The sequence below is a fragment of the Ammospiza nelsoni genome, chromosome 1 (assembly GCF_027579445.1).
Source record: "Ammospiza nelsoni isolate bAmmNel1 chromosome 1, bAmmNel1.pri, whole genome shotgun sequence".
NCBI lineage: Eukaryota > Metazoa > Chordata > Aves > Passeriformes > Passerellidae > Ammospiza > Ammospiza nelsoni.
In genome coordinates, this window is record NC_080633.1 from 13333961 (window position 1) to 13478139 (window position 144179).

Here is a 144179-nt window from a genome sequence, read left to right on the forward strand (position 1 = left end):
GCTGTTCATCAGCAAGTCTTGCAAATATTGTTTAACATTTGTAATGCTAGTTAACTTAGTTGCCTTTATTTATAACAGTCATAAATTACTTTTTCCCTTCTCAAAAAAGGTATGATTTTGGACTTTATATAAAATATTAGAAACACTATAATTTCTCATGATCCTCTCTGAGGATTTTTATTAACATCTATTAATAAGGCTGACCTTCCAAAAATAAGCAAAGTATTCTTTTCTCTGCCACTAAGTAACTGAACTTTAATGGCAGCAATAAGATTCTTTCTCTGGTGTATGTAAAATTCATAATAGTGAAATAAATAGATAGCTGCTAACTTGAAAAAAATAAAATAAAATTTCCTGAGAAATAATATTCCTAATTTGAATGAGAGCTCACAATATCAGATGCAGGGAAGCCTCAACAAGGCTGGCATAGTACAGCTAAAATTAAAAATCAGCAGTCAACTTCTTTATACTTATTCTGATGAAGAAATCAACTGAAAATATAGCGAGTTTGCCCAAAATATATTAAAAAAAATTAAATTAAAATTTCTTAAATTATTCCTAAGCCATTACTGGTTTTGTTCTTTAGCTTTTCTTTGATGGAAGTTTAATGAAAACCTGAACTAAGACTTTTTTCCATGTAGTCACTTGGGTTCAGAAGCTGGGATGCTGGGTATTAATGTGCATGGGCACCTCAGGGAGTGGCTCATTTCAGGTTCATCTCCAAGGCCATCACAGCCCTGGTTAAGTGTCTAAAATAAACTGATGAATCACCTTCTGGATGGGCCTCCTCCTATCAGTGTTAAAAATAGGAAGTGTTTAGCTCAAAAGTTTTACACATCGTGGCTTTAGTATAGACAAATTTTTATAGAAATGATAAATTATAAAATGACAATTCCCATTCTTTCACAGTCTGACTGGTTCTATTAGCTGTTATGTTACTTGGAGATATCACCTGAGGAGACAAATTTTGAGGTTTATTAATATATGGATATTGATATTTTTGGGCAGAGTGGATACCAGCCATCCAGCAGTGATTTAGATGTTTCCAGGAGTAACAAAATTACTTAATATTTAGAAATTAGCTACTCAATCAACCAGACCTTTACTGGCTTTCTATGGTACTTCAAGGGAACAGAAGACACTTAATTTTCTCTATTCCATGAAAATTCAAACAGACATTTTTAAAAATCCAACCCCAAATGAAGAGGATTATTAGAAAAAAGGTGTTGGGTTTTTTTTCTTCAAATTAATGTGGTTTATTCAAGAAGGTAGCTATACACCCTCCTGTTACTATTCCAGATTTACTAAACCCATCTGAAATCTTTAAGTAGGGAGGCTTTAGTCATTTGCATCCTTATATTTGCACACCTTTTCATACCAATATCTGTTCTAGATGATCAGATTTATAGACACAGTATCAGACAAGAGCAGTAAAAGAACCTCTTTGTTTCTACAGATGTACACGTCATATACATAATGTCATATGTTATTAAAGACACTCAAAGATCCAGTAGGCCATTTCTTCTTTTATTTTTACCCTCCAGAACACTCCTTCCTTCCCATTCCTCCTTTTCTTGGCATATTTCCTGTTTCTTGGCATGTTCTTTAAGCAAGAAAAGGCACACCCACAGCCTTCACCTAACTTTAGAAGACGTCACTGGAAGATTTGACTGTGAAGCCTGAGCACAAAGACCTGATTGAAAATAGGATTTTTTATTTTTTTTTTTTTAGCAGAAAAATTCAGAACCATAGAAAAACATCCAGACTTATGGTGTCGCTTTATTTTACCCTTTCCTTTCTTACTGTCTCTTTCAAGGGAAAAGTTTTTTCTTTTGTTTTAGCCTAGGTTATTCTGATTGGTTTTGGCTACAGAAATAATTTAGCTTTTTTATTTATCTTTGCTGTATAATGCTGAACATTATATGGCAAAGATAAATAAAAGATTAGATATAATCTATCTTTGCTATATAATGCTGGACATTTAAACATTGTTCTGGAGTCTGAGATTCTGTTTTACTCCATCTCCATCTTTCTGGGAGCTGAAAGGGCTGAAGGGAAGAGGAATAACAGGGAATTACTAAGTTCTGCATCTTTAGGGAAATATGCACATGGAAATATGTGTGACAGGGTGCTTGCCTTTAGTTGTGTAGGGATTTCATTTTTCCCTTCACCTTCTGAAAAGGTTGGCATATTTCATTTTTTATGGTCAGTCCAAAAGACTCTGCTTTCCAGAGCCCTGTCAAATGAGTATGATTGATGCTCTAGTGGAAAATAAATATGGGGAAATTACTCTGGATTATTTATGCATTAAATAAGCTAACATTCCCTGTCCCAGAGGCTCACAGAAAAATGAGCAATTAAGCTGCTTGATTCTTGCACTTCTGCGTAGAAATTCACTTCTATGGAAATGGGGAAATGTTAATCACTGTTGTGATTGTGGGCATTTCTCAGTGCTCGACTTGTAATGGCTTTTGTCTGAGGTTTAGCCTGTGGGTTGTGTGATTTGACCTATCCCTGGTCAGGACCATCAGGCTCAGACATTTTAGAACCATAGAGTATCCCGAGCGGGAAGGAACCCACAGGGATCATCAAATTCTAACTCCCAGACCTGCACAGGACAGCTGGGAAAGCTTGTTATAAAAAAAATTAGTCCAAAATACATACTCAATTTAGAGGGAAAAGTTTTTATTTTTTGCAATTTTTGCTGCCATTGAGGAAAGACAATTCTTCAGTTCAGTCTTAATATTGGTAGGAGTGATTAAGACTGAATTTATAAACACAAGTGCACAAAAATAACTTTATCAGTCATAATTAATGTGTTTTATTATCTAAGTGTCAATTTCTGTGCAAGTCAATTTGGAATTAAAGTTTTTCAGCTCAATACTCCTCATCTGAAGTACGACAGAGCTGCTCTGAGATTTGCTTATGCTAATGTAGCTTTCTATACTGATAATTACATTATTTTAATCAAAACTTTCTGTAGAGACTCTTGAATAGTTCTTAAATTGGAGTTTTATTGTATAAAAATTAAATTACATTAGAAGTCATACCAACATTCCATTGGATTAACTGTAAATGCTTAATAGAACAGATTTGGGTACACTGGATACCTTGTCTTACCTTTCTTTTGTTATGATTTGGTTTAGAATTTGATTACTTTGATACCTAATCCTCTAGCTAGTCTGGTTCACCAGGTTATCGGACATCAGCTAAGCTGCTGAATTGTTTGTTTGTCCTTCAAGCATTGGTCATTATCTGCAAAACCAAATTGTACTATGGAGCATGAGCATAATTCATACTCACTGCAAATCAAGTTGACCCACAGTTGCTTTGGTTAAAAATAGAGATCAGTTCCCTCAGATCTGGTGTAATATAATAGATTTAAATTGCCATTATTGGTAACTGAAGTTACCAAATTTTTATGTGTTGATTTCTAACTCTTTTTATGGGATGCCACACATATTAAGGAAAGAATTTATTATTAGCCCTTCTAAAATCTAAATAAAACGCAAAGAAGTTAGAATTAATAGTCCAGCATTTACCAAACTCATCAAATTCTCTTATTTAAAATTCTCTACCTAATAGAAATCAAATGCCATTAAAATTGTTATAAATATAGGTATAAAAAATAGTGTTACATCATATAATATTATTGGAAGATAAGCACAAGTTAGGCCAATCAGGGAGTAGACATCTACTCTTTGAAAAGATGTTATGGCTTAGCAAGGAAGAAAGACACTCAAAACAGGCCAAGACAAGTTCAAGCAAGGTCTGGCAAGTCATCATACCAGTTTCCCTTTCTTTAATTGCTCCATCATACCCAGCTTAGTGCTTCTGAAACCAGCACACTTCTGATATCTTTATAAGGAAATATGTGGGTGTCGTGGCTGTATTAGCTGAAGATGTGCAATACACCTTTCACTGATGCCTTTGTCTCTTGGCTTCTTAAGACAGCAAGTCTCACAAACACCCCAGAGGAAAAGAGTATTTTCTGTATAGTTGTATTAGTAAGAAAATGGATTTTAATCAGATAGTTCTAATGAAGGCATTCTGAATTCTTTATTCTTTGCATGTCAGTTTGATAACTATTAGAATACAACAGATGCTTTAGGCACTTCTCTCTCAAGCACCCCACCTTCCCCCTTGCCTGCCTATTTTGGCAGGGGGGACTGTCTGAGAGCTGTGTAGACCTTTCTTTCCTTTTCTTGCTGTTTGACACTCAGTGCAGAGTCTGCAGTTCTATTCCTGAATGCCAAGGCAATAACTTCTGACTTTTCCTGATAAAATAAGTTTTCTTTGGCAAATTTTTCCACCTTAAGGACTAGTATATCTCATATTCAGGATAATTTCTTACAAAGACTCAGAAGCATTGACCAAATCCCTTGTAAACTGTCTACTGAAAATAAAATGTCTTTATACTACTCTATTTTTTCTGTACCAAATTATATGTGTTGTTTGGGTTTAACCGGTGTTAAGTAGTTTCAACTCCCTCCTTTCACTTTTTTCATTCTGTCTCTATTTAGCATCATCTACTGTATTATTTCCAAAGAAACCATAGCCAGCAAGTTGGTCATATGAAACGAGCAGTTATATAACTTTAGATGAAATATCAAGTGGGCAAGCATGGTTTGCTAACAGACATTCCCTTTTTCCTCCCTCCTCAATCCACATGTGCACCTGTTTCAAGATAAATCCCTTTACTTCCACTGGGTTCCTGTTGTGTTTGGCAGGCTGGAGAAGTGCAGTGGAAGGGCACTGGGCTAATTTTTCAGAGATGATGGGATGCACACATTCCTCCAAAGTTAGTGGGAGCTGCAGGTGCTCAACACAGCCTGAAAATCATGCCTTAGCAGGAAAACTTGTGCTCTCCTCTAGAAACACCATTATTTTTAGAAATCTAATAGAGACCTTCCGTATCATCTGACCTTTTCTTTGAGGAAATTCTTCATTATTCTGGAAACAAAAGGAGGCCTAATGAAAGAAGTATTGTTTAATTGATGTTTTGGAGATATACCACAAAAAAAAAAAAATGGATATAAGGGAAAGAATTATCTAGGATGCAATCCATGGATAAAAGTGAAACTTCTACAAAACAGATAATTGTGAAGAAAGAGGTATTTCAAGAACATTAGAGTGAAGTGTTGAATGCTTTTCTGACATATTCAAGCTTTTGCTCCTAAAAGCTGAATAAATGTAAAAGAAAACATCAGAAAGAGTAAGAATGACAGAAGAAAATGGAAATTAATGAAATTAAATTAAATACAATAATCCAAAAGAAACTAGAGAAGAGAAAACAAGGGAAAAAGTTCATTCCCACTGGGACTGCAGCTAACTAAATAGGCTTAAACCACAGAACACACTTTTCTTAGTGTCGTCATATTTTGAATGTTTATTATTCTATTCTTTAGTTTCCTTTGGAAGCCAAAAAAAACCCAAAAGCAAAACCAAAACCCCCACACATTAAGAAAAAAGAAAAAAAAGAAAAAACAGAAACAAACAAAACAAAAATAAAACAAATAAACAACAAAATGCAAGTAGGAAAACGGAGAGTATCATCCATAAATAAAAATTCTAAATGAAATAAGATTAAGATCATAGATAGTGGCTAATTATTATGATCTCAATGAAACTGCTGTTAGACGTAAGAGCAAGAAATGAAGGCATGAATCTGAACAGGGAAAGAAAACAAAGCACAGCAGAGGGATTTATAACGTGGGTACAAATTTCATATTCCTGCTGATGCCTATGACACTTCTGAAACTAGTACAGATGGTGAAATCATCTGTTATTCAATATAATCAAGACATTTTTCAGTATCAATGTGTCAAAAATCTTTTGTTGGTAAGGTGACTCTATGCTGTAGCAGGTTTGGTTGTGACACAGTCACAGGCTAAATCAGCTGCCCTGTCCCCACAGCCACCAATTTCTGTAGCCAGTTTCATGCTCCAAATAGAATGGCACTGTTGTTCTTTGGAAAAAATACTAAGTGTTTCACACAACACCTACAGCTATAATAGATAGAATAACCTTGTAGAGGTATAATCACAGGTACCAATACATCTTTTGCCTTCACTTACAGTGTTTTAAAATCTGTATTTTTCTTGAGTTCTAATTTCCTGGTTTTTATTCCCTCTTACTTACAGGTGAATTATTTTTACTGAGAGAAGTGTTGTAATATGATTATATGTCTTATTGTTGAATGCTTAAGCAATTTTAAAAGGAGGTCATTAAATCTGATGGATGGAGCCTCTACAATCAGTGTCATCTGTCACTCTATGCTCAGTGAACAGAAATAGAAGCACAGTTGGTTTCAGTTTTCATGAGTTTCGCTCTTATTTCTGCATCACATGGGATAAATTCCTTATTTCTCATCTGGTTTTGTAGTCACAGGTGGAACACAAAGGAGAATTTATTCCTGACTTGGTAAGTTTTTTTTAGGTTTGAGTTGAGAACATAAGCTATGAAGCATGGGGGGCTTTTTCCTCACATTTTCTGCATCAGCCCATTTCATTTTAATTAGGTGGAAGTTTGCAAACTTTGCTAAATTATACAGTCAAACCTTGTTAACTCCTAAGTATCAAAAAGGCCTCAAATGAGTTTGCTTTCACCTGATTGCAGGTTTATTCATAATATAATTCCACCCTGTTGGGAGAAAAAAAAAAGAGTATAATATATCACATTTTAGAAGATATCTGCAGATACATGGTGCCTCATCTATCACGTTAGTGAGAGCCCACTTAGTTAATTATTGACACATTCCTGCTTATTTCTGTGAGAACAAGCACAGTGTCAACAATATGTCATTGCTCCCTAGACCCTGGAATAATGGTTAACTTGTAATTCTGTCATTACTAAATAAAAATCTTTGAAATAAGTCAAAGAAAAAATTAAATTCCCACAAGAAAAAAAGAAGAATGAAAAGGGTATAATTGTTCTAAGAAAGGCTACATAATGAAATATGAAAAAAAAGCTTTTAATATAAAATTAACAGGACAGAAATTAAATAAAATATAGATGAGACTTCAGAAGTATTAGTGATCTGGACTGGTAACAAACAGGTTCCCTTCCTACATTCCACATCCCCTAAAATGCCATTCTATTAAAGTCTGAATTTACAGAACCTTTGATCACCTGTATTTGATTCTTAATGTCTGTAAGGTCAGGTTGCCTTTACCTAAAACATATAATTAACTATATCTCTGAACCAAGAATGTTGCAGTGAGTCATCAATAAACACCAATGAAATCATTAATTAATCAATGAAATGCTGTCTATTCAGTTGTAAATCTTTATTATGGTTTTATTTATTGGCTATAAACAGATGCCAGAGTCTGAATGAGGCATGAAGTTATTTATGAGGATGTTGATGATGAGGCTTATTGTGCTGGTTGACTATGTTTAAAATAAATCTAGAAATGAACAACCTATCAACATTTAATAGTTTTATATTTTTTATTTGTTGATTGTATTAGCCATTAGAACTCAAAAAAATAGTATATGTTCTGATTTCATAGAGAATATCTGTATCTGACATTAAATAGCAAGATACTTTGTTTGCTGAAGATGTTGCAAAATAATCTGACTATAAACTAGTAATTCTAGTCTGAGTTTTTCTTCTCCAAAAAGAGCTGAGAGACTGAATATCATAAGCTGATCTTTAACATCACATAACAGATAAGTCTCATGCTGTGGGGTAATATAGACTACTTCCTACCAGACTGAAGTCAGAGATTCTCTCTGAATTCATGGAAATTTAAGCTTTAACCAACTAATTGTACAAACAAAGGCCAGCATAGCATTTGGTGCTAAGTTTCAGTAATTTAATTAAGGTAGCAGTTAAATTAGACTTTAAAAAAAAAGGCACAAAGCAAAATATTTTGTGTATAAATGTTTTAAGAAATGCCTTTTTGTTTCTCTTATCAAAAGAAAAAAAGTGTATAGTCAGTCTGCCCCCTAAACACAAGCTTTCCAGTGCATAGTCCATGAGGAACTTCTCACTGATCACAAAAAGGTCTCTGGGATGATGATGATGATGATGGAATCAATGAAGGCATCACAGAACTCAGCCCACACAAGACTCTTTCCCTGCTGAGAAAACATTTGTGTCTATAAAACAGATTTACAAACCAAACAGACCTTCCATGTTTCTATGCCATATTTCACACCACAGGTTGCAGGATGCAGCAGTAATTTTATGGTGCTTCCCATCTTCTTCCACTCCCACACTTTCTAAATTGTCCCATCATACAAACACAACTGTTCTCTAACTGCATTATTTCAAAACTCATCAAAACAATAGGGATGCTGTTCTTCCAAACACTGAAAAATGAAAATAATCTGATTTGGGGGAGGATTTCAAAACTAGTTGCCCTAACTCATCTGCTATTTACTGTGGTTATATCTTCTTGCACTTGTAAATTTATTACATGAATCTTTTATGAAGAAAGAAGGGGTCCAACTCTCATAAATTTTTTCTGAGTCTTGCTGCTCTTCTTGTTCTGATGCTGTGCATTATAGGTCAGATTCAGGTGGAGTACTCTTTTCCTTATATGATTACAGACTTTTCTTTGTACTATTTACTCTTTGTCGTAAAAGTCCTGGCACTGGAATTCAAATTGTCCTTTGATAACTGGTATCTGAGTCTTTCTAGTAAGGGAGGAATCAGTGAAAGGAAACATGCAGATATTCCCTTATTTTATCTGTCAAGCCTTTCCTACCCAAAAGAAAACAGAGAAATATGTAACCACCAAATTCAGGTAGTTTTCCTCATTGCTTAAGCAAGGGAAACTACTAAAGTCTTTCTGAACAACCTCCTCTCAACTTAGCCTGTATGTTGAATCCAGACTTTGAAATCTTGACAAACTATTTCTGCAGCATTTGGTGAGCAGCTCCCTAGATTTCTCTGAAGTAAATAGGATTTTTCTTGTCGAAGAATCACGTTGATATTCTTATGGACTGCAAGCAGTTTTGGGATCATATTACAGCACTCCAGTGAATATCTGCCTGGTCTCTTGGTGGGGATGAGGAGGGACATCCTTTCTTCAGAGCTGTCATTTCTCTGCAGGGAAGGGATGTGAGGGATGTTAGGGATTAGGAATCCTGATTCCTTTTCAATTAGAGACAACCCTGTCATTGTCTCCACAAGCCCAAACCCCTGCCAGCATCTTTGTCTTTATCCAAATCCAAGTCTTTCCCCAGTACTGCCAAGAACATTTCCAATTGGCTCCAAGCACCTCGCAGTGGCTTAAGGAAAGTAATTGGTCTCACACATAGATTTGGATGTGGATGTGCTCCCAGCAGGATTGCCAGAGCTCGGTGACTGCATCACTGCTCTTCCACGGTGTGAACAAGACGCATGCCACAACAGAGAGCTCTAGCAGGGAGGAGGGTTTACAGCCTCTTTTACTGGACCTCCTCCTAGTTTATCTTTTATTCTGCTCTGAGGTGCTTCACATGAACTCAGAGAGGAAGCTGAGACCAGAAGAGTGGCTAACAGCTGCCACAGAACCCTTCACCCATCTGTTTGGGTTAGCAAGACTGAATGCACAATTTTGCATTTAATTTATAGCTAGTTGCCATTCCTATGCACAACTGAGACTATAAATAGCAAAGGCAGGATACAAGGAATGCAGCTTAAATCATCTGAAATGGTTTTAAAGGAGACATCTGGAAGCTATCTTTGAACAAGCTATCAGGGTAAGACTTTTTTTAAAAATGTCAGGATACAGCCTTTCCACTGAAGCAGAAGTTAGGAACCCTAACTGCATCAGATAAGGACTCAAACCAACTAGCACAACCATGAACTAAAAATCTGACTAAGATTCCAGATCAAAGATAAAAACAAAGACTGCCAAACACATAGATTTGTATGAAAATTGATGTGATTACAAAGATTTGATGCGATTACAAGATTAGAAAGAATAAGTATGTAAAATCTGTGAGACAGGAACCAAAATGGCTCAAAGACAGTAGGAAAGCAATAAGACACAAAACAGAGAGGATACAGTTTTAAAACCTTTGGTAAAAAGGAGCAAAGGCATGTTTAAAAAGACAAGAATGTGTTCATCATGCTCTCATCCAAGGAAGAAAATACCTCTGCAAAGAGCAACTGCAAAGCTCCTCCTAGAACCATGAGCTGGACAGCATGATACAACTGTCATTTAAACAATTCTTTTGAAAGGGGTAGAAACCTGAAAAGAAGGAAATTTTTTCTGGATTCTGCTATCAAGCCAGAACATCCCTTGATACCCATCAAGAACAGAGCTCGTTTCCAATATTAATGATTCTATGATAACTTGAAGTGGCCCAGTTATGGCATTTACATATGGAGATGTAGAATTTGCTTTTAACTGCCAGCTGAATAGAAAGATCTAGATGTCTGCAAAATATGGAGTTATATACTTGTTTAGTTTGGAAAACACCTTTGAAATCATCAGACCAACCATTAACCCAGAACTGCAAAGTCCACCATTAAACCCTGTCCCCAAGTGCCACATATTTTAAATTTTAAACCTATTCAGGGATTGTGATTCAAACACTTCTCTGGGAAGCCTGTTCCAAGGCTTACCCGCCTTTCAGTGAAGAATGTTTTCCTAATATCCTGTCTAAACGTCCCCTTGCACAACTTCAGGCCACTTCATCTCGTTTTATCATTTCATACCTGGAGGAAGATATAGACCCCACCTGGACACAGCCTCTTTCAGGCGGTGGTAGAGAGCAATTAGTTTCCCTCTGAGCCTTCTTTCCTCCAGGCTGAGCCCCCAGCTCCCTCAGCTGCTCCTCATGGAACTGGTGCTGCAGAACCTTCACCAGCTCCGTTCCCTTCTCTGGACACAATTCAGCACCTCAATGTCCTTCTTGTGGTCAGAGGTCCAAAACTGAACACAGGATTTGAAATGTGACCTCACAAAGTATCATAATCCCCTATTTATTTTGCTTAAACACAATATTTTGTGGTTTTAGCAGTCTCCTGAAGATGCTAACGATGTCTAAAGAGTAAAAGCTAATTTTTACTTTAGGTTGTCCTAAACAGATGATTTTTCATGTGAAAACTATTTTTGACTTTCTTTCATGAAGAAAAAAATCTTAGAAAGACATTCCATTTCCTGTTAAGTCTCCTTGCTCTAATAACCCAATTTCATAACAATGGTTTTCACTTAAGGACTGATTAAAAATTTTCTGACAAAGGCTTGAAATCTACTAAAGAATTTGCTATGTGTAATTTGGTTTAGTTTAGACAAATGTTTAGAAACTAACAGATGACCTTTTCTCTGCTTACTTATATGTGTCAATCAGGAAGGATGGGGAAGATAGAAATTGTTGAGTTAGGATAAGTAAATATTTTCTAGTGAGTGGGAAAGACAGGTAATTTTTAGCAATTTTATTGGCATACATAACTGTGACATTTACTACTTAGCAGTTTTGTGCATGAATTTTAGTCACACAAACTCTTGAAATTCAACGTATTAGGAAAGACACTTAAAAATTCAAATTGCAATTTTACAGAAGAACTTTTATTATTCACACAAATTGGGAGATATTGAACAATTTTAGAGATTAGATTTAATAAAATTTGATTACAAAATAGAAAAGGGAATTATTACCATTTAGTTATCTTTAATTCGCTTTTCAACTGGAGCAGCTGGATGATGAGATCTCAAATTCATTCCACAGATTCTGAAAGTGATTTATTTCTGTTTTACATTGTAAGGCTCTCTGGCACCAACATCATTCTGAGTTGATCTGTCTGATCCAGGTTGTTATTGAATTTATTCAACTGTAGTCTGGGCCAGGGAGAAAACAATTTCTTGTTGGTTTATGTGGCAATCACTGATGTCTTGGTCATTGCTGCCTGGCCTCAGTCACTATTACAGATATATTATTAAACTAAGTTGTGAGAGAAACTCACAGTGACAAATGTATTGTTAATCTGAGATGAACAGAGGAAGTGCTGGTTTTGCTTTGTTTTCAGATTTAGGAAGATAAAAAAAACTTTCCTTATCATACATATGCTCTAGCATACATTTTCTCTATGCTTGTTTTCTTTACACACATTTGTATATTTTCCTACTGAAAGAATTATTCAGAACAGGGAGCTGAAGTGTGCTTTACAGAGAGGGAGGACCCTAATTTGGCCCAGCTGACATTCTGGCTCAGTACCATAAGAGGCGCAGATGTGACCACCAGGCAAGCGAGTGCCAATAGCATCACACACAGGCAATCGTGTTTTCTCTGACTGTGTGGTGTAGAGAGCAATTGCTTACTTAGTGTAAATCTTTTCCTGCCCCACTAATCCAGCTGGGTGCTCACAAGGACTGAATAAATTGTTTACTCATCATAAAGATTAATTTCAGCTGGTGCTGCTTTGCTGTCTGCAAAGAAAAAAAATAAAAAGCAAAACAAAACACAACTGAAAGTGAAGTTTCAACTCTCTTGTTCCATGCAGATGGTGCTGTTTACCAGTTATCTCTCAGAGCAGAAAGGAGACCAAAGCCTAGATGAATTGCAGCTGGTTCAAACTAATCCAGGCAAAAGCTGATGTTAATGAGGAGTAGAAAAGTAATTTGTTGAATTCTGTGATTACCATGATCTCACAGCTAGTCAGAATATAACCCCACTAACAGTCTACTCAGTATGCTAAAATGACATCTTTGATTCACAAATTATGGTGTTACCAACAACATTTTCTGCATGAAGTGATTACAGACCAACCTTGCTCTAAATTCTGTTTGAAAAATAAAAACACCTCATCTGTCCCATGGAGAATGAGCCTCCCTTTTCTGTCTTTGTAGGACATGATCTCTGACTGGGCTGATCCATGTCTGGGATCAGACGGGAAGGGAAGGGAAGGGAAGGGAAGGGAAGGGAAGGGAAGGGAAGGGAAGGGAAGGGAAGGGAAGGGAAGGGAAGGGAAGGGAAGGGAAGGGAAGGGAAGGGAAGGGAAGGGAAGGGAAGGGAAGGGAAGGGAAGGGAAGGGAAGGGAAGGGAAGGGAAGGGAAGGGAAGGGAAGGGCATGCAGGATCTGAAGCTAACCCATTTTATGGACAGGCAGCTACTGAGACAAGGAGGTAGCTCCACTCCAGGAAATTCATAATTCTTCATAACAGGTGTGATTCACCTCATCCAGACAGAGCCATGCTCTGCTCCATGTCATAAAGGTGACAAGTGGCACTTCTTAGTGCACCTGCAGATGAATGCAAGCAGGAGATGACAAACATCACCTGCATCCCTCAGGAAGGGTCCAGGTAGCTCTGTCATGCAACATGCATGTTGCTTCATCCCATGGCAGCTTGAAGGAAGGATATGGCAATGTTCTGAACAAATGAAGCATACCTTGTAGTGGATAAATGAATAACAAATTGGGAAAAAAAAAGGAGAAGGAGGAGCAAGTGAAAGCCCTAACTAGCAGTTGCATACATATCTGTGGATGTAAAAGAGTTTTTTTTTGAACTTCCGTATGCACTTGTTGGCTGCCAGTACAGATGTGCTGCAAACTGGAACCACATCTGTGGAAATAAGACCTGCTTTTGAAAATCAGCTTTTCTAGAGATAGCAGACAAATCTCTTCATTTTCTATAGTGTAATTCAGCTGAGTGTGTATAAAACCTGGCAGAGTAAATGCCTAATATTTTCTTAGCCATTAAACTATAAATATTGGTTTTGCATGAAAAAAGACACATGGATTTCCATATACTCTGTTGTTATTTATTGGGGTCCACTCATAACAGTCCTCTCATTTCAGTATCCTTTTCTGCTATAGACAGAACTTATAGGGTCCTTAACATCCACAATATCAATTATATTTGACTAATGAAGTGATGATTCATTATAATTCCTAGACACACATGTCATCACTGGAAGAAGGTAAAAGTCTGATTCACACTGAAGAAACACAAGAGAAATCTCACAGTGATGCAGGGGAGCTTGGGCAAGAAACAAGTAGTTACCTTATTGACTTCCAGGCAATTGCAAGATTTAAGAATATACAAAGATTAAAAAGCTTCTAGTACCCATTTTGTGGAGACTAGGACAGACAAACATCTGTCAGGAATCATTGATCCTACCTTCAGGCAAAACAGTGAACAAGATGACCTCCAAAGGTTTATTTCCAGCCCCATTTTCCTGTGATACTGTGATGAGACCTAAATTCCCTTGGTAGCATCAGGTGGTAGAGCTGCAGCCTTTCAGTGGAGTTATCCATCAAGGGTGGGAAGGTTATTTTCATAAATTCCAGCATAAACAATTTTTATTAAGCAGAATTTTTATTGCTTTGATTTTTTTTTTCATTATGTCTTGTTGCAAGCCTATGCTGAAAACCTTCAGGCAAGGTGAGTCCTCAAGGACAATATTAGAAATCTTACTGGATCAATGCATAATTTTATGGAGTTTTTTTCTTCCTGCAGATAAGAGCAAATTTTTTAACCCCAGTCATGCTGAGTCTGAAGTACAACAACTTTATGAGTCTGAAAGTGATAGGAAGCAAGAACCCCATTTCTGGGCAGAGACCTGCCCTTTCTTGACTGCAGAGTATCAAATATTGTAGGATTGCCTGATTTTAACTTCCTATTTCAAATTAAAAAAAAAAAAAAAAGATCCAAAGACATACACCTATTCATTTATCCAAAAGATGTTGCTGGAAAAAAAACCACACACACACACACAAATCATAACATGTAAAAGACCATGGTTTCTTGAAAAATGTAATTTTACATCCTCAAGGTGTGTTCCTTCATAAAGAATTAATATGTTGGCATTTCTTGATAGGCAGGGTGATTATTTGATAAGATTACACAGATAAAGTGATGCTCATAATATTTCACACATAATTTAATACAACAAAAGTAATATTTTAAATAGATAAGCAAGCACACAATGGGTAATCATGTGCATGGAGCTTTCTGTGTTACAGTGTGTAGTGTTTAATTAGACCTTAAGGGAAAGTGCAAATTTACTAATCATATGTGCAAGTCACAGCCAACGTTTCATACCAAAGTTCCAGACTCCTGTCTACATCTGCATGTAATTTGCTTATTAGTTTAAATGCACAATTTCAACTCTTTAACATTCAGTTTTGATTGGTTTTGTTGTATTAATGGAATAATAGCATCATTCATAATCAATGTTCTCCAAATGTAAATTATTTTAATTGTTCACACATAATAGTGTTCTCTATTAAAAACACATACTGATGCCTCGTTGAGAAAATTAATTTGCTGTGTTTGTTACTATAATGAAATAAAAGTTGTTCCAATTTAATGAATTCAGCAGTGGATTTCATAACTTCATTATGAACACAAACTCAATTTTCTGGGGGTAACTTACCATTAGTTCAAATGAAAAGATTCATTCTCTGGAAAATTCAGGAGTCACTGGTTCTATTTCTTGGGGTCATTCCAATTAATAAAATGAGAAATATTTAACAATGCCATAGAATGAATATTCCAACATGCAATTGAAATAATTTTTCCTACGTTTTGAATTTCAGAGTTTCTCCAGCTGAATTGTTATTTTTAAAAAAGTTTCCCAAGGGAGGGAACAGAAAAAAATAGTGACAGCATCATTTAACTATTTTCATAATAAATTATTTCAGTTCCTTGTGTAGCTTCTCTCATGAACTTGAAATCTATGGCCCTGTTTTTTGTTCAGCAGGTCAAAAAAATTGCAAAGCTTATCACCATTCAGCTTGAAGAAAATGAATTACCACATTGTAAACTCAAATACTTTTAATGCACAGATGTGGAAAACATTGACTCTGAGGATTACTTAATGGATACCACAGCTGATTATTTTACCACTGCTGGGTGCAAAACTGTGGATATTCATACTGAGCCATTGCTCAGTAGCATGAAAAAGATTATGGTAAGCCAAAATTGACAATAAATTTAATCGGATAACTGAAATCTGACGTCTAGCTTTGGTGCTTTCTTTTGCTATGTCTTAAAACCAAATTGCTAATCTTTGGAGCTTTGAGAACAAAACCTTTGGGCTATTAGGAAAACAGTGAGAAGGCATGGGTAAATATGAAGTCTTTTCTTGGACTCTGATATCTCAAATATTCCTCTACTATTATGTCTGTTCCATTTCCAGGTAGTTGGGGTTTTGTGGGGTTTTTTTTTTTAACACAAAGGAAATTTCTATATGTTTTAAAATCTGTCATAGAAAATGAATGCCAGTTTAATAGAGAAAGTATACCTTAATTAAGAAATTGTCTAATATGTGGGGTTTATGGTCTCAGCACTTCTGTTCATAGCTGCTATTCCATGCCTTTCTGGGACATAAAATTTAGTTCAGTACAAGATTCTAGGCACAGATATGAAACATGTTTGAGCAGATCAGGATTAATCATGCAATGCTGTCTTCAGGCCTTCACACAAAACTGTGACTTTCACCACCACAACTCATTTGTATCTACCTATAAGCATATGGGTCTTTCTTATTGAAATCAAGGAATACAAAATTCTGCCTCACTAGAATTGCACTGCGAAGCTCCAAGTTAAAGTCAGTTTACTCTGCCTAGTTATTCCTCTGATTCAAGAAAGGTTTAAACTCTGTTGGATTTAGTGAAGAACATTTGATACCAAACTTAGGGGACTGAGCTATGTGAATGTGGAACAAGTTGTTGGGTGGATTCAAGGGAGGGAAAAATATGCCATTGTTTTCAGCTCTGAATGTCATGTTGGACAGATAGTTCACAAGGTACCTCCTTCTCATTCATCTTTCTGAAATCTGTATCTAGTTTTTTAAATTCATTGACTTAGGATAATTTCAAAATTTATTCTTAAATTTTAATATTAAGCCAGAGTGAGTGGAAGCTTCAGACTTTCTTTATAATAATGCTCAAGAAAAATGACACACTCTTGGACACCCTCCAGTTCTTGGGTACTGTTATAGAATTTTTCTATTTATACAAAAATGATACCACTTCAGTAGACTACCATAAATTTATGTGGTATTTTCAGATTGTTGCATAGAGAAGTCATCTTCAAGTATCTGCCAGTTTTTCATAAAACTCCGGTTTTCCATAGAATCAGTTATTAGCACCAAAGCAATGTATTAGTTAGCCACATATGAATTTTATCACACAGAGGTCTAACTTAATAGCTACATAATTAAATAAAAATTGATCCTCTCCTGAGATGAGTCCAAAGGAGTAGTATTTAAAGTTATAGCTGAATGAAAGAACAGTCTGGTTGGAAAGGACCTGAAAGATCATCTGGTTCCAACTCCCCAGCCATGGACAAGGACACTGAGTCCAGGTTGCTCAGTGACTTATCTAACCTGGCCTTGAACAATTCAGGGATGGGACATCCACTTTGATGGGCTGCCTGTTTCACTGTTTCACAGTAAAGAATTTCTTCCTTGTATCTAATTTGAGCCTACCCTCTTTCAGTTTAAATCCATTACCCCTTGTCTTGACACTACATGCCCATTATAAAAGTCCCTCTTCAGCCTTCTAATGAAGCCTCCTTTAGCTGAAAGGTGCTATAAAGTGTCCCCAGAGCATTCTCTTCTCCAGGCTGAACAGCTCCAGCTGTCTTGTTGAAAGGGTGCTTCACCCCTCTGATCACCCTCATGGCCTCCTCTGGACTCGTTCCAACACATCCTTCTAATGTTGGGAGCCCAAAGCTGGACACAGTCCTGCAGGTGGTATCTCAAACAGCCAGAGTAGAGTGGGGGAATCACCTCTCTTGACCTGCTGGTTGCACCTATTGAAGAAGCACAGAACACGTTTGGTTTTCTTGGCTGCAAGCACACACTGCTGGCTCATCTTGAGCTTCTCATCAACCAACATTCCCAAGTCTTTCTACCAGGGCTGCTCTCAAACCATTCTTCACTGAGTCTGTATTTTTGCATTTGGGATTGCCCCAATCCAGGTTCAGGACTTTGCGCTTGCCCTTGTTGAACATCATGAGGTTTTCATGTACCCACCTGTCCAGTTCTCTCTGGAGAGCCTTCACAGTGTCAACCACACCACATGGCTTGGGGTCATCAGCAAACCTGCTGAGGGTGCACTCAATCCCAGCTGTGACAAAGTTGTTAAACAACACCAGTCCCAATACTAATGTCAATTGGCATTCATAACTAATTCTAACTTTAATGTATAAGCCCATAAAATAAATCAGCAGACTTATGTGTTCCCATGTTTGGTTTAATTTTCTCTTATCTCTTTGCCCAAGGCATAAAGAGAATGTACTTCCACTTATTATGTTACCACCTTTTGCACCCCTCTCCAAATTTATCCATGAGTGGTCCTTTCTCTTTTCCATCATTGCAATTCCATAAACACCTTCTCTCCTTATTGTATAAGAAGAATCCAGAACATGAAAAAAGTATTGAAAAGAATGGGGTTTATTCATTTTAATTGGAGTATTGTCAGAAGGACAAAGACCTGCATAACCAGACTGCTTGCATTACAAATTGTATGTAAGTCTAGATGATGATTTCTGTCTGAATTTTTATGGTTCTTTCCCCAAAAACACCCAGAGTTCTAGTTCTTAAAGGTAGCAAAAACAGTCTTGGTGATGACAAGAAAAAGAAAGTTGCTCCTAAAATTTCCTGTTTGTTTTGCTTGTATACAACCAGCAGATAGAGGTGAGAGTACGATCACAAATGGTGATAAAAATAAACAAGAATGAAATGTTAATTCTGTAATGAGAACTTTATTGAAATTACTGGAGCTTCAGATGAGAGCAGAAATATATTTTGTTCCCTCTTATAGTAGGATTAGAAAGTAATCGCTTGCATAAGCAAAAGCAACTCTCACATGAGCCTCCTTTGTAATGCTGCACGTTCTGAGATTGATTTACAACTACAGGTAGAAGGAAATTTGAATTTTATGCCTTGTGCTTCTTTGCCTTTTGTCTTTTGGGGAGTGGGAATCATGCTCCAGGCTCCAGTGGATTTTCAGTTAAACTCTACAAAACTTTGTAGTACATTTTAAAAGTAAGTTTTGAGAAGGATCTATAATAAGGCATTTCAGGTCAATTCATTAACCAGTTCTCTTAGGAATGCTTTAATTACAGTGCTCTGAAACCAGAGGGGGAAATGGTAAATACCGTAGACCCAACAGACCAATATTGCTAATTAATATGGATTGCAGGAGAAAGTGTTGACTAAAAAGCCTTGGATGAAATCTCAGAGGGATAATGAATAATGATCAAGGGGGATTTATTAAAAATAGACCTGCTAAAAATACTTAAATTTTGTGCACTTTCTAACATCTTTAACTCACTTACTTTCTGCAAACATTAATTAATTGTCCAAACATTGTACTAAAGTAAGCAACTGCTGTGATCCCAACTAAATAGTCTGACACTTTCTCAAATTGAGAAACTCGCCCAGAAGGCAGTCCATGTCAGACTGGGGAACAGATCTCGCCTGCTTTGTTGGTTTCTTCTTAGTCTTAATGTCAGACCACTTTCCTTTAGGGCATGATCCAAAACCTAACAAAATCAGCAGCAGCCATCCAGCTGACCTCGTGGGGCCTTGGATTGCCCATGGGGAGACAGATCAGACTTCTCATCAGGGCTACTGCCAGTAAAAATACAACACTGCAGTGGTAGAAATGTCATGGTGTTGTGGGTAAGGACCAATTGTTCCTTCTCCTACTTTAGGGTAGTATTTGGACAGCAAAAGCCAATCTCAGGGGAAAAGTCCACTTTGGTACTGGATGAGTGCCTCAGTGTGGTATGACAACATGCCATACACTTCTTCATTATTTTTCTATGAAATGAATAAATAAATTTCTATTACTAAATGAAAAGTTTTGCAAAAATATTGATGACAACTCCAACTAACCAACGAGCTATTTTGTGCCTCTTTATAGTACCTCGAAATTTTCAAATAGTTATATGAAGTTATTAATTTTGTCACTCTTTTATGCATATGCCCTTCAATATGCCACAAAGGATTTGGTTTGCTGTTCTCTTTCTGCCTACTGTTTGAAACAGGCAATGATTCACTTCCAAATGTGGTTGCACATTAGTTCTAGTGAGACCTCCAAACATGAGACATAGATTCTCACATATACAAGCCCAATTAACTTTTTCAACTTTTTATACATAAAAAGCAGGAGATATTTAATGATCTTCTGGTATGGAAATTGTCTTACTTTTTGTAACATAAGACATGCTATTATTATGCACAATTTATGTACTTTGACAAAATTCCTTTTGTGTTGAGTGGATATATTACAAAGCTCACTTAATAATTCTTTCCCAATTTTACCTCATGTGATCAGTTCTACATGCTTTGATTACAAGATCAAAATAGAACTGAGAAACCCAGAACAGCTCAAATAAAAATCTTTAACATACATATGAATCTAGTGTACAAAAGAGTATGTAGACAGTTAGCCTCCTTCTGGTTTGGGTTTTTTATCATTTTTAATAAACTATTTGTTTAGCCCGAGTTGTGACTAGAACAACAGTAGTGGTACAATACTGATACCCAAAATGTTGCAGCCACTCTTGCAAAATGGAGCTGTAAATGGTCACCAGAGGGCACAAAATGCCTTTGAATCATGGAAGATGTACACCAAGATTCTCATATTTGGCCTCTGAAGGTATGTTTAAATAGAAATTTGTTGTGTTCAGAGGTAGATAGTACAACTTAATGGCAGATCATAGCTCTCATTTGAAACCAGATGGCCATTTTTGCCTTGGTGAATAAGTCCAAGCTTACATATAGCAAATTTTGTTCTGTTCCTTTGTTTGGGACCTAACCCTCAAGTTATAAAGGCAAACCTGTAGCTTTAAGGTATTCCTGGAAAAATTCAGTAAATAATTTCAGTCTGTGAAGCCAATGGAGTCCCCATTCATTTTTAAGGTTGTCTCTCTACTTCTAGGGCACAGTCCAAAGAGGAATTACTCCTGTTGTTAGTTCCCTTCCTCTGAGGTGCAAAGATCCTTTGTCACATGCTACTTCATGATTATAAGTGACCCTGGCTACAGTCTCCAGCTGTGCTGGTATTTCATGTTGTTTTTTAGCTACCAAGAAGGTAAGACAGCAGCATGATGGGCTTTAGCAAGATGCACAGCTTTTCTTACAGCTCTGCTCTGGGGTCCCTTTGGCCAGCAGTCCTGCCCAAGCTCAAGTAAAACACTGGGTTCATGTGATAAAATACTTTCCCTGACAAGATCTATGATCAACACACATGATAAAATGTGTCTTGATAAAACTTTAGAATATTGCTTATCACTGTCCTTCTGCTACTGCAGCAGCAACCACCTAATTAGACAGAAACCCAGTATGGATGATCTAGTAGAGATTTCCCCTTGTCCATCTAAAAATGGACTGCAGTAAAATACAGCTTGGTGAGAGGGTAAGGATTTTAACTGTTGTACTGACAGTGAGATCTGGGGAAAAAAATGTAGTGGTAAGTGAAGAAGTGTAGTAAATAGATGCCCTGTTAAGGTCAGATGAAAACCTGTCCAGGAAAATATCAAGTTAGAAAAATATACAGAGCCCTTAGTTCATGAATAAACTCTAGTTGTGAAAACAATATGAGCAGAATCATATCTGTAAAATGTGAGTATATAATACATTACTCTAGTGCTAGTGACTGTTTCACTGCCTGTTTTTAACATCAACGACATTAAAATTATTTCAAAAAGTTTCTCTTCAATGTAGCGAGGCCTTTGCCTACAGTGCTGAAGACCCAGGGTTCAATCAGCCTACGGCTCTTGCAGAGACACAATATTCCAACATATGTGATAATATCAGTACTATCAGGTCAAAGAACGGAGATCCTGATGAAATATTTTTTAGTATCAAATACTGCAATGTACTACAAGGCAATTCCCAAAGGTGACTAGAAAAGTCTTCCAAATTAAACATGCTGTTAAACTAGATTAAAATGACAAAAACCAGATAAGTCAGATTAAAGTCTGATCCTACTCCAACCTTAATTCACACTGCTGTAAAATTATATCATTACAACATGCAGAACAGTGAATTAAAGATCAAGTGCCAGCTTTAAATTTAATTTCCTCACATTTGCCAGTTTCAGATTATCTAGTGCTAACAGCATGACTGACACTTCACAGGCATGCAGGAAAATAAATTCCTCTAATCCAGGACCTCTCTTGCCAACATCTCAGTTGTCTCATGGGGTCTGTAAGTGAGTAGATTGGGGACCTGGTGAATTAGAGGGATGTTGGAATAAAACATTAAAACTGAGGGCTATTAAGGCAAGAACAGATTCAAGATGGGGAGTTAGACAAACCCAGATGAGATGTGATGTCAGGAAAAAGCCCCTTTTCTCCTACTTTAAATACTACCCCAGGAAGAGCTGCCTGGGAGAAAAGCTGTCTGATTGGGCCAGAAATGTGGGGCTGTATTTCTGCAGCTGCCTCAAAACCATGGTAAGGTTTTCAGCACACACGGGATGTGTGACTTTCTCTTGCTGCACATGCAGTCACATTCACACACTGAAATAGGGGAGGAAGTTCAGCTACTGCCAAGTGCATGCAACTTGAGGCACTGACTGTGCTTATTCCTCTCTTACTCTGATGTGTCATGATATATTCTTTTTCTTCCTAGACCTCCTATCATCTTTCTGAGTCACTCCTGAGGTCAAACAGTGTTAACTGGTCTGCAGTTCCACATTCAGTCCTGCTGCAATGCATAACCTACTGTGGAGGATGTTAGAACTTAATTCAAGCCCTGTGTTTAGCTGAACGTTTCACTGAAATCCTCTCTCTAAATGTCACAAAACAGTGTTTTAGTTGTATGTGATGGCTGGTTGTATAGGATCTTTTGCAAGAGATGATTTGCAAGAGATTTTTAGCCTGTGGGAGAATTATATGTATTAAAATGACTGAGCAAATAAAGTAACTACAAACCATGTAAGCTACTAGTCAAATGAAGTATTGTAGTCTGTAGGAGATTGCAGATGAACTTGGGGATTGGTTGTTGGAAGAGCAGCACTCATGGTCATCTTTCTAGAGAAGGCATCACACCCTTTGCAGATTCTTTACTCAGGATATTGCCCTTTTTTTATTACTTTAGAATGACCTGTCTTGGTTATTATATCGGTAAAGTGAAAACAGAATTTTAGCCTAAACTACCCAAGGCTAATATAATCAAAAAGAAAAGGAAAATATTCCTTCCAAAGGAACATGTTCTTTCCAAAAGAAGGAATATATTGAATTTGCCTAATCAGTAGCCATCTGAACTTTTGCTATTAAATTTCTGAAACCAGGGGTCAGATTGTAGGAAGGGTTTATTCACTTTCTTAACTTTATTTGTATGAGCAATGTTCCCAATTCAAGATTTAGTCAAGTGGAACACTAAGCACATCCAAACATGTTTTAAAACAGATGATTTTATTAAAAAAACATGCAATTTAATTTGCAAGCACTTTTTTTCCTTATTCTTAATAATCTTAATATTTAGGATAACCTTGATATTTAGGATAACCACAGAGTGAAAGAAGATAATTAATATCTAAGAGAGGGGTGTATATAAAACCAGCCTGCTGAGCTACCCGAAGTATCCAACAGGCTGAGGAAAGATGAGAGGTTGTGTCCTCAGGCAGATTAATAAGAAACTAAATCATTAGTGTAGTGTATGTACTACTCATCCGACTTCATCACCTTCTCATGCCCTCCCTGTTGCAGCCAAAGTGGGTTCCCCAGAAATGAATGAGATGAGATTGCTTAAGAGGCAAGTAGCATTCAAATAACATAGAAAAAATGAACAAAATACACACATTTTTGCAGCATTTCAATATAAAATCCAAAGTGCTTTCAAGTTTTGTTCTTCTTTGTAGCTGCTTGAATGTAAACATACCAACTCTGATACAAAAACCAGGAATACATTCATTAGGAGAAACATTTATAGAATCAAAACAAAAGCTGGAAAGTGCTTTCTTCCCACCTTTTTCTGCTGTTAAACCCCTTGCTTCTTTGAAAGGTGGGCTTTTGATAGAAGTGAGGGGGAAGGGGAGAGGATTTGCAAAGTCATTGCAGTCTTGTGCAAGATCAGTTGCTACCTCCCTACCGCAATATGAACAGTGTCCTTATTTATCTTTTTACTGAACAGAGAGCAAGAAAAGCCAGAAGTATTTAAGTAAAATTGTAATTGGACCCTACAGTAGTTCCAAAAACAGTGGGAACTAGAAGAGAAACATAGTGATTCATTTTGGCTACTCAGTCGTATCATTTGTTCTTCCTTAGCTCTATAAACTGGTACAGAACAACTTTTAGAAACATAGGAAAGTTAGAAACAGAAACCAGATGCTCAGAACTCATAACACCTTTCCTTTATTTCCTCTGAGTTCAAAAAACAAAGCCATCAGCATTTGTGAATGTAACCTTTTAATATAGAAATGAAATCATGTGTTCTAGTAGCTGATTGTGACAGTAACACTTCATTTCCCCCTTTCCGCTCTCAAGTGGCAAATTGATATGACATGATGCAGAAACATTTTCAAACACTCAGCCTGAAAAGCTTAAAGTGTATCTGTAACACATTAGTTTCTGAAAACTTAGATGTCTGTATAGTGTGTCCGTATCTGTAAATTTCTGCAAGAAAACTAATCCAAGCAGATTTGAGCTAACATCTGTCTACAATATTGGTTACTTAAGTCAATGTATTGGTCAGGACTATTTCTAGGGCAGAAATTGAAATAGATTTGAAATCAAAGTGAATAACAGTTACAGTAATTCAAATAGAAAATAGTTTGCAATTCTTTAAAAGTCTAGAAAATTTTTTGCTTCTATTACTTCTTTCTGCTCCACATCTTCATTTTGTGATGTTATTACAAAAAGAAAGGATGAAAAATTTTGGTTTGTAAAGACATTAAAAATGTTAAATCCTGTTTTTGTAAGTAAATTGCATAAATACTGTTTAAACTAAAAATTTAACAAATTACTACCCAGGTTGGTGCTACAAAAATTGAGAATTTTTAATATTATTAGATTAGGGTTAAAATGCAACATAGATTTCAGATACAGCGCCAGGATATGTCCTACCAGCAACTCACTAGAAAGTTGTGTTTCATACACCAGAAATAAATTTAAAAAAAAAGTTGCTTAATATAGATAAGTGAATCTGATTTGGCTGCTGTTCCTTACAAATCTGCCTGTCACATTTGTCCAGGTGTCAATAAGTTCCATTTCCACATAACTTATTCTACAAGTGGCTCAAACTCAAACAAAATGTGCCAATGGCCCAAAGATGAAAAAAAATTTCACTTACAGTTGGTAACATTTGCTGCCATGAACTGTAAATGGCCTCTGCTGTGACAAGAAATACCAATCCCAGATATTCACAGCTTATGGAAATAGCCTTTTTTTCAATAGCAGGAAATTTATTTGTATTACAAAACAAACAGAGAGACAGGTATTACCCAGTTCTGACTAGAGCTTCTCTGATTACAGTGGCCCACTCTAATTTATAAATCCTACAGCACTTATAAACGCCAGTGAGCACTGGTCACTGCTTAAGTGGTGAAGTTAAGCCAAAAACATTCTCTCTTCCTTCCTACTTCCACCTGAAACTTCTCATTTTTCTAAGGGACTTCACATGAGAAAGAGAGCATCAATATTGTCTCTTTAAAATACAGACTTGTAGATGAACAAATTCTTTTAGCTGACTTGCTTCTCAAAATGATTTAATTCCTGAGAAGTATTTTCATCTTTTCTTAAAAACTTGAAGGCATAAAGTAAATGAGCTTTTTGGGCTGGGAAAATAATATTTAAGTAGAAGAAATAGATTTTTTAATGGATTTCTGCTTAGAAATTTTAAGTTCCTTACTCTCTAAACAAAGTATTAAATATTTGCACTCAAATTTCACTTCATATTCTTCCATTATCCCTCCTATGCTGTTTCATGTTTTTTTTCCAAGTGTTTTCTACTAGCTGAGGTCTACTTCTGACACTCAGAGAGGTGAGGTAAATATTAATCTGACACAAGAAGAGAGATGTAACTCTCATTCTCCTACTGGAAACTGAGTTTCACTGAACAGATTTCAGTATTTATATTTGAAGGAGAACATCTGACTCCTTCCCTCATCCAGAGAGGGAAAGGCATCTTCATGGAGAATAAACTACTCCAAAATTTCCAGCCACCCCTGAAAATCCCAGTCTGCATGCTCCTGAATGATCAGATGAAGGATAATCAGGCTTGGGAACAAGGCAGACTCCTGCATCCCCTTGGAATTTCATCATAATTTTCCATAGATCTGAATTTATTTCTGGTTCACTCCAGTAACTTCCACTACCACTCAAACTCTTGTGACTTCAGGAGAAACTTTTAAGGAAGATCATTTATTAAACAGGAGACATTTGGAGATTGATTATAAGTAAGAAGGAATGGAGAGGAAAAATAGAGGGGAAGATTGGATCAAAGATCAATATAGTTTAGCAAGGATTACCTTACTTTCTAACTCTATTAGAATTTTATAAGTAATTAAACAGATCAAGTTTCAAATCTATTAAAGATGAAACAACATCACCAATTATTTTAAGCTGCCTTATTAAATAACCACTCTGGATTCTGGCTTCACTTTGTGTTTCTTGGAGATTTCTGGTGTAGATGTGAAACACTGCTGATACACTGTGGTGTGGTTTGAGTGCATTTTGGAATGTTACAGCGTTATTATGCAAAATTCAAAATAAATCAGATATAGAACATCTGATTAGATGTTCTCTAGACAAAACTTATATCCAAAAATAAAGTTATATGTATATCTTGAGGAATTTTGAATTCAGTTTGTAATAAAAATCAAATCATTGACATTTTCCCTTTTATTTTTTCCCCCCTTAAGAAAATAAAAGAATTTTCAGTAAATGCAAGGAGACATTCTTGTCATGCTCAGTCTTCAGGCCCCTGAAGCAACAATTTCTTTCAGTGTGTAATTCAGTAGGTATGAAACATGGACTATTGACACAGCAGACCACATTATCTCTTGCAGAACCATTATGGTCTTCCTTGTCAGCGAGAGTTTGTTTATTTAAAAAATAATATTTTGTGTGTGAGCGATAAGATCCAGGGGGTGAGCAAAACAAAGACAGACGGATTAACTGTGGTGTATTTCATTCCAAGGAAGACTTTACAGTTTAAAAGTCATGTACTCTGCACACTTAACAAGAATTCACCAAGTTTTATGAAATATAAAATTGTCCAAAAGATATATAATGGATCATAATGTCAATAGAAATAAATTTATTTCTCTATCAAATTCAGTACCATGCTGATTCATATCAAGAGGATTTTGGAAGGATTACATAAATGAACAAGGGACTCTCAATAAAATCCAACCTCTATGCAAATATTGATGCTTCACTTCGAATTTGCTACTACTAAATATACATAATAGAGAGTATAAATAAATCAACATTTAATTTGTTTATGAGATTGGCCCTATCTTTTTTGTTGTAATTAAAACAAGGAAAGAATTCTCATTATTCTGGCCAAAAATAAAGTGATTGTTTTCCTGTAGACCTAAAGAGAAGATCTGGAAAGATGTTCCATAACAATGGGAGATCCTAAAGGTATCCTCCAAAATTCAAACCACTGAAGAAAATTAATGGGAAGGTTTACTCTCTTCAGACATTGCAGACAAACAGTTTCATTAGTTTATTCTTACTGACAAATCTTATAGGTATTAGAGGGAAAGTTTGGTTTAAGCAGCACTTAAGGCAATTTCTAAATATATGGTCTCTTAAAGCCAAAAGCTGTTTAGAAGCAGAAGGCTGCTTCAGGAATTCTCTTGGCAGATTGCTGCTCTCTGAAATTCTGAATCCTGTATAATTTTATACAGGATTTTTCAGTTATGTCAGGATGTTCAGGCTAGGACAGAATTCAAGGCAAACACCCTGACCTAGCTGGTATTTTGTGTCAGAGTTCTGAGGTCTGGCACACTATCTAGACTGTATAGTCTATTAAGATATGAAACCTCTCATCAAGATTTATATCAGTGGTACTTTTATGATTATTCTACACTGACAGGCTTCTCTGTGAGTTAAGTATTTTTAAGTTTAAGGAATAACATTGAAGAAAATAGCACATGTGGAAATTATTACAGCATTGCACCTACAATGGAGTGTTGGTTCTATTTCAACTCAGGCAACACTTGAACATGGGAACTAACTATGCTATAATTAAACACAAAACCTGTTGTCAGTACAGGAAAGAAAATGAGCAGTTTTCAAATCCTCAATCCCATTTTACAGGTGGAACACATGATACTTCCAGATTTCCACAAAACAAGGTATGAAAGCTACATGAAAAGCAAATCATGTATCTGTATTTAACAGACAGAATAATATGCAGTATCAAAGACATAGGTTAAAAATGTTTATCTTTTAATTCACCTCAATGAAAAATGCATCTCTGCTCTTGCATGGAAAGTATAAATCCTACATTTTACTTTCTCTCACCAGTGCTATCATTTATGCTCTGTCATCTTCCTATATATGCACATATATTCATGCCCCTGAACCACATAATTTTTACCAGAGGAAAAAAGATACTACATACTAAATAAGAAAAAAAAAGAAAGAAAGACTTTTCTCAGGAAAAATGATGCATCATGCCCCTACTAGACCATCAAACATCAAATAGTAGTCAAAATAAAAATAACAAAATTTATTATTTTTTCCACTACTCAAGCAAGCTTCAAGGGGAAAATCCCAACATATATGGGAGGTTAATAATAGTATACTCAATGAAAAATGAAATATCAGGTTAAGATATACAATTAATAGACCAATGCCATAGTTTATTTTAAAAAATCTGCTAAGAACAAGCATCATGCGTAACAGTTTATCCATGAAGATTCACTTGGAATTTTAATTTAGGAGAAATGCTCAAATTTAGTGGCTACAATTCTCGAATGAGAAAAATGAGACAAAAGCAAGCTTGTAATTGCAGCTGGTGGAAAGCAGCAGCACTTTTTCATGAGTTTTATCAGCAAATGGAACTGGAGGGGAAAGAATGGTGGTTATACAATTGGTAGGAGTGGCAGTAGGTGCAGCATGAATAAAATGGCTGATAAAATAACCACATGCATGCACAGGTGACATCAATTTTAATGAGGCTTTTACATAATTGTGAAGTTTCTTTTTTATTCTATCTGATAATTTGAAGCCAAAATTAGATGAGGCAACGTTTGTCTTTATGGCTAAACTACCATGAAAAAGCTAAACTGTTTTACCACCTTAAACACATGACAGCAGCACCTCTTCCTCAACTGCCAGTTTGATGTGATTTTCTGAATATGTTTGCAGTACTTGAAGTTCTCTTGTCATTCAAGTGATAATATTTGTTTACCTTTCCCTTTCCTACCTGGTATTTGTGCAGCTATGAGAAAAACACAATCTCTTTTGCACTTTATTTGCAAAATCCAGAATATCTACCTTCTCTGTCCATGTTAATAAGACATCATGAAAATCTTTAGAATAAATATACAAATAATGAAATGAAAAGCGCTGTTAAATTCTAGATCTCTTGGATATAATCTTATTGATGTTGCATGTCCTTTCCATGCACTGACATATTAAACAGAGGGAAGACACAGAAATTAAACATCCTGCTGGGTTTTCCAGTATTAAAGATTCATTCCAGTCCAGCTAAGCAAAACTGTATAGTTAACTTTGGAGGGAGACCTTAAGAAGGAACATAAAAATACCACTGCTGCCATCCAGTCTCTCAAAATATCATTGCTGTAATTGCCAGAATTATAGCTTGTGGTTACCTGCCACATTCTTTGGTGCTCAACTCATGGTTATTGTGCTACCACAGTTTAAAACATTGGCTCAGGGCTGTTTTGCAATCCACATAATGCTATATCTACTGCACACAGTGCAGTACCAAGCAACACACAGGCCTTGAGACAAAGCGCATTGAAACATACCCACATAACAAATAACATTTTAGATGAGTAGAAAACACTGCATTCAACATTCTTGATGTTGTTCCAAAGGACATGTCTTAGCTTTTGGTTCTCAACCAGAGTGCAATAATCATAAAAATAAACAATACTTCACACATCTTTAAACTTCTGAGATCATCAAAAACACAAGAGAATGGCCCATTTCTCAAGACATTTTCCCTCAATGTTTTTACCCCAGATAATAAAGGCGACTTAATAAAAGTCATGATAGGAATCACATTCATATATAGGCCAAATTTGTCATACTTTTAGCCCCATTAAATGGGGTGGTAATAGCAGGATTATTAAATGTATTGAATGCTTCCTAATAAGAAATTGAATTCTGATCCATGTTGCAAATTTACTTTTTTCCTTACAAATGATCCAAGTGAGGTAGACACAAATCATGATCCTGCAGGATTTTAAGTTAAACTGTCGGTAGTATTAAAATTATTGAATCAGACCATTTAGAAAACAAAAAATAGTTTTCCTCTACCTGTTTCCAAGCATATTTTGAAGAAGTCTACCCAAAGGAAGTGACATTCCTTTAACACCTTCCAGAGAAGAAAACACTGAAGTTTTAAAGCCCTAGGCTGACAAATTTGTCTGGAACATAGACTATCTAAATTAAGACCCTTTTTATGCTATTGTCTTTAAACATGGTGGTCTAGATTTGTCCAAGTCTCAGTGTTTCCCAAGGTGCTTTATGACTGGGGTAGAGGGGAGCAAGTGCTGTCACATTTTTCTGGGTCCAAAATTATGAACTTTATGAATTACTAGCCAGCAGACTCAGACTAGAAACATGCACTTAAGCAGGAGACTGTTTCAGGCATAAGTAAAAGTGTTTTCTGCTGGTCTCTTAATGCCTGTACAGTCTCGCTGCTGTTAGCTGGCAACATGATCTGGTGAATCCCTGTGATCCCAGACACCACATGCATTATCTTCTCACCTAACCTCTGATCCTAGTCAGGTTGGTAATTGTCATCAAGGATGTTCACCAAAGGATGAGCAAATCTGAGATAATTATGAAAATAATATATCCATTTCCATTTGCAGTCATGTAAATCTTGTCTGGTATCACTGACTAATTCTGTAGGAACACAGCAAACATTCTACATCTGCCATGATGTACACGACTGTCTTGGGTTGTCTTTTTGTTTAGCAGTGTGCTGATGACATGGAAACAGAAGAAATGCATTACTTCCCCAGTGGCTCATCTCATGTTTGAATCCCACTCACTCTTTTCATAATACCAGTCTCCTTTTTATTGACTATTAGATCATAAGTTTAACTGAAGATTCAAAGTGTTTTGAGTTATTAAAACTTTTGATGATGATTTCATCAAACTTCACCAAATCACAGATTGGCTCATTCTTTTCTGGAGATAGGAGTAGCTTAATGAATAGAAGAGTTTATTTTCTTGTTGCATATGGAGTAAGAAATCAAAGTTGTGCACTATCAGTATAGCTAAAGGACTGATTGTTTGATTTAGATAGTTTTAACTATTTACTGTAATACTATGCAAAAATAGCAGGAATCCAAGAAACTCTGGGTGTTCCAAAGCAACATCTTCTGTCAAGGAAGTTCATACAAGAAATACACCTTTTGGTTTCTTACTTAAATATTGGAATTTTACTAAATTGTATGGCATGACTTATAATCAGTTCAACTTTTATATAACAGCGAAGGACGGACCAAGCAGTGTGATGCTGCAAGGAGGTTTATTGACAAAAGGCAAAGATATTTATACTGTTTTAGCTTTTGCATAACAATTTCCAATTGTTTACATATGATTTAGTGCATAGCAAGCCATAATGTATACTTTTTTTTTGTGCAATTACTTATCACAGCAGGCTCTTCTGTTCCTTGGGAGGGGGACAGTTTTTGCAGTTCCTTCTGTATATATCTGTCTCAGTTTCTGCAGTTCTTTTTCACAACTTTTTCTCACAGATCTTGTATAATCTTCAGCAATTCAAACGTACTGCTCATGTAATTTAACTCATTCTGCTCTGCAACACTTCCACCTATCTGTTTTATGTATAGCACATGCTGAACTGTGTTATTAACCATTTTTTGCATACATTACAATAAGCAGGGCACAATCATGAAAAGGCAGAAAAAATATTCTCAGTTTATAAAATAAATAACCTCTCAGCTCATCCAGAAATGTTGAAAGACTGGAACAGCTGACCTAGCTGGCCTGCTTTGCCATCCCACTGCAGTTTCCTAACACCTTCTTCCAACTTCTGAATGCTAGCATATATGGTTTGAGAGTAAATTCGTATACAACACATTCTTTCAAAATCTTGACATCCACAACCATGGGCTAACAGGAAAAAATCTTTGGCAGTGTGATTTTGCAAAGTAGCTTGGTGTACAGAATCAAGCTCTGTCAAAAGACCAGAAAGAGCGAGGGAAGTTGCATGAGTTTGTTGAGCTAGCCATCAGCCAAGCTTTTATAAAGTAGTAAGAGCTTTGGCTGCTGCAACTTCTGGAGCAAAAATTGAAGCAATCCTAACCATTGGGGGATTCCAAAATTGTGCATCTAGGTCACAGTCTTTGGTAAATTCATAAGTGCACACTTGTGTTGGTCCTGATCTGCCTTACGTGCTTGATTTATAATCATGGTTAAATTTGTAGTTAACATTGTGAGGTGGCCAATTGTGCAAGGTACTCCAATTACTCATAAAGACAAAGTAGGCCAGGCAAGATCACCACAAATCTAAAATATTCCTCAAAGCAATTTTCATTGAAGAGAATCTGAGGATGCATAACACACAGAGACTTTGAATGTTACGGTTTGATTGTACCACAAAGAACTATTTCAGAATAATAACTGACATGGGGTAGCATCCTGAGTCATCTTGTAGGATGGGTCACCGTTTCTGTTGTACTTTTCTAGTTTACTATAGTTGAAGTATATTCAGACATCTATCTTAATCAATACCAGAATTTCAAGTTGCTGTGGTTCTGATGAAGTAGGGGGTAAATGATCATCTCAAGTATTGAGATTATCTATGCATGATACCATGGAGGTATTGCAGAATATGTGAGGCAATGTAGCCTGAGCTTCTGTCACAATTGTCTGCAGGTACAATCTTCAGCAATTTAAACATACTGTCCATGTCATTGAACTCATTCTGCTCTGCAACACTTATGGTGGCCACTAGTGACATTTCTTGGCAACATCATGGTCATTCTGTCACTCTACACTGCAATATTTCCATCCCAATACTTTCACTTGTACAAACAAGGTCTGAGCAGGTTGGTGTGAGGATGCCTAAGCTGATGTATGACTATTCAGGCTGCATAGGTAATGGCTGTGGAAGATCCTCTATTATGTCATAAATGGACAAAAGTAAATCAATTATGACAGATGGTGTGTTTTCAAGAGTCAGGCTTCATTTGGAGAATAATGAAGAAGGCTGAAATCTTCTGTACTGCAGAGAGAGGGGACTTCACAGCAAAGATGGTAAAGTGTAATCATAGTTACACTTACAGAATATCCATTCTTTTATTTAACTAGAGAACAGAAAAGGAACTAAAAGCTAGAGAAAGGCATAAAAAACTACTAATCCAAGAAAGACACATTTAAGACCATAGTGAAGGATGGCATTAAGCTTTTTTGCATGAATATTGACAAAAGGCAACATATTCCACAAACAGGAGTGCCAAAGTACAGGATGTAACTGAACTGAAATAAACACTATAAAGTTATGTAAATCAGGTCTAAAGTCAAATTTGAAAGACTTCCAAATATGTTAAGATAGGAAGACAGTCAAAACAACATAAGTTCTGCTGTTTCACAAGGTAATGACCCCATGAAATAACCATGGAACCATGAATGATGGATGTTAATATTTGAAATCCCAGATTCAGCTGACCTATTTTTTTTAACCTGTTTGATTTTTTTTCTTCTTTCTCATACAAAGAATATTAACGAAGTAGAAGCTTGAAACTCAGAAATTAATCTTATGTTCCACTGTACATTTTGTATTGTTTATTTAGGCTTCAGCCATAATGACAGATATGTGTACTTTTAGATTTATATAAAATCCAGCCACTCTTGTACTTTTCCTGGGGATTTGTGTTTAAAGCTAAAGGTTTGCTAAAATGAAATCATGAGGAGAAATGTCAGGAGGAGGAACAGCAGAAAAATCCTCCAGAAACTAATGAGATTCATTCATTGTTCAAGTCTAATTCTTAAAATATTAAAATACATTTGTTTATTTTTACAATACTAAAATTAGGCAAGAGTTTCAATTTTGAGACAACGGTATCTCACTGTACCCAATTAATAGAAAGATAAGAACTGGCAATAACTGAGTTTTAATTAAAATCATTTGCACTAAGATTTTACTTCTTAAATTAAAACATAATTTGAAGGAGATTACCCGCCACACACACTCTCCTAAACAGAAGTGTAATTTAAGAAGATTGCCTATTTAGGATTCCACGGAATCCTAGAATCAAAAATAGGCTGAGTTAAGGGACCCATTGGGATCACTGGTCCAACTCAAGGTCCTGTGCAGGACAACCCAAGATTCGTGTGCCTGAGAGCACTGTCCAGCCTGTCCTGGACAGATGGTGGAATCTTATCAAAACTCTGCTGAAGCTCCACCCACTGCTGGAAGGATTCAGGAGCTCACCTTGTCATTCCTCATCATGTAAGTGACCCTCTCTCCACAGCACAGGAACTTCCAGCCTCCTTCAGCAGATGAATCCTGCCTCCTGGAAACACAGCCACATCTCATAACTGGTTCAGCTTTGCCCCTTTATTATAGAGCTTCCTTCACAAGGAAAATCTTCCCTGCTACAGAAACAGGCTTACATTATGGAATGCATTCAGCACAATTTAGAAACCCCATGAAACTGTTATGGGATATGTTGCCGAAAGAATTATGGTTTTTCTTCTACATAAAACAATTTATCACTGAATATTTATAAACATAGGTATTGTAGTAAAGTATTTGGAAGGTTCTACTAATTTACAGTAAAAGACTATTTTCAAATAACACCTTAAGTCAAGTACACACATAGTCAAATATATTTAAAATATATGTTATGGCTCCAAATAATAGATGCCTTTCTGATAATAGAAAATTATTCATTCCATCAAGAAGGATGTAATTCCATCATGAAGGATGTTTGTCTTAGCCAAGATACCACGAAATTACATTTTTGTTCCATTATGAGATAAATCATACACTCCTCTTGTGCTTGGAAAACTGGTTTTGATGAAGGATTAACATAAATGACTGAATTAATTGCTGAATCACTCATTTATCTCCATAAACCAACATCAGAATTTTCCCACCTAAGAAGACACTAGTATCTGGGAATTTGGAAACATTCAAGTCTTCCATCTGATAAGCAGCTGAATTAACCTTCTACCATTCATAAAGGTTCATCCAACTGGAAGATGTAATAATTTATCAGAGAATTCCTGGGAGAATTCCAAATTTTCTCACATATAGAGATCCTGGTATCAGTAGTGAATCATATACTTTTCACATTTTCAAGAAGCCATAGCGCCTGAAAAGAAAGAAAGAAAGAAAGAAACAAAAAACAATAAAAAACTTTGGAGGCCAAAAAACTTTGGAGGCCCAAGAAAATTCTGCTTAATATTACTGAAAAGCCTCTCCACACTCAGCAGCAGCAACATTAACAACACGACACAACAACACGACACAACAACCCAGGACTGCCTAATGAGATCACCTCCTTCAGTTTTCTCGAAAAATGACTTGATAGATGACATCTAGAAAAAATGACTGGTGCTATGAGTGTGTGCAGAAATACCAAATCTGCATTGGGAGTCTTGTGTGTAAATCAGAATCCTCAGGAGAGAGGGAAAATGGGAGGATTTATGGCCCCAAGCCCTGTTACACTTTGGGTTTTTGCTGGAGTCTAGGGTATGCCAACAGAAAAGTGCAGCTCTCCTATAATCCTGCACAACTGAAGAGCAGAACATGTTGAGTTCTTCAAGCTCCTATAAAGTCTCTCTCATATCTAAATATGACAGTAGTTTCTTTCTGAATTAATTAGTTGAAATAAAGGGTTTGTGTAGACAAGGAAGACTAAAACCTGTTTTGTTTACAACAGCAGTCATAAAGAGGCAAAGTTGACCCACCTGTAAAAACTGAATCCAATGTAAATTTTTATGACCGTACTATTAGTAAAAATAGTCTTAAAATCTTTAAAGAAAATATTTTAAAAGATATTTAAAGCTCTTTCTGTTTCCTGTTAAGCTGTTCGGCTTCTTACTTTGAGGAGGTACTTGCAAAATTGTTTTTTCTTGGAGTCCTTAAAAAAACCCATGCACAGGAAAAACCTATGGAAACTGCCCACAGGAAGCTCATATCAGATAAACATAGGAAGTAATTATTCAGCAGGAAAGTTTGGAGGAAATGAGTTGTTTTTCTGTCAGTTCTTGTGTTCCACAAATTTCAGGACATCAGCAGTAATGAAGGAAATAGATTAGCAATTGCAGGGCAGCTATTGTTTATACAGTACTGACACTAAATATCACTCTCTTAGAATTTACCTTGTGAAAATAATTTAATATTGGGGAAAGGCAAAGCAAAGCAGTATTTTTTTTATTCTAATAATATCAAAGCAGTTAGTCTTTACAGCTCTGCAATTAGGTTTGAGGAGAAAAAAAATCACCTGGTAAAGTAGGAAAATGAAAGAAAAATACATTAGAAGTCTTCAAATATTTATCAGCAATGCTTTGTTTCTTGCTTTTTAAGGTTATAAAACTTTGTTTTGAATAAGCAAGTAGCATAAGAGCACCACAAATTCAACCTAAACACAAGATTTTAAGCTGTTGCTTTAATTTAATTCTTCACTGCAATGAAAAGACCCTGGACTGAACTAAGTCATGAAGTCCCTAGGAATTCCCACTCCTGAACCATCTGATCAACATAAGACAAAGATATAGGTAAAAATTTGCTTTCAATCAATCCAGCTGAATATCAAGTTCTATCTAAACACAATTTCTTTTTTAAAATGCTCCTAACAAAACTTTTACTGAGATAAATATGTGTCTGTATAAAAGCCTTCAGGTTTGACAAATCAATATTTTCCCTGCGGAAACATATCATGGGAAAAACATATGCAGTGTACTGTAGTTCAAATTTCCCCCAAAGTGGAGAAAGGTGACTATGTGGAAAACAAATGCAGCTGTGGAAGGTGCTGTGCTTTGTGCAGGCAGCAAAGAGGTGAAAAGAAGTAACTCACTTTATAGCCTGATAATGCACTTAGCAAGCTACAGAGAAAAAAGGACAGGGCAAGAAACAGGACAAATCTTCAGAAGGAGCCCATTTAAATACCTCATTCTCATTTTTGTATGCACAACTCTCTGCTCAGGACAGCAGCATTTCAGTGATGTCTCTGTCCCTTGGTCCCCACATCAGGATTACAGACACCATCAGCCCCTGCTGGGCTCCAGCAGAACCAAACCAGCTGCTCCTCAGTAGCTCTCCAGAAAACACAGAAACAGAGAAACTCCATATGGCTCCTTGGATGAGCACTTGCTCCAGCTGCCATCAGTCCTGTGCAATTATGGGTTTTACTGGTTGAATGTGGAATTAATTTTCCTCCCGTGGTTTTAATTTTCTCTCCCTTTTATTTGATTTAGTTGATGATTATGGTAACTATTTTACTTAATGACTGAAAATATAATAAGGAATATTCCAGTTCAAATTACTTAGAATATTTCTCTAAGGATTTTAATGTCTTATCTTTTTTTAACCATTCATGATCATAATACTGTATTATAAATACTTATCTGGACATGTAACAGACTGCAGTCTTAGCAAAGTACCATAAATAATGAAAAATTTTAAATATCTCTTCAAATTTTATCAGTTGATAAATTATCTACAACTGACCCATTTTTGCAAGGAATGTTAGCTGCAGTACAGGGGCATTTCTTACACATGAAAAATTGAAATAGGTATGCAAGGTTTTTCAGTAAATAATTCTTGAACTGTTCTGATTAATTTGGTTTATGAAAATTGAAGTAGTATCTTCAGTCAATAATATATTCTATCAGATATCCAAATAAAAAAAGATTTCTTACTACTGACTTGAATTGTTTCCTTTGTGTACTTAGTTTCATAAGAGCTTAACTTTGAGGAAAAACATTACATTTCAGTACTTTCAACATTGCATATGCTCATCTGTTATTCAAATAACCTTTAGCTTCTGATCTTCAAACGTATATTTTTTAATAGATTAGTTTGCTGCATTAAAACATTGATAAGTTCGAACTTATAAGGACAGAAGGTTTCAAACTGACTTTAGGCAAAACAAGGATAGAAAATTCAACCCTGCCATTATTACTCACAAAATTTACTGCAGCAGTTCAATAAAACTCAGTAAGTGACCAGAAAAACCTCCAGCTAGTGTTAGAATGGCCTGATGGATAAGTCCAAATCCAAAGTAAAAGCTTTCCACTGGGAGAGCAGGCAAGGCTGAGGCAGATCCCTGCCTGGAGCAGAGCAGCGCCAGCTCTGAGCTCTGACAAAGGCAACAGGAAGATTGTCCAGCTCTGGAGATTCTTGGGGAAATTCACAAAGGCAAAGGGGAAACCAAGATATAGGGCAGAGGTATTTGCTGCAATTGTGTTGCCAGCTTTGCCTCCAGATATCTGTTAGCCTTTTCCTGAGTATTTCTAGTAGGAAGGCTGAAGCACTGACTATTCATTCCATCAGGCATCACAACAAGGTCTTAAACCAGACATTTAAGCCAATTTTCCTATTTCCTACAACTTTCTCAATGAGATTTTGACCCATTCAAGCTCTCTAAATCCCTGTTATAAGAATGACCATTAAAGTATTTTGATCACAAATGAATTTATTATTTTTTTGTAGAAGAAGTAACAAATTCATGGTCTTCAAGCAATTTGCCTTTTTCATATTATGCAGTTCATAAAAATCACAATCTGAATCAGACTTGTAAATGCAACCATCACTTCAGGTGCATTTTCAAGTCTGATTTAGATTGCATTGAAAAGACAGCGATGATCCAGCTCACTGGCACAAAAAAAACCCCTTTCTCCAATGTTTTCATAGAAATTGGAGTCTCTGGAACAATCATATTACAAGGAATTAACACTAACAACAATGCAGAATAAATTCAATTTGGGTGTTTTGGGGGAGGGTTCAGCCCTAGGTTTGGTTGTTTTTGTGGAGTACATGTCTATCCCCTAAACATTTATTTGTCAGGCTAAAGATTTTGGTTATCACATCCCAGAGATTTAGTTCTTGCCTCCAGCTACCTCTTAAGGATTCTACAGACCTCTTGCCTCTGGGTGTTCTGTGTTTGTTTCTGACTTTCAGAAAGTTTTCTTTAAGATCTGTTTGCTCTCATTGAAAATCAGAGTGATAGCTTATTAAGAAGGAGGGCTGAATAAGCAACTCAAATCTCCTTTTGAACTAGTAAGAGAAAGTAACTGAAAATAAACAATGTGACCCAAAATTACTTTTTGTCTTCAACATCTGATTTTCTTTCAATAGGATTTTCATGTAACAAACAATATGGTTTAATCAGTTCTTTGATTTATCCTGTGATCCCTTGAAAAATTAATTATATTTGTAATCATGTGCTGAGAAATTATTGTAAGAAGCAACATTTTCAGGGTAAAAAGCATTTGTTTCACTTCTTTTTTGTTCAAAATTTAGGGCATAAAATCCCCTGGTGCAGTTTCTTTTCAGGAAGCAGCTTCCATTTATAGCATTTATTGAAGTGGGAAGCATCACTGCCAGTGTTACAGATGAAGACAATGTGTGCATTGAATAAAAACTATTCAGGACATTTGAATTAAAACAATACAGAATGATTTTATAGGGAAACATTTACGAGAATCAGGGTTTTGCATCTCCACAGGCCCCCTGGGAAGCCTGGATCATGTGTGTTTTCTAACTTTTTCCCTTAAACTGCATCCTATAAATTACCTATAGGAATACCTCTACCTATAGCTAACTGCTGTAAGTTCTGGCTCTCCTTACAGACAGCTATAAAATTTGGAGTCCTTCAGACTCCATAAAAATTGGTATGGCTTTTGTTGACAGAGAAATGTAGGTGAAAAGAAAAAAACCATGAGAAAAACAGGCAGTTAAAATCAGCTGCACCTCTGTCACAAGCCATCAATGGCTGACACGGTCCTAAAGCTGACTGAGACCTGCTTTTAAAATTTAATTCCACTCTTGGAACTCTATAATTGTAGATTATGGCTATCGCTTTTAGTAAGAGGATGAAGTTAGATCAGCACAGAGTTAATTCCACTTTAAGCAAATCTGAGAATCTCTGATTAGAGAAATAGACATTTGGGTGACATAGCCACTGATCTGAAGTTTGTTTTAGCTTTCTTTATCACATCTCCCTTCTCTCAGAAACATGGCTTTTATTGGTCTAGTTGTGAGCCTCTATGCATGTGACATGCTATTTAATGTCAGAGGGAACAAATAGATCAGTGAGGCCAAACTGAAGTAATTTAATGGTAGTTTTCACCCAACCACGTTTACATGGAGAGGTTATGTGGACAAGCTGGACGTAGCCATATCATGTAGAGGCATCATCCAGCTTTCAATCATCCCAGATTATAGTTTTTTCTAATTTATATCCTCAAGACTAGAATCCATTTGTTGGTAAATTAAAACAGAAAGAAAGTTCTGATAATGAATATTTTCAAAGAATTGATCCAAATTTAGATTTTTCTTGAATAATCTGTTTTAATTCTTTTGAAAATATTTTTTTTCTATATGGTATTTTAGGATTGATATTCTAAGCTTCACATTCTTCCTTTGCTTTTTATAAGTACTACTTTTGGCTCCTGAATCAAAATCACCACTTACAGGGGTTCAGAAATATGTATCAAACTTCCTCTTGATATTTTAGCACTGATTTTAAAAATATTGTTTGGACCTTAAATAAAGAGTTATATTGAGTGCCTTTAAAGGTTGTCTTTTCTAATCTGACTAGGATATTAATAACCCTGCTCAAATCTTGGTACTGTAGAGGAATCAAACACTTTCAAAGCAGAACCATCATGTTACACAGTGATGTTTAAGCAGTTCTTTTTTAATACTTTAGACAATTCTGCTTGGGAGGAAACAATTTCATGAAATTAAAAAATAAATTAGTATTCATATTTTGCTATTGTTTTGGAGTTTTTTAAGAAAAAATAGTAAAGCTTCTGACATATGGATTTTTAAAATTTTGATGATTTGGAAGTGTTGCCAGAGTAACAACAAAAATTTCTCTTTATACTTTCGTAAGCTTGCATTTTTTCAAAACTGCTTAAACTTCTGGCATTCAATTACCATCACAATGACACCCTGAATACAATTCTGCTGAAAAAATCAAGGTTCTGTGACCTGTGCAGTAGTGAAACAAGCTCCAGTCAGGAAGAGGAAACATTTCCATATATGTCATGGCCCATATGAAAATGTCACATCTGTTTCTAGCAATGACAAGCTGCCATTTCATTCATTGAAATAATAGATGCCCTCTTCCATCCACCTCCAAAAGGGAGAGATCATCAAAGGTTAAAAAAAAATCAACTACACATAAAAAATAAGTCATTATTGAGGACAATGCATGATAAAAAGGGAAAAATCAAAGGATAAAAAGTAAAAAAGCAAGGAATCAGAGTCTCCTGCTCCTCAGGTAGGGTACAGCCAGCAGGGAACAAACCACAGCAGCATTTAATGCTCCCTGAAGGCATCTGAGAAACTGAAGGTTCTGACCAGTTATGGAGGTGGGCTAGGACAAGGGAGCCTAAAACATTCCTACAGTTGCCATAATTCCCTACAATGTCCCAGATTTCTGTCCAACTTTTCCCAGAGGCATTCTTGCCTTTCAATCCCAAATCACCAAGATCCACAGATGGAGTTTCCTATCCACTTCAGGGAAGGCTCAGTCCCCATGTGTCAGGCATCAGTGTCAGCCTCATGTGCCTGTGGGCACCATTTAACTGAATTTATTCCTGCTTTAAATCCCTCTTCTCCTGATCAGTATCGGAGACTGAAATAATGGTTGGAGTGAACTCTTAATTTGACCTAACACAACTATTGATTTATTCATATGAGTGAGAGTGATGAACCACTCCAAGGAGGGATTTGTTATTCTCCACTGTAAGCCTGAGCAGACTGAATTTACATGCCTTTCCTTCTACTCCTGTTAATTGATCTTATGTCTTCTTATCACATTGGCTGGTTATGCTGTGTTTGCATGGAAAACTGTGGCAGAGCAGTGTGGTGGCAGCAGCCCTCTGGTCGCAGAGAGGAACAACTTTCCCAGGCATTGTTCTGGGAAAGGCTGTGAGAAAATCAGAGAAAGGAATGAGAAAAAATTCTTATCTTGCTGCAGCTGGTACTGTGAGCATGTGGAATATGTTATGGAGATGTGTTGACCAAAGGGGGGTTTCTTAATTAGCCTTTGGTGATGGTGTTTCGATTGGAGGACCAATTAGGTCCACCTGTACCAAACTAGGGTATAAAAGTATGGGTTTCTTAATAAAGATTATTAGCTTCTGTAAATGCATGGAGTCTATGTCAATTGCTACCTGGTCCATTACATTTAGCTAATCAGCCTTAAAGGGAGCATCTTATCACAGCTTTGACAAGTATAAACAGAAGCGTTTGAAACCAATAAATAACATTAACACTACAGAGTCTGTGCCTTATTCTTCCAGCAGAGAATGATGAATTACTATAAATACATCTATGACCTTCTTTATGCATTTTAATTTTCTGTGTCCCTTGCTTCCTCATTTGATTAAAACAGTGTGCTTTCGCATTTACAGTCCCATTAATCAATAAATCTGTTTCTCAGGGTATTATATTAATCAATACGAGGAAAAATCCATTCTCCTGCATACTGATAATTTTATTTACTTATTATAATATTATTACATTATTTTCTTCTGTTTGCTGCCAGGAATTTTATCCTACTTGATTTCCTACAAAATATTCCTCAAGAAAGTCAGAGGACTCAAGTCAGAGAAGAGGAAAAAAATTAGTAATATCTACCTATATATGTTTGTTGACAGAGAAGACCAAGAATGTAGAAAGGGTTTCAGTGATTAACAGGATTTTATAATGACTAATTTTATGACCTGATTCTGAAGCCTCACAATTTACAAATATATCCTGTGAGAGCTGAGGCTATCATAATCAAATTGATCATGTCAAGAGCACATTCCCATTGCCAGTGTGATCAGCTTTTGTCAAGGAACTATACACATAAAAGTAATTCTGGCATTGGGTGCTCTACTTTTTATTATTTTGCTTTTAAAAGGCACTAGTTCAAGGTCTGCCACAGCTCTAGAAAATACCACATTAAGGCTTATGACTGCTCGGAAGGAATATTCCACATATTAAATGGTGAGCTTCAGTGGTTTATTTCTTTCTTTTTTTCTAATTGAGCATGTGCAACCAGAGTAGAGCCAATGAATCAGATTAGACATGCAAACCAGTAACTGTCAAGATTTATTCAAATCAAAAATAATCCTGGTGATTCACTCAGCAGAATTTGATGCTTTTTAGCAGTGACAGGATTAGGCATCCTAAATTACAAACCATGGTGCAAGAAGGCATAATTTCTCAAATCAGACTTAATAATTGTGCAAACGTGGTGGAGCAGTGAGGAGCAAAGGTCTTCCCCTTATGGAAGACATTTCTCATCAGCAGTAAAAGAGATTGATAACAAAAAAAAATTTAGTCCCAAGGATGATTCCTCCCTGCCACCAGAAAATTTTAAAGGAATGTTCTAAAAAAAGAAACAGTAGAAGCTTTCCTATGAAATAAAGGGTATGATTTGGCTCACTATGAAGGAAAAACTTTCTTTCCATATTAAGTTTTAAAAATTACCTGGAACCGATATTCTTTTCCCAGAAATTCCAGGAAATGTGTTCACTTAGAACCACATACTAGCCAGAGCTCTGTATTACCTGTGCAGTCTGAATATCTGAGTAAGTGCTTTTGTCTTGGTTGCAAGCTTCTATTGTGGGTAAATATTTGGTGGTCCTTTGGATGTTACTTGTCTGAAGAGTCAGTGAGGTGGCTGTGAGTTTTGGTATAGTATTGATGATTTATGTTGCTGGTGCTCTTAGCATCTGGGAACTCAGAATTTCTAACTTTCATCGTGTCCTGTCATAGTTAATAATATCAATAACAACTTAGTTTTGTATGTGAAAATGACCATGAAATAAAATATGTGTTGATATTAAATAACCAGATTTTATTAAACAATGCTGATGGGAGGCTCTTAGCCATTTGTGATACCTGCTGAAATACAGCTAGCTTTGATGTGAAACAATTAGCTCTAATTAATAGATTTCATCTCTGGAGCTCATGACAAGATGCCCACAATACAGTGTGTTGCCTAAACAGAAAGGATTTAAGACCAAATACAATTTTTAGCAGTGAGGAAAAGGTATGGAGCTCAAAAGACTGTGATCAGCCAAGCTGGTTGTGTGGAAAGGAGCAAAGAAGAAACTGGTGTATTATTGGAATAATGACAATGACCAAAACTTGACTGGATGTACACAAGTCCATAAGGAGTTTGGAAAATGCTATTAAGTAATCCCTCTCAATTTACAGGCATTAGTTTCTACTAATGCCCAGGAAGTTCCATGTGAATGAGGAAGAACTTTTTTACTTTGTGATTGATTACACTGGAACAGGTTGCCCAGAGAGGGTGAGGAATCTCCCTCACTGGAGACATTCAAAGGCCTTCTGGAATTAATTCTGTACCATGTTCTCTGGGATGACCCTGCTTCAGCAGTGAGGCTGGACCAGACAACCCACTGTGGCCCCTTTAAATCTCACCCATTCCATGGCTCTGTGAATCACATTTGAATGATCATGATGGTCTGGGGAGATTCCTGAGGACTGGAAGAAAGGAAGTTCACTCTTAACTACAGGAAGGGCAAGAAGAAGTATCCAGAGCACTATGGGCTGATTAGCATCACCTCTCTCCCAGGGAAAGGGATGGAACACATAGCTCTGAAAACCGTTTCCAAATTTATTAAGGACATGAGGGTTATTTGAAACAATTAACATGGATTTAGAAACTGGAAATCAAGCCTGATCAATATCACAGCCTTCGGTGACAAAATTGTTAGCCTGGTAGATGAGTGTAGAGCAGTGGATGTTGTTTGCCTTACCTTTGATAAGGGTTTCAGTTTTGAACACTCTCTGGCATAACATTTTCATTGACAAGCTGATGAAGTGTGGGCTAGATATGAAGATGGTGGAGTGGGTTGAACTGCTGAGCTGAAAGGGTTGTGATCAGTGGCAGTGTCCAGCTGGAGGCAAATCAATAGTTCAGCCACCTGTCAGATAAGCACAAGTTCTGCTGGAGGAAGTTCAATGACCAGTAGAACATGTTCAAAGCTTCATAGCAAAATTCAATTTCTTGGCAACATGCACTGGCAACATTGCAAATCTTTACTGGCATTGTTCCATTGAGCTTTCTAAGGTTCTTTTTTTAAGAGTCTGAATGTTCACATGCTCACAGATTAGAAGGTGTACATTGTCACAGTATCACTGTCAAAATGGAGAAATTATGATGTTTTTTATCTAGGCTGTAGAGATGCATAGGACAGACAATGAAAGAAATTTGAAGAATAATCCAAGGGAATAAAACGTGATAGAACAATCAAGTACTTCCTAAAAAGCTATATTTGGGAAAGACAATTTTTAGGTTAAACTTTAGAGGAATATTCCTAAGATTCACAGACTCCTGCTTCCTTGTATATTTGGGCACCAGCAAAATTTTCAATAATGTATAAAAGTAAAAGCATTAAAAAGAAAAAGTTGAGAGAAATGGTGGATGGGTTGCTATTCCACTTCTTGATTTCTTAACTATTCAATCTACAAGACCAGAGTAGTCTGTATTACCCATGTTAGTCATATACCAAAGAAACTGAACCTAAATAAAATAATTAGCCTATGTGCTAGGCAAGACTCGTTAGTTATTGTATTGTTTTGCATTTCCAGTGTATTAATTAGTGGAGGGGAATGGTTTTTTTCTACACAGCTTTATTCTGCCTATTGCTAATTTATTATGACACTAGAGCAAAGATTATAAAAGCAAAAAGAAAAGGTAAAAAAATCCAGAATTTTGTTATTCTTAGGTCTCTATTTATCTGTCCTGTGTGAAATAAATATCTATGATTCAGCAGTTACTGTCATAAACTTGTGTGAAAAATCAAACATGCAAAAATTTCAACATTATTTTTAAGATAAAGAACACATCTTTACCGTCAAAGGTGAAGAAAGAGCAGAATAACTACGGGAAAATCAATGTGACCAAATTAATTACTGCCATGAAGAATATTAATGGAGTTGCAATAAAGGTGAGTTAGCATTCCTCCATTTTGTGCTAAAGAAAAGTTTAATAAGTTGATTTAAATACCTGCTCTGTGAATTCATGTGTAGCTTAAAAGTAGAATTGAACATATTATTTCTTAAAACTCCTTCATAGTGGTCTTCATAGTAGTCAGGAAATAAAAATATGCAACTTTTTGATTCAAAAATCATAAAGAACACTAATGACACTAAATTCCTCCCCACCCCTTCTTTTCTTGCTCTGCTTAAGTAATTTTTACAGGTTCAGCTTAAAACAGCTGCCAGCAGAATGGTATTAAATCTGACAACATAATTTTTCAACATTTAGCCATTTGAAATCAACATCCTCAACATTCTGTATTTTAAGCATACATTCATCTGAAAACTCAGGTTGAAAATACAGTTACTTAATGCACTGAGACAAAGAAATTATGCAAACTGCCTAGGGACCAGCATGTATAGGAAACGTCAAATTTCCATCAAATGGGGGCTTTTTATTTCTGCTAGGCTTAATTTATATGCCACAAGTTTTTACACTTGAAAATGTTGGCATGAGATCTCACAGGTACAAATAAAGCAAGATTAATGCTTCCTTGTTTTCTAGTGAATAGTAAAGCATGCACTACCAACTTGCATTTCAATTGAATCGACAATGAGGTAGATTGGGAATTGCAATTAGTTACGTAATGTGAGTAGGTAGTTAAAATATCTTTAGGAGAACTGAACTGTAAACGAAGCTGTGTGCCATTCAGCTAACCTGTGCTTTCATTCATTTCATTAGTGTGCCATTTCAAAATCCTAGCACAAAACTAGGTGATTTAAGCACTCACCATCATCGTTCAACATGGGCAACATGAAGCTGGTCCCATTTTTGTGTAAGGGGCTTGGGCTTCAAGATCCAATCATGCCTAAGACTCAGGTGGTAGTTTTCATATATGTCAGTAAATTGTCAGAGTGGGTTTTGTACAATAGATAGGAGAGTTTATGTCTAGGCCAGCATAGGTTTCTCTTTCAGGGTGATCTGAAGATCTCTACCAGCTCAGTGACTGTATTGACTGGAGGTCCACTGATAGCAACAGGAGCTTACACACCGTGTTAGATACAATAGATACAATAGATATTTATCATCTTAGATAGATATTTATTATCTTAGACACCTTGCTGACATACAGGGGCCTGAATTCTGATGGCTGCTAACATCAGGGTGAGGGTCAGCCTCCTCTCCCAGGCAACTGCAGCAGGATAAGAGGAAATGACCTAAAGCTGCACCAAAGAAGGTTCAGGTTGGACATCAGGAAAAACTTTTTCACTAAGAGGGTGGTTAAGCATTGGAATGGGCTGTCCAGGAGGTAGCAGAGTCACCATCCCTGTAAGTGTTCAAGAAATGACTGGCCGCGTCATTAGGTGTTATGGTCTACTTGGCAAGGTGGTGTTTGGTCAAATATTGAACTTGATGATCTTGGAGGTCTTTTCCAAGCTCAATGATTCTGTGAGTCTATGAAACCCCACCCTCAATTTGTCTCTTTGTTAAATGGCAAGATGCTTGGAAACTAATAAGTGCAATGTTCCAGAAAGAAATAAGGATTAATTATGGTCAGACTTCAGCTTAGTTCAGACTTGATTTGACGTACATTGAAGAGCTGTATTATAGGATGTTGCAGCATGTACCATTTTTTCACTAAATTGAGAAAAAGTAGAGACCTTTCACTCTTTTATCTTGTATTTCTTTTATTTTAGGATTTCTCTGATATTTACTGTTACTGATATATGTCAGACTGCACGAAAATAACAGAGAAATTATTTGGACTCTAAGTCTAAAGCATACCCATTATCAACTCCTTGCATAGTATAACAAATCAATCAAGAAAATATAATGAACATCTGTCTGGAGTTCTCCACCCATAATGGTTTTTTTGCACTACTGTGCAAGCATCCTTCCGTGCATCACCCAGCTGAAGGAAATGCCACTGGCACAGGGAGTGAAGAAAAGGAGTTTTTTCAGTGTAACTTGATGGCCTTGGTACTCACGGCAGAATGCTGGACCATCATGTTTGCAATTTATAAAGTGTTGAAGCCATGGGTATTCTTGCTTTTAACAGGGTCATACAAGAGTTGAACAGATAGTTTTAGAAGTTTCTAATAGATATACCACACAGCTTGAAATCTCTGTCCTTGATATGATACATGACAGCTCACAGAGACTTATTTCTCTGGATAGCAAAGGCCTCTGCACCATAGGTATTTAGCATAAGGTAAGAAAAAGACTGCTTTTTAGATTATATGACAGATCTTACTTTATATTGTGTTATATTTATGCAACTGTTTTCTTAAACAATACTGTGAGAAGAGAATCTCAACACAGTTACAACCAACATAGCAGAGGTATATTCAGGAAAGATATACATCATTATATGTACACAGAGCTGTGACCTCTATGAAACATAACCAATAGACCTAATATATGGATATGTGGTTATACCAGAGGTCCTGGAGACCAAGTGCATATATATATGTATATATATATATATATGTATATATATATATATATATATATATATATATATATATATATACTTATATTACATACTTATATGTATGTATATAATCAATAAATAAATATATATAAATATATATATGTATATGTGTATGTGTATATATATATATGTATGTATGTATATGTATTAAAGACTCTTTCCTCCCTGCATATGAAGAAAATATGAAAGTAAAAAATATTAAACGGGTTTCTTAAGGGAACAAAAAGATATCTGATAAGGCTCCTTTTTTCTCTTTAAACCTGATAGATAGCAGATCAAGTTTTCCTAAGATCTTTGCCCACCTGTGATTACCTTCTGTAGTTGAAAAGAAAAGCTCTTCTAACACTATTTTAACATCTTCACTTACTTAGATTCTCAGCAATTTGTTTGTGTCTCCTTTTGAATAAAGAAAGGTAATCCTAAGGTTGTCCAGGACAGTTATTTACAAATGACTGCCCATTAGTCACACAAAAGAAACTATTTTTAACTTGGTCACTATTAAAATACAGAGAATCACAACCTGTTTGTTCTAGGCTTGGGTAAATTGCCCTTAGGTTGATGAGCTGATAATTATATGTTTCTTTCTTCAACTGATGGCTCAGGGGACAGACATTGTATTAGTTATTTGCTTTAACAATTAGGAAATTGTTCAATTTGTGCTCTAATTGACTAAATTACACCTGCAGAGGTCTAAAGAATTTCATTATCACCTGTGTGAAAGCAGAACTTTTCCCCTATTATCTACATTTATTTTTTTCTTTTTTAACCCCATCATTATCAGTGCTATGCACATGACCACAATGAAATTGCAATAATTTCCAAGCTTTAAGCATATTTTTTCTTTGAATATATGTCAGCAACTACAATACACAGAGTCCCACTTTATGCTGTTTTATTCTGTTTTCCTTTCAGAGTTTCAGTTCCAAAAGATGCACAAACATAATTTAATACCAAGAGACAAACCCCAGAAAGTAGCAGCAAAATAAAAATATTTTCTTAGAAAGTAAAAAAATGCAAATTCATTTCTTTAAACGAAATTTAAAACCCACAATTTTTAGGGGACAGGCATAATATCAAGTGTGTTGTACCTAGGAAATAATTAGACCTCTTAAAGTCACTTCATGACATTTGTTTAATGGTTATTTATCTCAGGTCAATTTATATGATACACTTTTTGGGACAGGCACCTTTCACATTGGAATAACAGATTTTCTTCTGGATTTTCCCTTGGGTGTTAAAATAATACACAAAGCAATAACTGAACTGTATTCTTCTGGCTCAAAACAGACTTTTTATGTCTCTCTAGTTATTTCAGGATAAGTCTACCAGCTGGATAGCCCTGGACTACTGAAAATATTTCTCTTGGCATGGTTGTTTAATGGAGTAAAGAGCACAAAATTAATTTCCATTTAAACTGGGATTTTTTGTGTGTATATTTTTTCCATCCAAAACTGGTGAAGGAAAAGTATTCAAATGAATTGAATTTTTTTATCTGTTCGTTGTTTTCATCCAAAATATAACTCACAAAATTCTCATGTGTAAGAGGCACGTAAGTACAACCCCCACAAAACATTTCACAGTTTGCCATCATTTTCAGCTGACTCAATCACTTCCTCTGTTCATGACCAGATCCACAGAGGTCACGCTACACTGGTAACTCACTGAGTGGCACCTGGACCCTTTTTGGGAGTTCTGAAGATACCAGAAGTGTGACAGTAGCCATTGCTCTAAAAGAACAGGGATTCAGCAGCCTACACAACCCATGTCCTGGCTTAATGGATTATGTCCTATGTCCTGGTATTAATGGATATGCATTTTATATTCTGCATATTCCTGCTGCCTCTGTGAGTGGATCTTTTTCAGCTGTGCAGATTAAAAAAAGAGAATGCTCATCAGCCTGTGTAGCAATTCATATGTAGCAAAAGAATAATAGAAGATCTACCAGTTGTCACTGCTGCCTTTTGGAGCCATTTCTAAAGAACATATTATTCTTTGCTACCTGTCTCATGGTCAAATACAATTTGCTCTTTTCCTGCCTGAAACATATAAGCTCCTAAAGCATGAATTTTCCAAATCTATAGATAACTGGGAGCTTTATTTCCCACAATATTTAACTGACCATCTTATTTTCTGGTACATTATCACTGATTTTCATAAGAGTTCTGTTTGAGGACCTGCAGGTTAATTGTTTAAATGTAGTAAGAATGACCTAAATTTTAGTGAAACACAAGATATAGAAAATTAAATCTGTAAGCAATTTTTAAACTTACAGAAAGTGCATGTCAGCAAAAAGCGTTTCAGTAGAATTAGTTATTAAAAAGTATGGGCAACAGCTTAGAACCAGTAACAACAGTGTGTTTATTGGTACTTCTCTCTGTAATGGTGAAATGCTTCTTTCACTCGTGTCCTAATCTCACATTGTGGTTTGTATTTGCATATGCTAAAAGATGCTGAGCATAATGTGTCCTTCACAATGCTCTTTGCAGTGATCTTTTGGTTCCCAGTCACGATCTTTAAGTATTGCAGCAGCGATCATGACTTGACATAGAGGTGCTCTGTTCAGAAAACTATCCTGAAAACAAGTCATTCCAAAGATTGTGCTGAATTAAGTTGATTTTCTTAGTAACTCTGCCACCTGCAGCACTAAAGAACAAATGTCTCCATGATGGACAGGTCAAACATGGTTTTTCATAAGGTGCCCACAGCTGTTCTTTCTTTTCCTGGTGAATTAACCACTTCATTGCTGTTCATTCATGCATGTGTCATTGTAGTTTTAAGGAGAATGTGAAAGGAAAATGTAGCTTGAAGGTCTAGTCTTACTGAATCAGCCTCATTATCCTGAACATACTGATATGTCTTTTAGTCCTAAAGAAACTATTTGTGCCTTTCACTACACATATATGCAAGAACACATAACATTACTTAGGAGAAAAAAAAATTGAGTTTTGAATAATCAGGGTTGGCAAAATCATGAAGAAAAGGTAACAATGTGAGTTTTTTTGTAACTAAGCCATATGGCCTATAAGAGTGAATAAACAAAGAAAGTTAAAGAAAATGTTAAGTGATGAAAATGAGACAGAGTACAAACATTTTTTACCCCAGTTTCAAGTGAACAAAACTAAGAATACATATTAAAGTTATGAGGTAATCTAAAACTAAATATAATTTTGCACAGCAGAAAATGTAACTCAGTAGGTATTAGCACTCTGTGGGTAATAAAATAGAATTCTCTGTATCACTTGGGCCAGATGCTGGTTGGATATTCATCTATAATTCAAGTTCCCCATAGCCATACTAATACAAGAAATTATCTGTTACATTACAGAATGTTTGAACATCCACTAAGGCTAGTCGTAGACTTCCAGAAAACATGGCAAAAAAAAAAAAATTAAATCCTTAAGCAATGGAAAAGGACCAATTTAGTGTTCCAGGTGCTATCCAGCTGTTCCTTTGCTCTGTCCTGAAGATCTTATGTTAATTCTAGGATGCTCGTCGCAAATAGTAGAGTCAGAGCAAATGGTTACAACTTTTTTGATTAATTATTTCTAGTCTTTAAAATTCAGCCTATTTTGCTTGTTCACTTTCAAAATCCCTTTCAAAGTATTTTGGAAAACTTGTTAAGGTTTTGGGAGGTTCAGTTTTCCAAATTTGTTATCCATTTTTAATTACTGAAATTTTTTCCCTTTACTGGCAATTCCAAGAAACAGTTAAAATTTTACAAGATCATAAACACTGCAAGGAACAAAAGTAATGATTATTCAGAAATTATTCTGATAGTTCATGTATAAAAGAGGACATAAAATCTCTCTTATGACAAAATATTTGGTTGCAAAATTTTGCTTAGTTTCTTCAAAAGTAAATCATCCACTAGGCTTCCAAAGTGAAAAGAAATATGCTTGGAGAGTCTTCATTTCTCACTTTACTGTTTACAAGAGGGTTCAAGAAGTTCTCAATAATAGGATTTTTTCTGCAAGTTTTCCTACTGTACCAGATGGAAGTTTCCATTGAATTTGTATGAAATGCCTCCATTAAGGAAGACAAAAAAAGAAATATATCCACTTATCTAACCTAGCCAAGTACATGTGGAATAATATTAATCTCTTCCTCTTGAACTAGGCTTCCTGGATTCACTGCAGTTGTCCTGAAGCCCCAATCTTTAATCAATCTTTCCAAAGGCCTGCTGGTCATTCCTCATCTTCTCTACAACACCTACATGCCAGCAGTAAGGGGTCATGAGTCCAGCTGCTGACAAAATCCTGATGAAAACTGACTGAACATGTCATTTTCTGATTCTACAGCCAGGCTGCTGTCCACAGGTACTGGGTCCTACATGAGGATGGGAATCACTACAAAACTGGCAGAGAGTTCAGTGAGAGCAGTACCAGACCCAAATTACAGAGTAAACTAAAATCAAACAACCCCAAGTAATATTTCTGGTATTCTCAAGAACAGTACAGGAAAAAGAAAAAATTTCCTGTGGTATTAGCTGAATCACCAGGGTGTTCCTTCAATACCCAAACTGATGGATTTAAATAGTAAATCATGTGTATTTTCTCTGACTGCATTTTTTGCTTAGAGAGAAAGACCTTTTCAGGTAATTCACAATTTTTGCATTTACATTTAAGCACTGAATTTTTTGCAGTATACCTCAAGGAAGAAATGAGTTTAGGCTGTAATTAAGATGTTTCTTTAATCATCTTCAGCATTGCCCACAGTGAATCTGAAGAAACAGCAAGCCTGTTAAGCAAGATAAAATACAGTAACTTTCACTTTTTCCGACATGCATGTTACCAATTTTCATAATCTCATATAAATAAACCCAGAAATCTGTGCCAAGGCTTGTGGACTCTCTAAAAGAAATGTAAAACCTTCCAGCAGGAGTAAGCAAGCATGGAAAGTTAATTAATGTTTATTGCTGTCTTTGTTGACAATTGCCAAGTAAGATATAAAGAAGTTATTCCAGGTAACTCATTCATGGAGAGATCATGGCCTGTTGTGTTTCCATTTAGCCATGCTGAGTACCTTTATCTGCATCTAGAAAAAGACCATGCAACTGAAGAAAGCAACTTCTTGCACAGGCTCTATTTTCGCAAGTGAAGAACAGATATTTCAGATTGATAAATTTAGTTATAAAATGAGCATATTTAATTATCTTGCATGTTACATTTCCTGAGAACAAGATAAATCATTGTTTTACCCCTTTTTATGAACACTAACATAAAAAGTTGAGTAGTTTTTGACAAATGTTAGGCCACACTCAGCTTTTCTTAAAATGTTTTTTGATTCATTTCAGAGGATTTTATCTATAGTTTTGATAAATTTTATGGCTAAGAAAAATCACATTTATTACAGCATACTGAAGTAGCTTCTCTGATGCAGATTTGTTTATGTTGACTAATTCTGGGTTACTCCATGAGAGGATATGAGACCTCCCCACCTTAGGACTGACCATAAGAAAGGTATTGAAACATAACCCACATTTATTTATCCATACAACAGTTCTACTTAAAATTATCATTAACAAAAGTACACTAGCTGACTTAAAACCCCATTGCTCGGGGTTTGATTTCAAGTTCATTCTTACATTCACTATTTCTGAGTAATCACTGAGATTTTTTAACATTCCTCATTGCCCAACACAGTAAGAATGGTTTAGTTCATGTCTGCCATTACTGATATCACTTGTGTTTCAGGGTAAGTAATTTGGTAAGCAATTTGACCCTTTTAAAGTGTCTAATCCAATGCATACAGTCTAGTGGAGAGTTACAACTGAATATCTCTACAGGATGAACTTGTTTGCATGGAATAAACATTTACAACATTTTGTTCCCTTACATTCACAAATGGGGATCTTCTGTGAAGAGATAAAACTTTCAATGGATTAGGGGTAAAATGACTTCTAGATTGATTTTTTCCAACTAACAACTGCAAACCATATTCAATTGCAATAGAATATAAATATATTCAATGAAAGGCAATATTGTTGTTATCATTATAATATATAATAATAATAATAATAATAATAATAATAATAATAATAATAATAATAATAATAATAATAATAATAATAATAATAATTTTATTAGTGCTGTCAATTTCCAACATATCTAAATAGCATTAACTTTCATTCATTCATTCATTCATTCATTCATTCGTTCATTCATTCATTCATTCATTCACTCGTTTTGAAGGGTGAAGCTACTTAGCAACTTTTCAGGTTGGGCTGAAACGTATTTTAATTTGTTCAAACTATAAATAGATTGATTACTCTGAAAATGTTCCACTATTCTGCCTTTTTTATTTTATTTTATTTTTAATCAGGCCATAAATTCATAAAATTTAAAGGCGTGTTTCCTAAAATTTCCAGATGTCTGCGTACCTGTCTGTCCTGGATGTTGTCTTGCCTGAGGGATCTTTGTGGGTTTGGCTCTTCCATTTCTGTACTTCTCAACACTTGGCAGACAGTGTTGCTGTGGTTCTGCTTTGTTTTGCAATTGGACAGAGTGGCTACAGCAAGTCTTGTAACCAATATGCTGAAAGGTTAGCAAAATACACACAGCTCACTCTTGTTGTCTTTCTTGAAGCTCCTGTGAATTGAGGTTTCTTTAATTTCTAACTGTCTTTGTGAGAAAGTGCCTTATTTTAAAAGACATCTGTCAAAACAGCATTTTGGAGCTCCATGACGTTCTGAGTTTACAGCAGGGGAATCTCCTCAGATAGGATGAACCTTTCAAGTTGCCTCTTTCCACGGCTGATTAAAGAAGTGACACAAGTAGAGATATTGAAGGTTTATATCTTGGGAAAGCTCCTGTGGGCACAGCAAGCCCACAAAGAGGTATTTTCTCTATCCTTGCCCTTTATCTCCTGCTTTTCAAACAAAATGAAGGTCTCAGTGAGCTGTTGCCTAAAAAATTAGTAAGATCTGCTCTTGGCCGGGTAAAAATGTGAAATTCTCCATTACTTTGCTGTGTATGAGGTTCATTGTCTGACAGATCAGACAAAGTTGTTCCTGTTTTAAGGAAAATATAATCCTGGTCTGTGCTAATGTGAGCATATGAAATAACTTTTATAACTATTTTTGTTCTTTCTGGTAAACCCTGCTTGTCCTCCGACAGTTTTCCTTCCCAAGGAGCCAATACCATAAAAGCTCTTAAAGAAGGGTAGAGAAGCACAACAAACTTCATCACACAGTTTCCCTCCTTGTCATTTCCCATTTCCCAAGGAGATTCACTTCCTCAAAAGAGAATTTCTGCTTAGATCAGTTTTGGGTAAAATAAATGCATAATTCTGTCTGCAGTTTAGCCTGTGTGAAAATTCAGATGACCAACATTTAATAGGACTCCCAGCAGGTAACATTACCAATACCCCAAGCTACTGGCTAATATTAAATTCTGTACTAGACTGATTTTTATATTACCAACAGGCCAGAACTTGATCAGCCATTCAGCCACTCTGATACTGTTTTTTTATTCAATAATAGTTAACTTAAATACATTCAATGTGTTTTTTCAACCTTGTGCTTATCTGATGATTTCATAATGAAAATAGATATGCTGTACATTCGATACAAAATGTGTAACAAACCACAGTTCTCTCTTTCCAGAAATAAAAAAAAAAAAAAATCTGCTTCTAATTAATGTCAGTACTTTTGATGGATTTGGCACTGCTACCTTATGTTGATCCTGGCAAAATTTAGTCACAAAAAAATGGGTTTATAAACTGTAATCAATTAAATCCTAACTTTTTCTTGTACTATTTATTTACACTATGGTAGTGTCTAGAAAATCTAATCAAGACCAGATTTGTATTAAAAGATAATTATAAGCAGACTTCTATTAAAGAGAGATTTATATGAAATATTTCAATTAAATGATTCCGTGTCCTGAGTCAATAACTAAATGCAGGAATGAAAGGAATAAAAGGAAGAAAATTTGGAAAGTGAAGTCACACATGAATGCCCGTGACCAAGAAAAGAAAGTTCTCTGCCTGAATTTTTGATGTAGTGTTTTATCAACAGGGCTATGGCCTTAAATCAGTAGGGTATCAGTTATAGTTTTGTACAAGCTGCAATCAGAACCACATTTTCCCTAACTTCATCACTGTGGATATCATATCCTGTAAAGCCTGGCCATGATGGAGCTTTACTGGTGAGGTGCAGCACATTTGTTCTGCACAGGGTGCTCAGACCCACTGCCCTGCACAGGGACCTGCACAGGCCACACGCACAGGGTGCCCATCTCTGCCCTTCCTGTAAGTAGCAGGAGAAATGAGGTAAAACTCCTCAGCCAGGTAAGGGGCTCATCCTGAAACTTGGCATCACTGTTACAGATGACCAAGTTTTTAATGACCAGGAATTGGGATTTTTTTGTTACATTATGTACCTACACACACATAGAAGAGCTCCTAGGTCCATAAAGTAGCCCGGCTTTGTGCTGCATAGAAATAAAAGGCATCTTAGTACAACCACTTTCATTAACTGTACTTGCCCAGTAAATATTTTCTCATTTTGATCTACCTTATGCTTACTAATTTGCTGTACAAATACAGACTTGGTACTTGAATAAACAAAATAACAACAACAATAACAATAGCAGCATTAACAAAGCCAAAGATAGATGGTACCTTTCATGCTAGATTTACTGTAAATTTACCTTGGAGACCCAAATCAGAAACCCTTCAGATTTTCATTTGAAGAGATCTGGATACACAAAATGTTCTAGCATACAAAGGAGAAAAAAATAGGATTTGAAGCATTTATGCACACACAATTTTGTCTTAGAAATTCACAATGAAAAGATTGATTACTATCATGTGTATTAGGAATGTAAAACAATATTAAAGTATTTTTAGTTAACAAAAATATTGAGTAAAAATGTTAAAAAATTATTTCTCAGAAGTTTTTTTTGACATTTTTGTACTTAATATGTTTAAAGAACTTATTCTTAGGATGCATAAATGCAGTTGCACAGACAGTTGCAGCAAGGTGTAAATCAGAGCTTGAGTTCCACACAAGAGTCTCCTCATTCCCACATGCAACTTTGAGGAATATGGAAGCAGATCCACATCTTCACAAAACTGTGCCTAAGTCAGCAAACCTAACTAACAAGTTACTGAGTGCCTGGCCACACACACAAGCACCCTTATTTCTGACTGGTTGTGCCTGTTAGGGCCATGCAAACTTTAATTGTTTCTGTTACAACAGCACACTCAGGGGTGCTTTACCATTTGATATTCCAGTCAGTAGGAGAAGTACTCTTCATCAGCTATTTCAGATCACTTTTTATTTCTCAGGTGATGTATATTGAGCAAATAAAAGAGTGGTTAATGCTGTAAGACATTCAGAGCCTGTGTACAGAGGAGAGGAGCAATGTATCACAATTAACAGCCCATACTGAGCCTTTCACTGCCCCCAGACCCTGGAAGATTGTGCTTCATGCTTTGTTGTCCCTAAAGATAGGGCTGGTATACATCACAACAACTGGATTGAGCTTCTGTCATGTTTTATATGGCTCTGTGTCAAGCAGGAAATGTTGAAAAATAGCCCAAATTACTGTCCTAAAGTACTTGTAGTTTGCATTAGCTGTATAAACAGATGTGTTGCTCTTGGTGTTCCTTTTATTTTTGTCACATTTTTGTTTACACAAACTGATACTTAACTGGAATTCATGCTGGGCATCCATTAATATCTTTCCATATAATCCCAAACTGTAACAGATGTTATTAATCTTCAAAAAGGATTAGAGAATTTTTCTTATCATAGACAAAAATATTACACTAGTCAGGGCAACAATCCCATTAAGAACCATACAGCCATGACAAACTGAGGGCAATAGATGCAGTTATTGATTTATTATATGTGCATATACAAAATAAATGCTATAAAGATGACCTACATGTTTTACAGATAAGTACTTCATTGTGGTTTTACCATTCTCCTGATGAGAAATAATGTTCTAACATCTGCTGTGCAGCCAGAGAAATCTTTCTGTCACCTGTTCACTATAGTATTTGTCACAGTGTGTAGTTATAAGGAATAGGTGGAAGAAATCACATCCCTTGACTTTAGGAGCTTGACCTCAGCAGTTCAGTTCCCTACAGTCTGTGAAGAAAGAGGATATTTGCAAGGGGCTATTCAGAATACCTGGACTAGGCAGCAATGAGGATTCCAACTTCAATTTTTTGTGCTGATAACACACCTCTAAACATAACTGGTGTGTTATCAGCACCTTTTGAGCTGCCAGTGCAAAGCACTGTGAACTGCATCTCACCCAGAGCCAATGCAAGGACATTCTCTGTTAACTGTGTGGGGAATCCAAAAGTGTTCATCCTTGGCAGTGCAAACATCCCTCTTCATCTGCTGCACTGTTTCAGCAGGGCTGAAGGGAACTATCTGAGAAGGAATCTTTTTAATCTCATGTGTGTGGTTTATAGAAGCTAAATAACACTCCTACAGTTTAAGAAACTGTCAGTTGGTCTGATTTCTTTCCTGGATATATCTGTAACCATTATTATTCTGATTTCTTTTATTTTTCATTCATGTCCTTTATAGAATTATCTATGTAGTAGAAACACAAGGAGGTGTTTTGGATTCATAAACCCATTTTGATAAGGCAACTACTGAACATGAGAATCATTGCACCTCTTTGAGCCAATGCTAAAACTCTGCAGTCTTACCAAAAGAATGCAGAAAATGTTTATCTGGTCACTTACACATACAAATGCTGTAACAAAGATATTAATTTCTGCAGTTGTCCATAATGAAACAATATATTTCTGGGCAAAGAATGAATCAAGAATTTTAATGACTAAGTTTAAAAATTCACATTTAAATATCATTTTAAGAGTGATTCTGTGTAAATCAAAGTACCATCAAGCTATATGTTAAAAGTATATATCCAGTCAAAATGAATACCTCTTATTTTGACTATTGAAGTACCAGCAAAATCTTCACAATCTTCAGTATCTTCTGAATGAATTCTGGAAAATAAAACAAATTCTGTGCTTTAACAAAATGTCAACAAATTAGGTATGTATGTTAAGTTACTCAACACTCCATACACATTTTCTAAATGGCATTTCAGAAAGCAAGAGAGAGAACTGCCAAAGGTGTTGAGGTCACAGAACAAGTGAGGTAACTAAACTGTAATAAAAGTGCTCAGTTTGAAAATAAATATTTGACTTCTGTTGAATGCAATGAGGATTGATGCAAACCTAGAGTCCCCAGAATGTACAGTACTGTAGTGTTTCAAGTACTGTAGTGTTTCAAGGACATTAACCAGGTCAAAAAGGCTATAAAATATTCAGCATTAAGACACATGGCATTACTGTAGGAAAAATGGTTTATCTATTTTAGGACTTGGAATCAGCTGTACAAGAATTTTCCCCCCTCTAAGCCAGTAAACCAGCACCATCTAACACCAAATGTAATTAGTTACAAATTGCCTGTTACAAGTTAATTAAACTTCCTTGCGTCTCTGCTGCTTAAGCAACATGTAGATTCTTTTATGCACTTGCCAATTAGTGCATGGGGATTCTACTTTCTAATTGGATGAAAAAGTAATAAACTGAGCAGTGTGCTGTTGATATCCAGAATGACTTTGTTAAAAAAATAGTGGAGACAGGTTTAATGCTTCAAATATTTATCTCAATTGAAATTGATTAAAACAATTTGAGGTTCCATTAGATATAGATACAATCCTTTTGTTAACAAAGTCCATCTGGTCTCAGAAAGAAAATTAAGATTCACTAATTGAAATTTGGAAGCTTTTCTCCAAACATGCATAATTCATACTGACAGAAAACAGAAGCTGCAATTCACCACAAACTGTCAAGTAGATGAATGTTTCATTTAGATGGAATTTAAGATTTCACCCAGCAAGAATCTACAAATGCTTATATTAAGTCACAGCCTGAGAAAAGAAAATCTGTTCTCCTTTTACTGGCTCAGTATTAAAATCTCTTTTTCACTGTGAAGCCATTTTAACCTTTAGTGGCAGCACATTTGACCTTTCTCATTGCCAGCACTGGAAGGACATTTCTAGATCAGGAGCATTATTCAGATGTGAAATCTTGCAACTTCACTAGCAAGCAACTCTGCTTTTTAAACTTGTCATATATTTACAGAATTCTGCTTCTGTGTCAGGATGCAATTATATTTTATAAGATTTTAATTATTATTTAATTATTTCTCTTATTAGTTATTTTTCTTTCCTCCTGCCCTGTGCTTTGTCCCTCAAAAAACAGGGTCAGATCATTTATCCAGGCTATAAAGTGGTGCAATGCAGTTTCACTGAAGGAGCTGAGCAAACTTCAGTGAAGGCTGAGAACAAGGAGAGAGAGGCCAGGAGATTTCAGATCATTGTGGCCAACACTCATGGACAATGGCAAGAGAGACATTGCACAAATCCTCTCTTTTTCACTCTGGGACAGACACAGTTTACCTTCTTTTCCATTTACATTTATTTCTCTTTTCTGAGCTGCTACTTTGCTGTCTCGAAGTGTTTGAAACACAAATGAAACTGTCACTTTTTTACCAAAGTGTGGGAAGTATCTTGTACCCACCATTTTGTTCAACTCAGACCACAATTAGCTTTTGATGGATATTGGCCTCATAAATATCCACAAAAAATGAAAGTTTGGCTTTCATAGAAGACCCTGGTATTTGTATCCCCTGTATCCCTGGCTTTATTGGTATTGTGTTTTGTTACCCATACACAATTCACTCCTCATGAAAAAATAAATACACCTGAAACATAGTGGTTATCAAATAGTGATGGGGAGAGAAAACTGGTGAAGGATATGCTATAATTGGAATTTATCCTTCTGCTTTGCAGTATGCTCTGGATGAATTTTATATCAATAGAGAGCTTTGCTGAGCCAAGATAAATAATCACTCAAGTCAACGTACTCAGGCAACAAAAATCAAAGGCATGCATTCTGAAGGAATCACAGGTGTTTTCTGTTCTTAGCAAACCACATGCTCACATACAGTAAAGGTAGCAGAAATGAGGTTTGGTTTGATGATAATTCGAATATCAAAAAGAAATTATTAGGAAGTCAAGTATAAATAAGTGATGTGACACTTCAGTGAAGTCATAAAATAGAGTGGAAAACAATCCTCATTTTGTTTACACAGCTATAGTGAGGCTTAAACACTTAAAATGAAAACTATAATGACACTACAGGTGCTGAAGAGCAAGATATCAGCCAGCAGAGATGGGGAAGGTGCCTGACCTAGTTCAGGTATCTGTTGCAGCAGCCCAGCTGCATCCACAAGGAATTCCATAGTGGCTAATTTAGCCTGTCCTCAGGTACCTCATCCTGTCAAGAAAAACTTACTGTATACATCCAGGATGTCAGCTGAATCTTCTTTTTGTTTTCCTCCCCTCTGCTGCACTCAGATGATGGATCTTTTCAGAAACAATAAAACTAAATCAGTAACAGTGACTTGTTACACACATACACACACACAAGAAGTTTACCTTATTTATTAAATATTTGGGATTATTAATAATTTTTGACTAAAAAAGGTAGAATTAATTTTCAATAAATATCCTGTTAAATGAGTAGCACTTTACTCAGAACAGAGGTGCATTCATAGAGCCTTGAATCAAGAGCTGGAAGATTGTTCAAAGCAAACCTTCCTCAGCAAATGCAAAGGCTTTTCTTCTACCTCAGCTTGCAATTTTCCCTAAGTGTTAGAATCCTCTATTAAATATATATACAGGGCCAAATTCAGAAATATATAATCTGAGATATATTTTAAATTTTTTTACTATGACTATTTAAACACTGTAGCTGGCAGACAGAAAAAAAGCATATTTGGTACAATCCACAGATCAGAGGAACAGAGCCTGTGTTAATGTGAACCCCCACATTTCCAAAAGAGAGAAAAGAGTTCCTAACTCAAAACAGGTTTTATGCTTAATTTTATGTGACATACAGGACCAAGTAGAATAAGACTTCATCCTATGATGCAAGACTTTGGGATTTAAATTGGGAAAATATTGTGTCTATCTATCAATTTAATTTTAGATTATTTTAAAATTTTTGCATTATTCGGCTATATTTCTGCATTAGTGAAAAGATGGTCTGCATGACCTAAAAGCCAGTTACACTCTTCTACTTCTCTGAATAGAAGGATGTTTCCAAGGGAACCACTTGCAGTCCTGTCATCTGGGCTGTAGCCATTTAGCCACTGCTACCTTGAATATATTTGAATATATTTTCTCACTCCTTGCAAATTCTCTGAAAGGTTTTTTCCCTTTGTGCCCTCAGACTCCCTCACTACCCGCCCACCCTGCTGCTCTTTTTTCAACAATTTCTTGGTAATATGAAGTCTCTAACAAAAAGCAAATATGGCTTTTTCCACCACAAGCGTGTTTTAATTGCCACAGTTCTGTCAGGCTATGGAAAACCATAACTGTATTCCTACTGCAGCCTTAATGAAGTGACAAATGGCTGAGAGTTAAACTGACATCATGATTAACACCAAGTGGTATTATTAATGGAATACACAAATCCAGTTTTCCTACCTCAATGCATAACTGTAGGACTGAGGTTAATCACCAATTTTTCTCATTTATGTCTTCATGCACAGGCCTATTTCTAATTAATAGCTGGAACCTTAGCCCCTACACTTTGCAGTAAAACGAAAAGAAATGAAATATTCAAGAATTAAACAGCTAAAACAGGTTTACTGAACAGACACATTCCACTTGAGGTACTAATTCATATTTTTCATTAAATATACTGTGATATTTTATTAAATATACTTGTCACATTCCACTTGAGGTGCTCATTCCAACTCTTCATTAAATATACTTCCCCCAGTAATTGCAGAAACCTAGTAGATGGCCAGGAGGAATGCTTTAGGATGGAGCAGTCTTTCCCAAAATAAGTCTTCCTTCTGCAACTTACACCAGCAGCTGTCAACAGGGACAGATTTCATTTAGTAAGCTACAGCCTAAGCATCAGTCCCAAGTACTTGTAGAGGAATAGTCAGATTATTCAACACACATAACACCAGCGCTGAGTATGTTTAAATCACAGTCTGAACCTTCAGAGCCAATCAAATTTGCCTCCTCAACTCAGAGCTTTGTATCAGACCATAGATTTGACCATGAAGGAGTGTCAGCATTTCACTAAACCCAAGGAACGATCAATGTTCAAGGTGTGACTCAGAGTTCTGCTGGATCAGGACTGCCATCAGTGCTCCTGCAGAGGCTGTGTTCCTACACAGGGTTCCTACAGGCTTGCCATGTTTTCCTGCATCCATCCATCCATCCATCCATCCATCCATCCCTCCCACAGCTGGCAACGTCTCAAGGCATTTCTCAGGAATAACATCAGTTATTTCCACACCAGTTCTAAGAAATAAGCCAAGGCTGACCTAGAACAGAGGCCAGGCAGAGTTAAAGAATAAAGTAGGTATTAATTAAAAGGCCTCAATGGATGCACCTTGGGGAGCACAAGAGCCCAGCCAGGGCTACACCCAAGATGAACCAAAATGGTCACAAAATGGACGACTTGTCACCAGGTCTCATGCTTTTATAAGTTTTTGTCCATTAGAGCATTGGAGCTAATTGTCCAATTACAGCTTCAGATTATGAAGTCCCATCCTTCTTGTTTTTCTCTCCTCAGTCCATATTGTTTGTGCTCTTGGGCCTGAGATTTGGATCATTTCTCCTTGGTCCTCATCTAGAGAAAGAATTATTTTGTCTACCTACTCTGTGAGGAGAGCTTACTGTCCCTTTATATGAAGCTCAGAACCACACACTAAAGCAGTTCAGAATCTGAAAATTATAAAAGCTAAAACCTGAGGCATCATATGCTTCTCAATTCCCTCAGAAATCATTCCTTAATGTCAATGGAACATATGACAGGATAAATTTCTCCATGCCCTCATCTTCAAGAATTGATAAAGCTCAAGTGTTTTTTCTTGGTAACCAGAAAATAAAATCTTGCATGGAATAAATTAACACAGAATGAATTGCCTTTAATAAAATCTTACTTCAAAATTTTCCCTGAGAACTATTCAAAGCTGACCAGATTAAACCAATTTAGCAAAGGTAATAAGAAATACCTCAGCTATAAAAAATGGTATGGCTAATCATCACTTATCTTAAAATTACATCACAAGCTTCCTAAAACCAGTTTCAAATGATACTACTATTTGTTAACTTATATTTGGGGTAATAGTTGCAATAGAGTGAATAGTTGGTAAATAATTTATTGGTTGGAAGAATAACTAAAGCACTTAGGAAACTTAGCAATTTGAGTCCCTTAGCAGCTCAAATTGAGTTAGACCTACTTGGCTGAATCTGTTCACAGCTCAAGGACATCTGCGCGAGGGCGCGCGCGGCCCTAAGCCCGGCTAGCCAAAGGGGAGAAGCGGCCGCCGCCCCTGCGCATCGGAAGCCAGCCCCCCTTGGCGTCCTGGCCTCGGGCTGGGCTGCATTGCGGACTTGGGGTCACGCAGGACGAGACGAGCGAGGAGGCGACCACTTGCTGGGGGTAAAACGTCGGTTTATTGAAGAGCCCACAGGCAGCAAAAAGGGCAACCAACACGTGGAAAAACCCACAGCAAATGGCCCCGAACACGGGGGGGGGGGGGGGGACAAAGTTTTTACAGGGAAGGGGTGGAGAAGGGAGGGTATTGGAAAAAAGGCTCCCAATATTACCAGTTAGATTGTGCCTGGGCCAGTCTGACCCTCGCTGCTGGGCCAAAGGCAGCAACTGCGGCGTGTCACCCCAGAGATACCTTGGCTAGCTGGTGGTTGCAGCTGGGCACTGAACAAGTCCAGGCTTGTTGGAACCCCGTTCACCTCAGGAGGAATAGCTTCAGGCGATGGTGAAGAGAAAAAGGAGAGGATTCCGCTGGAGGGTTTAATGTCCAGAGGTTTATTCCATGGTTACAGAGGTCTGAACGTGAGCAACTGCTCCAACAGAATGACCGACCGCATGGTCTGATCACCTTTTTAAGCTCAGGGACAGGGGGAGGGGAGGTACAGGTGAGCACCCAACCAGGTGAGAGGGGCACGGTCTCAGGGGAAGATGACACCCAGACAGGCCAATGACCTCTGGGCATAGGGGCATCCTTTGAACTTGACCAACCACATGACGCTTTGCTGGAACGTTAAGCCTGATTGACAGGACTTACTCAGCATGGGGGCAAGGGGGAAGGGAGAGAGCATAGGCACACCTGGGAAAGTGACCTGGAAGGCCAAAAATGGGACAATACAGCACACCACAACAGGAGGGGAAGCCCAGCTAACCAATAGGGGAACATGTGGGGCTGTACATACGAAAACTGACACAAGAACTTATCCAATAAGCATAGAACAAAGGAGGGGCCCCGGGACGCCAGCCAACCACAACCCCCAGAGAGAAGAATGTTCTCGAAAGCAGGGAGGAGTGGGGGGTGATTGACTGGGCCCAGGGGGGAGGAAAACTTTACTTATATGGTGGGATAAGGGAGGAACAGTTATGTAACTTGGGAGATTGACAACTAACGGGGGCAGGGGTAACCATAGTAACTCAACTGTCAGAGCAATAGTGGCGGGAAAACTGGGAAGAGAGGAACCATTTATGGAGAACAAAGGGAGAACATACATAAAATGAGGGAGCAAACTGAGAAACTTAAAAACACACTACAACAGACATCCCCTCTCCCTTCAGTGATACCACTTTCAAAAATCATGTTTAGATTCCAGCTAAGGCTTATTACCTTGTTTTTCCATTCAATTTCTTCAGTCTTTGTTTACTTGTGGAACATTTTTGTCAGTATTTGCCTTATTATATTAAAATTACTTGATTATATTTCTGCTTATTGGGGTAAATAGTTTGTGAATTGCTAACAGAATCTGTGATACAGTACAGGATAGAAAACAGATTTTATACAAAAATTAAATACTGGAAAAAGTTATTAAGAACAAAAAAAATTTGAAGAAGTGCTTAATAGTTTAGTTTGGTTTGGTTTTGGGGGTTTTTTTTGGATAGTTACCCTGCAGAAAAACAATTGAGGTGAAAGTGAAACATTTATGAATTTCTTTCATAATTTTCTTGCCGTGAAATGGAACCCTGTCCTACTGTGACTCTGTCTCTACCTTAAATATGAAATATGCAAATATCTGTATGCCACCCTCAGTGAAGCCAAATTCCAGGTCAGATCATACTGGATATTACTGCTGTACTTCATACACTGAGGAATCTGTGGAAAGTGTTGTGAACATTTCATTTAGGAGTTGTGGTTATACAAGACACCTAAGTTCTTTAAGGTGTTGTGACTTTTGTCACATATTTCAGATTTTTAAAACTGAAATATGAAGTTATCACTGTGGATCACATTATGTAGAGTACAGAGCTGTCCTGGTTCAGCACCTGATGGGTCTGAGCCTCACAAAGCAAAAGAAGTTTCAGGCTGCTTTCCAGCTTGCAAGATCAGGTCTTGCAGAAGGCACTGTATAAATGGATTATTAACCCTAAATAGTTACCTATATTAATACCTGTTCCCACTCTTTTGTCAGGGATCAGGCTGTCAACAGATTAAGTCTTAATACTTAGCAGGGGACCTGTGAGTCAGTTGTCAAGTGTTTTAGTATTTACAAAGCTGTGGTGAACTGACACACAGCAACCAGAGCCCCAAGGTGTGGCCAGCCCCAAGCATTCATTGCTTTGGTTTAAGATGAGAAAAATTAGAATAGAATTATTGCAAGGGTATCAGACACAGCTGGCTGCAATGCTGTTGTTTGTACTAAGATTCTGAAAGCGTTAGGGTAAAAGAAAGAACAGCATTCCCTGTGTTGGTGTGAGTGACATCCATTGGAATCTGTGAAATTATTTAAGTCTAAGTCAGGATGTGCAAGAGTGCCAATCTAACAGAGCCACATATTGCTGCTAATTGGGGTCCTTGAGTTTTAAAGGCTGTTAGTCTCAGCAAATAAAAAGCAGGAGCAGAAAAAGTTCTCTCCTGGACTAGGTCAAGTTATATGACATTGTCCTTGTAAGTAATAATACTGATATACAAATATATATAAAAATCTTCCACAAGATGTTTGGTCATGTTCAGTCTAATCTCTGATAAACTGTGAAAAATCATCACTAAATATAGTATAATGTTAGTTCAAATACTTTCCAAAATCTTCTGATGTAGTCAGTTTGAGCCCTCGTTTTTCTCCTTTAAATATGGTCATTTCAGCAATGTTAGACAAACTGGCCTCATCAAAGAAATATGAAAATCATAAATAATTTATTTCTATGTGGCAACAAAGAACAGTTGGAAAATGAAAAAGTCATCACTTATTTGTTAGTGGAACAAGTACTTCCTGTATTCCAGACTATATCATTAAGTCAGATTAAAAAAGCAAAAATGACAAAAGAAACCAAAGGCAACGTACATGTTTACTCTCAGAAAATCTTTGCTTTATTCTGCTTCTGTGAAAGTGCATGTGTCTTATTTCCCAGTTAAAATCCAGAAGAATCAACTCTTCCCTTTTCAGCTGCTTATTTTGCTTTCTTGCATTTCTAAATAAGAATGAATTTTCACATAGGGATATTGAAGCAGTCCCAAGCCCTGATGCAATTCCCTCAAAGTTTTATTGTTGAAATGTAGCTGGGTGTGTTACAAAACCGAACATTCATGGAGATTATACAGCATTTTTGCCTGGACTGGGAGTATCACATATATCTGTAATATTTCTTTCTTCAGGTTGACTCAAGTACAGAAGCACAAGAATATTTCTCTAATGTGGACAATTTCAATCAGCCTAATGAAAGGATGAGGTTTAACCATGTTCCAGTTTCAGATTCTGCTTTGAAGTGGTGTATGAAATGGTCTTGGGTTTTCCTGCCTTGCAAACCTAAGCAGAGATGACTGGTGTCTTATTCCTCTGGACTTGTGCAGGACCAGCTCATCTCCAAGTGTATTACATTTATTTTTTTTTTGCTGAACACAGCAGTCCCACAGACTTTTCCCTGCCTATCTGAGCACAGCTTTCTGAAGGTGTTGAATAGCTGGCACTGTGCTGCTACCTCTGTACACTCTGGCAGTGATCCTGCTTGAAGGGCCAAAATTGGAGGCTGAGCAGCATGGATTTGCCTTATTGAAATAATGACATGTGTTCTCACTTTAAAACAAAATTAAACATGTTCATTTTACCCAACAAGAGAGGCATCTGTGTTCAGTAAAGACACACAGATTTTTTTGTCATCGGCACTGCAGTGCTGTGAAACATTTATTCAGCTGCCATTGCTCCACCATCGCTTCATAAAATTCCTCTATTTAGTAGCTGACCAGTAACCACAGTAACAATTAAGCATGTTCCTTTCAGCTGGATAATTAAATGCCAGAAAAACTCACCACTCAATATGTAATTCACTCAACATCTTGTTGTTTGAAGGGACCAGTGTTCACAGATAGGATGGATTGAATTCCTAACAACATCTGGCATGAGCAATGGACTTGGCTGTCTCAGTAATAGCATTACATTCATGGTAGGAATGACAGCTAAATGTAGAGAGATGGATGGGCCTTTTCTCTGAAGTGGCAGATTCGTGGTTGCAGCCTAATGAATCAGTGTGTTGTAACCCCTGGCCATGTACATACTGGCCTGTTGGTAGTGACAAGCTGCATCAGGAGCTCCAGAGCAAATTGTACTTGTCAGATCTAATGGAGAAGGATGCTGGCTTACAAGGTACTGGGAAAGCTGAGTATAGTTTCCATTCCAATAATCTGGATCAAAACACTTCCTGATCGCCTTGGTCAATTTATTCTGTCACTTAATTAAACAAAAAGCATTACAAATCTCCTCAGTAAAAGCAAAGGACAAAAGGAGACTCTTTAACCTTGGGAATAAAAAATCTAGATGTTAGGTCCCAAGTAAAGTTTCTTTTTCCATAGGATCTGAGTTTGTAGAAAGATTTAGAACAGCTATGCAGTTTTTTGTTCCTGGATGTCCTAATTTTAAAAGTGTTTTCTACTTGAAACCACTGCTTTCAACAGCATCCTTCAATCAGATACACAAAACACTTACTTAAAAACAGCAATTCTTTGAACATCTAAATGGATGAGATGATGCTCCAATTCCTGAGGAAACAATTTTGCAATTAATAGATTAACAATAATATGTCCTAGTTCTCTATATAAACTGGGAGGGGAAGGAACACAGATAAAACAACAACAAAAGAGAAGAAGAGGTTTAATATTTTTGTTGTAATTGTGTTCTGCTTAGCAATTAACTGTAAGTGATTGGTGGACTTGGGGTTTTTTCAGGCCTCCAAGGGCACAGAAGAGAAATAATAGATGTTTTGAATGTACACTATTGACACTTATCAATACGATCCTTTCCACCTCTTCTAAAATTGCACTACATTAATTAGCTGAAGTCCAGGAGGAATGATGCCTGAGTATGCTAGGCTCAACAGACTTTTCCCTTGAGAAATTAATTCAGTATATATGTGTCCATCATTAGCATTTTCCTGCCTCACCGGTATATATTGTGCTGCACTGTAAAATACCTAAAGCAGAAGCCACTGTGTTGCTGACCATAATATATTCTGCAAAGCTCCAAAGAGTGCATTTTAACCACTCTTCTGCTTGCACATTATTTTGTGTGTCTGCTATTAATCTGTGGTGATTCAGCTCTACCCATTTGATTCTCTGCCTATGAGCACTCTTAAAAATATGTTGATTTGGCTCATGAGCAATCATTTTGTGATTGCATTTGTTTATTTATTTAGGAAATGCACATAATCTCTTGAGGGTTACAGAAGCTCTTTTCAAAATAAATCTTAAATCAAGGTAAATTAGCTAACAACTGTATTTTTCCCACAAAATATATTTTCAAAATATGTAGGCTTGTGTTTTAGGTTTGACAGTGATGTATCCTGTAGAAGGCAATCCTGTAGCAGCCGTTAATTTATAAACTGTTAAACTGTGAGTAAATGTGTTTGTCCATAGAAAAATGTTTTTCTTACTTACCAGGTAACATTGTACATTGGAATTCTCAGGAAACTGGCAGAGGTATTAATTTCACACGTGCACACAGATTTGTATTGATTGTTCATGTTTTACTACTGCTACTTAGATTTTTCTGTGTGGTTATTTATTTCAACAATATTAAATCATCCAAAGAATGGGGATTCTTGTGTTTTGACACTGTTCTGAGCCATACAGTAGTACAATTTGAAACTTTTAACTCTTTTACAAAATGGATTGTGAGACACCTGTGCAGGGTCTTCTTAGAGAGACTTGTCTTCTCACAGTGCCTGAAACAAGAAGTCTGTTAATTGTTGAGAACAAACAAAAGTAAATTAGAAATATTAATCAATAATCGATCTAATAATGGAAAACACAGGTAAACACCAAATTTGAGGTCATGACAGATGGTCTAAGAATGAATTTTTCATGTATTGAAGAAGAAAAACCAAATTGTTTCAGAAAAATATATCTTTTCTGAAAAAACAGCATATATGTCTATCACCATCTTGTCAGATGAAAATGGTTCGTTGTGAAAATATTTTTTACATAAAACACATTTCTGAAGGATAAAGCTGTTTCCAAGTAAAAACAGAAACTGTCTTTTTTAGTTGGTTCAAAGAATTTTTATTTCTTCTCTCTTTTGTTGAACTGATGAAAATGTTTTGTCAAAATACAAAATCATTTGACAAAAGATTTTTCCCTATAAAAGCCTCTGGCAAATATACACTGTGTATTTCCACCTATTACAGGTGTAATGATGAGTGAACTCATTTGGCTCTCACTGATTTCTAGTGGGAGCTGAAGGGAGCAGAGGCACCATGGCAGGGTCCGTGAGATTGCAAAGGTCCCACTGATTTTATAATGGGCATTACCACAGTGAAGCTTTTCTCACTCTTTTTTTTACACTTTACAGAGCTGATGCTTTTTCACTCTCCCTGGGTCTGGGTAGATGTTTGAACAGGTTTGTCAAGGGCACCCTCAAATGGAGTTAAACTGCTGTAGGATTCCCTTCCTAGTGTGGCTGGTCAGGAGACAGACTGAAAACATACTCAAAACATACTTTATAAACATGCTTTCTGATCTATCTGTTCTCACAGATTTTTGTAGAGGAGGAGAAGGATGGAGGTGAGACACTGTCCATAAAATTAAGTAATTTGAGCTGTTCTTACTGGAAGGACCAGTGGAAGTTCAGGATTATTGGCAGGTCCAGCCTGTAAATTTCAAAGTTGACCGCAGAGTTAATTTGCTAAACTCTCTATTTTCATAAATGGTCTTTAGAACCATCATCAAGGCTCTGTGTTTTAGAAATTTGATGCTCAATAATTAGAGACAAGATGTGGAAAAATAAATAATACTGAAAGAAAGGGGCAAGACCCATCTCAGCACAGAGAGGTCTGTTCACCATGGTAATGAATGAAGATAAATAAAATGGATCTGCAGAGCACACAGGCCTTGACTGGGAGGGATGGCAGCTGCAAAAAGGAAAAGACAAATATCCCTGGGACTGGATTCCAGATCAGTCTCACATAACAGGAGCTGGAAAGTTAGGAGGTAAAAAAGCTGTGGTTCTAAAAAGAACATTATTAAAATGCATTAGTTATTTATTAAAGTGAAGTAGTTAATGAGCCATATTTTGCCGTGACTTTGAGATGGGACAGTAGATAATACTGGCTGATGGTGGGGATGTGGGGGATGAGGAGAACCAACAAGATTTAATGTTCATTTCAAAGCCCGTTCTGTCAAAAAACTTAGCATGAATAAATACAATTTCATGATAAGCATTTTAGAAGTGTAGCACACACAGTATGAAGAAAACATAAGCAGGTCTCACAATGCTTAGGAGAGCATTTATCTTGTTTTATTTTTAATTAAAGTGGTATTAATATGGAAAGTGATGAAATAGATCACCACCATTTGCAAACTACAGAGAAAACAACAATTTAACATTTTTTAAAGTTGATGTGAGTTCACCAGTCTATTTTCTTTTGCTAAGCCATTCAGTGGATTCAGTCAAAGTATAATAAGTAATGGCCTCTTGGATTATGTTAATTGAGATTTTTTAGTTTGTTGAAAATGTCATTTCATAGAAACAAATCAGATTAGAGTCCAGGAGCACAGTGAATTTCTGAGGAGCTTACACCAGGTGCAAGAGGAAAATAATATCTGGAACAGAGAGATTGTGAAGGAAAGACTGAGTTCCAGGTGAAAATCTTACATGGAAGTTTGTCGTAGATTTATTAAATTTAGCAGCTAAATGGGTTCCAGGAACAGGAGACACACCTGCGATGGTATATCCAAACCATTTTACCTCTAGAGCAAAATGAAGATTGTTTTTTCTTACATCTAAATAGATTTTCTTATGCAAGGCTGTTTAGTATTAGTATTAGTATTAGTATTAGTATTAGTATTAGTATTAGTATTAGTATTAGCATTAGCATTAGCATTAGCATTAGTATTATTTTCTGTATTGTCAATAAACTTTCCTGTTTTAGGAAAACATGAAAGTCTTTGATGGCAGTGATGACTGTTCTGAATTTGATCAGACCCTCTAGAAATTTGGAGGCTGGTTTCTGAGATATTGTGAGAAACATTGTCTACTGATGTGTTGACTAAATGTTATTAAATTATTTCTGTGTTTATCTTTCTTTTATGCTCCACTTTAGACCATTACATCATTTACTAATGTGCAAGGACAACTTCTGGCCTGCTAAATTTTCAGGGTGAGGAGGGTAATTTCTCTTATTTGGCTGTAGGAACAAAATTTCTGCTAAAAATTTAGAGTATAAGTGTCCTGACTGAAGAATAAGTGTTCTGTCCATTCTTCTTTTTAATTCCTTTATTTACAAAAGATAACATAGACATGACAGTTAATGTGTTGCTTTTAGACTACACACAACCTACCTTAATTCTGAACTTTGCTCTTTGATTTAGTGTCAGTTATCAAAGAACCTTCTCTACTTAACACTGCAGGCTAGAGAATATATGTTTTTCTTAAACTAACAGTACTGGTTGTTCTGTTTGCAGATGTAAATTTTGACAGTGATTTTGGGCATTCATTCACAGATACCTAAAGGACAAAAATTACTTGCTTTATTAATTCCTTATGAAATCTAGGTTATTTCACCAAAGCTAGATATAGCCAAGAACGTTCAGATCTGCTTAAATGTAAGGTCAAACAACTTGACTTTTTAATTAAGGGTAAGTAAAAATGCAGCTATTTCAGAAAATGTATTCTTGTACCGAATGTATTTCAGAAAATGTATCTATTTGATACGAACTAGAATTCTTTCAGCTATTTGCCACTAATACTTGTGTCTGCTTTCTAATATTTATCACCCCTAGATGTTTTAAGATCTGCATTGGCATAACCAGTTTTCCATACAGAATTACATGTTCCAATTTAATTAGGAGTGGTAGCTCTTATTGCAATGCCAGCAACAATTTTAAACAAATACCATCTCCTGCAGTCTTTTGTGTGCAATTAACTCAAAGCGACAGAAAGAGACCTCACATCCCATGGTGTTCTCAGAGGAAACACTGTCCCATTAAAGGCTGCATTCCATTGTTTTCTCTGTCACTGAGAAAGCCTTGTTCTAATTGAAAAAGTAGTTAATACAAATTTCTATTCTAATAACGGCTGGGTTTGAATCTGGAACAAGTCATTGTTAACAGATGCCACAAGGCAAGGCTCTATGTGAGCAGCAGAACACTTTAGATCCTATTTGCTCTCATCTTCAAAGGAAAAAAATTGCCAAGTACTTCACTGAATTAACTTTTTTAACATTCCATTGCTTGTCACAGTCCTTTAAGGGCTTCATCACAACACGGCTTATTTTTAATACTCATCATGCCTTCTTAGTCTCCTTTTGTTTTCTTTTGTTCTCTCTGCACAAAATGAGAAATATCAAAATGAGAAATATGAGAAATATCAATTCTCCTTTGGGTACCACCTTTATTAAGATATCAGCCAGTTTCTGGAAATTCTTTTGCTCTAACTGCTTCATTTTGGTTAGAATTTGCAGCAGCAAAGGTGGCACACTTTGGGGTACATGGGTAATGCTCATTGTTTTTTAAATGACTACTGTAAAAGTATAGATTTTATATCATATCTTGAATCCGGAGTATCTTCAAAATCTCCTCTGGAAAATTTTTGTTAAGTCAGCATAGTTAATTGAAGCATTGTTTATTCATTTCAGAAAATTTTCTGTTTAAAGTGAATCCTTGCTGGAAAATCACTTAAAGCACTTGTGTACATTACTAAATGCCACTATGAACACTGAAGTGTTAAATAAAAAAAGAAAGAAAGAAAAAAAAGGAGATCTAAAACATCTCTAGTATTTTGCATATATTGCACTTCTGATGAAATATTTCTATAGAGACAGATACAGTGCAGAAGAAACATTTTCTTATCAACTATTGGGGTGAGGGGGTGGAGAAAAATTATTTTTAAATTTCTTGGATAAATTAATAGTCATAAAATTAGAACCTTGTATTCCAGGGTTAGGCCTCCTTCAGGGACATGGTAGTGCAAACATTCATGTTGATGACATGATATTTAAACCACAGCCTTGAGTGGTTTCTGTAAACCTCAAACTGGAAAGGAAGAGGACACTCAGATGTCCTTTAATGCTAACATGTTTCTTGAAGGAATTCTCCACCCGTCTTTCTTGCTTGAATAGGGAAATCAGGTAGCTCAGGACAGAATAATTGTGTCACCTTGCCAAGGCTGTGACAATTCCTGCTCTGATGTGCAGTTCCTTTAACATGGCTCAGACACCACAGACACAATGCCAGGGCTGGCAGATACAATGTAAGATTTTGGGGCAGGCCTGCACCTTTCTGGCTTGACAAGTGGTGAATTCCACCTGTAGGGAACAAACCCAAGGTATTATCACCAAAGCTGGGGGAGAATGGTTGTTTTTCTTCCTTCTTTCATATTGTTTCCTCATAGCAAATGTGGGGTTTGCTGTCAAGTTACCATGATTCATAATAAAGGAGGTAGAACAGTGTGCCCCCACATGCTTTTATCCTGTGCTATTCCACTCACAGCACACAAAGACACACACAAGATCAAGATAAACACCTATTTATATGCTAAAGCCTTCATATGCAAATATCAAGTGATTTAATCCACTTTAAATATTTAATTTTTTTTCCATCAAGCCCTGTCTTATTCCATCTCCTAAAATGTCTTCAGCTGATCATAATTATTCACTAGCAACCTTTTCCCAATAATTTCCTATCAAAGGAGAGATGCATTTTCCCTTGCCTGACTGTTGCTTGCATATGCAACTTTCTTTTCCATGCAAGTGACTAATTAAAATTAGTTTCACAGTTGATTGATTCCATGTCCTATGAAGTTATGGGTTCAAATTTCAGTGACATCCACAGAATGTTTCATCAAAGTGCTGAGTGCACAATCTCAACAAATTCAGCAGAGGTCCTTACTGGAGGCTCTTCTGGTCCATTTTTCCGTACTTTGTCAAGGCTAAAGGTATGAGAATCTTCTATGCAGTGAATCTTGAAGTAAAAAATTCATATATCAGTTATGTTCATGAGGATTCTTGATTTATTCACAAACCAAATTCCCATCTTGCAAACATAACACCATCAGAGGGCAATGTCCCTGTGCTGTCTCTAATTTCTAGTGGCTCCTATCTGAGCAAAATCTAATTGTCAGTTCTGATTTCAGTGAGAGTATGGAATAGTAGCTTAGTGCCTCTACAGATATTGCTTGGTATTTTCTGACCTGGTATGTTTTTCTTTAGTCAGGAATTTCTAATCACTATTTAAAAATAACCATAATGAAGTTTTAATGAAGTTTGAAACTCATAAGTCAAAAGTAAACAAAGGTTTCCTCTTAGAAATACATGTTTTTCACAACAATTACTTCTAATCCAAGTAAATTGATTTTCCAGCCTTTAATCCATTCTGGAATCTTGAAATTAATTTTCTCTTTAATATAATGTCAAATTGGCTTTCTCCTTTCTTGCTCCCCAAACAGCCAAACTATCAGCCAACATGGTCCTAAACAACTACTCATTTGAGTCTTTGTGATAGGGGAATCATTCAGCACCCTTCCTCCTTAGAGTAAAAAACACAAGTGTGCCAAAAGACAGACTGCTGCAGAGATGCTGACATCTAAAAACACAAAAAAGGCAAAAAAATATTAGAAATTAAGTGAGCAAAACAGTTTTGGGGAGGTTATGTGTGTTAGCCTAATTTAACAAAGGTTAAAATTTTTAATTATAGGAGTGCAGAAGGAAAATAAAACACAAGAAAGGTGTTATGGAAATAAAAGTGACTGGGTGGAGAAGGAGACATGGAAAAGGAGAACAGCAGCAAGGAATTGTAGAAAAAGGCGTGGAAGAAGGAATTATCTGCTTTCTTATCCTGTACAGTAATTTCCAAAGAAAGAAGCTGATATTCTCCTGCACTTTTCTGGTTTTGCAAATATGTGCAGGTAAGGTCAAGCAGCCCTAAAGCAAAGTGTCCTTGCCCTGCTGTCACCAGTGCAGCTCAGCAAACCCAGCCTGGCTCAGCACCCGGGGGACACGAGGAGGGAGCTGGGTTCAGTCTGACACATGATCTGCACCAGGATTCTGGGCCTTTGAGAGAATGGGAGACCATAGGGAACTGAAACAGGAATTAAATAATCCTAAACTACATAGGACTTCAAACTGGGGAAAGCAAAAGCCAGCATTAGGATTTCCTGCCATTTTCATTGTGGTAATATTTAAGATTCCTTGTGACAAAGCACAGGCACAAATAAAACTTCTGTTGTGAAGGGTATTTGGGATGTATGACACCAGAAAACCTTAATATAGGATGATGTTGATGTTTTTAACACTGTAAAACTTAAACTTAACATGAGCAATTTCAGCTCCATAGGAAAAATCAGAACAATTTAGGAAGCTCTTCACTGCATTGAAACATGCTCTGCAGGCACACTTTCAAAAACAAATGATAAAAGACAACAGCAAGAACAACAAACAAGAAAAATGACTAAACAATACCACCACAGCAGACTGGTTTAAAGGTAGGAAACCAAAGTTGGGAATGAATGGCTATTTTCTGCCCTTGAAGTGAAAGGCCACAGTCACCTTGCTATTGACCATATTTCTGAAGGTTATAAAATTCTGAAAAAATTAGGAAAATTACCATTTGCTCAAAACACCAAGTAGGTAGTAAGGATAGTAAGAATGAGGAAAGACTACAAGAAATCCATATTCAGTGACTGGGCATTTACATTCCAGATGAGGTGCAATTCAGATAAACAGGAAATGATGCTCATAAAAAATTAAAAATTGCAGCTGATAAAATTATTTCTAAGCATATCATTACAATTTAGCAGTAAAGCTTGTCTGTATCATAGATCAACCCACAAAAATATAAATGCATTACTCAAAAGTAAATATTAAAAATATTTAAAAGAGATAGAGAACTAAACAGAATTTCATGTGTTTCCCACATCTTTAATCTGATACACACTTTAAAGAACCATTTATTAGTGCTAGAAAAGCTCCAAATAAGATCTATGCTAAGTGGTAAAAAACTGGTTAAGTATTAATTATCTAGGGTAGAATATTTTCATCACTGTCAGCAGAGTGATGAAACCATTTAGTTATACTCTGTGTACAAACCATTTAGTTATACACTGATAAACTTATTTTTAGCTCCTTTCCAGCTGCTGCTGCTGCTATTGCCAAAATTTTGCTTTTGTTGTTTATTTTTTTCTGGCAGATGACAATAATAAGTTGCTTGTGCTAGGAAGTGTTGTATTTCAATACCAGGAAGACTGAGCTGCTATGCAAAAAAACATTTAAACTATTGTTGCTCAAAGGAGAGAAGTAACATAAGAGTTGAGATCCTATAGGATGTTGGATATAGTGAGAAGGTAGGTATGTATGGGATTAATAGTAATGATGACAGGTGATTTACCCTCAGAAAATGAATTAATCAATAGTTATAATAATTGGGGCATTTTCCCACATTTGATGAAGTCTTAGGCAAAAATTATTTTGCTGGTTGTATCCCTAAGGCCCAGGCTCAGAACACACACCAAGACTTCAGTGCCCCTCTACAGATTTCTAATTAGGAATACTTTGAACCAAAGCAGTATCTTTGCTTTACACAGAACACACCAGTGGTTTCATGTGGCTGTCCTGACCATACATATAAAGGAAGCAAATATAAGCAAAATAGCATGGGGTGTTTTCAAAACTAATACTGCAATTCATTCTCTAAACATTGTAACAAATATTCTTTTCTAAACAAATCAACCTATCTTTTGCTTTCCAAAATTGTTTTGATATTCATATATTGTAAAATACTTCATAAAACCCCTCAACAAACACCCTTTATAGCTAGAAGAATTGTGGTGACCAGCACACCAAAAGTTCTGCACATTTTTCAAAGCACAGCATTTAAAGCAGGATGTTTTTCTGGCCAATCATCCTCAATTGTAACAATTGTAATTGTAATTTAAGGGGAATTTTTGAGGGCAGGCAAAGTAGGCTACCATGAAGAAATGCAGGACTTGACAATAAAAAAATATATGTCGTCAAATCACAATAGTTTGTGTTGGAAGGGACCTTCAAAGGTCAAGTTTTCCAATTCCCTCTGCAATGTCCAAAGGCATTTTCACCTCGATGAGGTTGCTCAGATCCAGTCCAGCCTGACATTGAAGGTTTCCAGGGATGGGGCATTCACCAGCTCTCCAGGCAACTTGTTCCAGTATTTCACCATGTATAAAAACTCAATTTGCTACAATTAGAGCTTAGAGGCAAGAAATATTTCCTCATTAAAACTGTCAAATTTACAGCTGTGACGAGTCTAATTTTCTAAAAGTGATAGAAGGGGGAGCAGAAAAATTCCTCTAACCCTAAAAATTATGCAGCAAAGTCAATTTGTAATATAGATGAAGTTAAAAATAAGGCATTATTCAACTTGTGAAGCAGGGCTTTATTTTCAAAACTAATGTACTTTTTCCCTAACCTCTTCTTCAAAACTGCTGTAATGCCATCAAATTAACTTTCCATTCCAGCATTCTTCCTCAGGTTCTAATCTTCTCTGGCATCTGAAACATTATCAAAAAATAGACTTCTCTTTCTCCCTGTAGTCCTGTGAAAATATTTAAGAATCCCAGTCTACGTAACTTGAATTATGCTGGACAAGGTTAGCTTATTAAAACAAGGAAGAAGGAGTAGGAATCAAAGCAATTTGATGAAGTGGCAGAGCTCACTATTCTCACTTCTGAGTGCACTGCTCAGCAGCCCTGTTCAATTTGTAGGGCAGAAAAAATATATTTCCTAATCTGGATCTTTCCTAATAAGCTCAGAGTGCAAATTGTTAGCAAAGAATCGCTCAGATTCATGAAAATATCTGAACACATTTATTTAATTTGCTTAAAAAACTGTTGAAAAAATAAATTCTTATAACCTGGCTGTGTTCCAGCCTCTGCTAATTCTGGATTTGGCATTGCAAAACTCAGCTTTGTTTGTTTATAGAAGAGTGAATTTCTGTCTTTTTCCACAAAGTAAAGAGAATGGGGATTTTTGCAGTGAATGTGAATATGTGTGGAGCACAGACCAGTGTCTATCATGCCCATTTGCCTGACAGTTGACAGCAAAGATAAAGCTGTACAAATGTTTGATTTTAAACTCGGGGTTTGTACTAAAATCAAGTCCAGCTCTTTGAATTTTCTCACATTGAAAGTAAAATGGCATTCAGAATTCAAATCAGTGAAACTCAGCAGAAAGATTACAGGAATAAGATTACACTTCTGTGGTGAAGGCCTGTACGTAAAAATCATCTTTCTCCTTTTTCAGTGCACTTGAGTAAGTCAAACTCTGCAGCCTTTAGTATTTCAAAACATTATTTTCTCCTTTTCACTGACAGAAAAAAAGTCCTGAAATGTAGCTCTGCACCCAATGTTTTTGGGTAAGAGAATCTTAAAGTACCCATACAAGTGTAAAGCAAGTAATTTAAATGCACTCTAACATTTACACTGTGGTAGCACATATGGAAGCAACAAATTCAAGATTTCTTAAGAGTGTGTATTGCATATGACCAAAAGAATAGTTTGTAGTTTGTTATTTATGCAGCATCTGAGAAGCAGAAATTTACTAGGAGGAGGGAGCATGGAAAAACAAATTTGCAATTTGCTGAAAACTGGAACTATCTTGAAATAAAAACATTCCATATTGAAAATTAACCTTTTTTTTAAATAATTTATTTACAACTTCATTCCTAATTTACAGAAAAAAGGTTTTAGTGATTGCATAGCCCTTTTATTATTTTTCCAATTTCACATTGCAACATTTCTTTTGACCTTTCTTCATAACTTCACATACATTAGATATTATAATATAAAAAGGTCTAATTCTCAGGCAAAAATGTGAAACCTGCTTTGCTCATACACCTAAGAAGATAAATTGTTGCTGGATTAAAATTTAGATCTGTATAACATTAATGTTTAACAGCAATACAAATGATACACAGGGATAATGACATCTATTTAACTCCTTCTCATCAGGTTCTCTTACTCTTTATTATTGGCTGCATCTATAAATAAGTAAATGTATATCGAGTTTGCATGATCCACCTTGATCTGAACAGCATCAAAATCCTGGGTTAATAAAATGGGAAAAATATCAGCTATATTAGTAACAAGACAGCAACACATGGTAAACTATGCTGATTAAATGTACAGATGCTGTACATATGTTAAAATCAGAAATTAAGGAGCAGTTGGAAAAAGAAGGTTTTCCATTTCATAGAAGGAAATTAAACACTCTTACAGCAGGTTATGGCATATTATGGTAATTCATTTACACACTTACTACAGCCTAAACTTTCTGTAATATGGAACATTAATTGGATTTGGGTGAGTAACTGCTCTCCCCTCTCTGTTTGTCTGTCTGTATTGTTGATTATTTTCTTTTTATCACTTTGGCAAACTTTCCCACCATTTACCACATGTAAAATAATGACACAGTGCATTTCTACAGTGCATTCCAAAACTACAGGTCACTGTAATGTCTGAGTGTGTATCACATGACCTCAGAAACTCGACATATTTTCTACAGCTACCACAATAAAATAGGCTTCCAGGCTCTGGTTTAATGTAGCAAAAAAATAATATATTAATTAAACCTCAATGTCCAATGCATATTGAAATTATGCCAATAATTACCTTTCCTTGGGCGTGCATTTAGAATGGAAATTATTATTGCAGATTTGTTTGAGAAATTAACTCTGGGCCAGAAGCTGCAGACTTAATTCCACAAGTGTATGAAAGTGTGTGATTTTATTTTTCCCCTCCCCACCCTCCTAGAAGTTCCCGCTGTGCAGACCTGCAGGATATTTTTAACACAATAAAATATTAACATGACAAAGTACCCTGTGTTACAGAGAGACAACACTGCAACCCAGGACACAAGGCAAGATAATAAAATACAGAAAATAAACCAGCTGCTAACTTAACAAAATCAAGTGGCCAATCACGTATGGGTATGCATAAACCCCTAGAAAAGTACAACTGTGTACATTATATTTAATTTCAGTTTCTGCATACTATATTAAAATAGCCCTTTGCAGACTTCATTTCAAGGCTATAAGGAAATTTCAAGAGGTGGAAAGGAGATACTGTGCAATGCATTCAAGAACAGTAGGGCAAGAACAAAGTAGGCAGTCTAGTAAGAAATGGCTTTGAGTAGTGAGCTATAGATTTTAAACCCCTCTCCATATGTTTTTATATATAAATTTTCTATTAGATAGTTAGTACAGGAAAAAACCACCATAAACTGAAATAATCCCAAGAGTACTCTTCTGACTTACCCCAGACAACAGGCAGGAGTGTCAGTTCTTCCGCAGCCATTGAATTCCCATTCCTGACTACCTAAGTGTATGGATTGAACTGGAAAAAATAATTCAAAACCTTTTTTTTTTTCTCAAAATCTTCCCCTTAATGGTTTGGGCAGTTTCCTGAAAGGCAGGAAATTACATTGAAGCTTGCTTTGACTGCAAAGGCCCTAAAACACCCGATGGATAAATCCCCTTGTACCAGGCTGCTCTCGGGGAGCGAGGGGTGCCATGAACGGCTCCTGCTGCATGGGCTGCTCTGTCAGAGGGGACAGAAGCTCCCTTGCCTCTTGCTCCAGAGGTTTGGTGGCAAAGGAAATGTGTCTGTCACTTGCTGTGACACGTCCCAGAGCCGGATGATTTCACTGGTTTGTCCTTGGCGAATGCCATCCCCTCATCCTCACCCAGGCATTGTCTGAGATAGTGCTAATAAGCCTAAGCAAAACCATGCCAAAGAAATGTGAATAATTAAACAGTGTGTAGCATGAAAATTCTCAGTTTCTTGCCCTGACCTCATTTACTTCATTAACACAGGCAGGCAGGAATGGAGGAGAACCACATTTCCAGGCACTTCAGTCTTCAAGCATTATTGTCTGAATCCTCATTTTCTTATAGCATTGTTTTCTTTTGTTTTACTTATTTCTACTTGACTTTGCCAAAACTAAATTTATGATCTGATTTTTAGAGGTGACAAGGAATTAAAATGTACACTTTCATTAGAGCTTTAAGCATCTGGAACATCAATTTAATTTTGGCAAAGGGAGTTAGGGCAATGATGCAGTGAACAGAAACACAGGCAGTCTCCTTAAAGGAGTTAGAATGAAAACACAGGCTACTAACAAGAAGGCATAAAATCAACACAATAAAGTTAATCTTGGGTGAGAAAAAAAACTTTTTTATATTTTTACTTCTTGAAAAAATGCTAACCTTTTTATTACAATTTTCTAAATTAAAATTAATTTCAAAAAGGAACAGCATTAAAAATAAAATAATGAACAGGTGATACTTGTGTGGAAAACAGTGCCAGTTTTGTCAATGATTTCAACAAATCCTCATTTTGTCTTATTCTGCTATGGCTTTAGTCTCAACTAGATTTCAGTCTGATCTTGGCCTGTGATGAAAACCTTGGTGCCTACATGCAGCAGGACCCATATATACCTGTACTTTCATAAGACTCATCATCATTCACTGGCTGACCAATGTACCTTGAGCCCTATGAAGGCTTATGAATTTTATTGATATTTTCTCTGGACAAATGCATAAAATATGCAAATCTATACAGAAAACTGACAAACATCTATTTTAAAATGTTTTAAATGAATCTTGCTATTGTTTCAATTGCAGTTGTCAAAACAAGAGAAGAAATTCTATGTTTAAAATCCTTTCAAGTATCTGTATTTTCCCTTCACAAAAGTCTTTAGAAAAGTCAGCCTAAATATTGCAGAGGTAGAGTTTCTAGGGGGAATGAAATTGTGAAATGGTGATTGTGTTTTGTTTCTTTTTGGCAGGTCTCTTAGAACAGAGTTAGCAGCATTTCTGTTCCTACATTTTCCAGGAACACACTCAGACTGGATTCACAGTACAGTTCTACAGACAAACCACAGCCAGTTTATGAGGATTGAGAGGATTCACAAGAGGCCCTAAACCTGCAGACAGACTGCAGAAGTTGTGGTCGAAGCATGGTGGAAATTCAAAACCTGTAGATTAGGCCTCCAGACTAATAATTGTTCCTCTAAGTCGAAATGGATGAGTATAATTTAATGCACATATGCTTTTTTAGTTCTTTTCTTTACTAACCAGCTAAAAAGGGTCTTTACTAAGGCAGGTATAACTGTTCCCCTGGTTACAGAACTAGTGTTCAGTTTTCTTTCCTTGCTAAATAAGAACTTCCTAAATAAGTTCTAGTGTTCTGATGGCTTCTGAAAGAAAACAAAAAACATTTAGCTTTTGACAACTATTCTATGTTTTAAAGCTAAGGAAAGACCTAGAGTATTCTGCAGTCCTTATTTTATTTTATTTTTACTATAAATTCCTTGCAATTTTCCTTACTTTTTCTTAAGAAGTTCTACACTAGATCCCAAAGAATTGTAACACATCTGCTTTTGACAGCAATTTCAGTCTTAGATTTTATTGTTGCTGTTTGTTATGTTCTCTGCAGTTTCCATATCTCAAAAACAACTTGAAAATGAGAAGAAATTGGCATTTAAGGGGACACCAACTACCTCAAACAAGAGAGCCAGAACTGAGCCATTTGGGATGACAATTTAAGCCATTCTTGGGGTTGCCAGGTACCTTGAGGAACTTCTTGCTTTCAGTGCTAGGGGAATCAATCATATTGAATGCCTTGATATAAATCCCCCAGGGATTGCCTGAGCCAGCTCAGTTTCTGAGTCACTAATGAGTCATAATGCTTTGTCAAAAAATTGCTCCCCAGCACTTCAGGTTCAAGTGGAGGGAATTCTGAACTCACACCGGTGCTCCATAGGAGGCCTCTAACAAAGCCAGGCAAGGTCTGCAGGCAGACACAGTACCTTTCATTCCACCTCCTGGGGTGGCTGCAGAAATTAGACAGGCTTTCAGGCACATAGGCCTTTTTTTAGGCCTGAAAGAACTTTAAGAACTAGATACTAGTAGAGACCAATGACTCAGAGTTTAGTTAGACATGTATCAATTAGATCAACTTTGAAAGAAAAGATAGTTGGTGACTGTGGAGTATAGGAGATGTAATTAGGGGAAGGCAGAAGAGAAGCAGTGAGATGGTGAGGTTCTTTCAGCCTACAGAAAAGAGAAAGAAAATTGTCATGTGGAACATGGCAAAAAGAGGCAAAAGGATAGAGAATTTACTCTGCCATAAAATCAGTATCTTTCTATAAAGCCCCTGATCATCATGAGACATAAATTTTAGTTCTCAGTATATATTAAATATATTTTTTTAGGTTTAGTTTCTTTTTTTGCCAACTATAATTGTGCTTTAACAAGTGATGCCATCTCAGCTTTACTGCTTCCTCACTATTACCTTCCTCATGCACCTGCCACCTTTGATACCTACAGCAAAACTGCACTGTAGCAAGACAAGGAAGTAAAGAAAATAATATAATAACTGAAAAGAATAATTGCCTGTAATTGATAAAGGAAAGAGTAATTGCCTGTAATTGATAAAGGAAAGAAAGGAAGGTTGATACATTGCTTGAGATTTCCATTTGTCACATATTCATGCAAAATATCTTTTTTTTTTTTCTATTTTTGTGTAAGTTTACTTGGTCTAGATTACAAGGATGGAAGAAATTGTGTCAATAACGCTTGTACACAGATGGGACAGCAAAGCCTCCCTCTTGTAAACTCATATATGTGCATAGTTGAAGAACAGGCTATATCTCTGTGTCTCTCTGCATCTGCCTTTTGTGAATTACTTTTCAGCAAAGTTACTCTTCTTTCTGTTCCAACACAGCAAAACTCAGTTTTATTCAGTATCTGTCATGTTCATGACATCCCAGATGTTCTTGTTAGTTGTAGATCTGCACAATTACCTAAACAAATTTCCATTTCTTCTCAATACTAATGCATTTAAGATATAATGAAAAGCAAAAATGTTAATCCTGAACATTAATGAGAACTATAGTATGAGTAGCAAGTGATAAATTTATTCCTGTCACTAAAATACTTCTAATAGACATGGGGCAGATAAAAACACAAATGTTTAAATCTCAGTTAGCTAAGTGGTCGTTAGTTCCTTGTGGAAGCAGAAGACATTTATTCAACAAAGGGCTTAGGATAAAGACGAAATAAATAGCTCCAGGGTACAAACACAGGGTCAGTGCATTCACACTTCCTGAATGATTTGACAGTGTTTATTTCTGTTTCTAAACAGTAGATGCATTCCTGTAGTAATGATGACACTGAACACTCACAGGAACATACATACACACGCACACACATGCAAATTCACACATGTACATGTGCTGGTGTGGTCATGTGTGGGGAGATGCTTAGCAAGTTGGAAGCCCACTCCTTCTTTCTTTCTTTCTTTCTTTCTTTCTTTCTTTCTTTCTTTCTTTCTTTCTTTCTTTCTTTCTTTCTTTCTTTCTTTCTTTCTTTCTTTCTTTCTTTCTTTCTTTCTTTCTTTCTTTCTTTCTTTCTTTCTTTCTTTCTTTCTTTCTTTCTTTCTTTCTTTCTTTCTTTCTTCCTTTCTTCCTTTCTTCCTTTCTTCCTTTCTTCCTTTCTTCCTTTCTTCCTTTCTTCCTTTCTTTCTTTTCTTTCTTTTCTTTCTTTTCTTTCTTTCTTTCATTTTCTTTCTTTTCCTTCTTTCTCTCTCTCTCTCTCTCTTTCTCTCTCTCTTCATTTCTCTCTTTCTTTCTCTCTTTCTCTCTCCCTTCCTTCCTTCCTTCCTTCCTTCCTTCCTTCCTTCCTTCCTTCCTTCCTTCCTTCCTTCCTTCCTTCCTTCCTTCCTTCCTTCCTTCCTTCCTTCCTTCCTTCCTTCCTTCCTTCCTTCCTTCCTTCCTTCCTTCCTTCCTTCCTTCCTTCCGCCCCTTCCTTCCTTCCTTCCGCCCCTTCCGCCCCTTCCGCCCCTTCCGCCCCTTCCTTCCGCCCCTTCCTTCCTTCCTTCCTTCCTTCCTTCCTCTTTCTTTTACTTCCCTTTCTCTTTCTCTCCCCACTCACTTTCTCTTTCCTGCCTATCTGCCTACTTTTCATCCTTTCTTGTTTCTTGCTAGAAAGGAAATAGCAACAAAAATTTGAGTACTGCAACTTTTTAGTGTGTTCATTTCACTTAGTTTTAGCCATCAAGCTCCCTCCAGATGAAGTGCCATTGCCATGTGGCTCTACTGTCTCTCATCTCCCATTACCTCTGAAAGAAATACATATCTGCTCCCAGCAGGAGGCAGGTAAATGTAAGTACCTACGCCAAGGTGTCTGGAGAGCTGTAGAGAGCCCCATGTGGACATCAGCATCCAGTCATCTGGGTGACTGCAGATTCTATCACCTGACTCAACTAAGGCCTGGATAAGTTTACTGAAACAAAGATTTCTGGTGCAATTTGAGATGCCCTGGAGAATCCAAGATACCCATGCAGGATCAACAGATAAGACTCATGGAAAACCTGTGTGCTTCTACAGCAAAATGGGGGAGTCAGGTGAGATCCCAAAGCATTTCGTGCTGCCATTAGGTGATTATTTCTAGGCATGAGCTGCATGACTGATCCCTCTGGACTGTGCAAGGAGTTCAGATTACAAATAATCCCCCAAATGTTGCTGTGTTAAACTGAATCCTTCTTTGGTTGATGGCGTAACAGTGCACACAGCAGTGACTTCAGCTGCCTAAACATGAGCACCAGGGCTATATGAGAGTCTCTAAATCACCTGCAAAATCTGACATTATAGGTTGAACACAAGACATCAGGGACATGATGAGGAATCAAGAGTGTCTAATGGAGACCAGGCATGAAGCACCACAAAAACTAAATAAAGAGATGCCTAAACTCAGGAAACTCAACCCATCCTCCAATTTTCATTCAAATAAGAGCAGATTTGGTTACTCTTATTTTTAGTTATGGACAAAACTAACACATTTAAGGTCTGACTTTGTAAAAAAGAAGTTCTAAACTACAGAGGCCATACATTTAAACTAATAACATTCCTTTTTCTCCTACAGTAGTTAAAGTTTTGTAAACAATGTATGTACCTTAAAATGCCCCATAAACTAGCTTATAACATCATTTTAAAAATTTTAAATATCTATAGATTGAAATATTTTTATATAATTAGGAGTGTATTTTATATAATTATTATGATAAAGTGGTTTCAATGGAAAATTTTGCACTTATTTAAACGTTTCTTTCTGAATATTCCAAGCCATTGTACAGCTTTGAATACATGCAAGTTAATAGAATTTCTGTAGCATCACATTACAGATTCTGGTTTTTAAATGATACATCATAACAAAATGAAATATTCTGTAGTGTATGAATGATGTGCTATGAAAAATACACTTGCATATCTCATGCATGAATGCTGCAATATAATACATTTTCTGATCACAGAAAATTGATTGATATAGTTTATTCTATATTAGATGAACTTGTTCTCTAAAGAGTTTCATTCACTACAGATCTAGATCCCGAGACAAAAAAATTTTGATAAGCTCTCCTGAGCCTTAGTCTCTGAGTTAATCCAAATTGTGACTAGTGAAAACAGTATCTTCCACTTTCTGCTAACCTCTAGTCTCTCGACTACCCAAGTTTTGTCTTTTTGACAAGAAACAATTTCAGAACAATTTCAGAAAATTCTCCTTTCTTCTTTAAAAATCTGATTGCTCATGATCTCTTCATTGACGTTGACATCTTAACCATTGATAGTATCAGCTTTCTGTGTTTCCTTATCAAAGACATAGTACTGATCCTGGGAAAGCTGCTTTTATTTAACCAGGTTCATTGACGTCTCTCCTATTGAGATTTTTTTAAAAAGGGAAAACAAACAAAAAACCAAACAAAACAAACAAACAAAACCCCAACCCCATCCTCCCTCATAAAAACAAACAAACAAACAAACAAACAGTGTCAGAACTCTACACCAGCCTCAGAGCCAAACTCAGGTCATTTCCTAGGGAATTTAGACCATAGGCACTCAACACTATTTACACAACTAAAAGAGGTTATTCAGGATACCTGTTTTGCAATGTTTCCAGGCTTAGGTAACCCATACATTTAATTGTGCCATCATTTTATCAGCTCTGAAGACATCTACATCCCTGATCATAGCTCTAAGTGTGCCACAAACAACTTGTTGGCAGAACCACCAAGTGCCAAGTCATGAGAGCCCCTCATTGTGTCATCAGAGCACTTCTCACATCCAGCCGAGGTGAAAACACCATAGGCATGATAGTGCCTGCAGGGACAACAGCAGTGCTTAGCTCCTGTGTCCATGAAATAGCCAACTTGGACCTCCCCAGGCTGGAAGCAGTGTTGAATCTATTGGGGTAATCCCACACCACTGCACTAACTGTAAATAGGCATCTTGGATTGAAGGGTTCTCTTCATCCCAGCCATCAATACTAAATCACTTCTCCTTTTGTGACCATCATGTTTCATAGCAGATATCTTCTGCTGCAATGATAGAACTGTGTTCTAAAAAATGTATGAGCAAAGGAGATGGAAAATTCAAAAGCACTGTGCCTATGGAATCGAACTCACTTTTCTATAAGAAATAAATAAACCACAGATATCTCGCTGTCAAAGTATGTGAAAAATTCATTCTTTCCATTTCCTTTTTCTTCACACAGATTTCCATAATACAATACTTTATTAATGAATTGAAGTCTTTCTCCTATTTATTTTTAAATGTTGATACTGATACTCCTGTACATCCAGTTAGCCTTGAGATCAGACAAAAAATTCAGCTTTTCTTGAAGTATTGTCAAGAAAATATTGTTTTTAAACATATCGTTTTCTTAAGATATCATTCCCAGCAAAGTTGCTGACTTCCCATCATGTGCTCAAGGATAATTGGAAGTGTTCAAGGCCAGGTTGGATGGAGCTTTGAGCTCATCTGGTAGAAGGTGGTCTTGCCCATGGCAGGGGTCTGGAATCAGATGATCTTTAAGGTCAGTTTCAACCCAAGCCCTTCTATGACTTTATGATTTTACCATTAGTTTTTAAATGTTGTAAATCTCTATAAATAAACATTATCTTTTATCATTTAAAGAGAAAATTAGCAGTGCTAAAGTATAACAGAAAGGTGTGCTTTACTTAAGTTCTAACAGAAACTGGCATGCCTCTCAAACACGAACAAAAAGATAAATCTGCATTTTGGGACTGTTTTTCTTTGAGCTGGATTATTCACTTTAAAAATCCTTCTAATTTCTACTACTTTGTGGCATAGCAACATAAAGATTGAAATAAAAGCACATTTCAAAGTGCAGTACAATAAGAAAAGTCCATCTGCATCGTTCTAAAATTTCAGGGTTTTTTTCCATATCCACAATTTTCTGTCCACAATTTTCCATATCCACAATGCATCTTTGGTTAAGCGTTGCTGCAACCATCACTAGGATTTCCTAATCCTGCCTACATCTTTTGTACTTCCACCTCTGGGAAGGAGTTTGGAGCGGGGAATGTCTGGCACAACCCCAGCAGGTGGAGATAAAGAGTAGCGGCAGACGGAACGTGCCTCCGAGCGGCGCAGTCTGGTTCTCATCGCCGGGGAGCTGGTGCGGTTCAAGCGGCAGCTCCTGACACGGAGGGATGAGTGATCCGTACAGACTGCCTGGTGCCTCTGCGCTGGCAGCGCCCGGCTGAACCCCACGCCGGCATCCCGCCCCGGGACACAGCCCAGAGCCAGCTCCCTGAATCACTGCCTGGACCCGGAGCGCCTGGAGTGACTAACGAGGCAGGAAAATGCAGCCCAGCAGTAATGAAGCTTGCTGAAAAGCTCCTGATGTCACCGCTGCCTGCTCTGCCTTTATTTGTTCTTGCTGGCTGACCAGCATGACTACCTGGCTGTACAGACAGTTTCCTGAAGGCAGCAGGAATTAGGATTTTAGGGAATGAAAGTCTTATCTATGAATAGGTAAATTAAGAACAGACAGGATTTTTAGCTGGAATTTGTAGCTTGCAGTAATTCAGAAGTACAGAGGTAGAAATCTCACTGTCCTTTTCCTTGCTGCTTCATTATGGAAGGAGCCAAAGTGAACAATCAACTCTCTCACACAGGTATTGAGTCAACAGATTGTGTAACAAAAGACATCTTCTCAATTATGATAACTATATATTGTCTAACAGCACAATTTCTTGATTGTGAGAACGCCATCGTGAAAATATTACCCCACAGCAAAACCATAATTCCTGAGATCCTGACACATTTATTATTGATTGCTTTCTTCCTAAAATCACTTTCTGGGCTGTTAGCACAACCTGGAGTCTTGCACAATGGGTTCTAGAGCCCACATTTTCTATAGCAGCAGCATTACCTGCAGAACATGTGTCTTTCCTCTACAAACTTAAACTGGGTATTGCCCCCTTTTCCATCACTGGGAGCAGATAATCTGATGAGGCACACAAGAAGAAACTGGCAGGTGTTTTTGACTCTTTTAACAAGATGTGTGCAAAAAATGTGGGTGTAACACTGTGGTCTTTGAAGTATGACTGCCTGTGGTTAAAAGACATGGATCTCAAACATCAGTTTATTTTCAGATTGGAAATGGGTTTGTTTATGAGGCTTCTGGTCCTGTTGTTGGAGATCTCCCATGCTCTAGCAAAGGCCCTGGACATTGCCATTCCCTGGTCACACAATGCCCATGGGCTCAGTTGTACAAAACAGCTCCTGTATTGGGGACGCTGTGTGAGAGTGGGCTGGAGCTGCATCATGCTAAAGGGAGAACTGCCACTCTTTCCAGGCAGGAGTAGAATTTGGGACATTCTTCCTTCTCACCAACCTGTTCCAAGGGGTGGATGTGGCATTGAATGGAAAGATTGAAGTTAAAAGGTCACCTGTGCTCTTTTGAGTGAAAGGAGCACAGTTCAGCATAGCCATCATACCTAAGGGGGAGGGAAATTCACTTTGGGATGCTGCTGCATTGGAATAGTTTATTTTTAAAACTCCTCTCTTTTTTTTCTTAACATTTAAATTAGTGTCCAACTGTTTTATATGGAGAGTGGGTGTTAAAAGTTGTTTGTGTTGTTCTTTACTCACTGTTACCTGAATTTTAGCTTTTTTAGCATGTAGTAAATCTCAATCCAGTGAGAAAAAAAAAAACAGTAATGATGGACACACTGATGGAGAAAAGAAAATGTAAATTATACCTGTTTCTTTCTCAAACCTACTTATTCTCATCCATGACTGGTCTTTAGGTTCAAGAATCAAAGAGAAAAGCCACATAAATAATGTTATTCTGAGTGTCTTGCTGAGTTTAGTGAGGCCATGTAATTTTATGTTCCCAAGTTATAGGACAGAATGTTTTTCTTACATCAGTTAACAAATACCTGGTTTTTATTTCATTTAGTATTTTAGGTTATTTCCTAACACAATAGTAGGATCCTGAGTCATCTGTCCCTAAAATTTCAAATTAAATTAGAAAGATTTCAATCTGTTGACAGTCTTAATTATAGAAGCTTGATAAGGATTTAGTCTTTTTTTCCAAAGAGAAAACTACAAATTTTTAATTGCCATTTTCCATCCTTGACAAAGATTTTACCTAAAGTGTTCAGAGAAAGCACTGAACTACATTACAGAAGTTATTCTTAAGTTCTTAAATTCTCAGTCTTTTTCCTCTAACAGCACATTTTCAATATTATTTTGTAAATCAGTAGAGTTTATAAAGCTAATTTTCATTCCCAAAATATATGACTATCCTATGAGGTCATTATTAGGGATAAATGTAGCTCGTGCTGTCTCAAGAGTTTCTTCTATTCCAAATATTTTAAATGCAGACAGACAATTTCCCGTCATTTTAATTCGTGTTGATTTTATGCTTCTACAAGAAATTTAAGCCCAGCATTTTCAAATATACAATTTAATTATCTTTGTGCCTATTTTTATGTCCATTTTTTCTCAAGTTAGGTACTGTATAACATCTGGGGTATGATAAATGATAGTCAGTACTGCAATTTATCTTCAAAACACTAATAGTTTTGCCATACAATTTTCAACAAACTCAAAACATAGATAATTTTCATACTATTTTTGTTTTTGATTTGAATAGCAAAAAGAGCTGTTTAATTCTTTGAGTAGTGTGAAATTCATACAGCCATCTACATAGACACAACAAACCACAGATCACAAGTATTGAAATAAATCTCAAAATACGAACGTGGTTTATTTAAAATGTTACAAAGCCCTATAAAGTCTTCAAATGCTGAAGCTTCAACAAATGTTTCTCCCTTATAAGAATGCATTTTTGTGTGTGGTCTTTAGTATTGCAGGAGAGCAATGGACGTTTGTATTGACACAGTGCTGTATCTTGAATTCAGTAGTCTAATGCTTTTAAAATAAAAAATAGTAAAGTACATATGTAGACAAGCTGATACTGTACACTTTGTTTATTCTACAAGTCTATCTGTGATCATAAACTCTTGGTAAATATTTGCTCTTTGGAGATTAGATTTAACATACTTGCATTTACTTGCAATTACAGTATTGCTTTCGTGATGGCTGTTGCATGAGCTGCTGTATTTCATCAGTGACATAACGTAATGTAAAGATAAGAGTTAAGTGGAAAGAAGCCTGTTGTGAATGTAACCTTGGCCTGTTTCTGAAATCAACAGTTTACCACAGTCAGATTTGAATAATATTTCTCTTCTGTAGCCTTATTGCAGGTTGACTCTATCAGATCTCAAATCTGTATTTATTTTATTTTTGTTAATTTATTTTCTGGTGTATTCTTTTCTCTTTTTTTTTTTTCCCTTTAAAAATGGCCTAATTTTGCAGCCTTTACCACTTTTGTTTAGGAACAAAGGCGCTTTTCTTCTTTCCTCATATGATTTATTGACTATTATGCACCCAACACTTTTACATTGCTTCCAAAGGCAATAAAGTAGCAGGATAAATTCTAAGAAACTGAATTCACTTGTTGACTCTAAAAACAGAAAATTCAACGTTAATGCTGCCTTTTTTCGTGGTATTTAAGGTTTTTAAACTAAATGCAAAAAGGTCCTTTTAGTTTGCCATACTGCATCAGTCCAAAGGGATTAGCTCAGTATATGAGAGATATTTATGATGCAAGGAATATAACAGCCTTTCAGTAGCTCCACGCCTGTGATCGTAATGCACTTTTGCATTTCCTTTCATAGCTTTGTTTATTAAGCTCAAACATGCCCGAAGCAGACCACAGACATCATGATTGTACAATGCATACATGGACCATGTTTTCAGCTGTTTTAAACCAGCCTGGCTCTGCTAATTGCAGTGCAGTTGCTCTGCTGTATGCAAACACCTTCCTGCCACACGAGCCCACGGACACACATCTGGTTACAGCAGCCAACTCCAAAGAAACTGGTGGCACTGCTGATTCTAGAAACTTCCATTCCACAGAACAAGTGCACAGCAAAAATGAGGATATATTTTAAAAACCCATTTCAGTAGCAATTACACATCTCAATATTTAGATAAGGAAGCAAAGTTGTTATCACTTAATTTTATTTTCCCTTTCCTCACACTTATGAATTCATAATTTCTGCCTCACCATCTTCACCTTTTTGTTGCTTGCCTTCCACTTTTCAGAATTATTCAATAGAAAAAGAGTGTTTTCTCGCTTCTAAAAAATGAAGTGTGCATCTTTATCTGAATTAATTTCTTCTACTTTTTCCTGCAGATATTCAAACTCTTTTCCTCTGTGTCCATTATTTTGTTCTACTTCTGCCATAAAAATTGTATTATTTCTTTTCACTTTTCTGTTACAATATCATTCAATATCATTACAGACAGTACATTTTATGGGAATCTAAATAAATTTTGTTTTTAATCAATTGTTTCTGAAATCCTTCCTGAACCACTCTTCTGACACTCTATACATACCGGGTGCAATTAATTGGCATGAACAGAAGAATATTTCTGTGTTGTGCCATAAAGCAGTCATTGTTTTTCCTTTGTTATTTTAATATGAAAGAAATGTATTTATAATTAAGTATATGGAAAAATGTATTTATGGTGGTTGGAAATCTAGTGCATGTTTCAAAATCATTGAGCTATCAGCAGGTAGCAAAACTAGCAGAGATTTAACAATGTATAAGTTCATCTGTTCTCTTCTCCCTTAGACAATACAAGCACAATTTCAATAACAGAATTTTTGCCTCCTATGAATCTGTGGAATTACATAGGAGACAGAATTTTGTTTTCCTTAGTTTTTTTCAGTTTATGACAATGAAATGCAAAAATGCATACCTTTTTATAATTGAGGATCATCCTGGATCATAACTTTTCTGTGAGGATCACCTTTCAGTCCTTCTACCTGCTCCCATTGCACTGTAGTCAAATACCCAATGAAACTTGGAATAAGGAAAACAAATATCATGCACAGAAAGGAGATAATGAGCAAAGGCCTATAACAGAAGACATTCCCTTGATGAAAAAGGTATTGTCCTCCAATTTGTATCATTATGCAGAATCTCCATTGGATAACAAATACTTTCCAAATTCATCATTCTTTATCCAGAGGATGGAATGGTTGGGCTCTGGAACAGCCTCCCCAGGGAAGTGGTCACAACACCAAACATGACAGAGTTCAAGAAGCATTCGGACAACACCCTTGGGCAAATGGTGTGATTTTTGGGATTGTCCTGTCCTCCTGTCAGAGCCTGGAGCTGAGCTCAGTGTTCCTTCCAGCTCAGAAGTTTCCATGATTCGTGTCTTCAGCAAAGACATTGCTCCTTCATTGACATTGAGGAACACATGGACTAGCACAGAATTAAGTAGTTCTCACACCTGGGAAAAAAAGGTCTGTGATCCAAGAAGATGCATTAATACGGTGCTCTGCAAATAGGTGGGAATCTAGAAAAATGATGTCTCTTCAAAAAGCAGCAAGCATTCAATATTTTCCTTTAATTTGAGACAATACCCATTCTTTGGGGATTTCATACTGCTTATGTCTTCTCTTCTTAATTTAATCAAGATCTTATTTTCCAAATTTTGTAATGTGTCACTTTAATTCCCATCCTTCCAATGATAAAAAAACCTTAAATTTTAAGTCAAGAGTATTTTAAATGGGACCTAGGTTTTTTCAAAATATTTTTCCCAATAGAAATGAGCTGAAATTTTGAGAATCTCTTATGACACACAGTTCAAGGTACTTCTTTTCCTTTCAGGTGGATATACCTGTCCAATAGTTTGTTTGAAGGTGAACTGCAAAACCTTGGAATGGTCACTAATACCATTAGGAACCTTCCCTGTCCTACTTCCAGCCCTACCACACAAAATCAGCTGAAGTGCTCATTTTCCTAGGCTACCTCCTTATTTTATGTGTATTTCTTGATCTGCCTGGCACTGTCTTCCATCTACGAGGATGAATCTCCTTACCTTTAGAGCACTTTGCAAGACCAAATATTTTTCTGTTGCATTGCACAAGGAGGTAATTAAATACTCTGCTAAGGATTTCATTACAAGTCCCACTGAACCCTCTTGTTGTACTTAGCTCAATTATTTAAAATTACACGTGATTTAATTAACTTGTAGCATATATGTGCATATGGAACATAATATTTCAAAAGTTTATCTTATAAACCATATTTTAAAATGTTACTAATAGCTACTAATAGGTAAGCAAATTAAAGGAAAAGGAAACCCATTTCTTATAAGCATTCAAAGCCTTTCCTCCATCCTTGCTCCTTCCCCTGCCTAAACACTGAACTTTGAAAAGTATAACTCATAGATGTACAATGTGTCTTTATATTTTGATAAGCTGAAAAAGACTTGTTCAAGCTTGCCTCCTACGTGCCATAAAATATTTTGGTTAATGAAAGAAAACTTTGAGAAGCACATTTATGTTTAAAGAAAAAAAAAAAAAAGATTTTTATTAAAATTTGTCAAATTGCAATTGCCCAAGCCATATTTTATCTGATAGCAACTCACTAGTTCTTTTTAATTAACTACATTAAATAAATTGATTGCACCTTTCCTATTTCTCTTAATTAATATGTGCTAAGAATCACTGTAAGAAGAAAAAGGAGGATGTACAGCACTGATGGTATCAATGTTACAGCTGCCTGTCATATCTGCCAAAAAAAGTAGACTAAGTTTCTGAAAAATAGTGAGATACATTATAATGAAGACTTAGGGGAGAGAAAGAGACAAGTACTGGCATTTTAAACTTCCATGCCAGCCCTTGCAGAATTGATGACTGCAAGTGGGTGTAGCTGTCAGCTAATATTCTCTGAATAACTCTATTACCTAGGGAAATAAGTGACTCCAGCAAGTTTATATTTTTACCCTCCTGAAACTAGTGTACATATACACTGTGTCACAGAGCTATCACATTGCTTCCTGCATGATGAACATGTATAATCCACCATACCATCTACCTCTGGGCACAAATCAGGCAAATATATACCCTTTGGGGTAGTGCATTTCTCCTTGAATTTCACCAAAAATCACAGGCCAGCTCTCTTCCATGCCTGGGCATGCATAGCTCAACTTTTGGGTAAGAAAACTCTCCCTGATCACTGCAGAGGGAGTATCCCTGTGATCTGCTCACTTTCCTTCCCTTTGCCCCAGAGGTGCCACAGCACAGTGGGGCTCTACAACTCCTTCCCACACTGCCTGTCAATCAGCTGGGTTTTGGGAAACATAAATCATTTCCATTTTTAGTTGGACAGCTGGTAGGTTGGGAAAGGAAAAAACTGCTGGGTTGTTATGCAGCTGTCAGAAATCAAACCATGATATTTTGGTTTTATAGCACAGAGTTTTCCACACAGAATGCCCAGCTTCATATCCATTTACAAACTCTCTCCATAATGTGGAGAGCCACCATCTTCTCAGAAGCCATTTTCTCTGGTACTTGCAGCACAAATAAGGCTGGATTTCCTCAAGAATCTGTCATGATATCAAAGATAGGACACAAGGAGGGAGATAGAGTGGATTTAAGAGGTCAATGAAAAATTAATAAAATCTTGATGAATCTTCTTGACCCCCAAAAGTTTCACATTATATCATGAACAATGTCACAAATTCACCAGGTTATGCTGCCTAAAGATTTCTGTTCTACACATCTAACATTGACGCTTCCCTTTGTTCCTCAGTGCAGTATTTCAGAAACATGCTTAACTATTTTATTTAATTCATTATCTCTCTTGGTACAATTCTTTAATTTATTGTCTGTGAAATCAACCATTTTCACTTCCATCACCCTGCTGTCTGTCATCCAGAAAACTGAATCTCAATTTCAAGTTATTTTTTTTCTCTGTGTGGAGAGAATCAAAGGTCAGTTTTAAAATGCTGCTAGATTTTAGTCTCCATTCCTGAGCCTGAGTTCACCACCTTGTACAAAAACACAGCTATCTGGTTCAAGGCCCTCCTGTTAATCTTTTGCACTCATATTTTTCTTCACTATTATACTTAAAGTTTTCTGCCACTTATGGTGATGGGTATTTATTTTACTTGGATTAATTTTGATTGTGGCCTTCTTGACTGCGTCCTAAGTATTTCCCATGCACTACTGAATCCCAGCCAAATCACTTTAACTCATTTCACATTCATCCAAGTAGCTATTGACCAAGTAAAAATAATACTGTACTGCATTAAAAAGCTTGAATAGTTTCCTTTCTGATTAGTGTAGCAGTTAAAAACTCAGACTATCATAAAGATCCCTGTTCTTTTGAATTTTAAGGAACTGATTTAGATCCCATTTTTTATCAAACATTTATAGATCTAATTATGAAAAAAATTTACAGTTTTGAAAAGTTTTACAGCTTTCAGTTTTTCAAATCATTCAGAGCTTCTCATTTTGTCAATAATAGTGCTATGTAAAACTTTTGGTCTTAAAAGAATTCACATCCAAATAGCAGGTTCCATCAGTCTGAATCAATAATCAAACATATCTGAAGAATTTTCAGTAATTCAACAAGGAATCAACTAAATTGTCTAAATGGCAATCTTTGAGAAGTGTGACTTACTTGCAAGGGCCTCATTTAGTTCTCACTTGCTGTGGAGCTCATGGGCTGACCAGGTGTGCAAATCACATGGGTATAATCAGCCCAGATATGCAGATGTGCCTTCAGTCTTTCTGGTCATGAGCACTTTTTTGTGAAATACTTGCATTTGTTTTCAGAAGAAGAAAGAAAGGTATATTAAAGTGTCGGTTATGAAAGCAGTCCAAAAGTAATGATTTACATCTAGGGGAAAAACATTGAACTAATGGCTCAAGGTATAAATATGGTGGCACAATAGGAAAAATAATTTCAGTTGGAAACTGTATTTTTGTCTTTCCATAAGAGTTATTTAGTCAAACTAAGGTTGGACTAAAAAAAACAGGTTTTCCCAGACAATTCTTCTAAAGAACAAGCTGGTAGATTTGGAAACAAGTTCCTTGACCTTTGGCTAGTAAGTATTGTATTTTGTTTGAGCCTTAAGTAATTTTCTGTATCAAGACAATTCTATGTATCTAATTACAGCATTAGTGTAAAAATTGTTCCAGCTGTCCAGAAGGTTTTGCTATTGGATGATATCATAACCAGGGTGTTATTAAATCTCACAGCAGCTGGAGACTTGACTCCAGTCAAGCAAGAATCCTACAGAGATATTGAATAGTGATGGATTTCCTGTATATCTTTTAGTGAAAAAAATTGAGATTTTTTAAAGATGTCATAACATCAACATAGTCGGTAAAATAAGTCTACATCATAAGTTGAGACTACTTTAAATTGTGTATGAAGGTAAAATTTCTTGATAACCTTTCTTTTGAACTCTAAAAACTGTCACATAGTAAATCAAAATCACACAATAAATATACATATTTCTTCTAATTCATGTTTCCAAACATTGGTAGAAATTACATGAAAAATATAGCATCAGCATATTTTTAAGAGACAAAGTACTTCTCCAACTTTATCTGAAAAACACTCTTTTTTACAAATATATCCCTTCAATAAACAAAGAAGGTTTTAATTTGCATTTAGAATCACATTGAGCAACTGAAGACCTTACAGATTTTTCTGTGCATTTTATATTCAATCAAGACAAAGTATAGTCCAGCTGGACAAGGAAATATGCAAGTGGTCATCAACTCTGATTTTCCTCATCTTTTTTTATTATCTCATGAGACTTGGTGAGTTTTTCAAATGTAAATGTTTATAGTAATATTTTAAAAAATAAAAACATTTTTTAAAATATCTAGTTATTGCACATGATCTTGCATGTTGGAGTGCCCTGGGAAGTCATAGTGCCAAGTAAAAAACACATCTCCAAAGCACTAACGTAGTGGAAAAGGGGACTGCTGATCCTTTCTAACTTCATTTCTACATCTTAATGAAAATATTTAGACCCCCAGTTTTTCTTCAAGATAATGGAAGACAGGTGGGCTCTTGTTTTTTCTGTGAATTAGACAATATAGTAGATGTATTCACTAATATGGATTAGTGCATTATATAGTCCCCATATATTTATGCGGATATATATTAATGTACAGTGTTAGATTCTTGGCTTTGCTTTCAGAATACCAACATTAAATTTTTCCAGGAAGTTTTACTTTTCTAATCCTATTCCCAGACTCCTATCCACAGATCATTTCTCTACATCCACAGAGACAGAGAGAAACTTGGAGTAAAAATAGTTAGAGGCCAGAAAAATAAAGTTAGGGAGGGATGGGAAAGCTGATTTTGCCAAATTTAGACCCTATCAAAACCCCTTGGGTTCTGTATTGCAAAACAGACCTGGAAACTTCTGAGTGCTGGTCTGTTTTGCTGTTTGCTACTTTTTTTTTCCCCTTTTTTTTTTTTTTTTTTTTTTTTTTTTTTTCTTTTTTATATTCCTCTGGTAACCCTAGAAACAGAGAAAGGATTGCTTTCAGGCAAGAGGCACTGCTTGCTAGAACAAGTTAATGTTATGAAGGAATACATACTCAAAGCTGGAAAAAGAAGGCAAGCAAAAATGGCTTTTTTTGCTTGGCCAGCTCAGGAGATCTAACTGGTATTTTCTGTGCTCTGACAAATTTCAGTTCTCAGAAGTCTTTTACTCAAGAAGTGGCCAATGCTCTTCAACAAGCTGTGAAACCAGCATAGAGAATGTACATGTTCAGGAGGGACAGTACAAGCAGTTCTTTTCCAAACGCCTTCATCTACTTCACACAGCCAAGACTGATCAATGATCTGTGTTACAAGACTAAGCTTTTTTTGCTTTTTTACATAACCTTTGGAGGAGCAGTATGTCCAAGAACAATGCTATAAAATTATATTATTTCCATAAAAATACCACAGAATAGCAAGCTGTATTCTATCCTATTATGACCAACTTCCCTTGCTGAAATCCTAAATTCAGAAGAAAAGTATTTAAAGCAGAGACGCTTTTGAAAACACTGATTAGCCTGGACATCCTGGAAAAAAGAACATATGTGGGCAGCAAATTTTTGAGCTCACTCTGGAATCCAGGATAACATGTAGTCATAGTGCTCCAGTTGAATCCTCATCAGAGTAATAAAAACAAACCTGTTCACTTTCCCTCCTGTGCCCCACCTGGAAATGATCTTTCCAATGTCCATCTGGAAACCCTGCATAGGCACACACCTCCCCTGAAACTAAGTTTGCGTCTTTGCAAGGAGACAGATTTGTGCATGAATTCACACTTGTAAACAATTCCTCCTAAATTTTCTGCAGAAATTTTTACATTATAGGCTTTCTACTGGTAATCAATTTCTTTTAGCAAACTTAGTTGATCATTGAGAAGTTATGAAACAAATAATTTAATTAAATCAGCTTCAGTTACAGAAATCCTGCTGAGATCTGTCCTTTCCTCTTTTCTGACATACACTAGGCTGGAATTTTACTGAACCAGTTCCAGCCTGTGCTGTGCACCTAATTTTTCATGAGGTAGCAGACATCTTTCCATTATTATTCTGTGAAGAGCATTCACCTATGACCTCAAACACAACCACTCATCAAAATCCTGCTTCTGAGAGGAAACTGTGCTAACCCTACTCCTGCAAAAGAATTGCAACTATTTAAGATTTAACTTTCAGAATTTCTACCACCATGGTAGAAATAGAATAGAATTTGCCAAATAAGTACAAGTTTTCTGTATTTGATGGATGTGGACTGTTAGATATTTAAGCAGATGAATATGTTAATAAAGATACAAAAAAGCCAGCTTCCTCCAACATGCTATCTGTACCCCTCATTTATGCTTTTCTTGTTTTCACATCGTGTACTAGAGCTAGAAAATGGCTGATCAAATTGGGATGTGAGAAAGGAGCTTCTATGTACCTCATCAGCTATGGACATTTGCCCCAAAAATGTGATTCATGGAAGTTGATTTAAAAACCGATAATCATCTTAGATTAATTATTTTTAAAATGATAATATTTCAAAAAGCATTGTTATTGGCTGGAGTTGAAAGGATTTCAACTTCACCGAGATCCACCTAGAGTTAGTATGGCTGGTCTGTGTTCTTCATAAAAACTGGAAATGTGAGTTCTCTTTATTTCTCTAGCTTAGTGGCCAGCACACTTGCTCACACTGTGCCCCTGGGATTATCCTCAATTTTGCATGAGAGAATCTGAACCAGATATTAGGGTAAAAGATCTACCAGTTACACAAGAGAGTATTTTTTCTCAAAGCTGTGGATACAAAAGCATTATCTCATACAGGAACTGCAGGAATAAGTGCGTGTTGATTTCATGTCAAAAGACCACAGTTTTTGCAAGCTTTCTCCCATTTCATTAGAAAGTGAGACGTTCAAGCTTATTAGGGAATTCAAGACTAAAAAACCCACAGTTGATGGTGAATTCAAGGACTTCTAGGGCTGAGGAGGATCTTTATACCAAGACTGAGGTATAACTTTGCCCTGTCCTGGACTCAGTTCTCTCTCTTTGATTAAAGACAATGTGAGGGAAGGTTCCAGCCTTTTTTTTTTTTCTTTTTTACCATTTCTACCATGAAAATATGAAGGGTCCAGAATTTCCTTTGCTAGTTTGTGAAAATAGTTAATCTCCTCTCTGGTAAAGAAAGCAAGAGAAATGAAGAAGTCTTCTGTCTTTTTCATGTTAATATTACTGTAATATAATCCACCGTGTCTGGCTATAAAAGTAGCTTGACCATTGTTAACTCTCATTTCTTCACTAGAAGAATAATCGTTTTCCTGTTTCAAGGTTTTTCCTAGTTATTAATCACGTATTTCCATCTGTTCGTACTAATACCTCTTCAGTAGTTAAATATGACTGATTTGAAACAAACTCTGCAGAAAAAAGAGGTATTGTTAGAGTTCAATTGTCTTATACACTGTCACTGTTTCAAGTGCAGCCATGAGCTGACATACACATAAATTGTTTTGATTATTTCCACCGTGCTTATCTAAATTTGTCAAACTATTTGAGCAGATGTGTTTGACTAACTCTTAGTACTTCTTTATTTTGGCTTCTATAGCTATACATATAAATCTATATCTATGTCCTTATATATGACATTACAAAAGACATTATATTTAATGTTATACACAATATTTCTGAATGTGTTCACCACCAAATGTAATGCTTTGGACACCGAGCACCTGCCAAATCTTGTGCCAAACATACCAAGTGGGCTTACTGAGGATGAGGTTTTAAGTGCATTTTCCCAATCAGCAATGTAAAATGTCTCCTTCCTCCCTAGATTCCCCCACCCAGCAGCTCAGGAATTAGAGCACAGGCTCTTGAGGCAGGTGACAGGAGCCAAATGTTCATTGCTGGCCAATGTGTGGAAGTTCTAACCATGAGGCAATGCTGCTTTTAGTGATGAGGGGCTCCCAGGCTTCCTCCTTGCCCAGGATATGTGTTCTGCTCACCCTTCCTGTTACACGGGACCCAAATACATCCCTGATCCCACTGTGACCAGCAGGTCACATCCTCCAACAGCAAAAGGATGTGTCTTTCCTTAGCAGGTAAGGGAGGTATTTACTCTTTTAGTAGCAGCTATGAATTTCATTTCATATTTCCTTCATTCTGGCCCAAAATAGCTTGCTGCTGTTGTTTACTGTCAGTGTCTTAAGTCCTCCCTGCTACAGCATTTAGCATTTCCAATCTAATGCCTTTAATTGCCTGGTAAGGCAACAGGGCCTCCAGCTGCAGTGGAGGGAATCTAAGGCAGAAGGAGTCAAGGTGAGTTGTTTGCTTCTACAAAGGAAGTCTGCAGTAGGAAAAAGAAGTGATCTTTGGATTAAACAGGACATAATTATACTATAGAATATTTGTCCAAAAGTTCTTGTGTCCAATTTAGCTTTTCCCTGTCAGTGATTCAGATCACACAAGGAATATTGAAAACCAAAATATTAAAAGCACAAAATGCAGTTAATTGAGGATGCCAGAAAAGCTTTATCTGGCTACTTTGGACTATGTCTGTGTGAAAAAGCAATTGCCTTATTCACTCTGATTTAACTGAACTCCTACAACAACTTTGTATTGACACAAGGTCCTTGATAACTTAGGGTCTCTTCTTATCTCACCACAGGTTCCATAATTTGTTCCTGTGAAATTAAAAAATGCACATTGTATTTTGTGTAGATCTTTCACATGAATTGTTACACTTTCTTCTTAACTCGAAGTACGTTACTCTCCAGAGTGGCAATCAGAGAAGAGCAAGGTGCATATTTTATATAGGTTGCAAAAGGGCTGATTCGCCCTGTATTTTCTTTGCTGGTTTAGTTATGTTCTATATACTAGAGTCGTTGAACATGGTAAAGCCAGACTACTTGTCTCTTCATAGTAAACACAATAATTTTTTTTTGATCTGTCCACTGACTTCTTCCCATATTTGGACTGATTTTAACATTTACTAATGATTTGAGAGCTTTTGACTTCTATACAATAATTACTATCTTTTTCCCCATAGAAAAATAAGAAAAAACTAACATTCTGTTATTGTTTTCTAGTTAATTTTGAATTTTCTCCAACTTTCCTTTTGTCTATAGGAAAGTTTTGGTATACAAAAGCAACACTTAGTGAATCCTATCTTTTCTGACATGCAATCAGATAAACCATTGATTGCCCCTTAACTCAGCACTCTGAGGATAAATAGAGGATTTACACTCTCTATTTCACTCCTGCTAATTAACATTAATGTACTAATGAGGTATTTCTTAGCCTGAAACAGAGGCTATAATAAAGCACTGCCCCATTCAGGAGTTTGATTCCATATTATGACTACAAGTATAATCTTGGTGTTGTCACCAAAGAGTCGATCAAATTAACTGGAGTTGGGGTAATTAATGTCATGTGTGCAATAATGGATCATCATCAGCATCTAAGCACAGTGATGCAAAGGTGCTGCAAAAGTTGTGAAAGAGGTATTATAAAGAAATCTAAAGGACATCTATTATTTTATGGAAAGCAAAACTGTCCCTAGAACAGGCCTTGTACAAACACCCACAAAAGGGTGGTCCCTCCATAATACTGCTCATCTGCTCACTTAAGGACATAAATCATATTGCTTCTTTGGGGATGATCTTAAACTCAAATTCTTTGTTAAACCATATATGTGATGGGAGGAGTGCATTTCATCCTACAGGCATTGCAATTTTGAAGCACAAGTCTCTGTGAAGGCAACTGTGTTCTGCTAGATGTAGTTTTACAGAAATACTGTTCAGTTAGTTTAGAAAATTGATGTTAAATTAAGACTTAAAACACAAACTGTCTGAGACCTGGGAAAAAAATGTAAAGCAGAAATTAAAGCATATTTGGCTGAGTGTTTAGATACAAGACCAGACTTGTATCTGGTCTTGTATCTAATATATATATTAGTTACAAGATAGATAGATACAAGTATATCATATATATACTGCAGATAATATTCTGCAGTATTTTTTAAAATTTCATGTCCATCCAACAGCTGATTGTTAAGAGGATGTGATGCTAATTGCTGCCTGTCAGGAGAAATGGATTGGGTAAGTTATCTTTCAACCTTTGTCCGAAATATACCTGTTAGATATCATTCTTCTCTACTGGTGCAGTGCTTGCACAGATCCTCCCCAAAGATTCAGTCTCAGCAAAAAGACAGCAAGTTAAAAGCAGTGTCCTAATGCAAACACTGAGGGCCACAAGGCTCATTGAGATGTAAAATCAAGATCAAGTACACTCTAAATATTTAATATAATTGCAGTCTGTGTTGCCACATAGACAATGCATACATAGATATTATATACATATTATATGTGTATATATTGCTATATTATATTATATACACTTCTCCATAGCTGTGTCCAAATATTTTATTATTTTATGTTCAGATGAATAGAGTGGTTCTGAAGTAAATGGATTAAAATTATCCTTACTGGTTAATTTCAATGAAATATTCTATCAGCAAGAGCAATCTGAATTCCTTAAAGATAAAACCTGGGGAGAAGGTATCCTCTAAAAATCACACCTAATCACACCTAAAGGAAATTCAGTTCATGAGTCCAGATTAAAGGTGGTTTGAAGTCAATGTTCATGAAACCCATGGTCAGGACATGGATCCTTTGCATCCTCTATTTCACTTTAGAGATCTTTTCTAATAAGGCCACATTAGAGGCAAAAGTAAACATGCAGTGACTCTGACAGAAATACCTTTTTGAACTAGAATTATATAATTATTTGGGTTGGAAGGGACTTTTAAAGACTATTTCTCCAAGCCCCCTACAATAAGCAGAGGCGTCTTCAACCAGATCATGGTGGTCAGAGCCCCATCCAACCTGGCCTTGAATGTTTCCTAGGAGGGAGCATCTACAAGCTCTCTGGACTACCTGTTCCAATGTTTCACTATCCTCATTAATAAAAAATTACCTTCTTTTATCTAGTCTGAATCTACCCTCTTTTATTTGTAAACCATTACAACTTGTCCTATCACTACAGGCTGTACTAAAAATGTCTGTCCTCATTTTTTATAAATCTCCTTTAGGTATTGGGAGGCTGTTATAAGGTCTCCCCAGAACCCAGTCTTCTCGGGGTTGGACAGCCCCAAATGTCTCAGTTTTTCCTTGTAGGAGAGGTGCTCTCACTCATGGTCCTTCTCCAGACCTGCTCCAACAGGTCTAAATCTTCCCTGGATTGAGGACTCCAGAGCAGGATGCAGCACTCCAGGAACCAGCCAGAGGGGAGAAGGAGGGGAACATCACCTCCCTCAACCTGATGGCCCCTGTTCTTTTGGGGCATTCAGGATACAGCTGGTTTTCTGAGGTGCAAATGTACATTGCCAGCCCAAGTCCAGTTTTCCATGTACAAATCCCCACAAGTCCTTCTCACCGGGCTGCTCTCAATTGCTGTATCCCACAGCCTATATTCATTCTGGAAGTTGCTTGACCCATGTTCAGGGCCTTGCACTTGGGCTTGTTGGACCTCAGATACACATGTGCCCACTCTTGGTCTTGCCCAGGTCCCTCTGGATGGCATTGCATCCGTCAGAGGAGTCAGCCACACCTCTCAGCTTGGTGTCTGCAAACTTATTGAGGGTGCTCTCAATCCCATAGTCTGCGTCATTGATAAACATGTTAAACAGTAATGGTCCCAACACAACCCCCCAAGGACACCACTCATCATTTCTGTTCACCTGGAAGTTGAGCCATGGACCACCAATACCCAGATGTGACCAGGTACATCTTCAGTCTCTCAATGTTTTTTCCTCAAAGCCCCTTTCTAGTCTTATAAGAAAATATAAATACTGTTGTTTGTGTCTGTACACAGTTAGGCAACCCACTATATACACTAAAAAAATTTTTTTTTGGTCTCTGTACATAGTGTATGTGAATAACTCAAAGCACATTCCTTTCCTAATCAGTCTTTATCAACAGTAATATAAAACGAAAATGCTGATGATCCAATTACTTCAGTACATGCTTCAGTTTATACTCTTCTGCTGAGCCTGTCATTAACAGCTCATTACAGCAACTTTCATGTCAAATTCCTGGTAGATCTGGAAAGGGAGTTCACATCAGCAAATATTACTCATGCAAGTGAGAGTTGCAGAGTAAACCAGGGAGGAAATTCAGCAGTTGCACCTTTCAGTTTTCATACCACCAATAGCTAGCTATATATGATTGCATTATTTTGACACACTGCATTTAATGATACAGTATTTCACAGGATGTTCACATGCCCCTGCACAACCACAATGAAATACCAACTCCACCTGTTTCAATAAGGCCATATTCTGTTGAAATAAGCATAGGAACAAAAAGACATATTACAATGTACTCCTGGGAGGCTAACAAGCACTTCTGGACTTGAAGGGATGTGTTTTCAAGGCAACAGGCAAGTATTTATGTCTACAAAGTCATAGCACATTTAAGGCAGAAACCAGTCTGCTAAGAGGGACAGTCTTTAGACAGCAATCATACCAGCAACAAGATCTCTAAGACTTCCATAACTTTAAATCATTCAGAAAAGCACAGACTTTAATTTAATCAATTTTATCAGGACAAAAAGAAAAATAACAGCTTCCTTTTTTGGTTGATTACATCAGCTGCCTAGCTTTACTGAGACAATAACACAGTCATAGCAGGCAAAGGAGAGAAGAGATGATGAGGGAGTACAGCTGTAGGTTGTCTCTCTCTGAAATTACCAAGTTCTTCCTGAAAATCTGTGTGTCCTTCAGGATCACTCTGTCATCCAGAAAGCATTATGTGTGCCTTTCTGTGTACAAGCAAAGAATTAGAAAAGACACAAAAATATTAGAGGCAGGCAACCTTTCTGTATATTTAAGCCCATCATTGGCTTCAGAAGCAAACAAACCCACATTATTTTGGACAATATTTTTATGTTTTGCAAAAGTGGATGAGGGAGGGGTGAAAGCTTAGAATCTACCTGTCTGAACTGTAAGACAGGCAAGAGAGGAGGAATAGAAAGGTCAGAGGGATGCTGGCACCTTGAATTCATTACTCTGGTTTTTAACTTGTGTATGTCTTGTGGTGGACATTAAAGAGGATGAGATTGGCATTTGTTTCTTTTATCAGCAGGGTTGCCCTGTGGCTGCCCCTAAAATGAAGGAGTATAATCTCCATGGGGCAAAACGAAAGCCAGCAAACTTTCTGCCAAAAACCAGACAAGGAGGAATGGTTCCTGGGCCTTCCTCTTTGGGACATATGCCAGGTGAAACATTTTAGGATTTCTCCACCATTTACATAAACACATCTCTCTTGTTTTCTTAATCATAGGAGGCTGGGAGTGTGGGCTTTTTTCTCTACTTTTGTGTTTCTCTGCTGGTTAAGAAAATAAATTACCATTGCTTTACATACCTTGGTTGTTCAGCTTTAGGATTTGTCTTCTGGGAGCATGTTAATAATCATAGTGTTTTCTCACCAGTATTGTATTGCACAAGTGCAGCCAAATTTTACGGTTGCAGAAAGCATCAACAGGCCAGGCCAAGAGGCACTTTTAGCTTTGATTTAATATGAAATTTTACATTGCATCCCCAACTCTTTGCATCATTACTATAATTATTGGCATGTTTTATTTTTCACACTGACTGCAGAAAGGTACTCTCCATGGCCCCCAACTCAGATCCCAGGGAGGCCAGTCAATCAGCAACATGTTTGTGCAAGATGCAGTATTATTAACTATATTTCATAAATCTTAGCTGTGTAGACCCACTGTAAACTCACCCTTGTTTCTTGCTGGTATTTTCCTATCCCTTTTTTTCTGACTAGTTTGCAAAGTGTTTCCTTTTTAAAACTTGGTCAATTATTTTTAGAAGAATACCAAGGGCATGACATTTAACATATTGAACAAGGACAGATTCCCTGCTTCGAGCAACTTAGAACATCAGGGCTCAGTCATGCTGGGTAGGCACTGCTGAGATTATCATGCTTTGACAAGATAAAATTGTTCTGGAGCTTCAAGGCACTGAGAAGACAGCACCCTACTCTACCTTCCTTCCAGAATTTCCAGACTTTCTTCTCTGCAGCTGACCTATTCTTTGTAAGATAAGGAAAAGAGTTTATTCTTCCTATCCCACAAAAATCCTTCACTAATCCTATTGGAACAGGTTTTCCCTATGATAGAAACCACAAGGCAAATTTTTTTAAATGGCAACCATGTAGTATGGGGACCTGTAAGGAGCAGTCCCCACCCAACTTAGAAACATCTGAAGGCCACAGCTCTTCCTGCATGACTCCTAGGAAAGTACAAGGGGCTGAAATTTAAGGAAAAGCTACTAAATCATCATAAATGCAGCAACACCATCTCTGTTTCTTTAGAGCAGTGTGATGGGGGATACTTCCTAACTTAATTTTCATGCCATTTGAAAGAGTGACTTACACAGACACCATAACAAGAAGAAAAGGCAAAGCTGGAACTGAGGAAGGAAGTCTGGTAGAGGGTGAGGTTTACCCTCCAGTGGCTCTGACACATGTAAAGCTCTGGCTTGGAAGAAAGCTAGAATTCTCACATAGTGAATAGAAATGTGATGATAAGAGGAGACTGGGGAGAGGGTTCCAGGCATACCAGTAATGAGTCTTTGACAAGGAGACCTTTGCAAGTTAGTCCTGACCACAGACTAATCTGAGAAGTTGTTTGAAGAGAAGATATTAATTACACACATAGGTATGGAGAAAAGAGCTTAGTTTCTAAAGAAAATGCACCAGCTTCTTTCTGACTACGACATGATGCAAATACCACACTGTGTCTCTAGAGGATATGTTCAGTCTATGCCCAACATGGCACTAAAAGAATCTAATTTATTATTGTTGCTATTTCCATTACAGTAATTCCACTAGGAGTTTAAAAAAAAATCCTGCAATTTAAAGGGGTTTTTCAGCTTTTCTCTTGATAAAGCTTAGTGCAAGTCATAGCTCCAGAAAAACCATCTGGGATTTCAGACATAACAACTTCTCAGTCCCTCTGCATGAGAAACTGAAGTTCTGGTACAAATAGTGGCTTGTCTCCATTTCCTATCTGGATAACTTTATCATTATGCATTAATTCTGAGAATTAATTATTTATTTGCTTATTATGATACCTGGTATGTCACATGAGGCAAAGGACTATTTTACAAAACATTGGAGTCCAGTGTGAAATTTAGAGGTTTTAAAGTCACGAGAATAAGTTAATATCTTTCCTTTGGTGGTTAAGTTGCTAAATAAAAACAGAACACCTCTCTTAAGTCAGCACAAATTTTAATTTACTACATTTTCTTGTAAAAATAGATATTTCCCTTCATGGTGGGAGGTAGGATCTAGTCAGCTTAAAATGTTCAGTGATTTGTGAGAAGATACAGAAGAGTAGAAAGTCAAACTGTTTTCTCATAATTTTTTGCAGATGTTACATTTTTCTAATTCAGCCTGAATTCTCAAAACATTTAATCTTGTCAAAATGTATTTTTGAATCACTATAGCTCCTAAAACCATGGGTAGTTCCACTCTGTACACCCATATAAGATTGACTACTAATCTGGTCAATGTGTAATTATTTTTTTAAATACTAGTGGAATTGAACATATCAGAGAACTCCTCACCATAGACTACTGGACTTGCAAATTATTCTAAAAGTTCTCAAATCTAAACAAAAATGATCCAGCAGGGTTTTCTACCTCTAATGGGAAATTCCTCAGTCATTAAACAGCATGGATAAATATTAAGCACTGGGAAAATATGGGATCCATGATCCTCATAAACATTAAAATAGGGATTTATTGAACTCTATTGGTGGAGCTCAGGAAAATTTAAACTTCTTTTAAAATGACAAATAATGGTGTACATGTTGTACAGAAGCACAGTTTTTTATATGGGCCTTGTAAGGTTTGCTGTTGACTGTATCTAAACCTAGAGCAATTTCTAAATGATGGCATCTAATTTGTGTTTCAGCCATGGCTGAGATTCTTGGGGAGTAATCCAAATTTTTTCCCTTTGTCTGCTGCAAGGTGCATTTTCATGCAAACCTATTCAGCTGACACAGACATTTCTTAATTCCTTCCACAACCAGCAGCTTTTGCCACTAAACAAACACACTGAATAAAGGATCACAGTTTCATTAGGGCTCCATGGACAGTAATTGTCTAAGGCTCAGGCTGCAAGAAGGTAACAAAGCCTGCCTTTGTAATACTATCAAGAGAAGAAATATAAACTTCATTCTTTGTTTGCTTGACAATAAAAAACTTTAAGAATAGTTAAGCATGTTGTGCCAAGCTTACTAATGTAATTTCCTCAATTTGTTATTTCTGTGATGTACTAAGCACCTGAAAAATACTTCCTTTCTCTCCCTTTCTCTCTCTCTCTTTCTCTCTCTCTCTCTTTCTCTATCTCCCTACAAGTCACACATGGAGAACAGAATAATCAGCTCTTTTCCATAAGTGTCCTTTTTTTTCAGCAGTGCATGAAGAAATGTATTCTGTGATTGACCTGTCTTGGCCAATTTCCATAGTCAATAATTTCTTATAAAAATTTTCTGTGAATATGCCCATTTATATTCATACCAACAGAATGATAGATTGAGCAGTTCTGCCGTCCATAACTGTGGCTTTATCTCAGCAGGAGAGATGTGGTCCCTGAAGTAGGCTTCAAAATACTAAGGACTGCATAGCTTCAAGTCAGCTCCACTAAATACAAAGAGTTTGTTTTGCAGCCATCAGTGTAAGTTCCATGTATCAGCATTCTGCAGTGCTTTCATTTTCCAAGTGGTCTAAGACACAATCATTAGTTTAGACTCATCTTGAAGAGATAAATATGTGCCTGGTAGTACAGCAGGGGTGAAAATCAAATGTCAGATTGTGCTGAAAAAGAACAAAACCAGAACTCAAAGTTCCTTCTGTAGTAGTCAGAAACTACAGGACAAATAAAATGATCCCCACATTCTGATGCAAACTTGAATTTTGGAAGAGGGAAGAGGTAACCAAACCTTTATTCTAGCTCTTTTCTAGTATCTACTAACCTCTCTGACCCAGATACATTCACCATTCAAACAGTCTGGACCTCTTCATTTAAACTTCTCTGGTGGAGCCTGGCACTGTCAGGTGCCCTTGACCCATCAGCCTCTGGCCTTGAATGGGGCAGAACAAATGAGAGAATGGTGAGGGTCTCTGATACCTACTTTATGTTTGTTTGACCTCCCCAAGGCTTTATTTTTACCCCTTTCTTTCCTAGTAAAAAAAAAATCAAAACTAATCAAGACCTCATTAATTTGTAGCAATAACTACACACTAGAGAAGACTCCTGTGTCCTTCTCACTGCCATATGAACAATTTTTATTGAAAGCTGACAGGTTCACATACTGTTCTACTTTATGGCATCAACTTTTGAGCTAATTGAAAAAGAAATTAGTTTAATGCAGTTGCCTGGTTTGCTCTTAAGGTAGAGACGAGAGAATACAGTGAAATACATACAACTATAAATTTATGTAATCATTTGGCATTTGAGTTATTATAAAATCAACAGTATTCAGCAGTAGATTCCTAAGTCCATCTTTACTCTCTCAAACAATTCTTGAGCAGACATGTTTTCAGAGGAAGAACTTGAGAAAGATTTAAAGGGGGAGATGGTGAAAGCCAGAGGGCTTTTTTATATGTTTAGGGGGATTATTCCATCACAGTTCATAAGCTGTGTACAACCAGAACCTCTGATTTACCATAGCATGCATTTAGAATGTAGCTGTAAATGAAGATAAGAGTCCATTATAGGAAAAATTGTCAATGGAGAGAGTAATTCATACTGCAGAGAAGCAGGAAGGGATACTGCTGGAGGAAGAGACTTGATGACAAGGGAAATAAGAACAACTGACTACTTAACAAATAAATAGATTTGTAAAAATGTGTAAGTCAATCCATGGTGAAGTTGCAGAAGATTCAAGGAGTGTTTTGAAGAAAACAGTCTCTTTCTGTTTCACCTGAGAGTTTTCCTGTTAGAACCAGGTCAGTGAATACACTTTATCTTGGGAATCCTTTAAGTGAAAGAGTAGAGGGCTTTATGCCAAAGAAAGCCTAAACTATTTATACCTGACAAGAGGGAGTAAGAAAATCTTGTGGAACAAGGCATTTTTCAGGGATTTAAATGACTCTGAATGCAATTCTATGATTTACAGTTCTGCCACTGATCTATCACATGACCTTAGGCAAGTCACTTCACCTTTATGCCTCAGTTAACCTGTTATACTGACATAATAACACTGAGCCTTACTGGGCTTCAGGATGATGAAATATTTCTTTCCTAGATCTAAATCCCCTCTGTGATGTGAAAAAAACCCTCTCACCAGTAATTAATCCAACCTATGGTTCAAACTGAGCAAATGTTTGAAAAAAAAATATTTCAAACTTTAACAATCTAATGTTTTATTTGCAATCTGAAATATCAGCTGGTGTGGAAAGGCTTGCTTAAAAAGAATTGTGAGGGTTTCCTAATGTGAGTCAAGGAGTGGATGTGTGGGGATCTCAGTGGTAGGGAACGTGCATATAACAATTTGGAGTCCCTTTGCATTCCCTGCAGCATGCCTCTGGCTGTAGGAGCCAGAATTTAGCCCTAAATTAATAATTAGCACTTTCAGTTTAAGCTCTCCAGGAAATGTCATGAGGACAGACAGAAGCAGTAGAAAATGTTAGTGGGCAGTGTAGAAAGATAAGTGCCAGGAGATTTATACCCTGCATTCTTGACAAGCCAGAACGGAATATCAGATTTAAATAACCCACTGGCAAGACCTTTCACATCAATTTGACTGTGGTGGGAGGATAAACTCTACAGGGATGGCCTGCATGTGTCTTCACAGGTAATAAGAAAGAGGTACCCACATCAGCATGCATGTGAGTGCAGAATGGGCTAAAATCCCTGTATTTGCAAGTGGCTAAAATCACATATATCAGGATTTGCTATCCCTTAGCTGTGTGTGTGTTTTGAATTTAGCAGAAGAAAGCAGGACCCCAAACCTTTATGATCAACATGAAGAAAATAGATTAAAGTCAGCGATAGAAATATCCCAAATTCTCTTTAAAGGCTGCTTGTAAAAATCTCATTTTCCAGTACTATTTGGCAACATATTTTTCTTTTGCAATTATACTGCCAATGTCCACTATGGCACACTATGGACACATATTTGACAAAGGCCGAAACAATTTTATATAGAAAATTTGTCCCAAGAATGACATTTTTATTGCAGTTACATAAAACTAGTCACTTCCTCCTACAGGCATAAAATTAAATTAGATTGTAAAACACCAACCACAAATGAAAAAAAAAATGGTTTGAGTAATATATTTTGCAAGTATCCTACAAGTTATCCTAGATAAATAGGCACTCATTTTTGCAGAGTTGCTATTTCACTCCTAAATGTTGTAACATGCCACTGAGTCAGCTGTAGAGTATTTGATTTATTATTAACACATCCATTAAACTAAAAATACACCTTTTGTAATTTATGTGTGAATAACACTATTAAAATGCAATATCTGGCTTATTCCTTGATTTCTCAAGTTCTATAAAGTAAGGGAAGTTTTTGAGATGAGTTTGTGACCTAGGTTTTCTGAACATTGTGTCAGAACACGCAGTAGTTGACACAGAAATTATAAAGCTGTGCATGAAAAGCTGCAGTAGAACAAAAAAGCATTCCACCCATGCCTGGAAAAAGGTTTAATCTGATAGAACATCATTTCATACAATTGTCTGTGCGTGTGTGTGTAATGTATGCACATGTAAAAATATATGTATACAGTGCACATGGTAGGTATACACATTTTTCATATATATAAAAGAATATAACCATAGATGACATCACATTTTCAATCACAATGTTTGGCTCAGATAAACACACCCGTGTGTTCTACAGGGACAAAATTAAGCCTCTTTATAAAACCTGTATCATGTATCAAAGAGCCCATTGCAAGGGGCTGTAGTCATAATAGAGGAGCCCATCAGTAGAGGGTCAGAGATGTAGGTGGAGTTAAGTTGTCCAAACACCCTTCTGGGTCAGCAGAGGTTTGCAGCCAGGTCTGGGGAGATGTTACCGACCTTAGCAGCACTTCTACTGTAATACAGGAGCGCTCTCAGGGGAGTGGGATGCAGATTCTGACAGGGCTCAGCCCTGACCTGACTGCTGAGCCCTCCTGGCCAAGTTAAGCAAATCAGAGCTGCCTGCTTGGCTGCAGAGTGCACCAGCTTCTGGGCTGTGGGATTGGCAAATTTCTGCGCACATGCATGCAGAGTGAATGTGTAAGTGAGTAAATGATCTGTGCAGCTCTGGGTGCCAGTGTCTTGGGTACAGACCTGTGGAATAATCTCATCCCACACCTGCCTAAGCTGCACTGAAGACTACATGGGGTTTGAACCCTTCTGAGGCTGAATCACAAAGAAGGGCTGAAAGCTACAGGATGTCAAGATTTACTTCTACTGTGGCCCAAGCAGCATTTTTAGTGACTTGCTGGCAGCTGTGGAGGCACCTTAAGGGTTAGGCAGCAGCTGAGCTGCAGTTTTGAGAATCTGAGTGATGTCAGAATAAGAATTTCACTATTTGTCCTGAATTAGTTACTAAAATAACTTCAGTTAGCTGGCAAATTTGAAACTGCTCTTCAGAAAAAAATCTGGCTTTAATTGTGGCTGATGAGCAGTTTCAAAAATCTGTACAAACACACTGTAAATGTAAGCAAGTACTGATCCCTTGCTGAGTTCTCAGATCTATTGTAAACAATCTGAGCTTTCATAAAAATGCACAATTTTTCACTTATCCTATATTTTGTCTCACATTAGGTCACTTGCCAAAAAGCCTCTTCCCAGCAGTCAGTTTAATATGAAGAAGGAAACAGTCTTATTAGTTTAGCTTATTTATGATGACAAAAGGGAAAGCATGAAAACCCCAAGTTGTAAGTTGTAATTTATTCCTGATAAGTAGTAAATCAGCAGGATTTCACTGCCCACATGGGGACCTGCAGTTAAATAATTAATGATAAATAATGAGCCTTATAAATGTTCACAGTGTTTTTGAGCAACTATTTACACATGAGCTCATTCTACAAACTCTCCTGCTGCTATAATCATGATAACCTGGTGTCCTTTCTGCATTACAAAAACAGAAGATGATAACACCAACCATCTCTGTGGTTCAGTTTATATTGTTCATTGCCAGGTTACACTAATTATTCACTGCCTCCAAGGCAGTGCTGGGTTAATACATCAAACTGATGTATCTTTTGTCATGATAAACTTAGCTCACACTATATCATCATACATTCCACTGATGTGGCCTTTGTCTAAAAAAAAGTGCAGAATTATTAAAATAAATCAGCAAGGGAAGCAGACTGTAAATGTTTATGTTCTGGGTCACAAACTGATAAAAAATACTGGTATTAAAATAATAAAAGAAATTTGTAAAATACAGTAAAAAATAATTTCAAGAGTATCAAAGGGTCTGGACCACTGTAGATTTGTGTGCATCCTTTTTCACCATCACTTTTCAACATTAGGCATTACAAAGTCATCTCTAACATGGTAATTTTCACATATCTGAACCTGGGAAACCCTCAATTCCTTGAGAAAATAAATCACCTGAGAATACCCTCAGTCCTCATTGACTCATGTCCTGATAAACAGCCAGGATAATGCCAATGCACTTTTTTTTTTCTTTCCTTTCCCTAGGTTGTAATCTTTCCTCTTCTGCATTATCTAGCCGCTGCATCATGAATTTGTTGGGAAGCAAGACCGGGAACTTCAATAGTTCAAATCTATTGTGCTGTTCACCTTTTGGTTTGTTTCTGAAGTATCCAGCATGACTCCACAATGACCCAACCTGCAGGGGCTGAGGGTGGTCATCACCACTGTCCCTGCTTTTGGTCTTCCATCATCCCCAACACATGGTCCTTCTCTGTGTATTAAATTCAAAGTATTAAATTCAGCACTGAGTTGAACTTCAGAGCCTTATGAAAATCCAACTTTTTTAGCTGGACTGTCCATGCTCAGACAGACTTTTGGAAAGCTTTAGAAGTAACCCCTGGTCACTAAAAATTAGGCTGCAGGGTGGTCTTGCAGGAGGCAATGCTCTTGGGTGTCTGACACAGCACACTGCCCACATATGTGAATTCAAGCTAACAAACCACATGGCCACTCAGTTATTCTCTTCAAACTGATAAAACAGAAAAACACAAATGACAGGGGAGGACACTTGGAGAACTTGGGAGAACTTGGCTCAATTTTTTCTTTTTTTTTCAGTTTGAGAGGCAAGAGAGGGATGGGTGTGTGCAGAGAAAATAGAGAATGATGATTTTTAAAAAGTTAATAAATACCAATTCACAAAGTCATATTTTATAGCAGGAAACAGGAAAGGAACAGAATGCATGGAGCAGTTGTCTGGGTTTTCTAAATAAAAAAAAAAAAAGCCAAATCTCAAAATCCAACAACCCAGACCATATCTGATGCATGAGGCTCTGCCCAAGCAGGGGAGAATGGCTGTGAGAGAGGAGCCAAAGCCAGGATCTCCTGCTGGAGGATGAGCAGGGACACACCAGAGCAGGGCACAGGGACAGCCCTGGCACCTGCCCAGCTCCCAGTGCCAGGGCTCAGCTCCTGCAGTTCACTCCCTGCAGCAGCAGTCATGGTCTCCTGGGGGATGCACAGGGCAGAGACCCAGCCCAGCCCATGCAGGGACACCCTCAAGGGCCTGGGCAGGACATGGGGATTGGTCCCCACAGTCTGTGCCAAGCACCACCCTGGCACCAACAAGGCACGATGTGTTTGATTATGTGGCATTGAAAGACAACAATCCTTGCTCCAGCGGCCTGTCCCACCCTCACTGGCCTTCTACTACAACACGGGAACATCGTCGTCCTGTAGTGTAACCAGCCTGCCAGCCTCCTGCTCCTCAGCACCCTGCTCCTCAGAGCCCTGATCCTCAGGGAGCCCTGCTCCTCAGGAAACCCTGCTCCTTAGCTTCTCCTGCTCCTCAGCTTCCTGCTCCTCAGAACCAGGCCCCTCAGAACTCTACTCCTTGGAAACCCTACTCCTCAGGAAACCCTGCTTCTCAGGAAACCCTGATCCTTAGCTTCTCCTGCTCCTCAGCATCCTGCTCCTCAGAAACCCTGCTCCTCAGCACCCTGATCCTCTGCCTCCTGGCTCCTTGACCTCCAGCTGCCCACAAGTCCTGCAGCCCTGCCAGGGCTCACAGCTCCTTCTCCACAAACATTACCCTGAGGCTGCTCTGTCCCACCACGCCTTTGCCCAGTCCAGTGTCCTCTCTCTGGGCTCCAGACAGAGATTTGATTCTGTACTTGGCCATGTCTGTAGGCTTTCCTGCTTCCATTTTCCTTCCCATCTAACCAAATTGTCATTATTACAGTCAGTCATAGTCTCTCTGAACAGACAGAAAGCACAACATCTTTTCCTGCTCTCTATTCCTGGGAATAATAAACATCCTTCAAAACCTCCTTGCATTGTTGGAATGGAGGCATGGACACTCACTCTGGGCATGTATTTTTGCTATTGAAAGAGAGATTCAATGTTAAACACTTTTGCTTCTTGAGACTTGTTTATTTTAAGAGCAACCTTTTTCTTATTTTTTTCTTTTGGGTCTCGTAGAATTTCATCCACCTGGGAAAATAAGGGCTTGAACCCAAAATGAACTCAAAGCAAGGACTCTCCTTATTAATGACTCAATAAGTGTGTAACTTTTTCTGTCTTAGTGGTTGTACAAATTCTGTAGGTAATTGTATGGAAAAAAATGGGAGAAAAAAGAGGTTTATTTTTAGATTGTTACTCCAAAAAGCCCAGTTTTTCCATCTCAGCTGGCATGTAGTGACTTGCCTTAGAGAAATAGAAAAATTAAAAGACAGGCATTCAAAATAAACCTCATAACAAATAAGCTATGTAACTGTCACCTCACAACATTTGTTTCTTGACACTGCTGATTTTGCAAGAGAAATAATTTCTTCCTCTGGGACAAAGTTATTTTTTTAAAATATTACTGAATTCAAGTAGCACACCCTATCTCTGTGAAACAACACTTGGCATCTGCAGTCCTGTGTTCAGAGGAGTTGCTTACAAAATCAATGTGTCTTAAGGTGATTTTTCACATTGAAGAAGTTGAAATACAATATAAATTCATCGTATTTATTAATGGCATGCAAGAAATTGGAGGAAAGGTAAAGTTTTGGGTGTATAAATATTCCCATACACATGTAATATACATATATATGAATGAATATGCATTTGTATATACATAGCTATGTGTACCTCTGTGAGAATATACATTATATACATATATTACAATATAATTTATATATATACTATTAACAAGTCTGCATTTGATTATTTAACTTGGAAATATTCCAAGTTTGGATTTGGTACTTTTTAAACTTATAAACCACGGGGGAAATACAAGTGTTTCTGAAAGGGCAAAGAGGTGGGTCAAACAGCTTTGCACATCTCAGTCAGTGTGGGCAAGTTGGTGAGACTCATCTGAGTGAAGTAACTTGCAAGGAAGACTAACACTGTCCCTAGGTTTGCTGAAATATAACATGAAAACTGTTTCACTTCGGCCACGTTTTGTGCTGGACTAGAAGGAAAAATAGTTTATTTACTGAGTGTAACCTGAAGGTCAGGATCTCCCATCTGAGAGGTGACAACTTCACAAGACACATGGCTTGATCATTGGGTGAACAGCTAAGTCCATGACAAATTTGTTCCATAGAAACAGAAGTACTGCCCCATGTCAGACCACAAAGTAAAAATTTCTTCCAATGGCTTTACTTAATTCTTGAGGAGTAGAAGAGTTACTTTCCTTCAAAAATAAGCCTTCCCAGCTAGCATTGTGGCATATGTTCCCATATGAAATCTGCTTCTCCTTGGAATCCTGCTAAGCCCATGGCCTCAGTAACATTTTGTTACAATGGTGTTTACAAGGTAATAAAGAAAAGGTATTTTGTTTATTAAGTGTTAGATCTGGTGCCTTTCATTAAATGCCCCTTGATCTTTCATGTCAGATGACTTTATTGTAAAGACTTAATGAGAGCTCCCATTTTATTTCCCCAATATGATGCATTACATAACTCACCTTTTCACCTTTTTCTGGTCACCTTTCTAATAAGTCCCAATATTTTCAATAATTCCTTCTACTGAAAGCTTCTCAGCCTCTTATGTTTTTTGATGTTCATTTCAGAACTCTGTTTTGCTATCCATTTCTGCATGCAAAAACATTGCCAGCACTGCAGTCAGTTGTCTAGTTGAAAGCAGACCACTGACAGCTTTCTATTGTTCTGTGAGCTTTCTCTCTCTGGCATCCAATAAATTTTGTCTATTTTTTTTGTCCATTGTTTTAAACTAATGGACATGACATCACAGATTTATGGACCATCACAGAATTGCTGTGCACTTGAACCTGTAAGCAGGTCCTTTCATTATATTCTCCATTAGAAGAGGTAAGCCAGTCTTCAATGGGCTTTTAGCAAACTCCATCTGTTTAACCTGAAATCATAGTAGGACTAAATTCAGGCACAGTCAGAAGAGGCCACAGTGAAGATGAGGCAGCAAAATTATTACTTTCAGGAGATCAAGAGTCATGTCATCACATTACACTGCACAGTGACATTTCTAGAGGAGGAAAAAGGAAGAGAGGGGACAACCTTTAGTTACTGCCCTGTGTGTGGTGCCAGCATGGAGAAATGCTGAGACACACACTGACAAAATCACTATCAGTTTTCACTAAAAGCTATTTTCCCCTTCCCATTTTCCTGAACAAGTCCTCATGGAGATTATCTTCTGAGAAATCATTCAAACCAGAGTCTGAACACCTGGAGTGCAAGGGCCAGGGACGTGAATTTTACTGTTACTTTGACCAGCAGTACCAGAGCATGCTCAGGCATTGCTCCACAGCACAGGGGCAAGAACACCAAGGAGACAACAGTGTCAGCTGAGATTTTGGGAGCACAGATGCTGGGATCTGTCCCTTCTAAGACAGTCCTACTCTCTGAATCTTTCAGAGCACAGTGCTGTTTTCTACAAAATCCTTCTTCACAACACTTATCATGATTATAAGGGATTTTCTGCAAACTCTGTGCGCACTAAATGCAAGATCAGAGTGTTGTAAAAGTTCTCTGCTGTATCTGCTGCTACTTTAGGACTATATGCTACATTAAGGCTTTTCTACAGAGCACAAAGATCTTTCCTCTCTACCGTCTGAATAATGAAAAACAGAAAGATATTTGCTTTTAAGATAAACCACCCAGTGTAGGTTTCTTGTGTTTGGTGAGCTGAAAAATAGAAACTATGGCCTAAACCACCAGCTATGGATTATCTCACTGAAAAATCATAGAATAGCAACAAGCTATTAATTATCTTTCCTTACTATAAACTACTGAAATCGCTCTGTAAATGTTTTTCTTTTATAATGATAAACATTTCTGTCACATAGTTTGTATAATTAATCACTTTTCAATTTAAGGGACCATCTCATTTTCACTGGGAAACAGTTTATAAAAACACTCAAGAGTGAAAGATTGTTAATAAATTTTTCAAAGTACACTCCACATTTTTTTAGTTAAACAGTCACTCAGTATTTGTGGTATATTTGCACTAACATTCAGACTATGTCAAATTATGCAGCTAAACTGTTTCCACAGAGGAACTGGCATTAAAAAATCATGGACGTGGGAGCTGTGCAATGTTTCTCAATTTAGCCTCTGTAAACGAAATTTAAACTTTTAAAGAATGGTTGTTCATGGCAACTTAATGGGAGAAAACCGGGAAAGAGACAATTAGGATTCTCTGGTTATGTTAATTCCCCAAACTAATAATACTATTCTTAAACAATATGAGAAACCATGTATTCTCTCTTCAAACTTCTTGTGTTCACATCACAGACGCAAACAATATATGGAATATAATTTTATCATACCCATTCAGCTTCCTTAGCAGCCCTGCAACTGCTCTTCCATGAATGTCTTCTAAGATTGTTGAGAAACAGCACCCTCAATGTCTTTTCAGCTATTCAACCTGCAATAAAACAATCCTTTTCTTCAATGTAATATTCAGATATTCTTTTAAGGTCTGTGACTGAACAGGGCTCTTTCCATCTCAAAAGCAACTTTAATATGGCTAATATGAAACTATCAACTATGTCAACGATCTTGTGACACTGAAGGACTTACCTGAAGCAAGAAATTAATTTGAAAATACAATTCTACATTTGTATATCCAAGATTCCTATGCTAAGTTTTCAAACTACCCAGAAAAATCACTTTTGTAAAAGACAGGTTGTGTTTGGGTTTTAATGAAGCTTTAATTGGCATTTTTTTTGCACTGACATTCTATTGCAAGCAACCTAGACTTTTGAACTCAATCCTTTAAAATATTTCATATATTTCTTACCAAAGATGATATTTTCTGGACCAAATTTTTAAAAATGTAAAATTAGGATGTAATTTTTTTCCTTCAAAAAAAAAGTGTATTTAAATAAGTAAAGTTAAGCAAAGTTGGCTCTCAGCTGTTCAATGACCTCTACTCTATAGGTTTTCTGTTACTCTTATTTTCCCATAATGGTTTCAAATTTCCTTCATGTTACATTCACAGAATTTCCAGAAATTTATCTATCATGGGAAGTTGACATTACTTGTGCAGATAGAAACAAGCCATGAAGCCATGAAGCTGTATTTCCATGTTACAACAGCTGGGAAGGACACAGATTAATATCAAATTGAGACAAAAGCTTTTGCTTGCAGAATATCAGTATATAATAATTTAATATTTTATGCTAAAGTCTAAGTTATGTGTTATGGCACTCAAATTCCCACTTTGCTACCATTCTAATTCCCAAATTATTCTGTTTATTTTCAAACAAGTATTTTGATACTTGGTTACGCATCTCGGTATGAAAGAAAAAGATTTCTAAATATTTGTAGACATTTGAATAGAAATACATGCATCTACTTGACATACAAGACAATATTGATCACCGTTCAGAATGGAATTATTTATACGGCATTTGCACAATATACCCAGTCTCTTTTCCTGAGTTGCATCTCACTCATGGCCTCATATTGGCTCAGTTCCAGGTAATACAAACACAAAGACCATTTTTCTGGAGATATGCCCAGAACAATTTAACACTGCACATGTAAAAATTCAAGTAGCACCTGTGCCACTACAAACCTCATCAGCAGAATTAGACACACACCTCGAAACCACAGCCAAAATGTAATTGATTGAATCACATTTAAGCTGGTGGGTGCTGTGAAAATGTATAACCTCATATTTTATTTTCTCCTGTGACACTGAGAACAAGAAAAATGCACATAGAGGCAAGAGAGTTGTTTCCAATTTGTGTGACCATCTAATGCACAATTTAACTTAACAATTTTAACTGTAGCAACAATTATAACTCCTTCATTCCATGATAGCTGCTGTTTTGCTATGCATGGTCTTGTATAATTGTTTGCACACCTTAGAGAGACTGCCAGGAACAAAAGAAAAAGAAGGAGGGAAACAAAATGGAAGGAAAAAATAAAAAACCAAAACCACCCAAAAAACCTATAATAAATAATAGCTATTCTTGTGTCACGATTCATGTGAGATTTAGCCACAATCTGGGGTTACTAATTTCCAGACAGACGGTAAAGACATGTTTAGACAGCAATGTGTTCAAGAACGTGCTAGTGGAATTGTTTAAACATTTGAATCAATCCTCTTTTTTGTTGTGTGATGTTTACTCCAGAGATTTTTGCATGGGATTCAAAACTTTGCACTTACTTGATTTATAACTAGCTCACAAATGCTCCAGCACTTCTCAAAGCACTAGTGAAGAAACACTTAAGAGTGGTGATCTATTCATTGTAAGTATACATGGGTAAGGCATGATAATGGTGAGGTTATGCTTGTTCCCAGCTCACAATGGTGAGAGTTCAAGGATTGCCAGGTGAAGGATTCTTAATCATTTCCCCCATGTTGCCCCCATATAAATGAGGATACTGAAAAGCTACAGAATGAGAGGCCATGCTGGAAACTGTCAGTTCTAGCTTCTCAAAGCTCTCATTAACCATGTCATGTGTGATGACATAACAAAAAATTCTTTGATCTTGTGAGAAGACAAAAAAACTAAATTGAATGTGGATTGTAGTATGAGAGACCTCACATGGCTCTTTAAAAAGGCAAAGGGTTCCTGAGATCACCCATTTTATCCATTGTCAAGAAAGGCCCACCTCTATCTTGGAAGCCACTTTTCTGGCATAAATGGTGAAATATCACCTCAGACAAACCAAGTAGATTTTCAAAGGGATGTGCAGGAGGTTCACTAACAATTGCCTCTATTAGTCAGTGGGTAGTTAATAAACACACTGCTTTGAAAATTTACCTCTGCATGTCCACTCTTCTTTCAGCTGTACAATGGCAGCAGCCAGTTTTCTAAAGCAGCTCCTCCCAGTCAGCCCTTCCAGCTGGGAGGGCAGGAGGACATCTGTCCCCAGAGCCAGTGTCAATCACTGCTTCTCCTCAGCTGAATTTATTATTGGCACTAAGTGATCTGTTTCTCTCAGCTAGGCTTCTAAACTCCCTCTTCTGAGGCTTCTGGTTATGAGATATAAAAGTCTGTCTCTTGCATGTTTTTTAATTCCTAAAAGGGTTTTTTTTTGTTGTTGAGATACTGCACTCTTTATATATGAGATTCTAGATTCTTCCCTGATGTATCTTCAGTGATTTTACCCCATAATATCTCTGCCTGATTTGTCCCTCGCTCTAATGCTATTTCACTTTACTTGCATTTTCTCTCCTTTTGCAGTAAGACTCTTGTTCAAGAGAAGGGTCTGATGTGTATTGCACACTCTCGCAAGCAGAGAACTTTTCATCCTGCAATTTGTGAAATGGCACATATACCAAACAGGAAAATAAGAAATTATTACATATAAAGCATGCTAAGTAATTATGATAAAGTGAAATATGCCTCAAATAGACATATGCTTCAAAGCTTTCAGAGGAAGCTAGAAACAAATCCAGTTGTCATGTGCTTGTCTGTATTAATAAGTTGTTATTTAATTTACCCATCCAAAATATTTATTGAGGACATTTTACTCTGTGATGTTTATACTACTGTGCAGCCAAAAAACATAGCTCACTTTCATATTTCAGATACAATTTGCCGTATTATGTCTCTCTCCATTCTAACATGAAATCATCAGAAACACTTAGAAACAGAAGGTATGAATTCTTCAGGGGCCCTTCAAACAGAAATAGGACTTTTTCCGGTGCAAAGAGGCTAACTGGGAATTTGACATGTAAATTAGCAAAGAGGCTGATGTCAGCTTCCATATTAACTTCTTTGCAAAGGTAAGACACTAATTTCCATTTTAGATGTTCCCAAACTTATGCCCATATGTTGAATTTTAAAAGACCCACAGCTGGTTTTGCTTGGCTCTCTCTCACAAGAACTTCTGATGAGCAAGGTATTGAGTGTAAGAAGGAAAAATTGCATACAACATATGTCTTCATAAATAACAGTTGTTCATCATGTGGCACTCATGTTTGTGTTTACCAATGTTTGAAGAGTGCTTTGTGAACGAATTCATACCAACCTTGTTTCATTTCAATTATTATTACACTGCAGCAATGTGCAGTTTTAAACTGCTTTCGCAACAGTATTCCCTCTCATGTCTGTGTGCAGATATGTCTAAGTGTCCAGCCATACATGTAGGAAAAGGTTGATAATGAATATCTGAATAATCTGCATAGCTGGACAAGTAGCCAGCACGAGAATCTTTGCAGGATGTTAGTGATTCAGGGGCAAAGGGTGATTTAGATTCCTGGTGGAAATAGATATGTACACTCATATTTGATTTGAAATTTTCCACAAGCACAGTTATCTGACTATGCTTCTTCTCTTGTGTACCTCTGTGTAGGAATTGCCACAAAATGCTGGATGGCAAATACAGCAGCTAAACAGAAATACTTGTATTCACGTGACCTTAATGAAATATCCATTGAAAAAATAACAAAATCAAACTCTTGCATGGGTATAATGGGCAGCAAGTTCTTACTGATATTTTATTCCATGTAGACTTTTCTTAATTTTTTTCCAACTCTCTCCAATTGTGACATCTCTTACCATGTTAAGTATTTCCTCTCCACTTTTAATGTTTAAATAGGATTTTGTGAAGCTACTGTGTCTTTCACTGCTGGTCATTTAGCCCAGCAGTAGATATTTCAGCTCAGTCTATGCACTATTCCAACTCTGTGTGAGCATTTTCCTTTTATTCTGATTTTCCAATACAACAAGAATTGCTATTGACACAGATAAAAATCAACAAAAGATCTCAAATCAATGTATATCTTAGTATTCTTGTTTTAAAGGAATCTATTTAAATGCTGCTATTTTAATTTCAAAAGTGCCAGGTTACTTCATCAGCTGGTGAGTGAGCAGATTCAAGCTCAGGATATGCTCAGGAAATCACATACATCCTCAGCAGCCCTAGATAAGGGCATGTTTATGTTAGCACTGCTCTGTTTTTAGTATTTGAAAAATATGGTCACAGATATTTCAAGATGGTTTGAAAACAGCCTCTTCTAGAAAAGATTTAGAGTAAAATGAGGCCATGCTGAAAATCAAGGGAGTTGTAATTATTATTTGGATGATCTGGAAAGCAGCATTTCACCCCTGAGCTTTTTTCTCTGAACAAGGCTGGATGATTATGTCAAATTAATTCTGTGGATGTGTGCAGGTGGTGAAGTATTGTCAATAAAAGCCTCAATACCTAGCACGTATGTATTAGATACCTGTTTGACGGGTTTTAAGTCATAAATTAAAACAGGACTGAAATAGGTAACTATTTAGTTAAAATAGGCCAAATTCAAAGATATCCCATAAAACTATCTTAAGAGGTGGATTTAGGAGTGCTGTGTGTAAAGCAGTAACATAACAGAAAAAAATAGTGGCAAGAGACTACCCTTGCCAATGCTACCCTTTATCTTTAGCTGTGCACTTCAAGAATCCTTGCAAACATGACTTTTAACATAAAATCTTGATGTCATCCATGCAAAACAATCACTATAGGTACTATCAATTTGAGTAAATACATATTAAAGCTTAACACATGGATTTTTTTGTTTGTACAAGCAGCAGCAAAACTGTAGATTATGTGAAAGAGGCCAGCACAATGCTGTTCTGTTCTGCCTTTCCTCCGGCACTAAACTTTTCCCACCCTCTGAAGCAATACCTAGCCACCACCTGAATTCCTGAAAGAGACTTACATTTGCTTTTGTTTTGAATTAAAGTGAGGTCAGAATTACTTTTGTGGCTTTTTCAAGTGGGATCTCACTGAGTTTTAACAGTTTCCTGTTTGTTTTCTCATCTCTCTCACAGTAGATTGCTCATTTAAATCATCATCAATATTAATTCTTAGCAGCATAAGCCTTATACCAAGAGGATTTTTTATACCACTTTTACCTGGATGTATTGCAGAAATCATATACTGATCACAAAATTCACAGAATTCACAGAATCCCAAGGTTGGAAGAGACCTTCGATATCATTGAGTCCAACCCAGCCTTAACACCTCAACAAAGCCATGGCACCCAGTGGCACATCCAGGCTTTTTTTAAACATATCCAGGGATGGTGACTCTACCACCACCCTGGGCAGACCCTTCCATTACTTTATCACTCTTTAAATGAAAAATTTTTCCTAATATCCAGCCTATATCCTAATATCCCTTGACACAGCTTGAGACTTCATATTAAGGCTTTTTTTTTTTTAAGACAACCACAAGATTAGGCTTTCAGAAACTCACTCCTATGTGAGAGTGCCAGTACCATTCTGATGCAAGTGAACCTGTCATCAGTCATCCCATGCAATTGTGCATGAATGTTGATCCTCTTTTCTGCAACAGTCCTTCACACTGAGATCACAGTCTAGGACAAGGAGTGTCAGCATTATCCAGCTATGTAAGTTCATCCTTAAATACATCAGCCATTTTCCCTATTTCTGAAGTAGTTGACTTCAGGGGAAGAGGGACTTTCAGTTGTGCTGAGAGTACAGACTGCACCCTGGGGAATGTGGATACAACTCAGAAGGCCTGGTGTTCTCATGTTAATATTAATACACTGGATCCTCCTCCAGCTGAATTATTTTAATAAGCGAATTTGTGCTTAGGGAATAGACCTAATCTGTAGGGTTTTATATTCAAACAGAAACAAATTCACATAATTTCTTGTGCAACTGTCCATATCCCCAGAAAAGAGATGAATTCTCCAGATTTCACCACTTAAGGGTAGAAGCAAGCTACAAAGAGAGATTTCAGGGGTACTATAGAACCCTCTGGAACTGAGCAGTTCAGGTTTGCATTCCACCTCTCAGTCACAAGGTTACAGAAATGGGACACAGATTTGGCCTCTGAGTAAGGAAACTGTATATGAGCACAGACTCCTGCACAGAGAGTATTATTGGTCACAGCTCTTAGTTTAAGGATTTATGGGTGGATATATTATGTCTCAGCATCTGTTCTGCATCACAATTTCTGACATGGAGAAAGAGTCTCCCACAGTGATTTCAGCAAAGACAACACAGCATTCATAGATAGCACAGCAGACAAAATTTTGGCCCTGAAAACAAAGTATTTGGTTCATTGGTTGGTTTGTTGGATTTTCTGTATATAGTCAGGCTTCCTGCTTTAAAATTCTGCACATGTATTAGACCTCAATAGTTAAAATTGGTTCACTGCATGGTTTTAGCATCTGTACATACTCTGTCAAAATAAAACAATTTGCATTTTAAATGAAAGAAAAAAAGTTCAATACAATTTTATCTTTTTCTCTACACAACTTTGGCATTCTTTGTCAGAAGCCTGATAAGCAGTCTTTCCCATGTAAGCTGGGTATGATGTCTAAAAAACATATAAGCTTATTTCAGACTGAAGAATTTTCTTTTGAAGAAGTTTCATAGAAAGGTGTCACTCAAAAATGAACTTTGCTCCTTACTTTACATGACATTCTCCTCATTCTTTCAAAATAAAAATGCAATCACTTTAATTGATTGAACAAGTCTTCAAAGGTTTTGGATCAAATGTCCAATGTTTGATTTCTCAGCTATAGCATGTAAATACTCACAAGTTTGTACCAGTGACATACTTGGTTTTATATCCGTCTTTTAAAATTAAAAGATATTTTTCTGGTGTTATTATTGGTTAGATACTGTCATTCTCTGGCTTCTTTCATGACCTTCATCACTGTCATATTTGAGCACCTAATTAATAAGATTAATTCAGGCAATCTGATAAGTCAAACTGTCTGTGGAAATGGTAATGGAAAGGAGGTATCTTTACTTAATTTCACTCTGCTGAGGAAACAAAAACTTAAATACTTAGAGAATTTATAAGAATCTCTTTTATGGAAACAGAGATAAACAACTTGAAGAAGATATTATCTCTAGAAAGAGACTATAAGAAAATGATAATAAAACAAAAATGAAAATTTAAACTTTTTTAAGACAGACTAAAACTATGAGAAGTAACATCAATAAGACCTCACCAAAGGACATGCTGGCACACAAAAATCTAACCTCCTCCATGAAGTGTAATCTGACCCACTACAAACTGGGATATTTAAGTCAGAATTCACTCAGAACACTACAAATTCTTCAATTGTTGCTCTGATGGGTCCATTTGGCCCTTGCTTGAAGGCATAATCTGGGAAGTGACATGTATTGTTTATTGTAATTTGGGAGGAATTGGTATCAAGCAGCATTCACAGGAATACAGACTAATTAACTGTCAAATGATCAGATCACATATTGCATGTTTTAAGGCAATGAGAGCAGAGATGCTTTTTACAAGAATAAAATTAACTTCTCAGAGGACAAAAGTACAACATAAGAAAATAGCTGACTGTCAGATAGTAGCTTTGAAATTGCACACTTGAAGGGTGCTAAAGATATTAATGAATGAAAAGAAGGGTTCCAGTTTAATGGAAGCAAACACCATTTCAGGGGTCATTATTGAGATATCTATTTCTGCTGAAGCACTACCCCTCATTTACTTCATCCTCTTCCAAATTTTACAAAATTGGCCATGAGAATTACGGGAAAATATCTCAAGAATGGTTGAGTGCTGTTGGCCCCCTCCTGCAGACAGAATGAGACAAAGTATTAAGAAGTAGCACTGTGAGAAAAATCATATAATTATTCCACTGTAGAGTTTAGCACAGACTTCTTCTGTGTGGAGATGGGTTATGTGCCCAGGTTAAATTATTCAAATACATTTAGCAATAAATAGACATTACTGCACCCTCAAGCAATGTGTGGTCAATTCCTATTTACCTGATAATTAAATTCCTTTCTGATAGCTTTTACCTTGAGAAAATGTCCTGTATGTAGCAGTAAAATTGCTGAAAAGATAGAATATTGCAAATTTTACACAGTTTCCTGAAAACAGACTTTTTTATTGCAGAGACATAGGTGCCACACACTCGCTGCCTGTGTCTCTGCAGGCTGATTTCTTCACACATGGGGTATTTGAATGTTAGCATAAGGTGTCTGTTATGTGATCTCTCTTTAATAAGGAAATTTTAAAAATAAGGCACTTTTGGTCCTTTTAGCCTAAGTTTAAGCAGTTTGAAATTCTGAATATGCTTGGTGTGGTCTGCTGCTACTGAACTCATTTAAAGTGCTCATGAGGAAGATGTAGTATATTGGGTAATAACCTTCACAGGAAAAAAATTGCATAGGAATGGAGAGGGATGTGCTGCACTGAGCTGTTAGCACTTCTGATCTCACCAATGCTATATTATTAGAAGCAAATAGAGATCCACAAGTCTGCCTGCCTTTTGGGGTATGTCATTAAGTAAAGGTTTTCAGTATCACAATTTGAATGGGAACAGTAACAGCTGAAAGACTTTAAAGATAGACACTTCAGTCTGCTGTGCAGTGTCTTTTCCAGCCCCTTGGAAAACTGTAATTTGGAACTAGCCATTGGAAATGTCCAATGTAAATATTTAAGTTGATTATTCTTATCTTAGTTGTGCATTAGTTGAAAAGCCCAAGAGTCTGCCAAGCAAACAATCCTGAGGAGTTCTTACAGAAGAACAAGACATTCCAGTTACAGCAATGAAAATACAAACAGGGCTTCTCCTAACAATTAACAAAAGAATAGAAACAATGTGAGCATTCCACTGGATACAAAACAGTGCAAGGGTAAGTCCTTGTCTGTTGAAAAGGAATTTTTTTTTCTGGAAAACTATGGATTACATTTGAACGCCTGTTAAAAAAAAACAGTCAAAAGTCAAATTTTCCTTTACTAGTCATAGATATACTTTTTACTCCCCCCAAAATTATCTTGTCTTAGGAAAGTGGTACTGCAGCGAGGTGTATGTGGCTCAAGAGGTCAATGTCCGGCTAGCTGAGGGTAAAGGCCGACACCCAGCTGCATTCCCTGCCAGCACCCCTCGGCGTCAGATGGCCTTGGGCTGTGCTGGCTGCGGACAGGCTCTCGCTGATGATCTGACGAGAAAAGGAGCAGGACACTCTCTGGGAGTGAAGTCGGTTTATTGATGGTCCCGAGAAACCAACCAAGGAGCAACCAACCGGGGAGTGACAAGGAATGGAGGGTGGAACAAGGTCATAAAGGGAGCGGGTGTACAAAGGAGGGGCTTACAAGTAACCAATAGGGGAAGACAAGGGAGTGAACTGAACACGACAAACAGCATAAGAGAACCAATAAACATAAAGTAGGGGAGGGGCCCCAGGACCTCAGCCAACCACGGCCCCCAGAGCAAAGAAGATTCTAGAAACCTGGGCGGAGAAGATTCTAGAAACCTGGGGGGTGATTGGGAGGAGAATAAGTTTACATATAAGGAGATGAGGGAGAGGAGGAATTATATAACTTAAAAGACTGACAATACAAGTTGCAAGGGTTGCCAAGGGAACAACATAACTGGCAGGGCTATGGCAGGAAAACTGGGGAGGGCAGAACCATTTACATAAAATGGGGGGAACAATACAGAAAATGGGGGAGTAATACAATAAACTTAATGAACACACTACAACAGTGGTACAATGTTAATAAGGTTTGTATTTCTGTATTGTAACACTTAGACAAAAAACAAACAAAAAAAAGAGAAGTTGGTTTTGGTTTTGTTGGATTTTTTGTTGTATTTATTGATTGTATTTTTGGGTTTTGTTGTTTTGTTGTATTTATTGATTGTATACAATATGAGGCTGCTCTGTGGATCTCTCATTCATGAAGGGGGAGTGCTTATCAAAGTGGATAGTTCTATTTATGGCAGTGCCTTGAAGGATAATTCTCCCATGTCACTGTGGGCACCATTACACATGATGCTGTCTCAGACTGGTTGTGTCAATCTCAGCATTCACATCACAGGAATGCATAGAAGTTCCACAGGAGGACCTTCCCTGCCATGTGGGGTGGTCTGCACAGAAGCCCACCCTGGAAACATGGCCATGGAGCAAGTCCTTCTACATCTAGTGGCACCATGACTCCACATAACACTACAGAGACATTTGCACCTTACCTAAATTCCCTGCACCACATAAAGTGTGGGATTTGATCCACCCAGCATTCCACCTCTGCCCACCTATAAACACTGTGGAGTTCCCAAACCCAGCTTTGTCCCAGTGTGATAGATAATAATAGTGTTGTGCTTTTTTCAGAAGACCTTTCTAACAGCCTCCATATCTCCACTGCCAGCAGTCCATACACTTCACCAAGAACAGTTGACTCAGAATATGGTACTCTAGAGAACATTTTCTTAATTTATTGTATTGTTTTAATTGTGGTTACTGAGGAATATCTTCTTCAGCATAAAAAATCTAACTTAAATTGAGCCAAACTATTTAAAAAAATAGTAACGGGGAAATAACTCCTGAGAATATTCTTTTACCAAAGGTGAAAATAAAGTTGAGTGGCACATTCAGATATTCCTGCACATCAAGAATTCCACTTAATTTAACAATTGAACATTCTGAATCAGTTAATTATTTTTGCTGAGATACATATTTGAAATGTGAAAAATTGTGTAAAAATAAGTAGAGATAAATCAAATGGGGACTAGAACAATTGTTATTGACCTACTGAGAAGAAATGAACCAAAAAATCTGAATTAAATGTTGCTACAGAAATTTCAAAAATCAAAAATGATGATGCATGTTTAGGAGATAGAATATATATTGGTGAAAATTCTTCTAAATTATAAAAAAATCTTCCAGAGAAAAATCACATTATATTTATGTGGTTTTTACACACATGTATATATGTGTGTGAATATGTGTGTCCACATGTATGTGTACCTGTGTGTGTACATATACACTGCTGGGTGTGTACACACATATATATTGTGTAAAAATGTATTAAAAGTGTGTTTTACTTTGCAGTGTCAAATAACAGCAGCAATATCCCTGCAGCTGAGCACACAAAGCCACACTTGTCCCTGAAGTCTATTCACATCTCATACGTACTCCCAGAAATGAACGTAATGTCTGCAGCACAAGACAGATCATTTCCCTTCTTCCTTCCCTCTGAATGTGCCATCTGACCTAAGGGCTCCTCAAAACAACCCAACACACGTTGCTGGAGTTTCCTGGTTATAAAGTTGGAGCCCTTTTCATCACAAAGTCCAGCAAAAATCTGTTCCTTTCCCATGTGTCCAAAATCCCTCCATGATAGTTTCCATTCCATTCTCCACTGATATTACAGATTCAGTGAATATTTTTCTTTTTTTTACTATGAAAAAATAATCTTCCTGCAGAAACACGGTGCCTTTGAGTACTCTCCACACTCTAATTTTGTCCTTAATATAATTTTCTTCTTCTTTCTCTTCCAGCTGTAGCCATGTCCTTATTTTAGGTTATTGAACTTAGTCCATCAAATCTACTTCTACAAAGAAACATTCCTCTCCCACATAATTATCTTTCCATCATCTCTTTTAACTGTAGAGTGGTCCAGGGCTATGTTTTCATTTGGGCCCTGTGTATTTTGATTTCTGCATGCAGTTACTGAGGGATTTTTCCCTCACAAAAGGGTATTTATTTTATGATGATTACCTGATGATGGGATAAATGGTTTTTCCCACTAAGCTAGCACCAGATATTAGACATTTAGCTTCTTGTGCTCCAGATATACAAAGATCTGTGGAAATTAGAGGAAGTCCATTCAAGAACTGGAATGAAAGTTAGAGAAGGAATATTTGAGCCAAATGTGTGAGAAAAATGTCTCTCAAACTTCCTGCCAGAAAATGGGTGCCAGAGAATGAGAGTATGGCCCTGAAAGAGAAAGAATATTCATCTATTTCTAATTTGTGTGTCCCAGTTTGTGACTTTGGCATAAGGCATTTGGCATTACCTCAGAGGTATCTCTTGCTGCATGACATTGAGATTCACTTCCTCAATGCTTTCCCTTCAGCCTGAAAGGCTGGAATTTATCTGATATCCAAAATATTACCTTTGCCATTTGAGGCACCTAAACAGACTAAGTGGATTTTTTAAAATAAGTGTCCTATATGTTTAAACTGTCATTTAGACGCTTGAGTACTAGGTTAATGCTGGACTAAACCTATTTAGCAAATTTCACACACCCAAAATTACATCATTTCCTACATGCCATGTAGGCAAGACCTTCCACCCAGCTTACCACTCCCTGCTGTGCCGCACCTGCTACCCTGTGTGCACCCAAATCCATGCTCCAGGATAGTGGGCAATAAAACTCACAGTCAGAGTTAATGATGGCCAAATGCACCCCAACAAGTCCTCAGAGAACTGGAAAGAGTGTGAGCGAATTTACAGGGAAAGGTAAAAATGTCTCAGTGAGTCTACATTAATGTTGCCAAACTATTTTTTGAAAACTAACATGTTGCAGGCAATTTATAGACTACAGTATTAGTAAGATAAAATATCCAGATTCAAACAGCTAAGAAATCCCATGTTTTCTAACCTTTCTCATGAAACCTACAAAATATAAACCCTTTCAAAAGCAAAATTGGAGGTAGAATAGTATGTATGGGTAAAAGTTACATCAGGTTATCAATATTAGTTTATATTCCAACGTCACTTCCCAGCTGTGAAACTCTTTTAAAAGTTGTGAAAACTTTAGGCTAATTCAGTAACAGTAAATTAGATTGCCCTAGATGATATTTCCTGTGTTATTAGTGTATGTGTGTGGGCCTAAAGATAATTTGCATAGTACAGTCTCTATTACACAGCAAGATGGGGCAAGCACAATCTGTTTACTTTGGTTCAACAATTGCTCATTCTGTAGCCAAAGAATAAGGTGGGGCTGGTTCCTTCAGGTTCTCTCTGCTTAGCCTTTTTCTTTAAATCATTGTTGTATCTCACATTTGAGGTATGGAAAGTGACATTATAAAACCTAAAGTAATTTCTTTGAGTGGTCTGTGTTTTATTCCTGCAGCTTCTCAGTAGGATTTCTTGGCTAAAGAACGTACCCCACCAACAGAAGATCTCTAATTCCAGGTTTGTGGTCAGAGCCCTGCCAAATCAGGTCTGTCAGTGGTTTTGTAAATAAAACAAATGAAGAGCTATAGTCTCATCCAAAGTAAGATGGTATTGCTCACATCTGTGCAGGTGAAGACTTTTCCCTCACCTTCACCTACTCTGTGTGCTGCAAACAGTGGATGGCTTGCACTATGCCCTGAACCGCACTCCAGTACATCTGAGAAAGTCTTAGCAAAGTTTTGTGCCGGGCAGAACACTAACAATTAATGAGACAACAAAGTGGGAGACTGCTTGCAAGTGTGTTCCAGCCCTCAGTTTAATATTTTTGAGATACCCCTGACAGTAGGAGAGCTGGTGTCTGCAGGAGTGGGGTGTTTTGCGTGCTCTTTTTCTCCATCATGGATTGAAACTAAGTAAGCATGAGCAAGATTAGCAGTTCCAAGCAAACTTTGCAATTGTTTATATGAACATCTCCAAAAGCAGAAGTTGACTTGGGGTATCACCACCTTTCCATGCCTTTCTTGAGGTCCTTCATTCTTTATTTGCACAAATGGGGTGAATACGCATTCCTGAAACACTTTTGGGTGTTTTAAGGTGGCACTCAAAGTTAGAAATCATTCCGCATTAAAAGTGTTACAATTTCACTGCATACCAAATACACATTCACTCAAGAACCTTATACATTTGTTTTAAATGGCCTGCTGTTTTATTAAGTTAGTTGGTTTTGCCTGTGTGAAGTTTATGGCTTTCTAATGAAACTCTTATTTGGGTTTCTTTTCAGTGGAGAAGTGTCCCATGGCCTACACCATGTGTAATGTGGTCACAGCTATTTTAAAAGGTAAATCCCAGTGGACCTCAGAACAGCTTAGCCTGCCTAAAAGGTTTCATTACTTCATGACCTTAATGGATGACTGTTTAACCTTCTTTAGTGGTCACAAAAAGGAGAAAAACAGAGTCCAGCGGTGTTGGATGACAGGATGTCCTGAGATGAGAAATTTATGAGAATTTCTGCCTTTGGATCTATAAATTTAGTTGTCATCTTACTGTGGAGCAGAGCCATGCAGCATGAAAAGCCACTGTTTTAAGTGTCTCTAATATTTTAGAGCTGAAAGCATAAAATGCTCACAATGCTGACATCTCTGCTTAGGCTTACATAATCAGAATTATTTCAGATGTACCCAGGACACAAATTTTTAATAGTTTCTAAACTTTTTTCACTGCTTGATGTGGCAAATACCAGTCTGATGCTGACACATTCAGTAGCTTTATATTCTAGGATTGTTTTTGATTAAAGCAGCACTTTCAGGTTTATTTAGACAGCCCTTGCTCTTTTTAAAAAACAACTGATGTCCAGAAATCCTGGCACTGGTTCTGTTAAATGTCCAAACATCATTTCTCATGTCTTTTATGCACTGGACTGGGTTAAGGCATTTTAGAGCAACTGAGAAAGGGACACTTAGCAGCAAAGGTGAGCAGGTCTTTGTCATGCCATGCTTAGTTCCAGACTGTATGGTCACAGACACAAGACTCCTATGAAATCTCTTGAAGTTTAGTAATAATTTAGACTGCAACAGCAATTATCTTGGTTTCAAATTTAACATCATCTATACATTTAGTAAAAAGAAGGATCTAGACGTACAACTGCATTTTTGGTTTCTTTGACATAGGTTTCAAAGAGTAGGGTAGACACTTTGAATATCTCAGAGCTGAGATGATGAATTTAAGGTTATTTCAAGAGGACTAAAATTGGCCCCACCCATCAAGACTGTGCTTTAGACCCACAGATGCTGAGGATGGGCATATTAGATTTCCTCTGGGCTACTTAAGCCAAAAGACAGCAGGCACTCAGGTGTATTTCAAATCAAGCTTGAGGCTGCCAAGAAAATCTGGTCACCTGAGAGGATAAGGCCCCTCCAGGACATGAAGATATGTTTTCCTATGCTTCAGCATTGGAATTTCAGTACAATCAGTGCCTGGGTGGCATTGCAGAGACCTCTGTCCAGGTTGTGCTGCATATCCATTTTCTGAGACTCAAACGCATTTATGATATCTGACATTGTAAATCTAAAAGTTAAGGCACCTAGGGCTATTATTATTATATGTCAAAACTCATTAAAAATGAAGACAACTGTATTCTGGCTCAGTTAAAACAAGCCAGTGTCCAATACTTTCTCTGTTAATTCATGAAATATCTGTTGAACTTGAGATGGTCTCTCTTGGAAGCAGTTTTACTGTCTTTTGTGTAAGGAAATTTCCATTGGTACCCAAGTAAAAAAAAAAAATGGTCAGAAAGATATAAAATATCTAAAAGAAAAATGTTGCCAATTAAAAATGTGTTTCTTTCTTCTGTGCAGGAGAAAGAATAAGCAGATGGCATAATAAGATGAGAACAAGGGGAAATTTACAGATCAAAATATCTAATTTTCTGTATTAAATGGAGCAAATTACTTCAGGAGGTAATAAACAGAAAATTAAAAAGATGACAGAGAACAGTTACTTGGCTTTTCCTTATCAGCATGCACGGTAGTGGAGATAAATGCTTACGTTACCCATTGTTCTGGTCTGGTTTCCTTTTTGACTGTCCTGGAAAACTCTTACTAAAACATTGACAATTGATGGAAGTTCAAAGTACAAGCAACTTGATTTTTTGTTTGAGAAATAAAAATCAGAAACCATTTAAAAACTTTATTAATTTAACTTCCTCCTTGAATCTTTAGGTCATGTTGTGCATGTCTTTGCAAAGCAAACACTGAAGAAGGCAGCAGTCAGACACTCCCTGTAAAAGTCCTAAAAATCCTTACTTTCAGATACAAATGTGCTCATTTACTGTATAATTCAGAGGTTTGGAGACACAAGTACATGTGTCACATCACCACACATCACCACCTGCAGGAACGTGTTTTATAAATCCGATGAGGTCTCTGTTCAAAATCTAACTGAAAAAATATTACACTAAAGAGTGAGAATCATACTGGTAAGGCAGACAATGGTGCTACTTCTGATCCCAGTTGTGCTAGAACTGTTCATTAATTTTATCTGTACAGACAAGCAGGGTATATGAAAGCCTTGACCAGGGATTAGTTTAGAAGTCTTCCAGCTATATCAAAGCTATGTTGAGTGAGTTGATCACATTTCTGAAGTTCTGTCTCAATTCCATCCCTAGTTGAGTTTTAAAAAGCTGCCTAGATTATCAAAATGAAAAAGATTAAAAATTGACACCATGTTATAAATTCTTTATCTTTAAATCATTATATGAAAAAGTTCTTTAATATCTTGGGGAAAAAAAAAAAACTGTTTAAAAACTGTCACATATCCCAGGGAAAAGAAATATGTGCAGTCATTTTCCAGTTTGCTTAAAAATAGGGAATTAAATGCTGCTATTTTTTACACTATTTACATGAAGAACTCAGGAACACTTGTTATCATTTTACAGGAGAGGAATTGTGTTCAAGTGTTAAAAGCAAACTGAAAAATTGTTTAAATTGTATCCTTGAGTTTACCTGAGAACTGGACGAATAAAATAATTAAAGCAACCTAAATTTCATGGTCTGACTAATAATTACTCATACTTAGAAATTCTTCTTCAGCTACAATTTCCTCCTGCACTCTGACTGGCAGTGCTGATGCTATCTTTAAGAGTAATACTTGTCCTTTTACCTCTGTACCATCATGCTGAGCAAGGGCAAAAGGTGAGCAGCCTGAGGAATTAAAAGTGGAAATGAAGCACACTTTTCCAACAGAAAAATTGCTTAATTAACTTATTTGGAGGAGTTATGAGATCTCAGACTTTGGTTGAATTCCTATCAGAATGCACATTTTAGTTTAGTAGAGATGCAGAGGGAATTTGAAATCATGCAGTGTGTGAGAATAACTGCTCATTCTTGAAGTTGTGTATCTAAAAATCTATATGTGAGAGAGATTCTGAGACACTACCATTACACAGACTGCAAATATTCCTATCATTTCAGAATATGCATGAAGGTTGCCCAGTGGAGGACATCTCCAGTACACCAGTGCAGGACATCCATGTCAACATTAGGTGCAGTATTTACAATTGTGCCCCAGCAGCAGGAATGCACATGATGATGCAGTGACTCACTGGCAAAGCAAAGAGCAAGTCAGTGCAACAGTGTCTGCTACTGATGGCAAAAAGAAATAAAGAATATTGTATATTCTGAAATAACAACATATTCATGCTGACTGCACTGGTTTTGTTTCAAATAATGCTTTGGTAATCTGAGGGGGAGTGTTCTAAAAGAACATTCATAACTTTAAAAAAATCACTTTGCCCCATGTATTTTTCTTATGTCTAAGACCATATGGAGATATTCTGAATATCCCCTCTGTGATTTATGCTTTCATACTGTTTCTCACTAGGACTGAAAGATAAAAGATGCTTTCATCCAGGGACTGTATTAGAGCTCAGCAAGTGCTAATGCTGGCCCTTGGTGGTATCAGCTTTTATCACCCTATGTCTACCAATATTAGGAATGAAATCTTGGATCCACTCTCTGTAGTTAATCCTTCTTTGGCATCCTATACATAGGAAAGAAGAATTGCATTACACAAAACTAATTTAAAGTCATATCTCCCCTACATATATATAATCTTTAGTTAAAATTCTCTGCTTTCTTACAAATGGATATACTTACATAACTCAAGGTCCTAGAATGGGTTGTGCTCTTCTGTAATTGCCAATATTTTTTACTCAGTGACTTGGCTATGACTGTACACTGTTTCTGCCCAGTGTTGATAAATTTAGATTCTGTGCCCTTGGAATGATGGAAGATGCAGCTACTAGTGGGAATCATACAGCTGGTCATGGTGAATTGCATTTACAATATCTTGCCCTAGTTTGGTTGCTTGGGATATTTTTTTTCTAGGAGCTGTCTTTGCTAATGAGAATTATTAGAACATTATCTAAACCAGAATGCCTTTGCAAAAACATACCAAATTTTGGATATTTCAGATCTACTCAGAGACAAGAACAACAAACCTATTTACTGGTTTCTTCTCCTGAGGCCTGCCTTCAGTCCAGACACAAAGTCTGGATGATGGTAGACATGCACAGCTTTAGTGCTGCCTTGTTTTGATTATTTCTAAATACCAGGATGAGTCGTGGGCAGTCCTGATAGCCCAAACATTGAGGAGGTCAGGGCACAGAGGGCACAAGGCACAGACTGTGTACAGCATGCTCTCCTCAGTTACACTCTGCAGGTGTGTGAGCAAGTTTCTCCTTGCTAGGGAACACCAAGAAAGGGTGGAAGCAGGTATGTACAGATGTGAGTGTGTGTAGGATCTCTGTGCAGGGAAAAGAACAAATTACCTTTTTGCACTGAGCTGCAGACTAGAGATTAAAATTTTTAGCTGTCAGCACAGCAAGATGCAAAAAATTCACCCAAATTTCCCTAGTCATTACATTTTTATGAAATAACAAGTGAACTCAGTCCGTGCTAGAAGTTATTAGGAAATTTCAGATTCTAGCTACAAACCACAGTGTCCTGCAATATATGCTTCATTATGCCTTTCATTTCTCATAATATAAAGAGTTAATGTCATACTTTGAAGAAAGCAATTCTTTTTTTTTCTCTAGTCCTCAAAATCTTCCCTCCACAAAGTATCCTCTGTTGGATCAGGTGTGGAAAAACTTTTTCTCACTGCAGTGTAATCTAGATTCTTTCTGATTATTAACTCTGTAAAGTACATTATTGCCTTGGTTGCTCCATCTTATTCAGCTGAGATGGAGCTAAAATGTAAATGAAAAGCAAAGTTTCTGCTGTAATCTTTGCCTTGGGCTTAACCTGGAATTCCTCGAGTTCTTACTTGTCTTGCTCATTCCAGTACAAGATCTGGAACAAATTTTGCTGCATTATTTGGGACAACTATTCAAAAGTGGTGAAAAATGAGAGAAATTTAACAAAAGGCAAAAATTAATTTTGGAGATCTCCCAATGAGCTTACCTGTTCCTGTTCTTAAATAATTCAGGGGGTGATTAGGATGTTTGTGCTCTCTGCTCTGGTACTGTCAGCACTGCTATTATGGGTGCTTGATTATTGGACTGAATTTCACACCCCAAATGCAGCCTGGCAAGAGTGGTATCCTAGCAAAAGACTCTATAATCTGACTCGTCATGGATGTTGAAAAGGATATGTAAGGCTTATTAAATTCCAGGTATCTGTTTAAGTGAATAACCCAAATGTTCATGCCCAAATAACTCACTAATAAAAGAATGTGTAAGTTGTGTTGTGAAATGGGGATTAGTAAATGAGTAACATAAATTATGTGTTAAGGGATTAAAATGTGAAGTTATTTGTTGTGCAATTATGCCTGTCAGTGTTCTATATTAACAATTACTAGTTCTATTGTTAATAAGATGGGAGGTTATGGCTTTATGATCCCCTGATGAGTAGAATAATAGCAGTATGTGGATGACAGGAAGGAAGAAAAAGGGAATAAAAAGAAATTTAGTTAAATTATTTATGAAAATATAGGCAACAAACTTGTCTACGGTAGGCACAATGGAAAGAAAGTGCTGGAAGCCCAGGAGTGTCAGCCTGGCAGTGGATAGAATTTACAGTGGGTGTTACAGGTGGGGTCATTAGTCCAGACCATGCATTATTTTTACAAAAAGCACTTTCTGTTTCTAGCTGCTTAGGAAGAGTTTTATCTTCCCTGGGCTAAGAAGGAGTCTCACTGAATTTTTATTACCTTTTAATTTCAAAACTTTTACATCTGGTCCTAAAGACATTCCAGGTTCAAATAAGGAAATGATGAAAATCCCAAAAGAAAATCCTTCCATCAGTGCAGAAGTCAAGCACTGTCATTTCTTTCAGAAAAACTGGTTTCTAAATGAAGAAATTCAATAGAGGTGCAATAGAGGTGCAGGGAACACTTCTGCTCTCAGAATTTGAACAGTTTCTATGGAAGAAATGTGGCACGAAGCATCCAGCTATTTCCACAGCAAGAACCCTGAAGACCCAAGAGATGGAGAGGAGACAGAGGTCTGTGGAGGAGAGGAGAAATGTATCTGTCCAGTCTTCAGAGAGGAAGGGTAAGGGGGAGAGATTTATTGAGGAGATTTTTATTTATAAGAGGAGATTTATTGCTGTCTGCAAAATACGTAAAGCAAGGATGTAGATCCTTGTAACATAGATCCCACTCATCTTTGCAGTGCACAGTGATCTGACAAGAGGCAGCAAAAACAAAACTTGGAAAATAAAAAATTCCAACTAGATCTCAGGAAATAGTCTCCCTAAGCTATTTGTTAAAAGAAAAAAAAAAAAAAAACAACAGTAAACTATGGATGTCCTTACTTTATAAAGGGTACACAGGTATTTTTACATGATTTTCTCTTTAAATGTTGAAATGTGATATTTATCATTAAAAAACAAAAAAACCATCAAAACATTTGTAAAGGGACAGAATGAGTCTGGAAATACACAGCATTTCAACCAAGACCCTGAGATCTATCCTTACATAAGTTGAGATATACATTAATTTATGAAAAGAAGGTATAAGTACTGGAATATTTATGATTAAAAACATTGTAGTATATGAGAAAACTGATGTGATTTAGAAATAAGGTGACAAGTAAAACAGGAAAG